This window comes from Aptenodytes patagonicus, chromosome 1 (genome assembly GCF_965638725.1).
Source record: "Aptenodytes patagonicus chromosome 1, bAptPat1.pri.cur, whole genome shotgun sequence".
Lineage (NCBI taxonomy): Eukaryota > Metazoa > Chordata > Aves > Sphenisciformes > Spheniscidae > Aptenodytes > Aptenodytes patagonicus.
Window position 1 is genome coordinate 200,174,549 of NC_134949.1, and position 144,179 is coordinate 200,318,727.

The 144,179-nt window shown below is 42.7% G+C and overlaps 1 protein-coding gene and 1 long non-coding RNA gene across 4 annotated transcripts; one reads left to right on the forward strand and one right to left on the reverse strand.

Annotated features, from left to right (window-relative positions):
• Positions 1–23,659: 23,659 nt before the first annotated feature.
• Positions 23,660–39,920, reverse strand: SERTM1 (serine rich and transmembrane domain containing 1). Of its 3 annotated transcripts, none has more exons than XM_076364243.1 (3): positions 39,857–39,920; positions 32,669–32,767; positions 23,660–24,847 (listed from the first exon to the last, which is right to left on the reverse strand). In XM_076364243.1, the coding sequence occupies exon 3, from the start codon at positions 24,660–24,662 to the stop codon at positions 24,339–24,341; it is 324 nt and encodes a 107-aa protein (XP_076220358.1). In that variant the 5' UTR covers positions 24,663–24,847; positions 32,669–32,767; positions 39,857–39,920; the 3' UTR covers positions 23,660–24,338. The 3 variants fall into 3 exon arrangements, with proteins under 3 accessions (XP_076220358.1, XP_076220360.1, XP_076220359.1); XM_076364245.1 differs by having other exon boundaries at positions 39,864–39,902; XM_076364244.1 differs by lacking the exons at positions 32,669–32,767; positions 39,857–39,920 and adding an exon at positions 28,588–28,664.
• LOC143174108 (uncharacterized) lies at positions 28,636–33,677 on the forward strand. The gene is made up of 3 exons (XR_012997910.1): positions 28,636–28,706; positions 32,168–32,402; positions 33,032–33,677. It is a non-coding gene; the product is annotated as an uncharacterized LOC143174108 (long non-coding RNA).
• Positions 39,921–144,179: the final 104,259 nt, after the last annotated feature.

Consider the following 144,179-nt stretch of genomic DNA (forward strand, 5'->3'; position numbering starts at 1 on the left):
CCTCTAAATATTGCACCAAGCTCAGTAAGATATATGCTGCAAATACTGAAAATCATCTCTGTCATGTTTTGTGCTTGTCCACGAAGTCACAGAATTTGAGTAGCTTCTCCTAATTTTTTGCTCTATATTCCAATATAGGCCCCAGGGAGAATTCTGTGATGAGTAGGGGCCCACCTGCAACACATATGCCTCTGGGATATCTGCCCTGAATGCTGAAAATTTACTTTGGAGAAAATTTCTGCTGCAGAGAAGTAATGATTTAACTGCAGGAGGATATAGCTGACTGCATAGACAAGAGTATGTAATTTGCAATGCTGAACATATCCCAGCTCTGTGTGAAGTAAGTTCCTTGTAGAGAGAAGTCCTTAGACTAACACACCTGGAAGCCCATGCTGCCATTTTTATAGCATTCCCAGAAAATAATTACTACACTGCTTGCTATAATTTTTTTAATTATTATTGCCTATTATTTTTGTACACCAGCTGTATATTTAATGCTGCAGAATACATCCAGAAAGGCAGTCCTTCTTTCTTACTTTTTATATTTTTTAGTGTCAGGTTTAATTCCCAGACCTTAAGTGGTACCAAAAATGTAATTACACTTTTAATTCTTGTTAGTTTTGGAGAGGTAAACCTGTTTTCATTTTATGTTTCCAGTAAAGAGAACTGTGCTATGCTGTGCCTTGGTCTAGAGAAGCAGGAGGACACACTCAGACTCTTTGTGGACATTTCTTTTAAATGATAGACATACAATTAATTGTGTGCCTCTCAGCACCCCAGTTCTGGCTGGGTTATCATGTTGAAACATTCACTATTCCATAATCCTAGTTGCCTTCATCCACCCAACAGAGTCTGGATCTTCCCTAGGACATATATGAAAGAAAGTGATATAAGAACTGGGTCACACCAGAAGTCCATTGAGTCTAATATCTTATCTCCAGCAGTAGCCTTAAGTAGGTGCCTAGGAAAGAATATAAAATTAGGACAACCAGATATAATTCCCTCTAATATTCTCTCAACTGCCAACCATTTTCAGGTCACAGGCCTGCTGAGCCAGATGTTGTTTGTATTTATTTAGAAACTTTGAACATACAAACTTTTAGCATCCACATTTTTTGTCAATTACTCTTTGCATGAAGGACCAACTTCTCTGCTTTGTCTTTTTTCTGGCTCCTACTAGCTTCATTTGCTGTTCCCTCATCCTTGCACTGCAAAAATAACTAGCAATTGATTCCCATCCATTCTCTCCATGCACAAATAATTTTATACATTCTCTCTTTGTCAGCCTGGAGAGTCTTAGCTGCTTTGTATAAATGCCATTTCATACCTTTGAATATCCTACTGTCTTCTTCCTGTCCTACTAAAACCTTTTGGGGATGAGGAGAGCAGAACTGCACACAGTTTTCATGATAGAGGCAGACCATGGATTTGTACAGTGGCATGAGGTTGTCCACTGCTTTTTCCCGATTTCCTTGTTTGCTTGACTACAGCTGAGAACTATGATGGGACTGTCGTTTTCATGGGACTATCTATTATAACCGCAGGAGCTCCCTCCTGAGTGGGGATGAGCAGCTCAGAACCTATCAAATGTCAAGTTTGGATAGAGGTTTTAAGTGCATCCCTTTATATTTACCTACAGCAAATTTCATCTGCCATTATAACCTGCCCAGTCATTCACTCTTGTAGGATGTCTGTTTTTCTTCATTGTTGACTTCATCCTCACAACTCTGAGTAACTTAGTTTTATCAGAAATATCACAACAGCCTGTTACCAATCCCCTCTTCCAGCTCATTCACAAATTATGTCAAATAGCAAAAAGATCCCACACAGCTCCCTCCAGTCTGAAAAGTGAACAATTGCTCCTCAGTTTTGTTTCCTATCTCTTCACCATTTACTCATCCATAAAAGTACTGTCCTGCTTGCTCCATGGCTGCTTAGTTTCCTAAACGATCTTTGGCAATGGGCTTAGTCAAAAGTCTTTTGGAAATCCCAGTAGATAGGATGATCTTGATCACCTCCATCCATATTCTTGTTCAACCCCTCAAAGAACTTGTTCATAAGGCAGGATTTCTCTTCACGAAAACCTTGCTGATTCTTCTCAAATAGACCATTTTTATCCAAGTGTCCACTAATTCTAATCTTCTTTATACTTTCAATTAATTTGCCTGGTAGAGGCATCAAGATTACAGACCTAGAGTTCCTCAGAGCTCCCCCAGAGTCCTTTTCAAAATTGGTATCACACCAGTTTGCCCCCCTTCAGTTTTCTGGTATCAAGACAACCCAGCACAGCTGCTTCCCAGACTACTGTGATTTATTTATTCATAGAAATGTAACAAGCAGAGAGAACAAGATTAAAACAAGCAGAGCCTTTATCCTAGCCCTTCCTTGCCAGCTCAGTTATTTTTTTCTAAGATTTAGGTTCCTCCAAGACTTGCCCAAGCAAAGCATCATATAACTTATTTTTTCAGTGTCTCTGTTGGTCTTCCTGCAAGCAGTTGCTGGCAAGTCACCTCTTTCTCTTTCTTGAGGAAAGTCTGTTTAACTCTTTAGTCCCCTTGGTTAGTAAGTTTTCAGTCTTGGTAACACCGCGTATAACTTGGTTTGGAGACTTGATGTTCCCATTTTGCAAATAATAGCTGGCTGTTTTCTTTCAGTTTCTTTTTTTATTTTCTTTTTTCCTTTAGGCTGTTCCTCATCCAGACTGCTGCCCTTCCTACCTAGCCTGTTACTAAACCAAGCCAGTATTTGATGCATTGTGCTATAGCCGTACTTTGACTCCATAAATAATTGGGCAAAATGTTCACGGTATTGCCTGTTCATTCTCCTTGGGCTCAGTCCTGTCCCGAGACAAAGCTCTGCAAAGGAATTTCAGGTGGCTTGAGGAGTCAGGGCAGGCTTCCCCAGCATGGGCCACGAGGGCAACGGGGCAGGACCAGGAGACGCAGTCTGAGCGGCTGGCATGGGTGGGAAGCCAGGCAGCATAAAGTAAAGCATCCATGAAATTCTGTTAGTTCCTGTAGTGGTACAAAGGAGCCCAGAAACAAGCTTAGGATGGCAGAGGTTCAAAAGTTGTCAGAGTACAACATTCCCATCCCATGGCGAGTTCTGGTGTCCTGGGTTCTTAATAGGAAGCATGAGATGCAGGTTTATTAAGGCCAGGTGCAGCTGCTGTTTCCCCTGAAGTTGGAGCAGATCCCTCCACTACTGTAAACGCCCATTCAATCTGCTGAAGAGGCTTCAGTAGAGTCTGACAGCCTGCACTGGCTTCATGTTTAATGTACCATAGTGCATCAACAGCAAGTGCAAGCGTGGAAGCAAAAGATTCCTCAGCTTCCCACTCTTTGCTCAGTCGGCTAGGCTGCAACAAAGCTGATGGATGATCATATGGCCTCTGTACTCCATGTCTTACCAACAGTTTAGTAACTCAGTGTGCTGGGCATGGCCACAGTTGTTTTTCCCTGTATAATTATCAGAATCTACAATATGCAACCTTTAATTCAGTGGCAGTGCCACTGATTTTGCTTAAATGAGAAACAAGCGTGCAGGTGAATGCGTAGTTTCAAACATCCACAAAGATACCAAACTAAACCACAAACTACGTTAAAAAATAAAAAAAAAACAGGGAAGAGATGAATATTCAGAACACTTTCAAAAATAACTGTGGGGGTGCTTGCACAGCCCACCCTTGACAAATGGTCTGAATAACAACACCTGGTAACACAAGAGTGTGTGTGTGTGTGTATCAAATACACAAAGCTGTCTGGAGGACACTTGCTTATGTTAACTGATCATGTTAAAGATGAAGGTGACCATCAGCCCCCAACTGATGGTGTTAAAGGGGAAGAGAGACCACCAATGGATTAAACAGTAGTCTGGGAACTTCAAAGAGAGCTCTGAAATGAAGGAGGAGTCAGCCTGAAAAGAAGTATGAAAGAAGTGTGAAAACTGGGGGGGGGAACAGGTACAGGGGGAGGGGGACACGACAGGACAGGACACACAGGGACAACGACATCACATGAAACCTTGGAGGGTAACCAGCAATAGTCAAACTCAGTTTGACACTGCCAGAAGCCACCCTGCCAGCATTGCAACCTCCACCTACATCAAACAGAGCATCATCCCCATGGGACGCCCCGTGGAGCCTGTGCTCAGCAGGTGGCGTGATGGTATGGGGTGCAACAAGTGGGAATCCGCACCCAGGGTACGCAGAGGTGGGCTTGTGGAGGGACCTTTCTTCTCCTGCAGGAGGCATCGTTTATCTGTTGTATTACTGATATTGATCCTGAATGTACTGCAGGTGAGTTATGTGTCATTAAGAAATCTGTTTTTAACTGCTTCAATTCTTATTTGGTTTAAATTATGAGAACTGAACATTTTTTTGGGAGTGGATGGTAACACAAGAGGAATCTTTCCATTGGAGATCACTGCTTTGCTTAAGAGGCTTGTTATTTTCAACTAATGGCTAATTTCCAGTTTGTATGAAGTGAATGAAACTTGCTCCAGCAGACATTGATGAAGGAGCTGTAGAATGAATGGGTTTAAAAAAGCAAACCTCAAACTTCGTCTGCACTAATGCTTTCAGCTGTTGTGCAAAAAGAGAAGTCTTTGATCCCTGTTTGGTGGGGCTTGATATGTCCACAAAAGGGAGATGCAAAGCCAGTACGTTACAGCTTGTCTGGGATAGTTTCACAAGCAAGGCCTTCAGAGAGCAGAGGTGTGTGGAAGTCATCTGCCCCAGGGTAAACCTCTGCAGTAGCAACACCTGAACTAGTCAGTCTAGACTCCCTCAACTGCCAAAAATCAGTTCTAAATCATGAAATGCCGCATCAAAAACCAGATACCTGAAACAAGACAGGTGCTTTGGATCTTGGAAGGTTTTGTTCCATTAACCCTGTTTCCCTCCATTAATTGTCCAGGGAGTCTGGAGTAGCTACCTCAGGAGTGGATATCTACATTGTAGATAACTAAGGTGGGATTGAGCTTGCAGGTAAAGTATCTACATGTAGGTATGTAAAAACCGTTTCAGTGCCTTGGCACCCATTCTAGCTGATCAAAATCTGGTCAATACCATTGATGAAGCCTGGAGTTACTTAGCTGACCATATGCAAGAGTATTTATGTTTAGATGAATAGGTCCACCGTGTGTATTTACCTGTATGTCTTGCCTTCAGTAGGAGATGCTCATTCTTTCTGGATTAACTAGCAGTCAGTAACAACCCCCCCCAAACCAACCAACCAACCAACCAACCAACCAACCAAAAATTCCCTGAGATAATGAAAATTGAAACACTTCAAAGTCATTTTGATAGCACAGATGCACAGCTTGAGCCTCTTTAACACTCTAAAGTTTTGTCACCTTTTATCAGCTGATGTGTAAAAGAGATGGCCACTTAGCACTGAGTGTACGTAGCTTTTGTTTGCTGTGTTAGACAGAGGGCTGAGAGACACAAAGCATGTCTACGCTCTAACTGAACTTTCAAAGGAGAGAGCCTTCTAGGTGGGACCCTGGCTGAGGATTCAAGATACTGAGGTCCAATTCCCAGATTTGCCATATGCCTTTAACATGACTTTGGAAAAGGCATTTAACTTCCCACTTGGAAGACCCAATCAGTTATCTGTAAAGGAGAAAAATAGCCGGGGTTTTTTCCCCTCTCGTTGTGTTTAGACTGGGCATTCTTTGGGGCAAGGATTGCCCTGTGCACAAGAATTGCAATTTCATTTTGGGCTGCAAGTACAATAAAACAAATAGAAAGCAAAGCCAAAAGTCCAAAAGTCTGTTTCGGGATGGTGCTGGTGAACAAGAAGCAGAGGCGAGGTTGTCTCCATTGAAACACATTGCAAAGGTAACCTGGTCTGGTACATCTTATGGTGGGTCTGGCTGTGGCTCTTGAAAGCCAGTGATTTCCATTGCTTAACATGGTGGCTCAGCAGATGGTAAGTGATGGCTGCACAGCCTGATTGCAGCAGGAGGGACCTTCAACACTATGCAGAATTGTTGCTTTCTGAAATGGATGAGCAGGGAAACAGAGATGCAAAGTCTTTGCCATATGCTTTGGCAAAGGCTTTCAGTTCATGCAGTATACCCAACACTTCTTTAGGTTCAATGACCTTCCCACATTTCTTTTCCATTTATGTAAATATATTCATGCCCCAGATCCACAGTGAGACCCAAACTGGATCATGAAATATTCCAAAAATCCTTTCAAGAAGGTTTTGCTTTTATTACTATTTCATAGAATTTGCTTCAATTAAAAATTATCTATTTCTTTTAAGAAGTAGCTTTGCAAGTCATCACAGAAGATGCTATAGTTGACTATTGAGATTAAGAAGTGACGAGCCCCACATATTTGAAAACACAACTTTGAGTCCTTTAAAATAAAACTAAAGCTTTTTCCCCTCCCTGAATAATGCAGTCAGGCTTGAAATGTAGTCTCTCATGCCCTATTAACTTTTCCTGTAGGGAGACTCAGACACTCCCTATTTTAGGTAGTCTTCTGTCAAAATCTTTGTGTTTAAAACAAAGGAAAGTAAACCACAATACTGCTGTACTCAGCTATCTCACAAGGCATGGCATCTTGTGGTAAGGCAAATGCCTCTGAGATGACAAAATACCTTTAAGTATTTATTTTCACTGTCAACTTAGGTAGGACAGAATTTACTGTAGCAAATAAGTCTAACACCTTGGAAGTGATGAGATGAGTTGAGTTTGTGGTTCTGCAGAAAACAAAGCCCCTCTGTGATTTTCACACTTTTTCATCCGCTTAATAGCAATTTCAGCAAATACTCCCTCTGAATAAAAGTTGAGGTGTGTATTATGCTCTGATACTGTCATGCTCGGAGGTTGCGTGCCACTAGCTGGGAGGCTAAATGCTTTCAGTGGCCAGGAGTAGCGTTGTCTGTAGCACTACTAAACAATCCGTACCAGAAGGCGCTGCTCCTTTTATGAAGTGTTTAATTTCATGCTTAAGGCTGAGATCTCAGGAATGCTTTTTATTTTACTTCTTCCCCACCATCCTCGTCTTCAGGTCTAAACTAATGAGCTGCACAGAAGAACTGAGATTAAAGAAAATCTGCGACAACAAAACAAAACAAAACAAAAAGAGAGAATTGGCTAAGGCTTTTAAGGAAAAGGTATAAGTAGGAAAGCCAGTAGAAATGTAGTTGGAAGTGATCAAAGGACAAGTGAAACATATAACACATTTTAATGAAGGCCACTTCCTGTCTGAAAAAGGCTGCCAGAAAGGAAAACATCCAGAAATCGGTGAGGGGACTAAATTCACACAAGAAGAGTTTTATCTGACTCTAAAAAGGTTATGTCTATAATGAGAAAGAAAAAGATCATTTAGGAAGTAAAGGAGATCTAATAAAAGACCTGTTAATTGCTAAACCAGACATGGACTCCCGGAAAATACAAACATAAAAAAGTCAGTGGATTCAGGTCGTATGGGGACTGTGGTATTTATGCAGCAAATGTAGGGTTTAATTTGGAGTGGCCACATTGCCAGTTCCTGCGGAGCCTGAGACAGCTGAGATGGTGCCTGGGGGAAGCCATCAATCCTGAGTAGCTTTAGTGGCGCTCCTGGAGCTGGATGTGCTTCCCAGCCAAAGACCAGCTGCTGCTGAGACAAGGCAGAAAAGGCACAATTTGCAAGAGACTTCCAGTAGCTGTTTAAGGTTTGAACCAGGAAGAAGTGGATGAGGAGTGATGAAACAAACCCTGTCACTCCATGTATCCTGCTTGAAGGGGAGGTCTCTTCCAGGGACTGTCTGTTAATTGGTGGAGTTGACCTCAGGAAGCAGGAAACTCCTTAGCAAGGCAGCTCATGCTCTAAGATGTATGTGAACAAGAAGAGAAAATCAAATGTAGTTTGGTTTCTCTGGAAGGAAGGAACGACCCTGGCAGTTACATTTGGATGAGGATAAGCTCCCATCCCTCATCATGCAATGGAGAAAACGCTGAGGGAGGAAGACCCCAGAGATCTGTGAAAGGAAAGCAGGAGCCACAGAGGACAGTACTGTAGACTTTCCCCATCCAACGCAGCAGTCTGTTACTCTCCCAGCTGCATCTTCTCCACAGTATCTCATGGCTCCATGCACTGCCCAAGCTCCCCCCTTGCTCCTAGGCCTTGGCTCTGCTGAAATAGGCAAATTAGGGAGAAGAAAGGCAGAGGAGGTAACAGCAGCAGATCTTCTACAGATGTAACATGCCTAATTCTGTTGATAGCTCTGACAATTTACACCAATATAATTACATTTTAGTAATGCACTAGGTAGAGTCACTTACGAAATATTACTCTCATAATTGTCTTGATAGATACTTTGATTAGGATGAAAATTCCCTGAATTGTAAACAAAATGTAATGATAAACATTAATGTATCAAGCTGGTGCTTGGTGGCTTACTGCTGAGACCGGTATTACATGCAGGCTTATTTAACATCTCATTTAATGAACTGGATGAAGGAGTAAACAGAGTATTAAAAGAAACCCCAAGGGTGAGCTAAACTGGGACAAGGTGAGCACAGTGGAGGCGAAGAACTGATGAAAAGATGCTAAGGGAAAGGATGGCTTTGGGGTTAATGGAGTGGACCAGGGTTCAATTTTCTGACTATACCATGCACAACTTCCCTCTGCCCAGGCTTCCAAAGGTGCTGATTGATTTCAGACTCTCCCAGATGCTTTGGAGGATAGGGGTGATGGTTTCTCTGTACCTTGTATAATATCCATGGGTTAAACCACTGATAACTGCACTTATTCCTCCAATCCTGCTTAATTTGAAGCACTTCAAATATTGAGTCTAACACAGAGAGGGCCCCAGGCAATCTCTTTTGTGGCCTTACAACACCACGGGCAAATAAATAACAATGATTCATGAAAAACATGGGAAGAACAAAACAAAATGAATTTCAAACTGGAAAAAGGTAAGACACAGCATGTGGGGAAGCTCAGCTGAGGCGGAGATTCCCAGTAGGAGTATGAAACCGAGGCAACAGTGTAACAAGATTTAGTGTGATGATGAACAAAAAAATGATTAAATGTGAAGTTGCCACATTATATGGCCATTATTTGGGGCTGTTTATGCAGAGGCATCTCCTTGCAAAGCGGGAATCCAGCAAATGCTCTCCATGCCTGTGGGGTGACAGGAGCTGCAACATTGTGTGGGATGCTGGGCATCTTCCCAGAAACGATTGACAAATTCAGAGAAGAATGACAGAAGTGACTGGGTGGATGGAGGAGTTTGGTGGCATACACACAAGCACACAAATATATAGATGTGTATGGGAGAGTGAGAGAAAGTAAAATGAACTCATTTGGCATTGTCAACAAACATTTGCAGGATGTCAGACAAATCTGTGTTTCATACATATGTTCTGAAAACCATCACTGAGAGGCTTCTTTCGGTCCATAGCTTCGTGAAATCATAGCCTTGACAGGTCCAAAAACCTGTACTGAAAGTGTTTCTTTAATGTTTTTAATCCAGACTTTACTACTGGATTTTGCAGGGGAGCAAAATAATCCCTAAATAATAAGGATGATTTGTTAATTAAAATATTGTAATTCAACCCTGCAAAACCACAAATCTTTGGGGACTTCCAGAAAACCAGGATGCAGTGGTGCAGAGGTCTAACTGTTCAGATGGTGGTTTTATGAAAACAAAATAGAAAGTATCTGAAATAACTTAGAAAATAATGTTTTCAGAATGCATATTACAGAGTAACATCAGTATTGTTTTAAGAGAAAGAGAGAGTCATCTCTGAGGTGATCCCATCCCATAAAACCTGGCTTCTAGGAATTCATTTAAATCATAAAGTATATTAATGTGTATTCAAGATCATTCGGCAATGATTTCATTTCAGAGAAGGAAAACCATACCGTGAAACAAAATCCTCACTACTGTATACTTATGACCTATTAAAATTCATGGACATCCTGTACTAAAGGAAATTGCTTTTGAAGTGATTACTTAACAATTCCTTCACTGGACTTTAGCCCAGAGATATAAATTACTCAGAATTTTACTTCCAGATTATGGATGCAGATGTTTCATGGAAATCACCGATAAACTTCTTTAGCTCTTGTATTACAGCTGTGGCCAGTAGAAAAGTCTCAAAAAGTCTAATGGCCTCAAGGAACCAAGACTATTGCTTTCTCAAGTGTTAATTTATGGTAAGCATATTCTAATACTTTAATTACGAGCTGTTAATAATTTTATCGTACTGTACTTTATTAGGATTATGTTGTAAAATTTCTATGAAGATGCACCCGATATAACACCCTATTATTATTAACGTAAGTAACAATGTTTTCCATTGCAAAATCCTGTTTACTCTTACTGCTGTATCACCAGATTGTATTTCTTTAGGCTGGGAATTCCTTGCTAGCCGTCCAGCTGAGATGACGTTTTTTCAGGGTTTCAAGAGAAAAAAATAAGAGGAAAAAATGCATAACTTTTTCCCAAGTTCCCATTGCACTAATATTTTTTTGTGCCTTCATGCACTGAGTCCTGAATTTTGGATAGTCCTTTTGAGTTTCCCATTAAAATCTGTCCAGGTTTGGGCAAGTTATAAGACCTAAATATTGAGATAGCACATCTGGATTTGTTGTGGGCTTGCTAGAATTAGGCAAATTCACTCCCCGAAGTCCTTCTGTACTATGCAAGCCCCCATGTGCTGACGTGAATGCCTATGGGGCATCCTGTAGAGCAAGTCAGCACCTTCCACCCTGGGGCTCAGAGTGCTGAGCTAGCAATTCCTTCTCCTGGCTGCCAGCTTTGCCATGACACTGGACACCAACCCTCATAGCACGAAGGGCAACTTTTTCGTTCTTTGAAAGAAAGGTTGGAGCTGGTTTTGGTGTCTAAAGGAAAAAGCCTCTCTCCAGATCTGAGTTTATAGCTATGGATTGTGAGAGAAAGCAGTTACTTCCCTGCATGCTAGCACAGGTTGTCCAACACTTAGGATGGGGAAGGAAAGGATTATGCTACGTTCTCCATCCCCACTTCTCCTAGTCTGAGCAGTAATCTGCCAGTTTCTGAGAATCCCATGTTTAATCGTACATCCTTCCCAGTGCCTGTATATAAGAAAAGGGCCCTGTATATATTCAGGGCTGAGTATTTTTCTTCGTAGCAGCCACCCTGGGAAATCTAGCTATATTTAATAATGATTAGTATAGAATTGAAGAAAGTAAATAGTCCCAGTGAATGGTGATAGAACATGTAGTAGTGATAAGAGCATTTTCATAAAAGGGCTTTGTAAAGAATTGCGGCAACACTGCTTTTAAGCATTGAAAGTAATTGATCTTTATCTTACCTAGTAAATATATCACCCAAAATGGAATTTACAGCATTTCCCTACTTAACTGTAGAGACTTTTCACATTACGTGCTCATCAGACAGGGACACTGAATTTACTAGGACTCAGGAGATGCTTGGAGAGCCATTACTGTTACAAATCCAAACCCCGAATGAGGTGCTGTATATTGATAGCGAGATGAGAGGTATGTGGCTAAAAATACATCGTCAGCTGTGACTTTTGTTATACACTATCTCCACTTAAAATTTGCTACAGAGAACCAGGATGAGCAGAGTCTACCTGCAAGAAGTACTTGTTCCCTACCCTTTTGATCTAAAGCAGATGTTGCCTGTTATCAGCTGTATTGCATGCTAAACAAAGTTGGTAATATTCAGTAGAGAGCATTGGTAAAGGTAAAGCACTGGAGAGGGATAGGCCTGTATAATTTACCGTTGTCAAGTTACCCTACTGTTTCACTGCAGTTTTCATTGCGGTGCAGGTTTTCTAGGCTCAGTCAATCAGGGGGAGGTGAAGTCACACCTAGTTACTGCACTGGAGGGTTTCAGATTGCTTAGCATAAAGTGCCACGTACATAGGGCAAGCAGTAATTTTGGAAAAACTAAAGAAAATAGGAAAAACTAAAGAAAATAGGAAAAACTAAAGAAAATAGGAACAAAGGGGCTTCCTGAAGTACCTGCATACAAGGAGAGCCAGCTAAAGTCATTGTCATGTTTCATCTGAAAAAAACAACATACTTTCATCATGTCATTACTGATGATTTTGAGTCACTTCTTTCCCCCCTGTAGGCTGAACTAATGAATAATGTGATTAGATCCATCCTGTGGACAACTCACAAATCACCATCCTTAACGGAGATGATCTAGTCAGCTCCAGAGTTCTCTGTACGACGATGCACACAGTTCAGTTATTGACACTCAGTTTCTCAAAGCAGATGTTTTACACATTTTCAGGGATGTGGTTTTCTGAATACAAATTAATTGAAGTGGCAACGGAAATGGAAATCAGTGGTATTTGTAACTCAAATGAAAACATTCACATTTACCAATTGCTCTGTTTCTGGAGCTATAATATAATGTTAACCATTTTTTTTATCATATTTATCATATTTTCATTCCAGCATACATTTCTTTTTCCCATTAAAAGTCAGTAACTTGGGCTCTAAACAGCAGAAAAATTAAACACCAATTAAAGCAATTAGAAAAACACTAATTTTGTCTGCTGAGTCTGGTTCTGCATTCCCTTTAGATGCGTAACTTCCATGGAGGTCAACAGGAGGTCTATGTGCAAACATGCATTAGGATCAAGTCATGAAAGAAAATTAGATTAAGGTTTTATAAATAACTGACTTTTTGTTTTTTTTTCCGGATGGATTAAATAATTGAAAGAAATTCATCACAGGTCAATCTGAAGTAAATTTTCTTCACAAAAACACAACCCAGTTTTTGAAAAAAAAATCTACTTTTAGATTAAACAAAACTGTTTCATTTAATCTGTACAGACATGCTTTGGATACTTCTTTTAAAATCAGAGATATTTGAATATCTTTATATATATTTTTATACATTTATATGTATTTATATATATTTTTATATATATTATATTATCTTTATTTATTTATATATTTTATTTATAGTTACTTTTCCCAGGTAACTAGCGATAGGACGAGAGGAAATGGCCTCAAATTGCACCAGGGGAGGTTTAGATTGGACATGAGGAAAAATTTCTTTACTGAAAGAGTGGTGAAACATTGGACCAGGCTGCCCAGGGAAGTGGTTGAGTCCCCATCCCTGGAGGTATTTAAAAGACGTGTAGATGAGGCGCTTAGGGACATGGTTTAGTGGGCATGGTGGTGTTGGGTCGACGGTTGGACTTGATGATCTTAGAGGTCTTTTCCAACCTCAATGATTCTATGATTCTATGAATCACTTTTCATTATAGTTCAAAATAATCTTCTTTGCGAAGAGTGATTGTTTAAAAAATACAATAAAACATTTCAACTTATAATGTGTTTTATTTAATCCAAACAATTTTGACAGAAATGCATGAAGCTCGTTACAGTAAACTGTAACCTGTATTTTTCAGTGAACAGAGAAGATGGAATAAGATAGAAAATACCTGCACAGGACTCTGCTGCAGGTTTGTCTGCTTGCAGGTTAATTCCAGTAGAATTATTGCCCATTGCCTGCACATCATTTGTTTCAGAAACACGACAAGTATCTAATCTTTTCTCTGCTGAAACCTGTGCCTCCTACCCTGCTTCCCGAGCTGCTGCATTGTTTTAAGCATAGAAATTTTAAGTTATCTTTAGCTGTAAGTGCATGGTAGAAGATAAAGTGAGCAGTACTGAGTAATAATAGGATCTCCCGATGGAAATAATGACTGAAAGGCACAGTGGCCATTGATGGATTTTAAATGGAGTCGAGACATGAACATGACTTAAGTGGAAATCATTTTGACCGAGGTGATGTGGAGATGGGCAGAGCCCCATCTTTGTGTTTCAGGATGCCCATCGCAGTGAGGCATCAGTCACCTTGAGTACTATTATAATACAAGTTACAAGGGATAATGAAGTCAGTGAAAGCTAATCATGTAACTGGAAAAAAATTCATTGAAAGTCATGCTCATAGCGTTACTCTTTTCCCGCCTCTCTCAGTTGCAATATGCAGAGACACAAACCGGTGAATTAATACTCCTGCAAAACATCTTTTGGAAAAGAGAACAGGCAAAATGGTAGCATATAGCAGGCTGGGTTGGTGTCCCACCTCAGGAACCAGAGAGTGCTGGCATACCAAAAATCCTCTTCTGCACTGAAGGCTTGGAGTTACTTTAAGGCCAATGATCTTCAGGGCTGCAGGAATGATGGTGGTCTCCTTCAAAGACTTGGAACCATTACGTTCCTTGCTTTGCCCTAGAAGAAGTGTATGAACTAGCATGGTTTCTGCTTTCAGTGGGACTTTTAAAACATTTTGAAATGAGAATATCAAGGATAATGATGGAAACTGCTTGAATCATAATAGGATCCATATTATGTTTTACACCAAACTAAACTTTACTAAGTGCAAATGCTGGTGTTTACAGCCAATAGCAATGGACAAACTTTGTACTTCTACGTTAAATTCTTCTCTGCTTATTCAGTGTTGGTCTCAGATTAACTCATATCATGGAATCGTAGAAAAATTAAATGGAAAGGGAGCTGTAGAGATCATTTAGTCCAACCCCCTGCTCACAACAGGGAAACCTCAAAGCCAGAGCAGGTTGCCCAGGACCTTCCCCAGGTGAGTTTTGAGTATCTCCAGGGATGGTGTTTCCACAATCTCTATAGTATGTACCTATAATTTATTGTCTGATATATGTATACCAATACAAGAGAAAGCGGATTGAAAGCATGTGTCTGCAGGGATGGATACGGATAGTTATGAACTTCTCCTCCTGATGCTCTGAGCTAATTGGACAAGAGGAGATCTGTTCTAGAGGTTACATAGGCTTATAGGCTTGGGACAGCACTACACCGATGCAGATATATGGCCCCTACACCAGCGCTGGCCCAGGTCCAGGAAGCAGATGCAGCCTTGGGTCATCCTGCGCCCACTTGTACAGATGTCCTGGTTTTGGCTGGGTTAGAGTTAATTTTCTTTTTAGTAGCTGGTACAGTGCTGTGTTTTGGATTTAGTACTACAATAATGTTGATAACACACCGATGTTTGAGTTGTTGCTAAGTAGTGCTTACTTAAAGTAAGTCAAGGATTTTTCAGCTTCTCATGCCCTGCCAGCGAGAAGCTGGGAGGGGGCACAGCCAGGACAGCTGACCCAAACTGGCCAAAGGGACATTCCATACCATGTGATGTCATGCTCAGTACATAAACTGGGGGGAGTTGGTCGGGGGGGTCAGTGACCGCTGCTCAGGGACTGGCTGGGCATCGGTCGGTGGGCGGTGACCAATTGCATCGTGCATCACTTATTTTGTATATACTTTTATCATCATTATTATTATTTTCCCTTCCTTTTCTGTCCTATTAAACTGTCTTTAACTCAACCCACAAATTTTACTTTTTTTTTCCCAATTCTCTCTCCCATCACCCTGGGAGGCGGGGGAGTAAGCAAACGGCTGTGTGGTGTTTAGCTGCCTGCTGGGTTAAACCACAACAACAGACAAAATTAATGAATGCTTATGAGTTAGACACTAGAAAACACCTTTGGTCAAACAGCTTGCCTTGTTCTGAATTCTCAGTAGATCCAAGCAATTATAAATCTGTCATTCCCATCTTCTTTACCTTCAACATCAGCTACTATGTTTTCTAACACAATGGAGAGTTTACAGATAGTTTTTTCTGGAGGTTTGTCTGGGGAGTGGGCTTGATTATGTTACGTACAGCTGCTGGGTCCCTTTTCAATACATACATGTAGGTTGAGCTACTGAGGCCAGCTAAAGTATGCATCAATGAATTAACATTTTTATCTACCTGCAACAGTCTTTATGATATGGAAGCCAGAAAAAAGCTTTGCTTCCTAGCTGAAATAAAGAGATTCAAGAGGAGATGGCAGAGTCCTTTAGTCAGTAACATTTGACCCTACATGCCAACAGCCACAGAAAACCACTTGAAGACAACAGCTGGGCTGACAGAGGTGTGGTGCAGGTGCAGTTATGAGAAACAACAGAGGATGAGATGTTTCTCTTGTCATTAGTTGTGTGTCTCCAGAACAACTTTGCTGACCTCACATCAATAACAGAACAGAGGTTGGGCAAGGGTGTGTAATACTTGCTAAAGGAGCACTTCACTGGTTTGCTCTTTTGAAACATGTGGAGGTAGAAAACACACCTATGGCACTGGATGGAGTTTATTTAGGAGGTTACTGGAGTCACAGAGCCCATCAAACACATGCAGCGCAGACTTGCCCACGCCAGGATCCCGGGCACGGTCCTTCCAAAGCATCTGTGCAAGGACCAGGTCTGCCCTGGGCCACCAGCCCGTGTAAGAGCAGAGGATGCGGGGGAGTGCAGGGGTGCAGGAGGGAGCCTGTGTGCTAGATACCCATTCTGGGTGAGGACAGGACCACAGGAGTTCACCTCACCTGCTGCAAAGCACAGGCTTGCTCCTCACATCAGCAGGGCTGGCAGTTTCTTCCATGCCTCCGACATACACCATGAAATTGGGACCACCTGGGTCTCGCCAAATTGTCTGGCAAATCTAACCCAGCCTTTAGCCCACTGTTGGGATCAGACATTGGTGTTATTATTTTTTCCCCACAAGCACTTGTTTTCATCCTGATGGCTGAAATTGCAAAGCTGGCTATTTCTTCATGAGTATAACATAGGGGTGTAATCTGGAATAGTGTATTTGCAAGTTCCTCAAATATAGAAAAGTTAATGAAGGAAAATTATGCCTGCAGAGATACAATGACATGTTCACTCAGAACATATTTTCTGAATAAACTCAACCTCTTAAAGCATGAATGGAAACTGAAAACAATGAAGCAGCTTTTATTTTAAAGAAACTACTGAAAATTTATGTTACTCATTCTTCAGTCTTTTTACCATAGAGACTAGACACAGTCCTATGGGTTGTCCAACAGTGTCACAATAACATGGAAAATTACTGTGAGGATAGAGGTGTTTCTCATCAAAAAGCCCTCTCTGGATGTGTAAAGAACTGTTTTTGAAAAGCAGTTAGTTCCAGATGTGCCGAAACGCACAGCTACATTAGCAGATGGTAGGATGAGAAAGACCAACTCAGTGTCTCCAGAAGACGAGGTACCTGTCGGGTCACACCATTAGTGCCATCTGCATTTGGTGAAGCCACTCTTCCCCGTGGAGGTTGCCGCTTGGATCTAAGCATGCAGGCCAGGCTCTCTATGCCATCAGTCACAGCCATCCCCCTGCCTTCTTGGTAGCTCTGGCTGTGTTAGGGGGGTGCCCTGAGGCTCTGGCTCCTGCCCTGCAGCCCTGGCTGTGCAGAGAGACATCATAACAGCCTGGGAAAACCTTTTGGTGGCATCTCAGGTGAAATGCAGTTTATTGAGCAATCCTTTGGAGCTTTCGGATGCAAAGAGACTGCAAAAAAGCACTAAAGTAAGGGGAGGAGTAGGGCTCTGGCATGCCCCTGAGCCAAAAATACTTTGCCAGAGGCAAAGGATTCAGGAGCAGAGCAGCGACAGTCGGAGCTGTAGCAGGAGGGGAGGCCCTGTGAGGTGTGCGACCAGTGTGCTTCCTATGCATGGACCAGTGAAGTTACCTGCCCAGGTACTAACCTCGGTGCCCCACTGCCCGTTAACCTGTCCTCATGTAGCACCCAGCACTTGCACTGAGAACAGAAGAAAAAGGCACCGTGTGCCTCATGGGGGATAGTAGCCCTGCTTACCTTTTTGCTGCAATGTTGCCCATTTGTGCCTAATTCACCCCCCCGCTCTCATCAGAAGATGCTTTTCTGTCACTGCTGCCCACGTTTCTCCTACCACCAGTGGTCCTTTTTCCATTTACTTCTGCCTCAGACACATTAATTTGCATGTTTTTCAGGCTGCATCTCATTTCGCTCCCTGCCATGCTTCTGTTCTCACTGGGTGCCTTTGTATTATTCCTTTGTCCTGGTGGGTGTTTGCAGCTTGTCCTAGTTTAATATCATCTGCAGGCCTCAGTGTTTGCTTCCATCTTCTGCATCCCGATGAAGCTGTTTGGGAAGAGGGACGCAGTCGTGGGGGTACCTCGGCAGACAGCCCCTGGCACATGGCTCTGAGCAGTGGAGCAGCATCCAGGGAGCCAGCGCAGAATTCGCCCTGCGCAAACCACGCAGGGAACCTCTGACATAAATATGTCCTTTGCATTTATTTCTTATTTGTCAGCAACTGCTGAGCCCAGACTCAAGATAAAGCCATGCAAATGATTTATTGACTGTAACTAATATTCTAAGACAAAAGACAAACTGATCTGTGTGTTTAGAGGGTAGTGAAGTCACAGTTAATTAACTAACAGCTTAGTCTCCATCTTGTACTTTACTAACAATACTTTATGACAAAAAAAGGGATGTAAACATATTATAGGACCTGGTCTGTATGACAAAATCAGTATGCAGTATTATAAGTGCAGCTTCATAAGTAAATATGTGTGGCAAAATTGCTCTGACAGACACCTACACCTGTTTATTGAGGCTAAGGCAGAGAAATAAAAGTATAGAGTAATATACTTAAAACAGTAGAATGTCTTACCTAGAAAAATCTGTGGGCAAAAATATCTATGTCAGCACAGCTGGAATAGAATGCTCCATTTTTAATAATTCAACCAAATAGTTTTTCCACTATTCTTTAGAAATAGATATTTTGGCAAAAATATAGTTTTCCAAAGAAAACTTCTGAAGTTTGTTTGTAAAAAATTATACATTAGATTATACTTAAAAAAATAGACTTTTTTTTGCTTCTATTTTTTTAAGTGAAGCTCACAGAGGTTAATTGTATTCAAGCTGCATCTTTTGGTGAGCACGTTAACCGCTGAAACAAATGCACCCATTGTGCTGCTGTCTGTAAGGAACAGAAGGTGAACTTAAACCATGCAAAGGAGCCCCAGTCCAATTTCCTGAAGGCTCATAGAGATCCTAGACCTGCTGATAGCCACCTGCCAGGATTTTCAGACTTACAGTGGGTGATCAGCTCCCACCGATCTAAAACAAAGAAAACACCCAAGGAAGTGAAAAATAGCTCATCTCACCTGGTCCTGCTTGCTGTCACCTGGGTGGTGATTACCATGATTACACTAACGCGCTTACATGGCCTTGAAAGCAAATACACAGGATGCTGATGCTGCTTTTATCTCCAGTGCTGGGAGGAGCCATGAAAACATCTTCATGTAGCATCAGCAAAGTGTCCCTGGCCAAGCCCCAGCCTGGGACAGCATCTTGGCCAGTTCGGGCCACCCCACTTATGGGTGTTCTGACAGAGCCAGGAGTTTTATGGAGCTATGGTGTGAGAGTGGGGCTGTGATTGCAGGTGGGTCCCATTTGCACGTCGGACTGGCTGGCATCACACAGTTCATTTAGTGTAAAGCAGCTTGAGGGCTGCTCTATGTTATGCCAAAGACATAGGCAAGAGCAAGCCCACATTTCTTGGAGAGAAAAAGGACTTCTTCAGGCTACTTTTGCACCCTGAATTTGGGGCATGTAATCCTCTACTGTAGCCACAGAGTGGGGCCGTTGTCTTTGGGAGCATATGAAGAGCCACAGACGTGAAAAGGCCATTCAGCTGGGGAAGCAGCTGGCCTGTAAATCACAATGTTTCCTTAGTCAACCGTAACAGATGCAGGGAAAACAGTCCTGTCAAGAAGAATGGGAGGTATATGGACTTCGTAAATAACCTTCCCATGCAGATGTCTTTCACAGTGATCTCACTGAAAAAAAAAAGACTCTGAAGGAAAAAAGCTCAAGTACAGCGGAGCATGATGCTCCATGGGGATTCAGCCTTGCCAGAATACCACAGGGTTAGAGAATGAAAGAGCAGGGCAAACAAGCTGCATGGAAGAGGAGTAAGAATTTTTCCCAACTTAAAAGATATCTGTAGGAAAAACAGACGAGACTTTAGTTTACAGAGACAAAACTTTCAGGTGAGCTGGCAGACAGAGAAGGGCTGAAAGGAGAAAATTAATTCAATGGAGTAAACTCTCCACAGAGTTGAAGAGTTGTTGAGTGAAGAGCGTGACACTGTTTCAAGAAGGGAATGGGAATAATTCAGTAGCATTGAGGATAGGCAAATGTGATGGGTTAACCTGACACTAGGGCCAGGGTGTCCAGCAATGCAAAGAGAGTCTAATCTTAGATACAGAGGTGGCTACAGCCTTCACGAGGTACTCTTTGATTAAATACACTTAAATGGACCGTATTTGTTGAACTAAAGCAAAATATTTTTTCTGCATGATCCAGAAACTCCTTCTGTTCTTTCCTTATCCATGCTTTATTGGTATTTTTCTTTCTGTAGATTTCCAGGTATACTTTGCAACTACCTGAAGCCATGCAGCCTCGGAGTCATATATCACTGAAGCTAATGGCACTGTTGCAGTCAAAGGGATTAGTAAAAACAAAAGGGGTCCAGGGCAAAAGCTGACTGTGAAATATGAACCCACTCCACAAAAGGGCAGTGGAAAAACTGGAAAAACACATGGCTGCAGGCAGAAGGAAGAACAGAGCAGCTCTTTAGTAACAAGTTATTGAACAAATCACCCCCTAGTAAAGATATTGTTTACTCAGCTCCAGAGATGAGAAAACACATGAGGAGGAGACAGCAAGCTAGAAGCTGCTGAGTTTTTGCATTGACATGAATCACAGAATCACAGCATGGATAAGGGACCTCTGAGGATCATCTGGTCCAGCCCTCCTGCCCAAAGCAGGGTCAGCTGCAGGCAGGTTGCCCAGGTCAACACATGGAGACTCCACAGCCTCTCTGGGCAACCTGTGCCTGTGTTTGACCACCCTCAGAGTAAAATGTTTTCTTGTGTTCAGATAGAATTTCATGTGTTTCAGTTTGTGCCCATTGCCTCTTGTCCTGTCCCTGGGCACTACTGAGAAGAGCCTGGCTCCCTCTTCTTCCTCCCTCCCATGAGGTATTTATACACATTGATGACATCCTCCTGAGCCTTCTCTAGACTAAACAGTCCCAGCTCTCTCAGCCTCTCCTTATATGAGAGATGCTCCAGTGCCTTAATCATCTTGGTAGCTCTGCACCAGACTCACTCTAGTAGCTCCACATCTCTCATACTGGGGAGCCTAGAACTGAATACGGCAATCCAGGTGTCCCACCAGTGCTGAGCAGGGGGAAGGATCACCTCCCTCCACCTGCTGACAGTGCTTCTCCTAATGCAGCTCAGGATGCTCTTGGCCTCCTTTGCAGCAAGAGTATGTTAATGGCCCACGGTCCACTTGTTGTCCACCAGGACCCCCAGGTCCTTCTCTGCAGAGCTGTTTTCCAGCTGATCAGCCCCCAGCTTGTCCCAGTGCCTGGGGTTATTCCTCCCCAGGTGCAGCACTTTGCATTTTCTGTTGCTGAACTTCATGAGATTCCTCTCTGCCCACTTCTCCAGCCTGTCCAGGTCCGTTTGGTTTGTGAGTGACAGAAAGAGGGGGAGACAGAGAGAGGGAGAGGTAGAAAACACAGAAATTTGATGAAAATTAAGAATCTAATCTGTTTTTCAATTTACCATGGTGGAAAATCTCTGCAACTCCAGCTCAAGTTAACTCAAGCTCAGGTTCTCAAGTTGTTTTGGGTTTTTTTTCTTTTTTCTTTTTTTCCTGAAGAACTAGTACTCAGTAATCCTCGAAAATGCCATGGTGCTTTTTGCCTGTGGCTTCTCCTGATGCTATTCTGTTGGATCCAACTTGTTTCTACTCAAATCTGTCCTGATGAGAACAGGTGCAACTCAGCTGAAATCATGATGACTGTATATAGTCCCATATGTCACTGCAGAGTGGAAAAAAAATTAGTAGCATCTAGTAAAGTACAAAGCAAAATCAAATGTGTGGTTTCAGTTACCACTGCTACTTCGTGCAGTCTGAAAAATACTTTTTGCTCTTGTGAAGTCTGACAACAGCTCATTGAACAAGGCCAATGCGTTTTCAACAGTCTGTATTTAATATTAAATGTCTCTACATCCGCAAGCATAAACTAGTAATGGGAAACATATCGCTGGGAACAAATACCCATCTCAACCTGCGGTCTCATCTCTGGTTTTGATTAAATTCCTGTATTTGCAGCAAAGGAAGCAACAAATTTACAACTTTGTAGGTAAGAGAAGATAGTTGAACAGTTGCTTCATCTTGATTTACAGTTCATTTTTATCTACCAGTCAACACACAAATACATTCTGTTACAGGTTTGGGATTTGGAAGAGCTTTCAGAAAGGAAATAATGTTTCCTGATCCCTTTTAAACAGTTAACTCTTTTCTCAAGGCCTGTCATCAATTACAGTGAAAAGTGACTTACAAGAAATTTTTGTCTAGGTGAATAAAATATTCCAGAGACTAAATATATTCTTAAAACCAGTTTGGCTCAGAGAATGTGCAGGCTTAAGTTCTTTATTAGTCAGCAAGTTCTTTGACCTTTGTAAGGAGCTAATCACCACCGTAAGTCATTACCACTTACCATACTGTAGGTTCACTTTTAAAAATTGAAAACACCAACTCCAGCATCACCTATATGTTGTTTGGCACTGAACAGCTGCGTTTCTAATGATTATATTTACATCAGGCTTTCCACATTTCTCTTTTAAAGGCTGTGTAGTTAATGGCAGAATGTGTCTTGTTGATGAACGCATTGACAGCTCGGCAGGAGGGTATTTGTAACAAATCTGGTCGGGAGGTCTTCCGCAGCTCCCCAACCTGTCGGCCTGCTGGACAGTAGCGCCGTGCACGGGGAGAGCTGTCGCCCTGCGCTCCTGCTGAGACCGGCCCATCGCACAGACCTACGCGTGCTGTTATGCCAGCAACAGAAACGGCAGTGACATTTCCATGCCCTTCCTTGGGTCTCTCCAGTGACTTGGATCCTGCCATGAGAGCAAAATTTGCATGGACTTGAGTGGCAGGACCAGGCTGTGCTCACATAGTCCAGCAAGGACAGCAAGGAATCGCACCGCACAATGCGGGGCTGCAACCCTAGCAGGTCACACTTGGCATTTTGAATCATTTCTTTGGTCGTTTGGCTTGATTTAATTCCCAGCTGACCACAGGATCCTGTTCACAATGCTGCTAATTCTTTTACTGCAGAAATTGAGTGCTGGGTTACATTTTGGGCAGGGGGAAATCATAACCCAGACTATGGCATCGCAAAGAGGAGTGAGATTGTGAAAGATCATCCATTTCTCACCCCCTCATCTCTGGCCTCTCCTTATGCTGATGGAGAAAAGGGGCAGGGCCACTGCCTTTTTCCTTCCCGTCTCTTCCTACTCTCTGCAGGTACACTTTGCACCTCCTGAGTGTCAGAGCACAGGTCTGCCTGGCCATCACGCAGGTCCTCGTGTCCCCCCTCCACCCCAGTGTGCATTTGTGAAATTACAGGACAAAATCTGGCCCAGAAAGTCCTCACCACTACAATCAATTTCTGTCCCCGCTGGCCCTGCTTACGTGAGTACAAACATCTTGTGCCTAAAGGACAGTTACAGGAGCTATTCAGTTGCCAGCTATGGTTGTTGTATGCAGATCTTTTACAAGAAACCAGTGGTTTGTACTGGTATCCATCAAGAATAAGCTACAGGATCAGTGAAGGATGCAAAGGAGTTGTGTGATATATATGATTCAGCAGCAAAAGCTGCCCCCTGGAGGAACAAGTCATTAGGCAAATTAGATGCAACGGGGTCCAAAAATACCTCCACACATTCAGCAGTGAGCATCGTTATTGTAGTCACTTTACTAAGTTAACCAAAGAGATTAAAAAAAATGAAATACAGGGGCTTTGTACAGAATGAGTTGGGAGTACAAATAAACGAAAGTAACATTCTTCAAGAAATGGATTTTAGTTGTGTTTTATAAACATCAATAAATACTGAAAAAGATATGAAAATTAAAAAAGAAACATTACCAACAACTGTAATTGTCCCAAGGACTATATTTATAATTTAAGCTGATTTTTGATACTTTTGCAATAGGGATTTCCTCCAGAAGTCGTTATCTAATTAAAAAAGGAAAAATAAAAGTAGTCAGCATATTACTGATACAAAACCAGGGAAGAGTTCACAACTAGAGCAGAAAAATGACACATCCAGTTAGAACCATATCACAATTTGGCAGGAATACTCTTAATGAACACCGTGTATGTGTGAGAAAAAGACAGCATCACTATTACAGGCATGAAATGATGATCAAGTGTCATTATCCATTGTCCAAAATGAAAAGGAACATTAGTAAAAGGGGAAATGAAGACTGGAAAAGGGAAGAACAGAAAACCCTAAGGAAACTTTAAAAGCCACCTCTTCATAATAGTCTTCTAAGGCAAATGTTGCATGCATTACCTCCCCAAGAAACTAGACAAAGCTCTTCCATTACTCGTGCATTTCCTTTCATTTAGTTTCATGAAGAAAGGTTTGAGAGAGCAGAGCGCTGGGAAGAAATACTACAAACCTCTAAATTAGTGAAAGAACTTCCAGCATCACTGTTATATTCTGGGTAGGAGGAACTGGAAGAAATTATGTTTTTCAGCCTCTGAAGTGCAATGATCAATAGCAAAAGGAGAAAAGCTAAGAGACTAAGGAATATAGAAACATAGACATAGACGTTGGATAAACGGCCAGGCGATGAATCCACTGAAGTTGAAAGGGATGTGGGATACAGCTCCAGAAAAGTCCCATTTTCCATGTTTCCTACAAATCCAGATGAAGGATCGGGTTCTGACATTCTTGGGTTTGTGTTTTAAAAATCACAACAGATCTTGGATTCAAAGGCAGTTTTAGCAGCATAACAAAGGGTTTATTTTAGGCGACCATTTTTCCATCACAACGAAGAGATGACAAGTCACCCAGTGATCAAATTTATCCTTTACTGCTCAAGTGCAGGACAATGTAAGATTGTATCCTTCGGAACTGCAAGAAAGGGGAAAAAAAACAGGCAAGAGTAATTTAGTAGCAGATAATATGATTTAATGTGCGCCTGAGACAACCTAGTTCTTCAGAGTTACAAGTTATTACTCCTTAGCACTACGCTGCAATTCTTAAAGCATTAGCTAACAACTATCTTTATATCTCTATTTTCCAAAATGCAGGGATTAGGAGAAATCCTACCCATCAATGAATTATAATTGACCCTTCCCCACCATGAGTTGTTTAACTGAGGAACGGCACAATAAAAAATGTACTTTATACAGAACAGACATATTAGAATCCAAATCTGTCTTGTGGATAAAAGCTAGTCAAAGAATGAAAAATCCCTCTCAAGACTTCAGCTCCCCGACCTAGAGCAAGGCTGCTCAACGCCGCAATGGATGACAAATCCACTACCATCAGCCACTAACTCCGTACTGCCTTGCCAGAGGTGTTCAGAATGAGAAAATCTGCCAGACCTGCATTCTTACTATATATTTATGAAATGGATCAAATGGTTTCAAAGATCAAAATGCATCTCGCTCTAATGCTGCCACGGGGATCTCCATGGTAGGCATGTTTCAGTGAAGTGTTGAAGCTTCTGACACCTACAGGCAAAATCCCGAGGGAACGGGCAGCCCTGGCAGCTCAACAAATGCGAGGGGACTATCTAAGGGCGGTGAATGGTAACGGGGAAGAGATCTCATCTTTGAAAAAGCTTTGCCTCCAGCCACTTTGTGTTGGAACCTGGAAGCTCCGGTCCTGGCAGAGGTCAGAGTAGCACAGGACGAGCAGATCAGGGTACGCTAAGCTGCTTTTCTTTAAACTGACATAGTCAGTCCCTAGGTGCAGTCTGGTAGTGTGAGCGAAGGCTTGGTGATGGGGAATTGCTTGTACAAAGCTGACGTGCTGTAGCTGAATTACATGGCGTAACCCATTGCCTTTGTTTTGATACAAAACAGATAATGCAAGGTGCAGGCGGGTAGGAAAGGAAGCTCATTTTCTGCATATGATCATCCACATGCAATCTTTCTATCCATCCATCCATGGTCAACCTCTCACTGCAGATACTCAGGCACTACAGGGAAAGGCGGCGAGCTTTCCTCCCACTAGGAAGACAATACCCATACAGAACCACCTTTCCAGCGTGGTCCCTCTCATCTTGACCTTGCTTTTGGCCTCATCCTGTGGTTCCAGTTCAATACAATTATCTCTAATTCACAGTTAGAGGCTTTGAGGAAAATCCCACTGATTTTCATGGTGACAGAGAGAGCAAACATTGTCAGCATCAGCCAGAGAGAGAATCAGGCCCTTAACGTAATGATGTGACAGTCTGGGGTCTCTCCTTCAGTGTGTGACACAACTGCCCAAGTATCTCTGAGTTTCCATGAAAGCGTCCCAGCACTGTTCCTGGCAATGCTCTGCCTTATATTTTTTCTTTTAAACATGCTACCTCTGCTAACTTAGTAAAGTATCTCTTTCTTCAAGAGGCCGATGCTTTTTGACACTAGGTGTGACCACAGAAGCCCCAACCTGAACTAAAGATGCTTAAGAAGGATAAGGTACTTTTCTGCTGGTGCTGTTTCTTCTCTGAGAACACAGAAGCCTTGGAGACACCCACTGAAAATGGTGAGAAGTTTGCTTTGCAGTCACTGAAGTTATTTGCATTGTTACCCACTGTACTTTTGCACTGTAAGTTAAATTTAGGAGGTTATGCTATATGCCATAAAAAGCCCTAAGTGCCTGAGGAAACAAGGACTACATTAAGCAGTAGGTAGGATCTAATTCTACGTTTTTAAACCCTATTTTATTTTCTATACCTCAGAACTACATCTATACTACTACATAAAACAGGTCAAGGCTATTCTCTGGTCTCGGGCACAACTTGTGTGCATGCTGCATCAAGATGGCTAAACTCCCTTTTATCCCCATGGACAGGATGGCCACATCACAGCTGCCTTTGGGAATGAATGATGGCCAATCCTAACCCCAAATATGTCCAGGCATTGCTTGGAGGGCGCTAGCTGACCAAAACCGTGCCAAGAGGTGTGCTTGCTAATTCAACAGGAGAGATGATGACAGGCCTATGCCCTGGCCTGGATTAATTTACTAGTACATACACATCCATGTTTTCATGGATAAAAGGTTACATTCCAGATGTTGTTTTATTGTTTATTTATTGCATTTATTGTTTTATTGCGGAGCTTTTGCTAGTCTTAATCAAGCATCCTGATAGCCTACAAGATACAGGGCCTGTTGTGACAGGACAAGGGGGAATGGTTTTAAACTAAAGGGGGGTAGATTTAGACTAGATATAAGGAAGAATTTTTTTATGCTGAGGGTGGTGAAACACCAGAATGTGTTGCCCAGAGGGGTGGTGGCTGCCCCATCCCTGGAAACATTCAAGGTCAGGTTGGACGGGGCTCTGAGCAACCTGATCTAGTTGAAGATGTCCCTGCCCACGGCAGGGGGGTTGGACTAGATGACCTTTAGAGGTCCCTTCCAACCCAAACCATTCTATGATTCTATATGCAGGAGTACAAAACTGCATCTGCAAATACCAGATAAAAATATTCTTACCCTTGTGGTATATAACTCATACTAATGCATAAAATATACTAACCCAAAACCATTTTATAACCCTAATAGTATTTAGCCCCACAAGAAACAGTATTTATTGTACCTTGTGAAATAAGTCACAACAGACTGAACAAAGAGAGATCCTTATGAGATTATACTCCTTTTGAACTGTCTTTAATTTAGTGATCCAAAATTGACTAATGGAACCATACGTGTTCATTTCATGTTCTGGAAGTAGTTAAGTGCGTTATAGCTAATTTATCCTTTTTAACAGATAAGCTTTGATACAGAAGATGTTTATCCTTGATTACTCGTCATAATGAAAAGCAGATCCATTATTAATTGAATTTCTTTATAATAACTTAAGGAATTAATTCACATAAATTCTTTAACATGGCAGAAGTTAAAAGCCTTTAAATTCTTCACAAATTTGCAATCCGCTGCGTTCTACTTTTACCATTAACAGTTTTGGTCCTGGTACAAGGAAGAACTTTGGCATAGGACTTTGAAGTTAGTGGAAAATTTATGGTCTTAAATAGGACTAATCAGAACCTCACAGTTAAGCAGAGATGTGAGTGCTTTGCTAGATCAGAGCCTTTATAGGTCTTACAATGTCAATTGGGCTATTTTTAACTGAGTATTTTGTAGTGAGATCAGAGGCACTGTAAACTGATTCCAAATGACTATGGCCCAGATCCTAGTTGCCTCACTCACACTGTGGAGTGATGTGACGTGTAAATGAATCTCATCATAAAATGTAGCTTCAGCTAAAGTGGCTCTTTGGGTAATATTTTAGGAAGAAAAAAAAAATCTGTGTTGTTTTAATCACACATTTAAAAATATGGACCTAAAGTGTAAGGTCCTACTCAGTCTAAAAGGATTTTTACCAACCACCTGTACCCTGTTGGAGTAAAACAGCAAAATCCTATGGAGTGTGAACATATCTGGTCCTGACATCTGAGTAGTATTCATAGTAAAGGTACAAAAAGTGTAGGGAAATAAAATGGATCAGATCCTGATCCCTGACGATGTTCCCTGGTGCCGTTCCAGCACTGCAATCCTGCTGGAGAGCAGCCAGGCTGGCTCAGCCAGCGACGTGGGGCAGGGGTGCAAACACTGTTCTGGACCGACATGTGGCTACACAGTCCTAGGGCTACACAAACCTCTGCCACGCTACAGATCAGACCTCCCAGCCTTCAAGAGGGGGATCCACAAGCAGTTTTATTTAGTGCACCACAGCTACTGCTTCGGCTCAGGTTCCTGCTTCTGCCGGGAGAAGAAGGTAAGTGGCATAACCATTTGTCTCTCTTACCCTAATCCTCCCAAAGGGATAACCCCCAATAAAGCCAGATGTCAGCTTCACCTTCTTGTTTGGTAATTGGTTTTGTGCATTTCTGAAAACTAAATTGAACAACGTCAAAACATCAAGCCCCAACCTGATGGGAATGATTGGGAATTTTGTCACTGACTTCAAAGTATAATGGTAAAATTGAAAGTGGCTGACTGCAATAAACCTGTTGTCTTTCCAAGAGCCATAAATCCATCAAGGAATACAACTAAGGAACTAAAGTTTTCAAATTCTGTAGTGGTCCCTACTTCTCCCTCGTGTATTGTTGGAAAGTTGTTTTGGTTTAAGGCAAAGACTTAATTTAAAGTGCTATTGCTGAATGACTGGAGATGGAAAGGAGCTCTGACAGGAGAAGGCTTCCCGAACAACCAGTCCTGAAAACTCCTGAGACAGGAGAACTGGGACCTGTCTGCTGGGGGACTCGGATTTTGCGGTGTAGCTGGATCCGGATTACTTTCTCAGAGGCACCTCTGCAATCCCAGGACAGGGATGCATGGCTTGAGGAGGCTCTCTGAGTCATCGAGTCCAGCCCCACTGCTGAAAATCCCACGTCATACTCTGCCTTTCCGACATCGGCTGAGTTTTCCTGCTGCTGTTACTCCACTATTACACAGCCTTGCTGCTCTGATGGGCAAACTTAGATAAATTCATGCATTTCAGTAAAACAACTCACTGTACCAAGAAGGCACAGACTTCACCTCCATGCTCTACTGGTTTTAGATGTACAAGAGAGCAAAACCTTGTTCTGCTACTTTGGTCCCCAAATATGAGGGCTGGCACACAAGGAAAGGCTCTGCTAGACACATGGTATCATTTATACATCCTCGCTTTTCAACCAGAACCACTATTTAAGTGTTTTCCTCCAGCTGTGCATTGCTCCTCCATTCGTGTCCTCGGTATAAATCACTTTTCACAGGTGAGGACAACCACTCTTATTCCAAGGGTAGGGCTACCTGGCAGATACTGTAGGCAGGCTCAGTTGGAGTTTTTCATACTTTCTTTTATCCCGTGGTAAGTGGGAGATAGGCTAATTGGTGTTCACCAAAAGCAGGGCAAACTGGGTAGGTGAGGGATTAAGCAAGCCATCACTATGCAAGAGGTAAATCCCAGGTACCATGCAGTATCATGCCTGGGTAGCCATGCCAAAGCTATCAACTCTTTGCATCTTTGATGGCACCTGTCATAAAACCTATTTTTTCAGAAAATGGAAATGCGGTCAGGAGCAGAGGCCTCATCAATTAGCATATGCCCTGGGTGCCAAATTATATGTAACATACATAATTTAATCTTGGGCATAGCTGAGACAGTAGTCATCTCCCAGTTCAGTCTAAGGTGAATGTTAAATGCGACTGCAGCACTCTCCAGGATGGCATGCAGTAAACAGAGAGCTTTTTCATAGTCCCAGTGTCATAAATCCTTTAGCATCCAGTTGCCTGTATTGTATTTCTCTGCATATCTTGATTCAACAACTGTTTCTCCAGGCTCAGTGAAATATAATTTAATGGAGCATACTCACAACCACTGAGGCCCTAAAAATTGAGGAACAGGAAGCAAAGATAAGTCTGGTAGATTCATTTTCTTGGGAGTTTATCAACCATAGATAAGCACTTTGTTTTCTTGGTTCTTCATGGCTTTTTGTGACTACAAGCTGAGAAATACCTTGGCTGTTTCAGAGGCTTCAAAATGTTTAAGCAGAGAGACAAATTGACATCAAAGAAAATCAGCATTTTTATGCTACATAAACTAACATTTTTGTCACAATCTCCCATCAACTCTTTCTTTACAGGCAGAAGGTATACTAAAAAGCCCTTATTGTAAACAACTCCTAACAGAGGAGACCTTAATTAATTTGCCTTTACCACAGTTACAACAGTGAGGTCTCTCATCCCGTCAGACATCAATATGCTGTTAATTGTATCTGCCTTCCTTCCCTAAAAACTTAAAACCCTTTTGGCTGATTTTAGCCCAATGTCTACAGAAAGGCAGAGGATGAGTGCAACAGAAGGATTAGATTTCTACCATCATCTTCAAAACGGAGGGCTCTGTGCAGGGTAGGAAGTTGCTCGCTGACCCAGTGCAGGACAGTCGAAGAAGCTTGCCCATGTCAGATGTCCATGGATCCTGGCAGAAGGAGCCTCTGGCCACCAGGCTTCATTATCTGTGCACACACTGTCCTCCTGCAGATCCAGTTGCACACACGTGTATCCCAGGGGACACAGAGGTGAGGGTTGAAGAAGCACACCCCCACACTAGTGGAACAATGTGCCCACAAGGGATGAGTTGGGACAGTCCGCCTGATGGGGAGGATCTGGTGGTTAGCAGATCCTAGATGGCACTGAAATTACTGGCCATTAATTTGGCTGGGAAATGGCTAGGAAAGGGAGATGAGTTGCAAGATGGTACTCTGGGTCTGCGCAAAAATTGCTTGCTCCGTATGAGGCAGACAGTTCTTTGTTTTGAGTAGGAGAGGGGAGGCAGAGGACATTCATTAAAGATGACACTGATTATCTCTATGAAAGGACTCACAAGTGCGTTCTCTGCTCTCTTTTGCCCTTTTGGAAAGTTAAAGGCAGGAGTGAGCAGATAATGGTATCATCCCCTCATGACCTGAAACCAGAAGCACCTCTCCTTCATTCAGCATCAGGGCAGGAAGAGCAGGAGGAGGATTGCGCAGGTTCCCAGAAGAGAGCCTAGGCATTATGGTGCTGCCAGTTCCAGGACAAAACCTCCTCATCCCTAAAGGTGTGTCGCCGCCGCCCAAGTCCTGTTATCACAGTGATTACTTCCAAAAGCTGGAAGCAAGTTTTCACTAGATCTATTAAAAAGATTAAGGTTTCTCTTGACCTTCGCTAATTTGATATATGTACCAAGGCCAGCGAGCTTCTGGTTTAATTCTTTTAATTAAAGAATTACCTTACTTCGTTAAGGAGGATTAATTCTTTAATAATTCTTTAATTAAAGAATCACCGCCTTTGTTTTCCACTTTTTTTTCCTTTAGCGTATAGGACTATATCACCACATATGGTCCTTCCAGCTAACATGTAACACAAAGCATTTAATGCCATTAAAAATATGTTTGCATGCTCATACCAAAGGACCGAATGAACTTTACATACAGGGAAGCCTTCAACCTTGAAAGGCAGTTTGCTCTAGACTGGAAAAATGTAGCAATTTAACATCATGCAACTAAATTAGACAGTAGCTTTAGACAGAAAAGAAGTGAGCAACAATTTATTCTGTTGAAAATGTAGAAAGATTAGGCAGGAAAGGAAAAGAATGACTGCTTGCTTGGAGTTTAGCAAGAATATGATCCTTAATACTTCTTATTCTTGCACAAATGCCTTTGGCAATTGAAAGACCACAAGTAAGTAGGATGCTTCTTTTTCCTTTTACAGATGGACCCTCCAGGAGCAGAGAATCCCTTTACCACTCTGCCTGGGAAACAGGATCATTCACCAACTGACTCAATAAAAAAGTGCACACAAGGAAAAGGAAAAATATTTCCTGCCACAAGCAAAGTCTTCCTTTTAATTTATGATCTAATTTCATTTTTTAATTATGATTTAATACGATTTAAATTTATTACTTTTAAAATCTAAGAAGACAAGTGCCCAGATGGCTTGGCTGCAGGTTAAAATCAAGTTATATTTTGTTTGGGGTTTTGTGTGGGGCTGGGAAAAGGAAACTCTCAGAGCCATAAGGATATTTAGATTAATTCGGATAGGATCAAATGCTTGTATCATTTACATTTCCCATGGATCTGCAGATTATAGAGTTATTTATATCAATGTAAAGCAAAGACATCATGACCTGGGATCAGACCCAGAGCCTGTCAGTTGAATCTGCTCCTTAAAAGTAGGAGAAAAACAACCAAAGAGAACGAATAAAATACTTACAAGCAGGAAGATACGGGGATGCAAGCCAAATGTCCAATGCGCAGGATGTGGTTAGTTATCACGCCCAAATCTAAAGGGACTGCATGCTGAGAAAAGCCCCTATAAAAAAGCAAATCAAAGCTGAAGAGTTTAGTAATAACTACACTAATAAAAAACCAGGGAGGAAAAGTGCTGAATTTTGACTGCTGTCAGTGCCAGAAATTTCAGAAGAAAACAAACCGACCGGAATCCTGGCTTGTGTTTTATTCCTGCTAGACACTGTCCAGTTACAGCACTGCATGTATTATGTAAAAACCATGCTTATCTCCTGATCTCTGCTTTACAGCCATGCCTTGATAACACCTTTCTCCTCTTCTCTTGCAGAGTGCTGCAGGACCAAGACAACCTGCTGTCCCCTGGCACTGCTTTAAGCACCAGAGCCCTGTATCTGCATTCCAGTTCATTTCACATTATCCCTTAAAGACTCCTGCCAGGAATCAGGTCTTTCTGGATTACACATCATTATTTATTTATTCTCTTTATTCCAAATAATCTGCACTTTAATTTCACTTACCTGAAATCCCCAAACTAAATATTGTACATGCACAAGGATAGCTAGCAGATTTTTGTGTGCTACATTCGTTCAATTCCCAAAATTAAAGCGTGGCCCCCGAATTCTTTAATAAAGCAAATTAAATTGATTGTATATGAAGAAACAATCCCAGACGATGCAGATTAAAGCAAAAGTAGGGCCACTTTCAAAAAAGATCCTCCCCTCCGGAAAGAAAAGACACTTGCACAATCATTATACATCTCAGAGCTCTACCCTTTCAGCACATTTGGTTTGAACTGCATTAGAGAAGCAGATCTCTGGGGATGAATGTTAATGCATTGTTGTGTTGCTTTCATCCCTTCAATCACTGAATCACTTACGGTTTAAGCCTGTCCAAGTTCAATAAAGAAAATTATCTAGTGCAGCTGTTAAAAGTCAGCATTGTTGAAATCCAAATGTTTTGATAACATTGATTATACTAATGTTCCACCCCCAGGGAGTTGGACAGCTTCCTGACCACCTCCCCGTGCAGAAGGAGAGGTGGGAGGCTGCAGGTGAACCCTGAGGTCGGCTTCCCCGGGGATGGACCCAGCACATCCTCTGGATGTGAGGGCATGCTCCCCATCGCCTTGCCCAGAAGCACGTCGGCTGAGGCAGGTGGTGGTACTAGGATGGAGAGGGGGATGCAACAGCCCCTGTATACCTTTTCTCTGGCAAATCTGCCTCATGTACCAAAGAGCTCGATCCTATGCCCCTCAGTTTTGTCTGCTTGTAGCAGAGACCCTTTCCCTTCCCTTTGTTTCCTTCCCAGGCTCTCTTCAGAGAAAGAGGCACAAATCTCTGCAACAGGGAATCTATCTTCAAACAAGACAAATATAAATGATTTTGCTTCTTTTCCAGCTCTCTTTTGTCTCCGCAGGATCTTCTTTAGTCTCTCTCTCCCCAGATACACAGAGCACTGCTCTTGCCTATTTAGCCCTTCATTCAATACAACGCCCCAATCCCCGGCAAGGCGAAGGGAACAGAGCCTACCAAATCTTGAGCTGATTAAACACACCAGAGATGCAGTGCAAAACACAATACATCCTCAAGGCTCTTTAAATGCGTGCATTCATATTCAAATGGCAAGCGTACACAGTGAGATGGAGAGGTCTGAGCTTTTAATTACCTTTGAAGAACACAGAAATATCTGGACCAGAACATGAAGAAGCTTATCTACAGGAGACCCCTTGGCATACACAGTTGTATCCCACGGTCCTTCATCCTTTTTTGCACCAGTCTAATGCCTTTCACAGCTATTTTCACGGTCTCAGCTGCAGCACTAGCCCACAGCTGAGGCTCATGCTGACCACGTTGGCACAGCAGGATTTGACCCAAAATCTATATTCACTCCCATTGCCAATAAGATACACAGGGAGCAGGGACCTCTCTGTTCCCTGTATCTCTCGGGATGTGAATGGGGAAAGGAGTCTCATTGCTATACATCTGGAACCTCAGATGGGGAAATGGGGCCCTCCTGGCCCTGCTTCCCATGGGAGTGTGAGTCTGAATCTCACCCAAAGGACACACAGTCACCAGGGAAATCAGTCTCCTTCCTGTGTTAGTTTGCTAAAAATACTTATTTCCCACTTTTGTTGAAAGTTTCCTGTGAAAAATTACAGGTTACTGAAAAAAAAAGAAAGAAACTCAAAAGCCCACTCTTCGTTGACCATTGTGACGGGTCGTATTCGATTTCTCGGTGTCCAGTCCCAGCTTTATTCCCTATATTCCCACTCTGAATAACTTTTGTTCCTGTTGGCCACTTTCAAATTCAACCCCAGGCAGAAACCTCAAAGACAGTCGAGCTCCTAAAGTTTAATGACAGCAGATGATCAGGAAGAGGAGACACAAAGGTTCACACAGCCATTTGGTTCCCCCCTAATAGCTTTAAGTCTTGGTAATTGACTTCTACAGTCAAACACTAAGATGTCAGCTGCTAAGATGTCACTGCCAAAGTAACAGACCATGGGTGCCCATGGAGACAGCAGGCTGGAAGGAGGTGCAGGGCAAGGTTAGCCAGGGAAGAAAGAGGAACCAGCAGGTATCAGGATTCCTTAATTTCTGTTTTGTGGAATGACTTCTTGTTTGATTTCTTGCAACCCCAAATTTGAAAAGTTTTGTTTGAAAAGAAAATTTAGTGTAGGGTGGAATGGCTGTTTAATTTAAAAAGTACATTTTCACAGGGCAAAAAGAAAGGAAGGTAAAAAAAAAAAATCAGTTAAAGCCTGTTTCCCTCAGTGGAGCAAGTATATGAAAATATTTCAGCTGCTTCTGTCTTGCCATCTCCTTTCAAGGTTGAATCATCCTGTTCCTGCTACCCCTCCTTGCTGACACTGCAAGCAGCTGTGTGGAGCATCCCACTGACACTGATAAGCCTCTCAGGAGAAGATGCCACTCAGCATGTGTAGGGTAGTGATGATGCAGTTAATCTCAGAACAAATAAAAGTTAATTAAGCTTTATTAGCTCGTGCCTGACTCTTAACGTGGGCTCCTGATAACCGCCTTTTGTATTTGACACAAGCGGACCAGCGCTGGGGGCCAAATGGCCGGTGCAGCGGAGGGCTGTGCACTGCATTCGCTCTCCCTGAAGCCGCACAGACTTCTCATGGGGCAGTGCTCCAGCTCCTCCACGTCGTTTACTCAGAGCAAAACCTACCAGATAAAATACCAAACCCTGGGGCAATCAGTCCTTACTATCAGAGCTTACTTTAATTCTCCATCACACTCGCCTGTGAAGCTAACAACTTGCAGGGTTCAGACCCTCAGGTTCAGCATCCCTCCAGGTAAAGGGGGAAGACCCCTTAGAAATACCAGGCACTACCCCCTACACCTACCTGGAATACAATTTTAGGACAAAATGTGGCTAAATCTGGAAGTGAATGGATTTAAGGTTCCTATTGTCCCCCTTCAGTGCTGTGGCGCAGCATCCTGCTCGATGCCAGAGGAGGTGGCTGCACACACAAGCGTAGCTAAGAGCCTCCGTCTCTTGTGCTCCACAGGGGCACATCCACCCCCATGCCAGCAGGTCTTGGGAGCCCTCCCTGCAGACTTCAGCAAGGGGCTCTGCTGAACAGTAAGTGGCCCTTAACTTCGCTAGTCAAGGGGGTTATTAGTCCTTAACTAATGAAGTTGTGACCCAGTAAGTGGAGTCCAGAGGAGTAAGAAAACACTTTCCTATGGCAAAATTCAGCTGACATACAGGCTTCAATATATTTTATAAAAACAAACAAAGTATATCGTCCATATCAAACCCTAAAATGCCAAGCAGATTTCATTTTAACCTCCTTAGAAATCCTGGCACAATATAAAGCTAGGACAGAAATTCGTACACTTGATTCAACAGAAACCTCTGTTAATGCATCATTTTGTTTCAGAATTTTTTCTCCCCAAAAAAAGCAGATTCAGTACCAACTACGTACTGTGAACTTAAATGTCAAGGGAATTTTAGGCACAGATGTGCTATCACAGCAACTCCACTTGCTGTAACTCCGCTTCCCAACTCAGGTTCCTCAGCCTGCTTTACCAAGAGACGTAAGAAAACAGCCTTTTCCTTTGATTCTCTGTTTCCCCTCAACGGTATAACAGAAAAGATCTCCATCCTCATGCCATTCCTTATTTTACCAACACAGGCTGCACGCCCTCCCTTGACAAAGAGAGTGTGGCATTATTGTATCTGTATTTGTGTGCATAATAATTACATATTGTCACTGTTTGCAAAACAGTCTGCAGTACCTTATGCAAAGATACAACACTATTGCAAAGGGAGTTGCAGTGAACCACGCTGTGATGTGTAAGCATAAGGGGGCAGGGTTGCACCTGAAATGCCAAAAAGAGCAAGTGAGGACAACATTGACTATGGAAGGAGAGCTTCTGCTGGTGCTAGATAGAGCGATCTGTGCGACGTTGCCTCTCAGGTGTCCTAGCTTTAGAGGACACTGTGGTGCTCAAATCCAGAGCCAGGCTAATTCCAGTGACAGGGATACATGGCAGCACGGGTGAGGGCTTGTCTCAGCATCTCACCAGACAGCCGCTGAAGGCATCACAGCAAAAGCAACTGTGCTGGGACATATCAAGGAAATTAGTGAAATGATGGACAAGGTGCCTATACGAAGCTACAAGTAAGCGCAAGGGAAGCTGAGGGAAATACAAAGGTGATAGCTTAAGGGAGACAGATACTGAGAGCACGGGCTGATCAAAGCCCAGGGGGTATGTCTTGGTAAAGCAGGAGAGGTGGTACATCACGTACGGGATGACTATCGAGGACACTTGAAAATGAAGCCTGCAGCTGACATGTCCGATGCAGGGGAGAAGGAGGAGCTGCAGAAGGACTGATGAAGAGGGGAGATGCAGCCGAAGCGGCAGGCTGAGAGGTGGGTTTTTGCAGCAGCGCCGTGGATTGACTATGCCGTAACAGGATTTCCTCTGCGCAAGCCAGGAAAAGGAGGTAACCGCAGTCATGAAGACACAAGGGGAGGAGTGCTTGCAAGAGAGTGCGGGAGGTAGAGGTGAAAATGCCTTGACTTTTTAGTATTTAAATTCCAAGTCTCAAACCTATCAGAAACACCAGATTTTTCCGTAACTTCTGGACATACTCTATGGTTGAGCTAATTCCTCTTCTGCTTCTGCGTAGATGGGGCGCCAGGAGGAAAACTCCACTGCTTCCTGCCTCTGATGGGGAATTTCCAGAATACCATTTATAATTTGTGCCGCACCAGTAAGACCCAATTATGAAAAACACTTGGCAGACACAAGCTATCCCAGTCAACCTTTTATGTCTGAAAAGGTTAACAAAATGCAAATAGCAATAACTTCCCAAGCCAAATATATTCATATACATACACTCACCTACTTGGTGATGGAACTAGAGTAGACTTGGATGCTGAAATAGCCCAGGACCCCTTCCCCACCAGTATTTCTCCTGTTGACAACAATGCACATGTACTGGATATAGCAAGTAGCAGCCTGCAGGCAGGCAAGCCTGCACACCAGAGCAGAGGAAAGCCGGGGAAACATGAGGGAGACTGCGGTGACATGTCTGCCTCTCTTTCCCCCACCTTGGGTGATACGGATGACCCAGTCTGAGGAAGAGGTGGGGAAGGAAGGCAGCCAGTACCCAGCTACACCCAGCAGCAACCATCCCTAAGGGGGACAAGCCCTTCTAGGCATTATAGCGGAGAGAGGGAGGCTGGTGGTTTCAGGCTGCCCTTCGTTTCAGTCTGTTCAGGCACAGAAAAGTCAGATGGGGTCAAAATGACTGTAAAAAGCAAAATCATAAGGAAACAGACATCCACCCTCCAGCCAGATCCCTTATGAGAATAAAACTGCCAGCACTATGTACATCCTATATGATCTGGATTGTATATGTTTCTTTTATTCAGCTTTTTCCCATTCTCCTATAATCACCTCAATTAAATTTATTAATACTCAGTATGCATTCCTAATTTTCTTTGCTTATATAAATGTTAATCAATGTGGCAAATGCTCAGCCCTTTACCACTATTTTCACAATTTCCCTCTAACTGTTTAGCATTTGCAAGGGTAGGAAGAGTTTGCTTCACTTGCTTTCTATCCCAAACGTCATTACCTCTGCTGAGATGGTATCGTACCAGCCTGCAGCTTTTAGCTAGACATAAAGTGTTTGAAAAGGGCACATTTTTGTGCATCCATCCTGTTTTCTTTTTCTACGTTGTGCTGTCTAAGCTCAGCTCTTCTCCCAGTACATTGGATAGGCATTTTACAATTTATTTGCAGAGGGAGCAATTCCTTTCCTGTCATCTTCCTGCAAACAATGTGAAAGAGCACACGGGTGGCAATCTATGCTTACACCCCCAGAGCCAAAAATGTGCTTGCACAGTGATGACCCAACGCTCTGTGCTATCAAACCCCCAGTCCGCAGCATCTTTCAGAAATGGAAACCAACCTGAGCCTTCCTTCTCTTGGCATCCCTCCGTCCAGAAGCAGCGCAGCCCCAGACACTGTCCCCACGCTCTCCCAGAGCGCTCCCCTCTCTGCCTCCAGCAAAAGGGGAGCTTCGTCGTTTCTCCGAAACGACAAAGTATTCATTCAATTCAAGCACTTTGACAACCCACGAAGTCAGTAAGGACAAAAATAGGTTCTTTCCAAAACACATTTGGGATCAATCAAACACAGGCCTAACACATACCTAGGTTAAACGCATGTGAAAATCAAACGCCCATGATTACGGCACACGAAAGACAAAACATTCAGAGGACTCTCCCGGAGCAGTAGCAGCCGGTGAGGCACGGAGGGCAGACACTGCTCCCTGTGCGCACAGCGGCTTTAAAACCCGCTGGGAGACCCGCTTCAGCGCGGGGGAGGCACCGCTCGGCACCGGACGGCGAGAGGAAGCGGTGCTCGGCGCTGCGGAAAGGTGAGCAACAGTTCTCAGCGGGCCGGGTCAGCCGTACCCCGCCGAGGCTCAACTCAAACCGGGGGCACGAATAAAGCGCACCGGGATTTAGGAAGGGGGAGAAAAAACACCCCAAACCTAAAGTCCCTTAAAAGGGAGACGGCCAGACCCCACCGAAATGCTTGGGCTGAGGCGCAACCGGCAGCGCGGCACCCTCCCGCCCGCAGCCGCCCCGCGCCCCGCTCACCGCTCACCGCGCCCGGCTCCGGCTGCAGCTCCGGCTCTCCCTGCCCGGCGGCCGCTCCCGCCGCCGTCCCGCGCGGCCGCGGAGGGAGCGCCGCCCCCGGCCCGCCCCTCGCCCGTCCCCGCCGCGCTGCCCGCCCGCCGGCCGCCGACCCCAGCCCCGGGGCGCTGGGCGGCTGCCGGGGCCGGAGCGGGGCGGGGGCAGCCTCTGCCCCTTCGCTCGGCCGCGGGGCGGTTTGCACTGCCGCAGGGGCGGGGGGCTGGGGGACACCCTGCCAGCCCAGCGTGCCCCCCGGCGTGTGAGTCCGGGCAAGGTGCTTCGTTCACCTTGTGGGGGGACGAAACCCCTCCGCCCTACTGCTGTGAGGAGAATGAAAGTCACCGGGATTTATCGGGCATCATACAAACCCACACTGGCACCTGGCTCTTACCATCCCACCGCTGTCCCATAGCATATACCGCTGAAATGCGTTGCTCTCGAGCTCCCGAGGCTGATCCTTTTCCAAAGAGACATCGTGTGAAGTCTACATCTAACCGGGCAGAGCAGCCCATGGGAAACGCAGTCTCCTCCGTGAGAGTCTGCAGAGGGCCAGGTCGTAGCACCGCAACCGGGAGCTGGGCACAGCGAAGGAGTGGGTTAGAAAAGCAGGCTCCCTGGGAAGTGGAAACTTGCAGGTGTCTTTCCGAAAACTCTTCCAAGTTTTCAGGAAAGCTGCTGAGGCCCTCAAGGATACTTTGACATCATTTACACAGGACTGAATTAATAGTCATGCCAAGACCAGCTGAGATAATGCCTATAAAGTAGCGTAAATGGGAACAAAATCCAGCTTTGCTACAGATATGATATACTCTGGAATTGAATATTGGGAAAATTCTGGCTGGATGGGACACATTTCCTTCCATGGACACTGTGGAAGGAAAGGTTTGGCTGGCTTCTGGTGCACTTGTCTCATCCACTATGATTGTTTTGGCCAAATGACTTTACTCTGGGTTATAAATCAGCGACGAACACTGTGAAGAGCAGATGGGGAGTTTAATGCACCCTCTGCAGCTCAGTCTTGTGTCTGGCTAATGTCCATGTGCAGTTCTGAAAAGGATGTTGGAAAAGGTTGTTCTTCATTTTAAATTGCTCTTTGGGAGCTGCACAGTTCGTAATGTGCTGCGGAGGCACTGCTGTGAGATGTGCTTTCTTTGATATAGTCTATACAGTTTCAGTAGAAGAGTAACTTAGGATGTCATGAAACAAAGTCAGTTTTGGAAGAACAAGACATATGAATAAGTAAATAAAATACAAATCTTAAAGGGAAAATCATTCCCAAAGGATGATGCAAATTTCTCCTTGATAGTAACCTTTGAATTCAGTGGCATACAAAAGAAATGGGTTTGGCTTTCAAGTGGCAAAACTTCCTTTTCCATATTTTACCTATGAAAAAGGAAGTCAGTGTTCTTGTGGGTTTTTGGGGTTTTTTAAGGTTTGGCTTCTCAGGAAGGAAAGTCATGTATGACTTTTGAACATATGAACTGACATATGAACACAAAAAGAATGGAGTATCAGTTAGTGCTATGATATCCCTAACCGGAAAGCAGACCACTGGCTCAGTTCAACTTGCAGCCACTGCAGAAAAGGGCACATTTGACAGTGGACTTGCCGATTACATGACCTATTGTGTCAATAACACACAAAGCCTGTGGAAACTGTAAGGAAAGAAATATTGTAGACACCTACTACACTACTGGCAATGATTAGATTAGAGGTGAAGAATCCTGCTGAAACTATTTAAAAAAAATACTGAGAATTTGCTATATCCTTTCTTATTTGTATGCTCAGACTAGAGGGCTCTTTGGTACAAGTCCTGTGTCTGGTATGTCACTGGATGTAAACAGAGACAGATGGTGGATTGAAGTTCTCAACATTGATTTTGTCATACAGATAGGGGCCCAGGTACAAAACTCTAAGGAGATGGGAGAAGCAAAAGTGGTGAAGCAAATTGTTTGAATCTTGAAAAAAGAAAGAAACCAAGAGAAATGCTTCTCTTACAGCTCAATTATTCCAGCAGTGGAATTGCAAGCTGGGACAGACAGCAAGAATTTCCCCCTGAGGTCAAGCGGGAGGAAGAAGAGAAGGAAAGGCAAACACAACAGAACCGAAGTGGCTGCTAAGCCAGGAACGCAGTTGCTAGCACTGGCCAAAAAAATCAGTGCTTTCTAAAGAAAACAAATTGTGATCCCTTGGACTTTTCTCACTTTAGCAGATTTTAGTTCAAAGCCTAATCCACTGAGGAATGAGGAAAATCCTAAGTGCTTCCTACTGATGAATGTGCTTACCCCACAGCATCAGGCATAGAATCATAGAATGGTTTGGGTTGGAAGGGACCTTTAAGGGTCATCTAGTCCAACCCCCCTACAATGATCAGGGTCATCTTCAACTAGATCAGGTTGCTCAGAGCCCCGTCCAGCCTGACCTTGAATGTTTCCAGGGATGGAGCAGCCACCACCTCTCTGGGCAACCTGTGCCAGTGCTTCACCACCCTCAGCATAAAAAATTTCTTCCTTATATCTAGTCTAAAACCCTCTTAGTTTAAAACCATTCCTCCTTGTCCTGTTGCAACAGGTCCTATTAAAAAGTTTGTCCCTACCTTTCTTATAAGCCCCCTTTAAGTACTGATAGGCTGCAATAAGGTCTCCCCAAAGCCTTCTCTTCTCTAGGCTGAATAACGCCAACTCTCTCAGCCTTTCTTCATAGCAGAGATGTTCCATCCCCCTGATCATTTTCGTGACCCTTCTTTGGACCCGCTCCAACAGGTCCGTGTCTTTCTTATGCTGAGGGCTCCAGAGCTGGACGCAGTACTCCAGGTGGGGTCTCACCAGAGCAGAGTAGAGGGGCAGAATCACCTCCCTCGACCTGCTGGCCACGCTTCTTTGGATGCAGCCCACGATACGAGTGGCCTTCTGGGCTGCGAGTGCACATTGCTGGCTCATGTCCAGCTTTTCATCCACCAGGACCCCCAAGTCCTTCTCAGCAGGGCTGCTCTCAATCCCTTCATCCCCCAGCCTGTATTGATACCGGGGGTTGCCCTGACCCAGGTGCAGGACCTTGCACTTGGCCTTGTTAAACCTCATGAGGTTCACATGGGCCCACTTCTCAAGCTTGTCCAGGTCCCTCTGGATGGCATCCTGTCCCTCTGGTGTGTCAATCGCACCACTCAGCTTGGTGTCATCTGCAAACTTGCTGAGGGTGCACTCGATCCCACTGTCTGTGTCATTGATGAAGATATTAAACAGTACCGGTCCCAGTACGGATCCCTGAGGGACACCACTTGTCACTGATAGTGACATAATCACTAGGAATCCTTGGCTCTGGGAGAAACTCAGAAGTCAGATCCAGATCTATTCAGTATGTCTCACAATCTCAACCTATGTAATGTAGGCTAGATCATATCATCCTAGCTCGTATAGCTACAAAAAGATACCAGTACTTAGGCAATGAGTGGGAATTCATTTTTGCAGCTGTGCTCTGATTTTTCACTCTTTTCCTGAATAAAGCACCTCTTGAGGGGAGGTGAACAGCATTGCTAGAAGAGGGTATGCATTTGTTCAACAGAGGAGAATGGGGCAGAAAGGCTTTTGTGGTTCTCGGAGATCACTGATATTTCCTGATGTTTTTTTAGCTTGGGTTACATCCCTGATGTCCTGCCGCTCTTTGTGGCTTGTTCGTTTGCCATGAGCTGCTCAGTGACATTGATGTTAAAGCAACACCAGAGGAGTTGTCAGCAAGATCATGCCTCTTGCAGTCAACTCTGGTGGCTGTGTCAGGACCTCATGCAGAGGCCGTGGTAGTGGGAAGTGCTGCAGCTCCAAAGTAATTAAGTCACTCTTTCATTGCTCTTCCTCCTCACTTTCTGTGCAAACAGCACAGTATGAGCTGACCCTTCCTCAGGACAGTGTCTTTCATGCAAAATGCATCTCAAAATGTTTTGCAAAGATCAAATGTTCCACTAGAGCATTAAACAGAGAAAGAGAAACAGGAAGACAGAAAAGATCTTTTCAGAGAATGTTTGAAAAAAAGGTGAAGGAACAGCAAAGCAGAAAAATGCATGGAGGGTCTTCAAATGGTGAGAACACAAAAAGGTCCTTACAAAGCCACTTTAACTTTTTTTTTTTTAAATGCAGTACAGTAAGCTAGGTCAGCTAGTCAGAGTGGCAGGTTGAAGGTCTGGAGAGTGCTCTGGATGAGTATGGCTGCTGCTGAGATTCTGGCCTGGAAAGAGCACGTCGAGGTGACACGGCTTGACCGATGCTTAGTCCAGTTGGGCCTCCAGAGCTCAGTGCCATCCCTGCTGCTCCTAGGCTGTCTGTGAGACAGTATGGCTTTAGTGGATTTAATGGCTTTTCTGCCTTAGAATACAGAAAAGTGTGGGAAATTGCATATTATCATTATTATTTTTATTATTATTACTGCTTTGATCATTCTTGGTACGATTCCCTGTACCCGCTCAGAGGTTGTAGGTGGTGGAGTAAGCAAACAGCTTCTTGATGCCCCTGCTCTGCTGGAAAGTCTGCCAACAGACTTGCTATATCCACTTCAAATGTGTGCAGGGGATACTGTCTGCTTGGCTTCATTATGTCTTTTCTGCTTTAGTATTCCTTCCAGGTGTACCACAGCTTGGGGAACTCTGACTGAAGAAACTGATACAATCCCAGCCTTCTGCGGGCTTCTACAATGTGAAATGCAGAACTTTTTCTGTTGTTATGAAATCAATCAACAAAGAAATGTTTTATCCAAATTTCTCCCTTTATCTTCGTGGTTAGAATCTGTAGCTGGCTCTTTTTGTCCTCTCCAAGACACTGTAATTTATATATTGAAGTGCATGGTTGGATGCAGCTCACCCAAATTATGCATCAAACAGAGCCGTATTTTAAGGGTCTGAAGATGAGTCTGAAATGCTTAAATTGACTTTGTTGTCAATGGAAAGCGGTAGGTGACTGTGAAAACCTCCAGAGGGAGTTCTTATTCATCTAAGTTTGAGCACGAGTTAGGTGTACATGACCTTTTCTGATGGCCTTAAATCCATTTATCTTTCTCCTTTTGAGTATCTAGGGAACTTAGGGACTTCCTCAGAAAGGGCTGCTTCATTACACTCCTAAGATATAGGCACACAGCAGTTAAATGAACTAAATCCCACCCTAGAAAATCAGATCCTCATCTGTCCAGCTGAGATCTTTACTTTAAACATTTACATATAGAGAACGCAGGTCTACTAAGAGCCAGCATAAAAATGAAACCCTTTGCTATTTGGACAGATAGTCCTTTCCCCAGAAATGCTGGCTGTCCCCTCGTTCTTCGCCAAGCTCCCAGGGGAAAGCAAGTAGTGACGCCTTCCTGAATCTGACCATGTCATCTTAGCACCTGGATTTGTACTCAGCTTGTAGCACTGCCTTCAGCATATATTTTGTCTTGTACTTCCTTGTGAACACAGTGGCTGAAAACTAATGAGTTTGCAGGGTAACGTTTTCCAATACTGAAAAGGCTTCTGCACTACAATTTACATAAACATTACTATTTAATGCTGGCCAACACTGCAAATAGGAAAAGTCTTTAAAGACTTATTGAGCCAATATTTAACTTCTAATTCCTCTATGACATAAAAGCTACTTGTTAACGCAAGGACCAGCTAAATGATTTTTAAAGCTCCATTCACTCCATCATTAGATGTTTTTAAAATACTGTTAAACCACTATTAGACCTAGAATTCTCCAGATACCTCTAGTCTTTTTAATTACCTGCAGTCATTATTAAGAGTAGTCACTGCAAAGTTCATTCATTCTCTCCATGCTTCCTACTAATCCACTTAGGAACTTTGCCATCGAGCAACCTCGGAAGAGGTTATCTTCAATGAGAGCCCTATGGAGTGATGGGCTATTCATTTCCCTAAATGTTACCTGTATAATATTAATATATTCACATGCTAATAAAAGGACAAGAGCCTCATGCACTGCTTATCCATGATATGAAACGCTGGCATGGATCAGCTCTGTCTGTTAATAGTTAACATTTATCATAGAATCTTTTTAATGTTTATAAGACAGCTCTTTGTTTAGGACATATCTGCAGTGAGGTACATTAAGTACACGGATAATGTCCAAGGTCAGCCAGTGATGTCTTCTCGTGTCCAGGGACTGCTGCTTCTTCTGGGAATCAGGGTGCATGAATAGCCAACAGCAAATCCTGTAATACAGAGTCAGATGAGAAAGTTGCACTTGATTTTAAAGGCAATGAAATTCGTACATACCTTATGATAAATAAATAGTTCTGCAAGTACTGGAACTGCAAAAATTTGTTTTCTTAGAGAATTGTGTCTTGAGGCTAATGACTTCTGGTCTTTACAAAGATGCAAGCTCCACTCGAAGCTTCACTAGGTGGAGCAGTTATAAGGTAGTGTGTGGGTGTCTGTGCCTGTGTGTATGTGTTTTTTTTCTGATGCCTAATAGCACTTTTCTTTCTGTGAGGAGGACCATGCTGTTTCTTGCCCTGAGTTCACACAGTCTAGTGCCCCTATTTCAGTGAAGTGATTTTTGGTTTACATAAGTATTGGTAAAATCAGATTAAGCCCATAAACTGTGGCATCTTGGGCTTGATTCAGTTGCCATCCATGACATTTTAGATGTCATAGGGCACCTGAGACGTCGTATGGTGCTGGTAGATGTGAAAAGGGCCCATGGGAAACCTGCAAATTTCTTACCTGGTAACTGGGAAGCAGGCAGGATGCATAAGGGCATCTCAAATGGCACTGAGCTGAGCTTGAGTTCTCCACCGTCTATAATGGGATCTTGGGCACTCAGCTCACATAAGACACCTCCAAATATGCACATACAATTAGGTATTTTAATGACAAGCCAACTCCCCCTGCCCCCCTCCCCCTTTTTTTTTTAATTGATTAGTTAAGTTAGGGGCAGTGAACTGCAATCTAGAAAGGGTTTTGTGCCCGCATGGATCTCACTTTGGGGCAGAAAAGCTTTAAGTGCCAAACCAGGATTTCCAAATTCAAGTCTTGTTCTGTACCTTTACCCTCCCTGCCACCCTCAGCCTCTTCCCAAAAGCATATCACTGCATCGGCCGGTACAACCCCTGTTTTTCATTGATACTTATGCCCTTTGCTGATATAATCAATTGGTTTTGCTCAAATTATACGTATGCGCATTTTTCTGTGTGCAGCCAACAGCCTGAATGTGGCCTCCAAATTGTAGAGTCTGGTCTCAATTATATAGTGCATTTTGTCACTTTCATTGCTATATTCACATAATTAATGAGCCAACACTGTTCTTTGTCATAGTTGCTGATAGATTTCCAGATCAGAGTTTCTCTCCTTATAATACACATTCAAAGTGCTGTTTGAGGCATAATTTTGTATCAGGTCTTTTCACAGACATACTCTTGGCTGCTATTACACCTGTATCAGATGATCCACTTATGAGTACCAGATATACCCAAGGCAGAGCTACCCTGGTATCCTTACCTGTGATGTCTTAATGTTAATGTCATTTTCAAAAGATAGGTATATAGCTGTTAGTTAATCAAAACATTACAAATCTGATGCCCAGGTACTCTACAACCATTTAATACCATTCTGTCAGAGCAGAAGTGCTTTAAAGTGAGTACAAATGTGATCTGAACTGATTTTAAAGCCCCATTATGCTGCCAGAGCACTCCAAAGTGGCCTAAGTATAAATGAAAATCAGGACCTCCATCACAAATGTAAATGATCCAGTAAAAATTGATCTCATCCCCACAAAATAGCAGAAGCGACGATAGAGGAGATGAATCTCATTGGGGGCCTCCTGTCTGAAGCCTACAGAGCTGGCTGCAGAGCAGACAGTGAGAAGGGAAAACAAACCCAAAGCACAAGATATATCTCATGCAGAGCTGCCTTTTACCCAGGGAATGTAGCACAGCTACTGCAGCCCATCTCTTTATGTGTATCGGATGAAATATTCCCAAAGGGGGTCTCTATCTCTTTAGAAGGCACTTTTTTATCTTTTTTTTTTTTTTTTTTTTAATACAGTAATAGGTTCTGAGCCGAGGAAAACCTAAACCAGTGTAAGGAAAGAAAATTCATTATAATTCAGAGAAGTGGGAGGTTTTTTGATAATTTTAGCATCTCAAAGTTCAATGGCTGCTGCTGCTTTTTGTCCTTGAGGGGTAACATTGCCTTTTCCAGCAGTGTCCCTGTTTCATCAGAATCAAAGGAAATCTATGAACTGTGTGACAACCTTAGCTAATTATTCAGAGAGTGGTAACGTAAAATGCTATGACATCAGCACTGCGATAGAATAATTCTGATAACTTATCAGCTCCTGTGTATGCATCTACTCAAGCCAGCCTAGGAACATACACTCTGAGAAGATCAGCTTTTCATCTCAACCCTATAATGAAATGCAGTTTCTGTTACCAACCAAGAGTGAAGAAATAGCAGCTGTTCCTGCCTTTTCTGTGATCTAGTCACATTCAAAGCACCAGGGAAAAAAAAAAAGTTGTTTCCTTATCGGTTCAGAGTCTGATAATACCAAAGGTAAATTATCACAACTTAGCTTTGGCCAGGGACACCAAAGATACACAAAAGGGACAAAAGCTCTTTTTCTTCCCAAAACAGCTATGCTAGTGGCAAGTGCAGTTTTCACAGGCTTTTTGATTGAGACAGTGTTTAAATAAGTTGGATCTGATTCTGAGAAGTACTAAACATGCACTTTGTAATACATGAGGAGAGTCCTTCATTGACATTAACATCAGATCCTTTGCCTTTGGCATCCCTTGACTGCAGTCAAGGATGCTAAAGTATAAGACTGATAGACAGAGAGGCAAATAACTCTTCACTGGAAGTGCTTATGTCATTGTAGAAATTGGAGCTTTGCAGTTTTCTACACTCTTACCCTTAAGCAAGCTTATAATATATGATGTTATGCAGCCATGCTTTAGACCACTTATAAACTACAATTCCCTTATTCCTGCCTCCTTAGGTTCTCCTTCATAGTTTCTCCTCAGGTTTTAAAAAGAGAACTCAGGATATGGGTAGTTATGCTTTCTCATCCAATTTTATGTGTATCTATCCAAATGCAATTCCTTTTTGCTATTGCTTTTTGACTGTATTTCAGATCAAAGGAAGCCTGACAGACAAGCTCTTCCCATGTTGCACCTTTGAGGCTTGGAAGCTCAAAGCTCTGCTGAAGTATAACCCAGAGAAGTAAGAGAAGGTGCCTGCTCCACCCGTTTGGGGGCATAAGTTTGTCTGTGAAAGGCAGATTGTCTAGGTCATACTAGATTTCTGGGTTATGCTCTCCAGCCCAGGCTCAAGCCCACTACAAGCAAGACTATTATCCAGGGCTAGCCAACACAAAGAGAGTAATGCAATACATAGCCATATGTAAGCTGTGTCCTGAGTACAATGTCCTATATTTTGCCAGTCTGATTAATTTTAATCTTAGATTTTTCCCTTTCCTGGTTTTCAGTTTTGCTAGCTTGGAAAACCTCACTCTTATTTTCAAAAATCACCCAAGATGTATGGAGGGCCAGCTCTGTGGTGGGAGAGACAAGCAGCACTTGGAGGACAGGACCTGTCTTGGTGTCCCTGATGAGACCTTTCCTCACGTTCCCCAATGTCCTTTCTTGTGTGCTAGGCTATTTGAGAGCTCTTCCAATGAAAGATGTCATAAAAACGATTTTATTTCCTAAAAAGTTGTAATTAATCAATAAAATGGAGCAAAATGAAACACATCACTGTTGAGAAGACTCAAGGGATGACTGAGAAAGATGGTTTAGCAGTTTCAGGATGGTGGGCTAATAGCTGCATGCTGGGGATGATTCACTTCTCATGTAATTTTATGCATGTGCAGTTCCATGGGCACCAGTGATTCACTGGTGGCAAGAAAGAGAGAGCCCTGTAAGGAACCCGGACCCCTGTAAGGAGCAGTCATCCACAAACTGACTGATTTATTCCCATTGCTCAGTCTGGAAGATAGTTTTCTTGAGCCAGTTTCCCAATATTGAAATCCATGATTATTCTGTTTGGCAGCTATTTCTTATTGTTAGCAGAAGAGCTATGGAAAATGAATTTGTGATTTGGTTTATAATCTCTGTTCCAAGTTGTCCTTCATAACTAATTGAAGGAGTTCAGCTGTGCCGGTTTTTCACCCTGTGCCACAACAACAAACCCATCACTGCTTAGAATCTGATTTTTTGTGGAATTACTCTTCCACCTGCTTTTTATGCTATGACTGTTTGTTGCTTTCTTGTAATTTACACACATACATGTGTGCATACATAGTAGTAAGATGCTGGGTTTCTTGGTACAAGGTAAATTCATGTCCCTGGTTATGGTCACATGAACTGTGAAGGACTTGACATTTGGAAGCAAGAAAAAGTCAGAGAGTGCTATTTAGTCATCCTTTTAAGTTTTGGACATGCTATAGTGTAATGGATGCAAAGTCCTCAGCAAATAACATTACAGATGAAGGAAGGATTTGACAGTACTTCTGTTGCCCTTAAGCTGAAGTAACTGTTTTTAAACTGTATACATTGGTTAACAATAACAAATGAGTTAATATTATGCATAAATACTGAATTCCCAGAAAATAAGTTGAACATATGAGTATGTTTATTATTTTTTCCCCCAATAAATAGAAAAGTATGGAAAAGTAGTTCTAAAAATTCACAAGCTTTCAATGGGAGGCATATACTGGAGCCTTTTCCCTGAGGTCATTTATTCACATCGAGCCCAGCTCAGTAATGACCAAAGTCTTTAGTTTTACCACTTTCTAGTTATTTGCTAGTCCATCTGACAGAAGACTGATTGTCTAAATCCATCAACCGTGCCAAGCTAAATGGATTAACACAGCACTTTTCATGTCAAATCACTTCACAAAGGTAACAGTATTAAATGCACGATAGCTCTAACCTGGCCCAGTGTACTTTTGATAGGCTATAGCAATAACCCCATGGAGGCTGGAACCCTACGAGCTGGCTTGACTGCTTTGACATATTCTTTGTACAAATGCCAGAGACACTGCCTTACAAAAAGGTATATCAAAATTCAAAGTTATCACTTGAATTTAAGCAAAGGCATCACACTTTCCCCCAAAATAAATCCTTATCAAACTCTTGTTGCTGTTTTCTATCATGCAAGTTGTGATATTGTAGCTCCTGGCTTCCTATTCATTAAGATGCACTAAGTTATTAGCTGATACCAGAAGAATATATTTTTTAAAATTTTTATTTAATTTACTAATATTTCTGCCAATTCTGTATGTTTATATATACCTGAAATAACACTGTTGTGCTCGGTGAAAGGACAGTGCACCTGGACTACAGCCAGAATTCAAGAAAGAAATGAGTGCAGCAGCATCGTGGGTGTCTCTGTTCACCAGACCATGATAGGGTCAGGAGAGAGAAGTAGGAAGGGTACCCAAGCACCTGCTGTGGCTTCATCTCATCAGACTTTGTACACTTAAATGTTGGACACCTACACTTGTTACATAGTGAAGGGAATATGGGATCATCCTCTAGAAGTACCTCTCACTGCTGATCCAGATCTTCTAGGTCCCTTGAGCGAGGGGAAGGATGTAGCTGGGATGTGATGCCTTCTGCCCACACTTACGGACCACAGCAGCTCAGGTTCGGGACCAACCTGTTAGGTGGTGAAAGGCAGCTTAGAGCCCTGACCCTACAGGCTGATAAACTCGAGAGAGACTAGCACTGCTGGTTGCTTTGCATGGGCTGCAAGGATACAGGTGGGCATATGGTGACTACAGCAGAGAAAGCCTGCACGTTGCTGGAGGTCTGCAAGATCTCAAGAGGCAGTAAATGCTGCTTCCTTTCTCTGTTTTTTTCACACTAGATCCCATGGCAGGATTATAAGGCCGGAATTTATCCCATAAACCATGCCAGGGTATTTGAGTTTCTGTAGTATATCTCTGTTCTTAGCTTGGGAAGTAATTATAGTATTTCAAACTGCCATCTGCAGCTGAGATGGTAACCAACCTGGAGCCCAAGTGTGTTTGCTTCTATAGGAAGTCAACAGTCATGTATGAATATGCCTCTTCTCCTCATTTATCCCTCCTAGCTGTGCTATTTTGTATGTTAAAAATATTCTTCCATTCATTTAACCTTATTCTGGAAGACACTGAAGCATTTCTAAGAGGGCACCTAATTTCATTAGCTTTTCTGAAAACAAAAGCACAGCATGAACACCTAAGTAGAAAAATTAAATTACTAGATGCAAGTCAGAGGAGGGAAATGCCCTGATACCAGCTTCACAGACCGCAGACTCTTTATAAACTCATCACTGTGGTAACTAAATTTATGACCACAATCTCAGTGACCAAAACTTTGTGCAAGGAGGAGCAAGACAGGGTGACTTACTGCTGTGGTGCTTTATGCGTGTCAGAAGAACAAGGCTATGTCTGAAATTAAAAAAAACTGTGAAAGCAGTCTCATATGGTCCTCTTCTATTAATCAAATAGTTGCACTGTAATACTGAACATTGTTCCTCTCTGAGGTATATTTTGTCTCCTTTTAGCTAGAATAGTCTCTGAAAGCCATGGCTGCCCAGGTGTTTTCTTCTCCAGTAGCTGAAAACCTTGAGATTAATTTATTTGTTTCTGAATAGAACTGAAACAATTGAATGCTATTTCTCCTCTGAATAATGCTAATAATCAGCTAGATACATGCAAATTTCAGGAAACCTTACACAAAGTTTATAAATTTAGATATTATACATATGTTAAAGATGCATTGTTTTGCTTTCGCCAGTGGGAGTTCATCATCAAGGTCTTGCAATTTATAGAAAAACAAGTTCTTTTTGAGTCCACTCAGCAACAGTAGTATACATCCACAATAACTCAGCAGAAATCAAATTATTTCTTCTGACATTACATCAGTTACAAGAAATAAAAACCTTACTCAATAAACTTTACAAATTAAAGCTCTGATAGATATTTATGCCTCTACTTTCAACATTATTGCTTAAATTTCACCCACAAAATGCTAACATTCATCAGTTGCTCAAGCAAAATGTGTTTACACAAGCAGAGTAGTTTCTTGGATGGCTAACATAAGGTTTTCCTATAAATACAGGATATCACAGGTAACTTGTCTTGTGGTTACTGCAGGAGATTGGGAGTAAAATAACCTGGTTTGTAGTTTTGCTACTAACATTGCCAATCCTGTAAAGTGCTGGTTGCTCTCAACACCTCCCAAAACCAAAGCTGTGGTCATTCAGCTTGTTGCATGTAATACAAGTAGTAACAGTGGATGTTGCAATTAAAACATTGCTTATCAATGCTAATGAGAAAGTGGCAATCCTAGCCTTGATAAGGGCTGAGAAAGCAGCAAGGTGCAGCCTGGAAACAGTCCTGAGCATCTTCGTACAGGGGTTTCAGAGTGGAGCAAAGCTACAGCCAGGGCTGAGCATGGCCAAACACGTAGCAGCCACTGCTGCCATGGGCACTGCTGGTACAGCAAGCCTGCCAGCCTGCGCAGGACGAGATGAGATTGCCTGACCTCCAAACGCTACCACTATATGCATAATAGTAAATAATAGTATTTCTGATCTCATGTGACACTCTGTAGGCAGAAAGGGACATAAGATATAGAAAAGTAATAAACATTATATTGGCTCTTGGCTTTTGTTAGTATTTCTAAGTTTGGAGCCAATATAAAGCCTGATCGGAGGATCATAGAATCATAGAATAGTTTGGGTTGGAAGGGACCTCTAAAAGTCACCTAGTCCAACCCCCCTGCCAGGGGCAGGGACATCTTCAACTAGATCAGGTTGCTCAGAGCCCCGTCCAGCCTGACCTTGAATGTTTCCAGGGATGGGGCAGCCACCACCTCTCTGGGCAACCTGTGCCAGTGCTTCACCACCCTCAGCATCAAAAATTTCTGCCTTATATGTAGTCTAGATCTACCCCCCTTTAGTTTAAAACCATTCCCCATTGTCCTCTCGCAACAGACCCTGCTAAAAAGTCTGCCGCCATTGTTTTTATAAGCCCCCTTTAAGTACTGATGGGCTGCAATGAGGTGTTGCAGAAGCCTTCTCTTCTCTAGGCTGAACAACCCCAACTCTCTCAGCCTTTCTTCATAGCAGGGGTGTTCCATCCCTCTGATCATTTTCGTGACCCTCCTCTGGACCCGCTCCAACAGGTCCGTGTCTTTCTTATGCTGAGGGCTCCAGAGCTGGACACAGGACTCCAGGTGGGGTCTCACCAGAGCAGAGGAGAGGGGCAGAATCACCTCCCTCGACCTGCTGGCCACGCTTCTTTGGATGCAGCCCAGGATATGATTGGCCTTCTGGGATGTGAACGCACATTGCTGGCTCATGTCCAGCTTTTCATCCACCAGCACCCCCAAGCCCTTCTCGGCAGGGCTGCTCTCAATCCCTTCATCCCCCAGCCTGTATTGATACCGGGGGTTGCCCCAACCCAGGTGCAGGACCTTGCACTTGGCCTTGTTAAACCTCATGAAGTTCACATGGGCCCACTTCTCAAGCTTGTCCAGGTCCCTCTGGATGGCATCCTGTCCCTCTGGTGTGTCGACCGCACCACTCAGCTTGGTGTCATCTGCAAACTTGCTGAGGGTGCACTCGATCCCACTGTCTATGACATTGATGAAGATATTAAACAGTACTGGTCCCAATATGGACCCCTGAGGGACAGCACTTGTCACCAATCTCCATCTGGACATTGAGTTGTTGACCACTACCCTCTGGATGCGACCGTCTAACCAATTCCTCACCCACTGGACAGTCTACCCATCACATCCATACCTCTCCAGTTTAGAGAGAAGGATGTTGTGGGGGACCGTGTCAAAGGCCTTACAGAGGTCCAGACAGATGACATCTGTAGCCCTTCCTGTGTCCTCTGATGTAGTCACGCCATCATAGGCGGCCACTAGGTTAGTCAGGCAGGACTTGCCCTTGGTGAAGCCATGCTGGCTGTCTCGAATCACCTCCCTGTCCTCCATGTGCCTTAGCATAGCTTCCAGGAGGATCTGTTCCATGATCTTCCCAGGCACAGACGTGAGACTGGCCTGTAGTTCCCTGGGTCTTCCTTTTTTCCCTTTTTTAAAAATGGGGGTTATGTTTCCCCTTTTCCAGTCAGTGGGAACTTCACCAGACTGCCACGACTTCTCAAATATGATGGGTAGTGGCTTAGCAACTTCATCCACCAGTTCCTTCAGGACCCGCGGAGGGATCTCATTGGGTCCCATGGACTTGTGCACCTTCAGGTGCCTTAGATGGTCTCGAACCTGATCTTCTCCCACAGTGGGTGGCTCTTCATTCTCCCAGTCCCCGCCTTTGCCTTCTGTGGCTTGGGTGGGAGGCTCGAGCACTTGCCGGTGAAGACCGAGGCAAAAAAGTCATTGAGTACCTCCACCTTCTCTGTGTCCTAGGTAACCAGGTCTCCCATTTCATTCCGGAGAGGGCCCACATTTTCCCTCGTCTTCCTTTTAACCCCGACGTACCTATAGAATCTTTTCTTGTTGCCCTTGATGTCCCTGGCCAGATGTTATCTTGTTATCTTGTTCAATGTTATTTTACTTAAAAGCTAAGCAGGATGGTAGCTGATGATAAAACTACTAGTCCTATGTGCGTTGACTCAGGGATTCACTCACTAAAGGGAATTGATTGGTTAAATCCCCATCCATTCAAAGCAAATCAAAGGAAGGATATTTGATTCTTCTCGAATGGTCCAAGTTCCATATTTTGGTGAAAAATTTCATATTGGATCTTTGGCCTTCTTTGGGGCTTTTGGGCTGGAGGTATTGTCACTTTTGATTATCAAAAATGCTAATAATGGGAGAGTCATCAGAAATGACAATGGGACAGCAATGGTTAAACACACACTGGTGACAGAATTTAATGTCTTACAATATGAAGGCTAATTAGTGTTAATATATTCTTCGAGCTAAATTGCACCCAGTGTTTTGCATACATAAGTACTGGAAAATATCATTTAATAGCTTCATAGATCAAAGCACTCTGTGTAAGACCTGGGTACCTGCTACACGCAGAAGCGGTAGCTCTGGTCAGGGTTTGTGGCCCCTCTTCCAAGTGAACACCATGATGGCACACGGGAGGCAAACAGAGGTGGGGGGACTGGGAGGGCGCTGGGGGGACCTAAGGATGTGGAGATGAGCCCCGGATGTCTTATGGATCTACACTTTTAAAGAGTAAGGATGTCTGACCACAGACATCTCACACAAATTATTCTTCCTTTGACAGAAACAAGTGAGCCAAAAAGACTATGCTTGAGATTGGTTTTAGAGACACTTTGCTCAGAATATATAATAAAAATAAAGGATATGCTGTGATAGTCTTCGTATTATCCCTATTCTATATGCATTCTAGATGTCAGAAAACAATAATCTTATGTTTGTTGCAATGAGTTTAATGTACACCACATAATTAATATAGTATAATGCTTGTAAAGTGTTTTGAAAATGTAAAATCCAAGTGCTAAGGACTGTTATTGTAATGGATGTCTTAATTTTTTCATAAAAGGCATATAGCAGACAATTATAAAGCAATATCCTGAAAGACCAACAGCACTTATTAATTTGCTGGCAACAAATAAATAATGGATAGCCATTGTTGGAAGCCTTTGCTTCTTTGGGTAGTGTTATTCATTCCTTAATTTATTACTTCTTTATTCCAAGACATATATGGATTACAGCAGAGAGAGATGGGGAGGAGGTGGAAGAGGAGGCTGAGGAGCAACAGCATGGGTATGAATATTTGGTTAGTTAGAGAGGAACATGTCAGCCTTTTACATTCATTTTTAGGGTTTTCCCTGTGCTGTTTGGTCCCTGTACTTGGGAAGGAAATAAAGTACTAGGCCAGCCCCGATGCAGCAGGATACCCCATTGGTGGGGTTGGGGTTTTGGGAGGGGGAAAGGGCAGGCGAGGTGCCAGGCGTGGGCAGGTGGGAGTTTCCCATAAATCCTTTTAGGATGCATTGGCAGGAAGGGGGGGGGGGGGAGGGGCAGGATTTAGGAGTCTTGATTTAGGAGTCTGAGATTCCTATGTAAAATACAGGGGAACCTGAGTAGAAACCATCATTTTTGTGCTGCAGAGTTCTTCTTTAGGCATTTATTTTTACAAAGGAACAAACTCTTCCCCCATTAGATAAGCTAGGTGAATTTCAAGACTTTTAAAACCATATCCTTCTTTTCAGTCCCTTATTAGTGAAACTTTTTTTTTTTTTTTTAGTTTGCTTGTTTTCTTTTGTTCTTTCAGCAGGAAGCTATTCCGGCACAAAGTTAGTCCTTATTCTTCTTGCTCTTTAGTCAAAACCCATCTGCATGGCTTGGCAGTGAAGTTGGTCTCCTGTAATCTGAGGCTGTCTGCAAAGCCCCGCTGAGCATTGCTCCGTATCCCCCAGCTGGGGAGCTGCATTTCCTAAAGATTCATTTTATTTCTGATAAAACCCCAAAGACCTGCTCTGCTTTCTTTAATCAATAACACACTCTCCAATTTACCAAGCACGGTAAGCCCAGCTGAGGGGTGAGTTGCCACTGCTATTTCAGTTTAGGCATTGGTCTGTCTGTCTTGGACTTGGCAGTTGTCAGCTCATCCGAGGCATGCTTTGGGATCAATCAATTGTTTTTTCTGCCTTTTGCATCATAGTTTCTGCTGCTGCTGGTGCTGCCTGCTTTTGCAGTGCTGTGCCCCGGCACAAGGCTACAAATGGAGTGAAATTTTTTGGTGCATGTTTTTTTTGGTGCAAATTTTTTGCTGCTCACCGGCCTGAGCCCAAGGCTGCAGTGGGCTGTCAGGCAGTGTTCACGGCACACTGTGCTGCTGTGATGGAGGCCAGCATCTTACCCAAGCCATGGCCATGCTTGGAAACTGCTGTGAAAGCGGCCTTAAATGACATTCCCTAGGAGTTGGAAGAGACTGGTTGTCATCTTAACGTAAACTGGCAATATGGATGTGTACAGGTATACTTGACATCAAGGAAAAAATATATGCTGGCAGTGAGGAGGGGAGTAGCTTTTACTCCTGGAGCAGAGGGAGCACTGCCAGAGGGTTGCCTTTCTGGGAAAACTGTTCCCGGTGTGGCCTCAAGACACGAGGAAATGCCCGCAGAAACCAGAGGACACCTTGCAGGCCAGTAACATTGTGCTTAACGTCTGGGGGTCAGTCAGAATTGCTGACAATCTCAGGTAGCAGGCAACTAAAAATCAAGCTAAAATCTGTGAAGGGGAAATATGAAAATATTTGTTTGAATTGTTTGGGGCCTAATGTGGTTAAACTGAGTTTTAAGCCCTTCTAGAGAGTGAGCTCTAGAACACCCTCCTCTTCCAAAGTGAACTCTTCCCTTTCTTCCCAATGGTGTTCTTGTTCTGCTGTGAAAAGCAAAGTATTTTCATTTGAGAATGTGTGGGGAACTTTAGAGTAAACCAGTTGAGTCAGATGTTCATGCTTAAAAACTTTTCAAATTTTCCTGTTCTTAAAACTGATAAATTATTAATTATCTGATAGGAGGAAATCCGTTGTTAAATAATCCTCAGGCACAAGTTTACAATGCTTTTAAATTCGAAGAGAAACTATTTCTTCCGTCATTTCCCAGGGCTTGTAATCTATGTTCCACTAATTAACACACTGTTTGAATTATACATTAGCTCTTATTCTTGTTGCTATATAGCACACTGACTGATCTGCACTTTAGCTTTTTTCCTTTTAGCTGTCAGCCCCCGGGAATCGGGCTGAGGTTTTTACATGGTCTTCAGCTCCATTTGAACAACTGGAGCAAAAGCAATGTTTTTGTGCATGGGACTTTTTCTCTTTTTCCTTCTGTTTTCTGTTTTGGTTTGTTTTTTTTCCTTTTAGGCTAAAAAGCAGCCTGTTAGTAGTAGAGCTCTTGGGGTAGGATGGTTTGTGCCGTTCTCTGGATGTAGTTAAGGAAAGCTTCAAGTCAGAGCTGAAAAGAGTCTGATAAATCTGTTAAACATAGATCTGAGAAGGGAATTAGCAAAGGGGAAGAGGGGTGGCTGTGCCCATCCTGCAAGGATGTAGATGCCAGCTGACCCAGCAGCAATTGCTTCCAGAGTTTTAATGGTCTCATCACCTTTTTGCGGGCAGCACATATTCCACATCTCTTGCAGGTAACACTGTCTACCCCCAGCAGCACTCTCCAGAAAGAAAACCACGGCAGCAGCAGATTGTGTGTCAAAGGTATGTGGTAACTCTCAGACCCACAGACAGGTGCCAAAAAACCTGAGAAATATTAACCAGGGCTTCAGAAGAGCTTAAAGCTGTTTGATCTTTCTTCTGCTGGTTCACAGTCTAGCTTATATTTGGACCATTAGTATGTTTCCCCTTCACAAAAAAAATCCATATTAATATAATAAAGTCTGATTTATAAATACTTGTATTTTGGGGTTCAAGTGTACATATATCACATATACATTAATGTTTGCACATATGCAGTGCTTGAAGAGCACTACATATATGAATATGAATATATATGCATATGTGAATATACCATTCTAACCCGTACTAACATATTTTGGTGCTTTTTTTTTTTAAATGCAGAAACCATTTATTTGTGACCAGAAAAAGATGTTGCATACAGAGACTTTTCTCCATGACTACATTTGTATGTACATGCATACACATAGCAAATGAATATTTCTGAAGCGGTAAAGTAGTCTTAATTTTGAATTATGTGAAACAGACTCATTTTTGCTTTTATTCATTTCTTAAAATTTGTATTCTTTCATATTTTCTGCTGACTATCAGGGTTTTAAAATTACTTTTAATGCTAAAAATTGAGCCTCTGCTAGTGTTTTCAATCAACTGAATATGGGAAAGAGACATTACATTTGCTGAAACCCAAAACATTTTGATAATGTATCTTGTACATCTTCTTAATGGTGACAGAGGAAATTGTGCCGACAATTTCAACTAGTGTAAGATTTTCTCCAGACCTTCAGTAACTTTTGTTTTCTGAATTCCTTGTAGCCCCAGTGCAGTGCAGCAGGGAAGCGCTCTGCTTGCTTTTTTGTATGTGTTCTGGCAAATCTTCTCATCCGAAGCTGTCTTCTGAGCAGAACCCTTTTATAATGTTCTCCCTTCTCTTGAATATAACAATTTCAGGTTATTTTCTTTTCAGACAGTATTTGTTCTCTCTTTTAATCCTTATAAACAGATTTCATTAGCATGTCTTGGATTCTTTACTTTTACAAATCATTATTAGTGATATTAAAAAGACTAGACTCGACAAAGGTAAGTGCAAAAATCTCAGTATGTATTTGTGTTACAAAGGTGTAGCGTACATAAAAAGGAAGGTGAGAACATCATGATATTAGTTATTTGCCAGTCTAGCATCTAAAGTGTCAGTAATTTTGTGTCACAACAGGACAGATACATACTGAATCAGTGGCTGCCCCTTTCTTAAAGCTTTAGTTCAGGTCTATATCAGAAAACTAGTCACCTTCATCTACATGGCTTCTTGCCCTGTGGATTCTCCAATGTCCAATAATGTGACTGAACTCATCCGACAGGCTTTCCCTCAGTCAATCAATTAATTCAAATCTGTTCCGTCCACCACATTGCCAGTTTGCATGAAATTAATGGGATTTAGTAACTTCGAGATTTTTTCACTGACATTGGCCAACATTGAAAAGATATAAAGAGGCAGACTTCACCAAGAGCAAGTCCTGCCTGACCAACCTAGTGGCCTATGATAGAATGACTACCTCAGTGGACAAAGGAAGAGCTATGGATGTTGTCTATCTGGACTTCTGTAAGGCCTTTGACACGGTGTCATCGTTTAAGCTCAGCCGGCAACTGAGCACCACACAGCCGCTCACTCACTCTCCACCCCCCCGGTAGGATGGGGGAGAGAATCGTAAGAGTAAAAGTGAGAAAACTTGTGGGTTGAGATAAAAACAGTTTAATAATTGAAATAAAATAAAGTAAAATAGTAATAATAATAAAAAAATATACAAAGCAAGTGATGCACGATGCAATTGCACTCCACCCACTCACCGATGCCCAGCCAGTCCCCGAGCCCCCCTGGCCAATTCCCCCCAGCTTATATACTGAGCATGACGTGACATGGTAGGGAATATCCCTTTGGCCAGTTTGGGTCAGCTGTCTTGGCTGTGCCCCCTCCAGCTTCTTGTGCACCTCCAGCCTTCTCAGTCGGTAGAGCATGGGAAGCTGAAAAGTCCTTGACTAGTGTAAGCACTACTTAGCAACAACTAAAACATCGGTGTGTTATCAACATTGTTCTCATCCTAAATCCAAAACACAGCACTGTACCAGCTACTAGGAAGGAAATTAACTCTATCCCAACCAAAACCAGGACGCATGGTCCCCCACAACATCCTTCTCTCTGGAGAGATATGGATTTGATGGTTGGACTGTTTGGTTCATGAGGAGTGGGGTTGTTCAGCCTAGAGAAGAGAAGGCTTTGGGGAGACCTTCTTGCAGCCTATCAGTATTTAAAGGGGGCTTATAAAAAAGATGGTGGCAAACTTTTTAGCAGGGCCTGTTGGGACAGGACAATGGGGAATGGCTTTGAACTAAAGGGGGGTAGACTGAGACTAGATATAAGGAAGAAATTTTGTATGCTGAGGGTGGTGAAGCACTGGCACAGGTTGCCCAGAGAGGTGGTGGCTGCCCCATCCCTGGAAACATTCCAGGTCAGGCTGGACGGGGCTCTGAGCAACCTGATCTAGTTGAAGATGTCCCTGCCCACGGCAGGGGGGTTGGACTAGATGACCTTTAGAGGTCCCTTCCAACCCAAATTATTCTATGATTCTATGATTCTATGATTCTATGAATTGGCTGGATGGTCGCACCCAGAAGGTAGTGGTCAATGGCTCAATGTCCAGATGGAGACTGGTGACAAGTGCTGTCCCTCAGGGGTCCATATTGGGACCAGTACTGTTTAATATCTTCATCAATGTCATAGACAGTGGGATCGAGTGCACCCTCAGCAAGTTTGCAGATGACACCAAGCTGAGTGGTGCGGTCGACATGCCAGAGGGACGGGATGCCATCCAGAGGGACCTGGACAAGCTCGAGAAGTGGGCCCGTGTGAACCTCATGAGGTTTAACAAGGCCAAGTGCGAGGTCCTGCACCTGGGTCGGGGCAAGCCCCTGTATCAATACAGCCTGGGGGATGAAGGGATTGAGAGCAGCCCTGCCGAGAAGGGCTTGGGGGTGCTGGTGGATGAAAAGCTGGACATGAGCCAGCAATGTGCGCTTGCAGCCCAGAAGGCCACTCGTATCGTGGACTGCATCCAAAGAAGCGTGGCCAGCAGGTCGAGGGAGGTGATTCTGCCCCTCTCCTCTGCTCTGGTGAGACCCCACCTGGAGTACTGTGTCCAGCTCTGGAGCCCTCAGCATAAGAAAGACACGGACCTGTTGGAGCAGGTCCATGAAAATGATCAGGGGCATGGAACACCTCTGCTATGAAGAAAGGTTGAGAGTGTTGGGGTTGTTGAGTCTGGAGAAGAGAAGGCTCCGAGGAGACCTTCTTGCAGCCCATCAGTACTTAAAGAGGCTTATAAGAAAGGTGGGGGCAAACTTTTTAGCAGGGCCTGTTGTGATAAGACAAGGGGTAATGGTTTTATATTAAAAGCGGGTGAATTTAGACTAGATATAAGGCAGAAATTTTTTATGCTGAGAGTGGTGAAGCACTGGCACAAGTTGCCCAGAGAGGTGGTGGCTGCCCCATCCCTGGAAACATTCAAGGTCAGGTTGGACGGGGCTCTGAGCAACCTGGTCCAGTTGAAGATGTCCCTGCTCATTGCAGGGGGGGGTTGGACTAGATGACCCTTAAAGGTCCCTTCCAACCCAAACCATTCTATGATTCTATGATTCCTTTTTAATTTACTCTAGCACCTAAAGAATTCAGTTTAAAACCTCAGCTGTATAGCTGAATAACACATGCTTGCACTAAATCCATAGTGCAATAATACAGACTTTCACTAGTCCAAGTGGTCTTACAGCTTCAGAGTGTTTTGGTGTGCAAGGTAGCACTGTGTCTTCAGAACATTACAGTTGATTTTTATACACATATTAGAGATATGTTTCTAAATCAACATCACATACAAAATAATTTTAAGATTTTCTACTTTGTGCATTTAATTGCTTCTTTTACTATTACAGCCATCATTATAATCAAATAATACTCTGAGCTTTAAAGCTAGTAGGTTCGTATACTATGTCAAAAGCTGACTTATTTATATACCATGTCAAATTCATTCTCACAGTGGGGTTTCCTTTAGGTAATGGATTCACTTCAGAGATCGGAAATGGCATAATTATAGCTCATCCCACGCTGTCTCATATATGGAGACTGAAAATGAAATCTGGAGTAAGGACATTATAAGCAAGAAGACATATATCTTCTAAGGTAACAGTTACCGAGCAATATTATTCTTCCCTTTTGTAAAACACTAATTCCTGCAAGTATCTTCCTGTTGAGGGTCAAAGAATAATTTCTAGTTAATTAGAGTCCCCTGTTAATTACTTGTTATTTATTTGTTACTACCAGAGTTTTCTTTTTCTCTCTAACATCAAGCAGATTTTTGTGTTTCGATTCCCTATATCAACTGGAGCCAATTTAAACAATTTTTTAGGTGCATCTCCCAACATGTACTCCTCTTCAGTGAAACTTGCATCCACTTTTCTATTGTGCATAATAAAAAATCCTGTTCCCAAATAACTAATTATGGGAGATGCTCTATGAAGCATCTATCCTGATCAGGTATTTGCTGATGGTTCTATCTGACATCAAACAGTCCATGGCCTGGGTCATAACATGGTTTCACATTACAAAAAAACCTTGATCACCTCCATTTCTTTGAATGTTACTATTACTTTTGAGTGCCTCATTTCTAAAAAATATGAGTGAGCTCAATTTGCCTAAAACAGAAAACGGGGATACAACCCTTTTATGACACAAATTTTCTTTGCAATGCAGAACACCAGAGCAAGAGCTGATCTCCTATTTCAAACTATTTTGCATAAAATATAAACATTCTGTTGCAAGCATATACTTCTTGCAAGAAAATATCCACATGTGTCTCTTTAGCATGTGGTTCCCCCCACAGGCAACCGAATATTTCTGTTTCTTCACCCCCTTATCACTTTGATGGAAACACTATTTGTCACATTCATTGGAGTGGCTCTGACGTTCAGAAGGCTTCAGGGACTTGCACAGTTCCAGTCCTTCACCTTTATAATGAGAAATCTTTTCAGCAAAAATCTGATGGTGCAGATCAGACTTTCTACTTGCTGTCATGATTGAGGACAGAAAGGGATATGAAACCTGTTCTACTTCATGTATTAACTGTCAGTTTCCCTGTAAAATGTGTTCCCTGGTCCAATTTCACTTTGACATACCAACTCCCATGGATCTGTTTTACCAATATATGAACCATGTGAGGCAACTTCTTTCTGTATGGAAAAATGAGTCTACCACAACTGACACTTACAATACTAGCTTACATTTCCAGGGAAAAATAAGCCTGTCTGCAGTAGATAAGGTTTTCTGTGTCCAGACTTTTCTCACATTTCAGCAAGGAAGCTAGCTGTGGCATATTTTAGCTTGTTATCACTCAAGTTATCTCTGTTAGTCACAGTGATTAACCATGAAGTGCAGGTGAATCCTATAGAGCTGATGGAAATTATACTAAAAACTAGTACTTTGGATTATAGGTGTTTTGAATTTCTGTGTATTTGCCTAAATTAAATATGGCTTTAATTTATCCAAATAATTATGAGTGTCTTTCTGTTATGAGATATTTCCTTTAACCAGAACTAAGCTTGGTTGCAAATGGTTTGCAGTCCTATTAAACCAACTGGCAGAGCAGATTGCACTATTATTTGATGAAGTGCAAAAAAAGAGCACTCTCCTTGCTGCTTGTAGGATTAGTACACACATTACATTATTTTCACAGTATTTTTTCTCATCCAAATGTGATTGACAAGCTTCTATTTGCAAGAAGCTCTCTTGCACTCTCCAGCCTTGATTAACCAGAGAGAGTATTCACACTGTGTGCTCAGTTTTATCTACACCTGGACATAAGTCAGGTGCTCCTTGTTTGCCTTGCCCTGTTTTTGCAGCTTAAATTTTTGCCTTCATCCTAGTTGCATATAACCTGAGAAAATTCTTCCTCCTTTTCTTCTTTCATTTTTCTAAAATTTGTGCTAAAATTTGTACTGACCTGAGCTACACTTTCTGTTTGCTGTTATTCATTGTTTATTCTCTTCATTTAAGCTTCCATGCAACTTCCATGTCCATGTTTTTTATTTGGGTTCTTTGGATCACGAGAATCACGAAGGACATACCTGAACCACCCACCACCTTCTCTTCTGTTTCTGATTTCCCCTTGCCTTAGTGCAGTGTTTGGGAAGACCAAATGGATTACAAGGGCTTATTTTTGTTAATTGTGCCCAGTTGTGAATGCTAGTCTCCTGTGGTCATATTAGATTATGAAGAGCCAGCACATATCCTTCTTCTGTCTTCCTGTTGCTTGGCTCTTGGTGTGTTGGATGTCATTGTACCAACACAGTAGCACAGCACTATATTAAGTCTGTGTCAATTAGTTAGCGAAACATTTTGCTATAGCTAATATTTTTTTCCCCTAGTTGTTCAATGTACGTGGCAGCAAGGTTATGTTAGGTATATGGTATAGGTAGGCTTGCAGCAGGAGTCCTCTTGCAACCTTTCAGTGTTAGGCTACAATCCCTGTTAAGCAGTTTGGCAGGTACAAGCTAGTGACAGCTCTCAAAGGTGATAATCACATTATTTGGCTTATCAACTCCTGCAGCTCAAAAATGAGTGGGTTTATAGCTCAAATAACTAAGTTCAATCAATTAGTATTCATTAATATTCAGCATCAGCATTAAATACCCATACATTACTAAAAAGGGGATTGTGCTTGCAGCATTCACATCCTCACTTTTTCCAAAACTAGATCTCAGAATTGCTCATATTTATATGCCACTTGTTTATGGCACTTGAAACATTTAATTGCACTGCTGGAGATCTCTCTCTCCCCCTGCCTTGATTTGATGGTTGTAAGTCAGGTGCTAATAAGCTTTCAAAGATAGTTGTACTAACTGTAGCACATAGGCTGTGCTTCATGGGCCTCAGCAGAGCATGCATCTCATATATGATCACGTGCAAACCCAGAAATTCCAGTTCGCTGCTAGCTGCTTCCATACCACAGCCTGGTATGAATACAAACCATTCTGGGAGTAAGTTCACCATTAGGTAACTTACCCTGTGTACAGTGCGGTCTGGACATGTACTGTACTAGATGACTGAAGAATGAAATTTGGCCCATGCTTGTCATGTTCCTCCCTACCCCTCAAGTCAGATGAATGCCACCTTATCATACTTAAACAACTCTTGCTCTTGCCATCCTTTCCATGGCCTAGGAGTGGATGAGAATCTTTCTTATTTGATGCACTTTAGACATTTAGACAAACATCTCTCAAGTACGGTCTAAGGATGCCTCATTCTCAGTACAGGGGGTTGCTAGCCCTTCTGCTTGACATTTCTATGATTCTGCCAAAATTTTAATTCCTGAAATAAACACCAAAACCTGCATTTAAGTGAATCTGTCATCCCTCAGTCCTCAAGAGGTAGGTTTCTGCCTAGTCTTATTACCATGATTAACAATAGGAGAAAAACACATAAAATAAATTAATTCCCTTGTCTTTCCCTATTATCCATTAAGATATAGGATCTATTTCCTCTCCATTAGTATTCCAGTAATTTTAGTAATGTAAGTCAGAAGGGACTTAATTTCTGAAATGGGGTTTCAATAGTTGCAATAGAAGAGATTGGAACATAAATAATTTTACCTTCAAGATAAAAAGAAGGCATCTTCTTTTTGTTCATTAGATAACAGAGTAACAAACCCTCTGATGTGCTGATGTGTTAAAACCAGAACGTGTTTAGACTAACACTAGTCTAGTGTTTAGACTAAGGTGCTGAGATAACTTAATTTCTGACAACTGGTAAGATAGTTAAAAGAGTCGAGCTGCTTTGACTCTGTATTGGGTTTGTGTGGCAAGGTTTTGGTAGTGGGGGTCTGCAGGGGTGGCTTCTGTGAGAAGCTGCTAGAAGCTTCCCCCATGTCCGATAGAGCCAATGCCAGCCGGCTCCAAGATGGACCCGCTGCTGGCCAAGGCTGAGCTAATCAGCGACGGTGGTAGCGCCTCTGTGATAACATATTTAGGAAGGGGGAAAAAACCCTTGTGCAACAGCAACTGCAGCAGCAGAGAGGAGTGAGAATGTGTCAGAGAAACAGCTCTGCAGACACCAAGGTCAGTGAAGAAGGAGGGGGAGGAGGTGCTCCAGGCGCCGGAGCAGAGATTCCCCTGCAGCCCATGGTGAAGACCATGGTGAGGCAGGCTGTGCCCCTGCAGCCCGTGGAGGTCCACGGTGGAGCACCACTCAGGGGAGGAGGTAGAGAAAATTGGGAGTAAGGTCTGGGAAGAAGGGAGGGGTGGGGGGAAGTTGTTTTAAGATTTAGGTTTTATTTCTCATTATCCTACTCTGATTTGATTGGTAATAAATTAAATTCATTTTCCCCAAGTCGAGTCTGTTTTGCCCGTGATGGTAATTGGTGAGTGATCTCTCCCTGTCCTTATCTCAACCCATGAGCCTTTCATCTTATTTTCTTTCCTTTTGTCCAGCTCAGGAGGTGAGTGATAGAGCGGCTTTGGTGGGCACCTGACGTCCAGCCAGGGTCAACCCACCACAGACTCCTAATGCCTGACATTTACTGGTAGGTCAAGAGAGATGACATTATGGCCCATAATGGTGATGTGGTGTAAATGAAAACTAAATAGTGGTTAGCTAACAGAACAGGGTATCCTGATGTGTAGCACAGGATTCATATCATACGAGGCGTTAATTGCCACATGAATTAGATAACTCAGGGATTGCTATGTGATACATTACAGCCAAGAAGATTGTGCTATGTACTGTTTAATTTCTGATTTGGTAGTAAAGAAAGTTATTGTGCTAACAAAGAAGTATCTCCTTTCTCAAGGTTTAAGTTTAAAATCACAACTACTTTACAGCTGCTGTAAATTTTTATCAGTTGGAGCATAGCCTTTTTATTTTAATTTTACTGGAAAAAGAAATTGTCACCTACGAGTTGTTTTTCCAGACATCATTTATTTATTTCACCTACCATCTAATTATCAGTAACAATCTCCTTTTTTCCCAAAACAAGGTTTCTAGCCAAGAAGGTATGCTCAAGTAACTTTCCACTTTTGTGAGTAATATAAATGATCAAATACCAATATATAATACAAGCTTTTGTGTAGGCTATTAGGTTGGTTTTTTTGAAATTACTTTAAAACCAGGCCATGAGAGACCAGTTACCCTGACAAAGTCAGGTGGTGTTCTCAAAGGATGAGCATGGTCCTCAATTTATCTTTAACATTTTTATGTCATTCAATGTAAACAAATGAAAGCACATACCCTTCTGGTTGAAAAGCAGGGTAGAAGCTAATCTTTTTTCATAGTATAGTTATTGGAAGATGAAGTGGTCAATTGGTGAATGAGAATTCAGAATAAATTCACTGAAAGTCATGCTTTATGTAGACACATAGCTCACTAGCAGGTAGTGGCCAAATTATGATGAGCTATGAGAAAAAACAGATCAAGTAGATTTTGAGTCATATCCTGAACTGTGACTCAGGTGCTGGAGTTTAGCACGATAACATTTTTTGCATCCCAACACAGAGAAAATCCACAAGACCATGGTGAAGACAAGCAAATTGTCATTCTCCTTTATATTACTAGGGTATACATATGCATCCAGACCTATGTCTTTTATTGACACGTGAGGTTAAAGGACAGGCAACTAGGCTGTCTGGGTTCAACCCTACATTGTGTGTAAAACATATATAAGATACTCAGGGAAAATTTAGTTGGAAGAGCTCACCACATAAATAGGTCATCTCATGGCCGGTAAGCTGGGTTTATTTTATTTCCTTTTTAAATATCCATACTTACAGTTAAATCTTTTATCAAAGCAAGTGATAGATCTCAGACGCTCAGGTATTTCTAGACACTTGGGAGCCAGCAATTGTTACTGAAGGGCAAAGAAGAAATTAGCCCTGTATAGTAGTGTGTCTAAGAGCAGAGAGAGACAGCTCTGGCCATCCTGGCCCTATGTAGCTGTTTGGTAGCTGTAAAAGTGCATGAAGAAAGGATCTGGATCCCTGACACTGGGTGGGTTAGGAATACACTGTGTAACAGAAATAGGAGAAAGGCTCTTTAACAGAGGAGAAATCTGTTCTCTTTGCTTGCTCGTCTCTGCTAATCAGGTGAGAGAGCGATACGATCCTAACTGTTAGGTTAGGATGTGCTTAGCCTGAATGATGTGGTCTGATAAGCTGTTCGGGAACTGGGGTGGTGCATTACATACTTATGAGTTCACTGGGACCCCAATAATCTTTTACTGCGGAAATGCTGTAATATAAATAAATTTATGTTTAAGCAGTGGAATGAGGTTCCCCAAATGCACTGTGGAATGTATAACCACAGAGGAATAAATATTTAAATGACATCATCTGTGTTGTAAAAGAATAGGTGACTGGAGTGATTCTTTGGCAATCTCCCAAAGATGATTCCTTTAAAATCTGATAGATATATTGCCCTGCTAGGTCAAGAAAGTTGCAAATTGGAAAGGGATAACAAGCTGCTGCCTACATTTTGCTTTATAATAGTATTGTTTCAAAGGTCAGTGATCAAAAGTGCTACCTTTATCTCCTGACTTTTTGTGGTAAATTCAGAGCTAATGGCCAGAACTTGAGGCCTTGCAAAACAAAATTGATAACTGGCTTCCATAATCGCAGTCTAGTCTGAGGGAGACAAGGAAAGCGGCCTGGGCTTTAATTATTTAAAAATCCTAACATGTTTTTTTTTACTAGCTGTTTCACAGCTTTTTTCTTAGATAAAATACCTGTAAAACTCCTTAAGTATGAATTGCAATCATGGTTATTTTTGTAGCAATCACACAGTTCTTAATCTCTAGCACAAGACAAAGGACGCTGTGCCAAGAGCAGGGTACAATAAATGCACCTAATCAGTTGCCAATTATCTAATTAGCAAATGTAAAAATGGGTGGAAATTCAGAGAATCCAGGGGTGGTTGGCATTTACCTACAAGCATTTATTTGTGGAAGGAGGTCACATTGCATGTGTTTCTTGGCGTGTCCTTATGCACTCTCAGATTAAATGATTAATTTCAGACAAGAACAAAGCAAAGGTGGACAGGAGGGAGCTGGTGTATCACCATGAGTGAAGATCTCCTTTACCTTTAACCACCTGAAAACAGGGAACCGGCTCAGTGGTGCCAATGGAGAGAGGCAATGCTCGCCAGCACTTCAAGTCCTCCCACCTTCAGCCAAACAGACAAACTAGCTTTTGGTGACACTTGACTCTCTCCTCTGACTTGAAGAAGCCCAGACAACTATCTTTGACTAGAAACAACCTTTTAGAGAGCTCAGTTAAGTGGGGAAAAAGCCCACTTAAAACTTTTTGGGCAATTCAAGGTGGCTGAGAGAAATCACATTATATATGTGTCTATAGCTTCTTTGTTTACAAGACACAGTTGTGAAACTATTTACTACCCTCCTGATCCTTAATTTTTCTACCTATATCTGACATATGCTGAAAACTAGCATTTGCACCTACACATAGGTAGATAAAAAGCCATTAAGCGTTACTCAGTCAATAGTGAACCTGCTGACAGGCAGCCACACTGAGACAGCTGAATTAGAACAGCCAAAAAGCCTTAGAGCTTCCTTCATAGTGTGGATGAACATCAATGTCCTTACCATGATTGGGAAGAACAACAGCAAAAAAATGGAGATAAACTGAAAACCTTAAATACATACCTATCTAGATTGTTTCTTACACGGAAAGGTCTCAGTGAAACAAATTAGGTCAAAAGCAATTTTGACACCTTTTAGAAGGACTATGGAAACTATCCCAAAAGGCTGGAGAAGTCAATAGATATTGACTTAGATTATTATAATGTTAAATCGATATTTAATATCCATGCATTGATGTTTTTAAGTAATGTGCATAGAGGATTTCTGCTCTTTCTTGAGTATTCAATTCATAGTCTAGCAAAACTTAAAGGATCTGAACAGGACAGAACTCATTATACGGGTATTCATAAGCTGTTTAAAAAGGTGTAGAAAGACTATCATTTTCTAATACATTTTCTAGGCCATTTTTCTGTGTGTCTTTTATCCTAAAAGTATTTTGTCTCTCTTTAGCAGAAAGTGGCTGGAAACAGATTGATAATCAAATTTGTCCAGTTCAGTTGTTAAATCTCTTGAAATAGCTTCCTTCTTTTGCTTGTACTGCTCTCCTGATTTCCAGAAACAGAGGAGTAGTCCTCTATTGCATAAAGAAAGCCATGATTCGTAGAGACTTTCAGAAAAAATGTTACTGACCCCAAATAATTGCAGACAATAGTTCATGTGCTTAAACACTTAAATCAGGCTGTTGCTTTTTTTCTCCCCCCCCCCCCCCCCCCCCCCCAAATGAATCTGCCAGAATTACTGGGTGAGGGTTTCAAAGTTCCCAGATTTGGAACTTCTCATCTCAAAGGTTGGTTTTAGCTCCAAAAAGTAAAGTGATAAAAATACAGGAAACATGTCAATGCTTTTGGTTTCCTTTTTATACTGGGTTTTCACATTTGGAGGGAGAGGTGGGAATATGTGTTTGTGTTTCTGTGCTTCATATTTCATTATTTGCTTCTGGGATTATTTGAAGATGTAAGGTTTTTTCTATGATTTTGCAATAGAGCGGGTATTTACAACTCTTTACATGTTTTGAAATTGCAGTGGAGGTAAAAAAACAGATAGGAAACTTCCCACAAAAGTAAGGAAAATAGGGAAAGTAATGAACCACTCCCTGAAAAAAGAATAATATGAGACAAAGAAGCCAAGATAGGAAAATAATTGAGATAAAGAAGCCAAGATAGGTAAAAAATTGCAGTGTTCAGTACTGCCAGTGTTTTGCTGCAGGAAGGTACTGCTTCTTTATGAACAGACTCAGGAGTGTTTTGACTGCACAGTAGTGAGGATACTGCCCTCCTTGTATCTGAGAAATGAATAATTTTGTGTACCTGCCTTCCATGAGGATTTTTGTGTTCTTTAAAGTTGCCTTTCTCTTAGGGCCTGGCTGAAGTCAGGAGATACTTAGTCTTGAAAATCCTGGAGTGTGTTGTTTGACTAAGTTTTCTCTAAAGAAGTGACTTTTATCACTTTTTCCTCTTTGTTCCTCCTCAGCTAAACACTGAACTGGTTTGCCATTTGCCATTTGCCAGCTGTGTTGACCTGCAGGTGCTGTTTTCCAGCTCTGAGAGAAACAAAACTGCTTGGTTTCTGTGGCGCACACCACTGGAGGCTATGCAATTTTTATTTTTATTTCCTGGCATGATCTGCCTTAGGAACCTTTTCCCGGTGGCTGGGGATCTGCGATCTCCTCGCTGGTACAAGCGTGCTCCTGCCCTCCCACCCCACCACACAGCAATTCGTCCGCATGCATGTGTGGACAAACACAGGGAAACAACGGGATGTTTCATAGGCACAAATTACACCGGCAGAGCATGCTTTCCTGAATTTTATCCCCTGCCCACTGTTAAAATCAACAATCTCTTTATTATTAATTCAAAACAGCGGCTACCTCAGGAGGGAGTGTGCTAAAACTTTCACAGTCCTTATTCTGATTAAAAGCAAGAGCCCATTTCTTAGAGCTTTGCAAGCAAAACAGCTAAGTAATACAGAAAAAGGAATGAAAATACTATCATCTATTCTAGTTCCCCAAGTCAAGTTTTCTTACATTTGAACTCTGAACTCTAGACTTTTTCTGGTTTGTAGATGCAAAACTGCAAAGTTTTAGTTACTTCTTATATCCCCAAAAGGAACAGCCCTCAATTCCATGGTGGTGACTGGAGCTGACAAGGGGGTTCTGGCTGCCCTGGCTGGGAAGGACCACATTGCAGCTGCTGGGAGGTGACAGGTTTTTCCTGCTGAAATTCACCCTCATCAGAAGGCTGTCACGATACCAGCTTTTAAGCTTTATGCAGAACATATTTCTTTAGACAGGGTTTCCTAATATGACCTTGACAGCTGGCTGACCATCTCCTGTGCTTTCAGAAAGTCTTATGCAACACATATACCATGCCTTGCAGGATAACAACTCTTTTTTCTTTGGTCATTAAATATAAAAACAGTACTCAGATGTGATGGTGATAAAAGCCTTTAGAAAACCCAACACATTCTCCCTGGTGACTTTTTGGGGTAATTTTTCTGTTATTTATACTGTTCTAATCCCTATCCAAATCATGCTGTCGGCTTCTTCCAAGCTATTTCATCAGAAATAAGCATAAAAAAAATATGACAAATGCTGCAATCAGTTGTTATGGGAAAAACAGAGAATTTTAAGAAAAGTTGAATGCTTTACACACTAAAGAAGCATGACATTCAACTCCTTGTCCTTTGAACAAGTATAGATGTCACAATATAAAGACACCACAAAGAATATTTTAATACCACTATAAATAAAAATGCATCCACTGATTTTATATGAGAAAAGAAAATTCTTAAGTGTAAGCCCAAAATAAGAAAATCCACATGTCAGGTTGAGGTCAAATGAGATAGTGGATATGAGGAAGAAAGAATCAGTTGCGAAAACATCATTTCCCTCTTGTGTTACGTGTAGGAGGGGAAATTGTACCACCTTTCTAGATGCACACGGCAATTGCGTCTGCTGCTGAACTCTTTACATCCATAGGGTTAGTCTCTGAAAGTTACTGGCACTTTTCCTTCTTTTTTATTTAAAAAAGAAAAGACACATGCAGCTATGTTTCCATTTCTCATTAGTGATAATCTCCATGCTCAGAGGTATCGGGGCAGGACAGTCACTGTACTCGGAGATCCTTGCAGTAGCAATCACCCTGTGTGCTTTCTCCCAAGCTGATGCCAGCAGTTTTGGGTAACACTTTTCCTGCTTGAATGTTTGTATACGTGTGTGGACAGAGAGGTGGGATCAGCACAGCCAACCTGGGCTGGGCGAGGGCTGGAGTGGAGGTGGCCACTGGGGCTGTCCCTCTGCAGGGCTCCACTCAACCGCGAACATTGCAGGGGGCAGAGCCACCACCGCCAAGCCCCATGGAAAGGAAGAATGAGCATGTGAAGCTGTAGGAGCACACCTGGGAAAAATGTGTCCTGGAGACATCTAACTGGAATCAATTAGAGAGAGCAAGAGGACAGGAATGGGAAAAAACCATTAGTGCATTTTTTAAACATTGTGGGATATAGTTAAGACATACAGCAACACATGTTAATACCACTCAAGCCCTGCATCTGCTCTCTATTTCTCATAATTCCTTACTCTTAGCCTGAATTTTGCTTATTTTGTGGCTAGATTTGCTTTCCTCCCCCTTGCTTTGCATTTCAACTTAGCCTTCTTGAATTAAAATCTGTGTATCAGGTTGGAGACAGGCAGAAAGGAATCACTCTTTCTTTCAGACAGGTCTTTTCGACAAGCTATTTCCCCCTCCCTTTCTTTCACCAGGTGCCTGCTCGGGTTGCATCCCTCCACCCTGCCGGAAGCCCTGTGTCCTGGCTCCGTGCCCTGCTGCAATGGCCCCCTGGGAGCGCACCTCCAAGCCGCCCTGAGTGCTCGGCATCCTGCAGGATTACTCACTCTCAACTCACATTTCTTTCGGGAAGCTCAGCCTTGCATTTTTTCTTCCTCTAATTAATGTCAGAAATATTTTATTGTCATGCTCTCTTTATCCCAGTGCTCCTCTAATTAGCTCGCCAAGTTATTCTGTGTGTGTTTGAGGCTGTTCGGTGTTAATGAGCAGTCACGGTCTTCAAAGACTCACAGGTTCAGAGAAGCCAGAGATGGAAAGGACCTATTAGAGATGGTTAGTTCCTGTCTCAGAAAGCAAGAGTCCTCTAGGCTTAGTTTAACCACTTGTAAAACTGGCAATGTTTCTTTCGGGCTTTGAGGGTGGCATATGTGTTTTTTTCAGCTCAGCAGTTTGACCAAGGCAAACTTTGCATACTAAAATCAAAAGTTACCGCCATGTGTCAAAAGCCACATGGAAAGATTATGCCTGATTTGCAAATACTCTGCTCTGCATTCTGGTCTTCTCTTCACAGCATACCTATGCTGAAACTGCATTTTATGTAAATAAAATCCTTTCTGAGCTTGCTTAAGGTAAGGACAGTACAGAAGCCAATGAATCCTCTAAAACGCACACGGGATTTTTGGAAACCCACCACATTGGACCTAGAATGTTACATCTGGCCTTTTACCAGGACCTGAGCTACCTCTTCAGTTTAGAGCTACTTCATGCATATCTCCTGAGCTGGACTCATCCTGTAAGCTGCTGCTACAGATTTTCACTGAGCCAGAGCTCCTCAGAGCTACCTTTCACTTGCCCAACAAACCTTTCTTGTTTTATTTAATTTAACTTAACATTTCAGAAGTTCCAGACATTTGAATGGCAGCTGGATGGTTTCTGTGCACTGATGTGTCTACTGCAGAAAGGGCCTCATTCTGTCGCTGTTCCGTTTACCCACAGTGCGGAGATCCAGCCTTTTGTGCAGGGAACCAATCTCGCTGTCTGCTAAATATGTGGCTCCACTGACTGAGCTGATTTGGCAAGGTTGAACTACAATAATCAGAGCTAAAATTTGGCACTAGCATGTCATGACAAGAGCCTATTTCCATGGGGACTCACGTGTAGCAGTTGATTTGACTGCATAGATATTTCCCACAGATTGCAAGTGTCCCTTGCTTTTCTCATCTCCTTCTGTCCCTGCATCAGCACTGTATTCATGACAAATGAGAAAAGCAGTCTCAAGGTCTTTACAGAGATTTATGTAAGCGGGCTTTTTATTTGGGAGCTGCTCAGAGTCACTGCTGTGATTGGGGCAAAAGCTGCAAAGCTCTGGGGAGTGCAGTAAGGTCTCAGCTCCACCACCCCCCCGTCCCGCCACACGGAGGAGCTGCAGGAAGCGCGGTCCTTCGCTTGCCCCGGAGGGTTGGTTGCTGATGTTGCATTGGCTCAACAACATCAGTGCCCACCAAAGTTTCCGAGGAGCTGTACCAGAAAAGCCTGCAAGACTATTCAGCTTGTCACAGCCATCATTAAACACAGCCTGTCCTCAAGCAGTTGCAATGCCATCAGGGAGCCTTGCTCATGAAACATTATTTTTTCTCGTCCAGCCCACCCAGACCCACTCACACTGTTTCCACAGGGCTATCTAGCTGTTAGGTCCTTCAGACTGTGGTTCTCGCAGAGACTCAGAGGATGCAGAGCTGAAAGGTGTCTCAGGGGGCAGGATCCTCCCAGGCTGAATGGCTCCTGACAGCTCTCAGCTTCCCGGCAGTAGCACAAGCCCACACCCTCGCACCCAGCCCACACCAGGTGGAGAAAAGCTGCTTCTCTTCCTTTTGGCAGTCACCTCTCCTCCATCTCATACCTACACACCAGCCTCCCCTCTGCAGGCCAAACAAACCCAATTCATTTGATCTTTCCTCATAAGCCGAATCTTCCCCCTTCCTCCAACCATTTTATTTGCTCTCTTCAGGACCAAAAATTTGTTACAGAAATCCAGAGCCAACCCTCCCCCGAGAAAAGCAGACAACTCCTTGCCTTGTTTGCAGGCTATCTTCCTGTTGAGGGATGGTGTTTGCTTGCTTTCCGTTTCAAAACCATGCAATTCCTGCCCCATATTCAGCTGGCGACTGTAACCCAACCCGTCTTCTACCATACTGTGTTTTTGGAGTGGGAAGTGGGATGTTTATGCCTAAGTAATCTCAGTAAACCCAGAGTTGATACACCTGGCTTTCTTCTAAGTGCTTCCAAAAAGCTTATTTGTTGCAGAATCTTTCTGGGACCTGAAGACTGGGAATTGCCTGGCTCTTCCCTGCCCTTTCGCACAGGTTCAGCAGCATCCGTGCCTTTCCCAGCCTCTCAGGAGCTCACTTCCACAGCTTCCCACAGCTCTGTGCTTCCTGAGGCTGCGATACACCCCGAGGTGCATCTCGCCGCTTTGTCACCGGTATGAAATGATTAGTCAAGTGATTGCAGTTAACCTTTTTACTAAGAGAAGCAAAAAACCCATTTAACACGGATGCAAGCAAAAGGCATTAAGCATAATCAGTTAATAGCTTTCCCCCTCTACTGATAATGGATTATACATTTCCTGTTTGTCTCCTTAATGCTGGTGTTCCTACAGAAGCTAACAAGAAATCATGCTATGATCAGAGATAGAAAGTATCTCCTTTGTGCCTTTCTTTTCCTGATTTCCTTATGTTTTAGAGTTGCACTCAGCAATCTTTTCTCACTTCTGTTTCTGTATGCCCCCTTGAGGTCGGGTCAATGAAGAGCGTAGTGATTAGCCACATTAACCTCTTACTGAACTTCTTATTCCTCTTCCTCTCTGGGACAGTTGGCAGTCATGCTCTTAAGGACATTTCTTTAGAGAAACAGCCATCTACTCCATTTCCAATTTGATCGCCTCCCATGAGATCTTATTCACTGGTTGCCTGAGTCTATTGAAATTTGCTTCCTCAAAGCTCATCTTACCTTGCTGCCCTCCCTCATGAAGTGAGGCAATTCCATCATGGCATGGGCCCTTGCATCCTGTTCTCTCCTTGACTTAAAACAAAGATGAGCAGAGCCTCCCCTCTCATAACTACCTTTTGTATTAAAAATAGGTCCTGCATAGTCTACCTCTTTCCTGGACAGTCTGTGCTTTAGTGTATCTCTTTGGGATTGGCTACATTCTACCTCTTCATAGCTTGAAGTCTGGCTTTTTATCCTTGTGTACCGGTTATGATTGGGATAGAGTTAATTTTCTTCATAGGTACTATGTTTTGGATTTGTGCTGGAAACAGTGTTGATAACACAGGGATGTTTTAGTTACTGCTGAGCAGTGCTTACACAGAGTCAAGGCCTTTTCTGCTTCTCACACCACCCCACCAGCGAGTAGGCTGGGGGTGTACAAGAAGTTGGGAGGGGACACAGCCAGGACAGCTGATCCCAGCTGACCAAAGGGATATTCTACATCATATGACGTCATGTTCAGCATATAAAGCTGGGCGGGGGTGGAAGGGGGAGGTTGGCCAGGGCTGCCATTGCTCAGGAACTAGCTGGGCATCGGTTGGTTGGTGGTGAGCAACCGGGGTTTTTTACATCACTTGTTTTTCTGGGTTTTGGTTTTCTTCTCTTTGTTTTTTCTTTCTTTTTTTTTTTTTAATTATTAAACTGTCTTTATCTCAACCTACGAGTTTTCACACTCTTACCCTTCTAATTCACTCCCCCATCCCACTGGGTGGGAGTGAGCGAGCGGCTGTGTGGTGCTTTGCTGCCTACCAGGGTTAAAGCATGACACCTGGCCAACCAATTTCTCATTCATCTCATGCCTTGCTGCTGAACCTTTAGTTTGCTCACGTGTTCAAGCCACACATGATTAGATGTAATTAGTCCTGAAAAAATCATGCTCAAGCAATGAATCGAATTGGGAGCAGTAGACTGACTGTGACTGAAGTGCTTGTTTAATGTATCATGAGCAAGGTCACAGACAGTCATGGCTTGTCTCCATAGATAGATACAGACAGGACCTCTTCTTTGCAGTTTATGTGATGGGGTTATTCCTCCAGAATTGAGTACTAAATATCTCTTTCTTCTTAACGGACTGCAGCTGCTCATGTGCATGAGAACAAAAAAAAACCCAAAGCATTGGCTCAGCAAAAAGGTGTGTATCTCCCTGACAGTTGTCTCTGGTAGCAGCCTGTAGTATACACGTAAGGATCTCTTTGTCTTCATCTGATGACCTTTAATCATTCATAGCCTTCCAAAAGAACTGCTTCTTTCATAATGCCAAGAAAGGTAATGAATGAAACAACTACTAAACTGAAAAAGAAAAAGAAAGCTGCTTCGGTGATGACTTCTTTTGCACATCGATCTTCTGGACAGTAAATGCTCTGGAGTGGGAACCATGCTGCTGCTGAATTTTTTATGAGACAGCAGCTATATCACAAGGATCTGTCCAACAATTAGAACAATTTCTTATTATTTTGGCCACAAATACTTCCCAACTCATCGGTATTTTTTTAAATTACAAAATTCACTTCTTTACTGAGAGCTTCATATCCTTGATTTTCAAGAACTACTTTTTCTTCCCCAAACTGTTATCAATTATTCTTCCAACTCTCAACACAGCAATGGAGCCTCCCACATTTGCTGGAGCCCAGAACTGGTGGCAAACTCCCATCCTCTGCAGTGACCGTGATAAACATACTTGTTTGTGCTTTCCCTTCTGCTCTGAAGATTATGTAACCTACACATACTGTGGACAAAGAACTGTTCTTGTCCTTGTCCCAGCCATGCAAATCCAGACCAGCTCACAGAAAACACAGTAACACTCCTTCCCATCAGTGCAGTAAAGCCCTCCAGTGTAATAATTTGACCCTCTCTCTTTTCGTACAGTACACAAGAGAATCGTGGAATGCATGCAGTCTGCTGGTGCAAAGTTTCCAGAATTTGCATGCATCAGAAAGACACAGTTAATGATCACAGTGCTGGTGTAGAGAAAGAAAAGGAAACAAAAGATTCAGCTATGTTTGTTCAGCAGTATAAAAATGGGTAGGGAAAAAAAAGAAACATAAGAGGGGGAAAAAATCTGTTTCTTAGTATTTCTCTGTACAAGTGTATCCAAAACACTTTTTGCTAAAATTAGCTGATGAATATCACAAGAAATTTTAGTGTCCAAATCCCTGGTGTCACTGTCCCTATTTGCTTCAGGAGCAGACCTTTGAAAAATGAAGCCCCATATCGAGAGCTTCAAAGTTTTGGTTTCAAAATGACTGAACACTTGCAAATTTAGTTTAAAGAACCAAGAAATTCTGGAGCAGAGCTAGGTTCTGGGCTGAGACCTCCTGTCTGCCAGTCCCCTTTCTTCAGCTTGCAAACCTTCCCCTCACAAGGTCCATCACTCCCATCTGGCTTCACCAGCCACCTCTTTCCTTGACAAGCATGAGTCTGTATTTCCGACGCAGATGCCAAACTAGGATTAGCATTTGGATTCAAGTCTGTCTCACACAGTTTGCAGGATTCAGCTTTGCAGTTTGGATTCAAACCCATATACAATGGGAGCTATGTTTTTACAAATATATTAATGACAAAAAGAGAGCCAAGGAGAATCTCCATCCTTTATTGGATGCAGGGGGGAACATTGTCACCGAGGATGAGGAAAAGGCTGAGATACTTAATGCTTTCTTTGCCTCAGTCTTTAACAGTCAGACCAGTTGTCCTCAGGGTATTCAGCCCCCCGAGCTGGAAGACAGGGACGGCGAGCAGGATGAACCCCCCATAATCCAAGAGGAAGCAGTTAACGACCTGCTACGCCACCTGGACGCTCACAGGTCTATGGGGCCAGATGGGATCCACCCAAGAGTGCTGAGGGAGCTGGCGGAGGAGCTCGCCAAGCCACTCTCCATCATTTATCAGCAGTCCTGGTTAATGGGGGAGGTCCCAGACGACTGGAGGCTTGCCAATGTGACGCCCATCTACAAGAAGGGCTGGAAGGAGGATCTGGGGAACTACAGGCCTGTCAGCCTGACCTCGGTGCCAGGGAAAATTATGGAGCAGTTCGTCTTGAGGGCACTCACAAGGCATGTGTGGGACAACCAGGGGATCAGGCCCAGCCAGCACGGATTCATGAGAGGCAGGTCCTGCTTGACCAACCTGATCTCCTTCCATGACCAGCTGACCCGCCTAGTGAATGAGGGAAAGCCTGTGGATATGGTCTACCTGGACTTCAGTAAGGCCTTTGACACCGTCTCCCACAGCAGTGTGGGAGAAGCTGGCGGCTCACGGCTTAGACAGGTGGACTCTGCGCTGGGTCAAAAACTGGCTGGACGGCCGGGCCCAGAGAGTTGTGGTGAATGGAGTTCAATCCAGTTGGCGGCCGGTCACGAGCGGTGTTCCCCAGGGCTCAGTTTTGGGGCTGGTCTTCTTCAATATCTTTATCAATGATCTGGATGAGGGGATTGAGTGCACCCTCAGCAAGTTTGCAGACGACACCAAGTTGGGGGGGGGAGTGTTGATGTGCTCGAGGGTAGGAAGGCTCTGCAGAGGGACCTGGACAGGCTGGATCGATGGGCCCAGGCCAACTGTCTGAGATTCAACAAGGCCAAGTGCCGGGTCCTGCACTTCGGCCACAACAACCCCATGCAGCGCTACAGGCTTGGGGAAGAGTGGCTAGAAAGCTGCCTGTCGGAAAAGGACCTGGGGGTGCTGGTTGACAGCCGGCTGAACATGAGCCGGCAGTGTGCCCAGGTGGCCAAGAAGGCCAATGGCATCCTGGCCTGTATCAGCAATAGTGTGGCCAGCAGGAGTAGGGAAGTGATCGTGCCCCTGTACTCAGCACTGGTGAGGCTGCACCTCGACTACTGTGTTGAGTTTTGGGCCCCTCACTACAAGAAGGACATTGAGGTGCTTGAGTGTGTCCAGAGAAGGGCAACGAGGCTGGTGAAGGGTGTGGAGAACAAGTCTTATGAGGAGCGGCTGAGGGAACTGGGGTTGTTTAGCCTGGAGGAAAGGAGGCTGAGGGGAGACCTTCTCGCTCTCTACAACTACCTGAAAGGAGGTTGTAGCGAGGTGGGTGTCGGTCTCTTTTCCCAAGTAACTAGCGATAGGACAAGAGGAAATGGCCTCAAGTTGCGCCAGGGGAGGTTTAGATTGGACGTGAGGAAAAATTTCTTTACTGAAAGAGTGGTGAAACATTGGAACAGGCTGCCCAGGGAAGTGGTTGAGTCACCATCCCTGGAAGTCTTTAAAAGACGTGTAGATGAGGCGTTTAGGGACATGGTTTAGTGGGCATGGTGGTGTTGGGTTGACAGTTGGACTTGATGATCTTAGTGGTCTTTTCCAACCTTAATGATTCTATGATTCTATGATTTTGTTAGGTTTTTTTGTTTGGGTTTTTTTTAGATAAAGTCCTGTTCATATCAGGTTTCCCTTCCAATAGATAGTCCAAAAGACATGACCTTTGACAGTCATATGCATTTCTCAGAGGATATCTGAAGAACTGAGTGAAGGCCTTTGAAGGACTTTCCAAGAAAATGCAAGAGGATTTTTGATATTTTCTCTTTAGCACACTGTATAATTAACCTGTGGAATTCATTGAAACAGGAGATGAGAGAGGCCAAGGTCTCATCTATGTGGACTGTAAGAACATCTGTAGTTATAAAGATAGTCCTCCCTAAAATGATCCATGTTAATATTTCCTATAATCCAGTTAGTGGTTGACAGGAACTGGGGAGAAGCCTCCCGTAGGGTAGAAGTTCCAGCTGTGGCACTGGTGTCTGAAGTACCTGGTACACAGCTCTGTGAGACAGCAGCTACTGGATTAAATGGACCACTTGGGCAATGTTAAGTTCGTAAAACTATGTCCAGGTGAAATCACCTTGCAAGTGCAAGTGATATACCTGCAGCTTTTCCTTACTACTGCAGCTGTAACCAAAGATCAGGGTTAGCTAGATTTACACCGTAGTGATGTGAAAGGAGACTATTCCACTCCCTCTCCCTTCCCATGCAGAAAAAAACAGAGACTACTTAAGAAGTTGTTGTTCAAATACTGTAATATTTTCACATCAGCCCTCTCTTACTTCCCTATAAGAAAGGCAGACCTCTCTTGCGGCTTTGCAAAACATTGATTGTATAAGACAATGATCTTAAAAAATGCATACCAGAAGTTAGTTCCCTGAACAGGCAGTCTGCATTGCAAGTATCTGAGCATCTACTGTTTCTCTTGCCTTCAGGAGCACTCAGAACCTTCAGATCTGAATTATTCAGTGAGTTGTTTAATATTGACGCGGTAAGGAAACAATAGATATTTGAGTTTAGAAATCTTGGTTGTCTTTCAATTGATACTCAGCAAATGACTACTAATCAAACTACGTTTAAAAACAGAGATTGTGAAATAGCACCAATTTACACTGTCAGCAATAAGATAGCATAAAACATTACATTAACCAAAGTAGAATTGCAGCTGGCATGTTAAGATTGCGCATAGGGCACACACAGTTTTCCTTACTCCAGTAGCGCCTCTAGTAATTCTGGCTTGTGTCCCAGGTGAGAATTGATGGAATAACAGACTGAGTCTTTGTTTTCCTAACCTATTCTAGAGGAGTTTACTGGACCTGACCTTTTGCTAGTGGAGTTTTACCTGCAAGATGTAGACTTGTCATGGGGCTATCTATTGTCTGTTACAGTTTGAGCCAAGATTTTTATAAAAATAATCCTTCTGCAAAAAATGCTGCAGTAAATAGATTAATGATAAAACTTCTGAAGCTCAGACTTAAAGTAAATTTAAGTATAATGATTCATGCCAACAAATATGACTTAAAAAAAGCTTTTCAAGATATTTACTCACAACTTTTTTCCCTTCCCTGTATTAAATTCTGTTACAACTTCTCTTTGCATATTCATCAACAATAATTAAAGAAGATATATTTTCTTCCGAATTCTGTTCCACCTTAAATCTGTGTTGTTTGGAAATGTTGTTTGCATTTTCTGTAAGTTCCTGCTGAGAGGAAGTAGCCCAGAATCAATACTTGTACTACAATCGCAGCAGCCCCGAAGAGCTGAGGTCTCTAGCTTCCCAGTTTCCAGTTCTATTACCGGGCTGCAGTAACTATTACTGCAATGGGCTGAATGCAAAATAGCCAAATATTTCTGTGGGTTAAAACTGACATTCTCATCTCACAGTTTTTGCCCTTAAAATGATCTTTCTCTCCCTTGAGAAAAGCTAAGAAAGAAGCCATTTTAACAGTACGTGCCATAGCAACTACTTGAAACTTACTTTGGGAACCAGATAGAAGGTGAATGCTGGTATAGTAATAGAGCACTGAGAACAAAAACTTTGTCAGAAAACTGTGGCAAGAGCTGTGCTAAATAAGCTAAATTTGTTCTTCATAGCTTGTGCCTGAAGTGGGTCGTTTGATTAAAACGCCTTCGAATTTCATCCCAGTTCTGCTGTCTTTACTCATAATGGCAGCACTTATTGTAAGGCTGACAAACTCACAACACAAGCAGAGGTGAAATTTTGTTCATGTCCTGCTTATCTTGCCTTCACTGTATTCATTTTAAAATAGACTGTGACAGTTAAATGAGAAAATAAGTTCAAGTTCATTAATTGGGCTACGGTGCTAAAAGAAATGTAACCATCTGAGGTGATTTTAAATGCTTTTGGCTTTGCAGTGCTCCCTGGAAGTTGGAGGCTGCCATGATGGAGGAAGATTCACTTATGTCCCCGCACAAAAGAAAAACGCCTGACGTCTTAGGGCACCTATAAATTGAGAAAATTGCATTTCTGGAAGGTTGTTGCGGATTGTAAGATGCAAGCACCTGAAATGCTGTCCTAGGGAAGCCTTAAAGGCCTTTCCATGCAAATGGGTAAGCAGCCATTAGTGATCACAGCCTCTCTCAGGGACCCCACCCTTTTCACTGGAATTCTGAATCAGCACAAAGACACATCAGTATTACTAAGTATTACTGCAAAATGAAATGCAGGAAGAAGCTTCACATTTACAGCTTGATTTTCTGAACATTACAAGCCTAGAGCAGGGTTTAGTTACTGCATTAAGAACAGCCTTATTTTGAGGACTGCTGCTGAAGCACAGTTTCTTCTGATTCCCATGCCCAGAACATCTGCAAATCTGGCACCTTTTATTTTGGTGTCTCAGAATGGGTTTAGCAACCTGCTTTAGGCAGCTATGTCTGAAGGCTTCAGCTCTCATAATGGCAAAGTAGGGCAGAGCTAAAACAAATCCTGACTTCCTTTTCTCATCAAATGCATGAAGGCAGGCTGGTCCTTCCCACGATGAGCTGGACCACTAAAGGGTTGTTACGGGAACTGGAAGAAGCTGTTGTGTTGTGAGACAGCACGTACCATGTCATTGGGCAACTAAAACTCTTAGATACCAAGAGAAAAAGACACCTGGGAACCAAAAGGCTCCTGCGTGGTCACTGAGTCATGCATCTCCTGCCATAAATCTCACAGAAGGAAGAGAGCAAAAGGAGATCTCCCACGGTTGCCTCCCTGCAAGATGAGCGACAGATACCTCCATAAACTCTGAAGATCACCAGGAGCTCATAGGAGACCTGAAAATCTAGAGACAGTAATTACATTAACACTGCTAATGAGAACAAACCAGAAACAAAACTTGAACTATACATCTCAATCGGCCACGCTGCTTAATTAATAGTTCATTTTCTGCTGGGCCACTTCGCTCAGTTCTCTCCTGGGCAAAATTAGGGGTATACTTCACTCCAGGAACAGCTCTCCAAAGACAATATGGATGAGGTTTCACCAGGTTTGGCTCCGTATGCCCCACACAGTCCTCTAATGCTATCCCAAGTACCTGTGCACACTCAAACACTCCCATATGCCCTTCCAACCCATGCCAAGGTATGCAACACCTGTCCTCAGTTTCAGGCTATAGAAACAGTATTTTCCTGGTCTGCAACACCAATATAAGGTAGTTGAAACTGGAAAAAATGTACAAAATAGCATAGTCATGTATTAAAGCCACCAGGGCATTACACGGGACTTGGAAAACCCTCAAAGCCAAATGCAATGTGGTGTAGATATAGCCAGCTCTGCTCTGCTCTGCTCTGCGGTGAGCTTTAAGCCATGTGGGCAAGAGCCAGTTGATGCCCCTTGGCCTCAAGACCACAAGTTTCCTCCCTAGCTCTTTTCCACTTGGTAACGTAGACATAGACTGTGAGTCCTGGAACCCCTTCAAAGGAGCTATTCTGCCAGGTCCACCCGCTGGCCATGGTTTCCACAACACTCTGCACTTAAAAACAACAGGAATTTTTCTACTTTCAGTGGGGCTACATGGAACAAATTAGAGCTTTCCCCAGATAAATTCACAAGCTGGAAGAGTTTCTAGTAAAAGGCACCAGCCATTTTCCTCCCATGACAAATCAAAGAGCTTTGTGAATCCAGACTTCCAGTCTCTCTGGGAAGACCCCATTCCCGTGCCCAACAACTTGCTGATGCTCAAACTATTTCATTTCAGACTGCAGCAGGTATCACAAGACTCTGTATACGCTGCACAGCATAGACATATCCTATGATAGAGGACTGATGACAAAGCCTCTACAATGAGAATATCAGCACCCCTCACCTCAGCTACTGAAGCAGACAGAAGCAATTTTCAGCAAGTAGCAACCGGGACAGGGATTTAACCTTCATTATGATAAGTCCCATATCTTCTCAGCAAGTCTCTGAATAATTTAGTGCCCTGGTTCTTTCCGTCATTTCACATAAGATATTCAGCTTTTATGGAATACAGATATGAGAAACTAAGATTTCCGTTCAAAGATGTTATATTTTTTTTCTCAAATGAAAGTGAATGAGAAACCAAGAAAGTATATCTGAAGAATCTGTTTTGAGTGAGGTATTTTATGTTGTATTTTTAGGCCTCCCACAGACAGCTGCATGTGACTCAGAAAGATGCCCAGATGTTCACTCTGGGGACAAAGTAAAAGATAAAATGAAGATATTGAGTAGCATATGTTCATTTGCAAGAATGAGGTCATTTGCTTTTTGGTAGCGAGTATTCATTTGTTTCAGGTTTAGTGTCCCCCAGAAGCTGAAGAAAAAGGAAAAACAGTGAGTGCCTGTTTCTCTGTGAAATGCTTAGGGATGTGTATCAGGATGCTCAGAGGATTATTAATACAGAAAATTAGAAAGCAGAGTTTCAGGAGAAATGAAGAACAACGTTTCAATAGGGCCAGTGAACCAGACCAACAGTGCACTCGGCAGAGTAACCCTCTCTTTATCAAAGCATTCAGTATCAGCTGCAATATATTTTTCAGAAGTAATTAAGCAGTATCTAAAATGTCTCTTAATAAGAAAAACACCTTTTGATTTCTAAGCAGCAAGAATCACCTGGCTTTTATCGACTCTAATGTTTATGGCTTTATTCCCGCTTTGCTGATTGACAGCTCGGCTGGTTTCAAAGAACAAAAAGTAGGGAGAAGGAAGGTGCAGTAACAGCAATTAGAGACCAAGGATTGTGAGTCTGTAACTCTTAAGAAGTGGCAAAGAAGAGATAAAGAAACACTTTAGAGCACAGTAAGAAATCCATCAGACACGGATTTTGCTTCAAGTCCTGTACTAGATTGGCAAGTGTTCTTATAGACAGTAGCTTAAGGCCACAGCTATTCTGTATTCTGTTTGATTGGAACTGCTGCAAGAGAAGACCAAGCTGGATTATACCCACAGTTCCGCAAAATAACTGAAGACGTGGGCAGAACTCAAAACCACACATATATATGTGCATAAATATATACATATATACGCTGAAATTATACATCTCTGGCTGATTTTAAAAGCTTTTCTCCAGGAGCTTGAAGACTGAGTGAAAGACTTTTAAAACCATATAAATCTCCTGGACTTGAAAACCTGACTTTTTAGCATCTCAGTGATTATAATACAATTTCCAATTCTGAGTTTAATGAAAAAGTTCCCTCCGTTTCAATACACTGCCAGAAAATATGAATTTCAATCTGTGTCTTAACAACAGAGAGGAGGAGGAAGCAAATGACCAGAACAGACAGTGAAATCTGTGAGACAGTGTGGAGATGGCAAGTTGAAATCCATCCCCAATAGAAACAGTTCAAGGTTCTTCTACCAGACATTGCCCACTTGACAGTCTGTAAAAATGCTGACACACTTCAAGTGGGCACTGGTGGGATTCTCAGGGTGCCTAGGAGCCTGATGGCAGACATTTGCCTTGGTTTAAGGATCCCTTCATACTTTGTGATTAGAAACCACCAAATTGTCATAGCACAGCTGCACAGGTGCAAATAATGCAATGCCCAAGCCAGAGTCCTGTGAACCTCTAAAAATATTTTTTAGTCTTTCAGCAGAATTAGGTGCTTAAATACCTTTAAAAATACCCGTGTGTCATTTACCACATTAAGCATGTGACCACCTCTGCTAACTTGGCCTCTGGTTTGTTTCCCCGTGGATCCACGGGAGAGGCGACCATCACAGCTGGGGCTTGTGTAGCCAGAGCCAGTCCAGAAGGCTCTGTCTGTGCTTCCAAAAAAGGAGCAAATCAGACAGGTGGTCGTCACCGAGCACCTGGGGCCCCTATCAGTGGGCAAGGCATGAAGTCCTTTCTCAGCTCCTTTGCAGGACATCAAGGAGGATTTCGGGACTTTCTCCTCCAGAATTCTTTAAGGCTGGTAACCTGCCACACATACATAACAACAAATTAAAGATTTACTGAAATGTTTGTTGAGCTCAGGCAAATCCCAAGTGGGGACGTGCCTCCACTGGAGCAATCCACCAGAGTAATGAATCCTGAGGCCTCATGCTTACACTTGGTTTTCTCCAACACACTGAACTCTGTAAATTTGCATTGTAACAGTCAGAGGACGCTGAAGATCAGTTCATTTTAAAACACAGGATTCTAGTTTACTAAGCAGTAAGTCCTTAAACAGAAAGTGTTGGCTTTTTCCCTGACATAGTATTTGTTTGGCTCATTTCTGCTTTTCCTGGAAATGTTCTTTGAATGACAACATGAAAAGCCATATCCAGCCCTCAGTTAAAGATGCTGCTGTCAGAAGTGCAAACAGAAATCTACAGAAAAGGCTTGCTCAGGGTATCTGATGCTGTCGAGCAGACTCCTTCTTATGTTGCTTGATAAAATCTTTGGAGCAGGACTTTGTTGAATTGGATCAGCCAGAAAAAGAAATCCTAATAGTGGAGTGGTCAGGAAAACCAGTGTGTGACAATACAGTATTGATCAGGAACATACATTTTGCAGGAAAATGGCTGTGGAAATTAACATAAATTCCAGGTGCCCATTTTGATCCCAGAGCCACATATAGTTGCCACCAGGCAGCTGTGGCAGCTGTGAGCAGGCTCCCTTAATGCCTGGGAATCCAAATCTGGAGAACATCTTTTCAATGTTAGGTGAAATATAGGTGTTCAAGGTCCACCTCCGCTCAGTAGCATAAAGACCCCATCCCTCAACTTCCTCTGAAACTTCCAGACATAAGCTTTTACTAAAATGAGATTATCTGCTGTAGATATCTGCTACACGTGCTTTTCTCTGCTTGTGGTCCTTGCCATAGTTGTCTCTTTGGTTTTTAAAGACGATTAGCTAAACCTTTTCTCTATGTTAATTCCTATAGCAAGTATCTACTGAGCAAGGCTTTATATTATTGTCAAGATAAAAAATAATAATCAAAGAACCAGAACAAGAAAATAATTGCTAATTGTGAACTTAAATTCCATCAGCTCTTCCCTGTCAGTGTGGGACAACTCTGCCCACAGCGGCACTCAGGCGGCTATTGATGAGTGAAGAAGTCACATTTAGCTCATTTACTGTAAATGTGAGTCAGTTTTAAAAGGTTTATTGGAAAAATGATGTAAACTAGGACATGGAATGTAACAATCAGGGATGCAACTGTCAGTTTTACTGCCAATTGCCACCTTTAGCATATCAGTAATGGATCAGTGAGATCATGTTAGGTGCTGTGATTAAGGGCTGACTGCTGCAAATGCAAAGGAGCAAGGAGCAACCGCAGTGGGAACCCCCTTAACCCAGCGGTGCCAAGGTAGCACCAGCCCTGGCCACTGTTGGATGTCCAAGGAGGCTGAGCAGCCCCTGGACCTGGCAAACCCCCAGGGCATGGCCCCAGGAGAGGTTCTGCCCCATCACCCTGTCTAAGGGGGGGGTCACTGCCCACAGGGGTGTGGAGCTTATTGGGAGAGGCTCATAGGTCCAAGTGCCAGAAGGGTTAAAGGATGGACTGAGCATCCAGCACCAGCTGCTGGAGGGATCCATACTGTGTGTGCATATACATGTGCACATACTCCACTAGTGGACTTCAGTCGCAATCAGCAGAAGAGGAGGAACAGGGCTGGACCATCCGTGCCATTCATGTTTGTGTGAGTGATGGGTGTTTTCTGTCTGTGCTGATCTGTGTAGCTGGCTATATATATGTGTATGTCTGCATTTTGTGTGTATGCTAACTGGGAACACACGCTCAGCCTTGCTGCCAGCTGGACCTGGGGATGTAGTGCTGCAGCAGCCTCACATATTCGACAATGTCTAGCAAATCCTATCATCAGCATGCAGGATTTCTTGTTCTAGTCTTTTTGGGGCACTAGAAGAAGGATCATGGCTGTGACAAACACTGTCTCTCCTTGGTCTGCCAGGCAGGACTACAGTAACCTGGCAGGCAAGGGTTTTGTTCCCCTTTGGTGGCAGTGCAGATGCTGGTCTTCTCCTTGTGTTTCAATGCAGGTTCTCCAAGGAGGGGACTCCTGCAATTTCAAAGAGGTCTCAGTCTCTGAAGAGCCAATTTGGCTCCCAAATTGCTCAAAACAGCATAACAATGGTGAGCAACCACTTGCCAGAGTTTTTGCCTCATGTGTTAGATTGCAAAAACTAAAAAGTTGCTTTGCCTTTTGAAAGTGGGCAAGTACTTGCCACAAGTCAGGCATTTTAGCATCCACCATTTAACGCCCTGCCTCTGTAGCTGTAGGTACTTGGTCGTCCCAATGTGTTTATACATTCAGATGTTTATACCAGCACAGCTACTGTGAGAAGCAGTTGCACCTCTCCACTGGGACTCACTCTTCCACATTACACCATTTTTAACTTGGCCAAATCTCAGCTGAAGAATATCATAGTTAAAGCAGCTTATTTATTGTCTTATCTGCCAATAAACTGGGAGAGCTTTGCAGTGATGGTATTAGTAAGAACTTGAAGCCTGGCAAATAGAAAGCACTAAGAAAAAAACCCAACAAAATCAAGAAAACTAAAACAAAAATTAAAAAACCTACCTCTGTTGTCTGAGTGAATGTACCTAAATTGTTGTCTCAAGTATAAATTAATTAAAATTTCCCTTTTCCTCTGTCCAATTCAAGCAGGTTTGGTCACTGAAATCCTTGAGATTGAAAATAACAGAGGAAGGATCACTCCCTTTCTCTCTCTCTCTCTCACACACAGAGGAGGATGTCTTTCAGACACTATCCAATTTATAATATTTCAGCATAGTTTTTTTTTTTCCCTGTGATTTTTCTGTACAGTATACTGGTACATATTCTTGCGCTAATTAGAACATTTTTACATAGCTGTTATCAACAGCAGACCAGAACAACCCTTCCAAATATTCCTCTGATTTTTAAAACATTGCTTGGCCTTTTAGCAATCTTTCAGCAAAGAGTTTACAATCAGGATGATTAATGGCACAACTTGTTTCAGACCGATTATAGAATTCAAGAATTTAGTCATCAAAAGTTTCGGGTTGCACCAGACACCTGATTAAAAGAGTTGCAGTCAATTTCCTTCTGTCACTGGAAGGTACTAAATCACACACACAAATCCATCCCAATTTAGAAGAGCACTTACGCTGAATGAAAAGTTTGATTCGATTGCCTCTGCTGTCAAGGATAGAAACATACAGAAGGATCATGCTCCCAACCGTTGTAGCTCAGAATTCAAATGGGCTCAATGAACCTGCTTAAGGATGAATTATGGCTGCAAATTATTTGAATGAATTATTGGGCAAATAATTATGAATGGCAATTACACCAGGAAGAATTAGGCTTTGTTCACAGAGAACTCCTAGATAGAAAGAATATTCATCAGATAAGTTCCTTGTTACAAATTATTTACCCTACCCCAATATAAACAGTGAAATTAAATTATTTAAAAAACATAATCTGAATTTTATTAATCTTAAATGTAATTAGTAAAAACAGAAGCATATTTTACACACATACATGTATCACATACATATAAACCAGACAGGATGACAGGACATAGGTATCCATTTTGTTTTGCCTTAGTGAACAAATATAATTTGAAAGGTTCTCTTTCTAGAAAGCCAAAAGAATGAACACAATCATTTTGTTTCTGAGATTTAGTTCCATATAGAATCATAGAATCACAGAATCATTAAGGTTGGAAAAGACCTTTAAGATCGTTGAGTCCAACCATCAACCCAACACCACCATGCCCACTAAACCATGTCCCCAAGCACCTCATCTACACGTCTTTTAAATACCTCCAGGGATGGGGACTCCACCACTTCCCTGGGCAGCCTGGTCCAATGTTTCACCACTCTTTCAGTCAAGAAATTTTTCCTCATGTCCAATCTAAACCTCCCCTGGCGCAACTTGAGGCCATTTCCTCTCATCATATCACTAGTTACTTGGGAGAAGAGACCGACACCCACCTCGCTACAACCTCCTTTCAGGTAGTTGTAGAGAGCGATGAGGTCTCCCCTCAGCCTCCTTTTCTCCAGGCTAAACAACCCCAGTTCCCTCAGCCGCTCCTCAGAAGACCTGTTCTCCAGACCCCTCACCAGCCTCGTTGCCCTTCTCTGGACACGCTCCAGCACCTCAACGTCGTTCTTGTAGTGAGGGGCCCAAAACTCAACACAGTAGTCGAGGTGCGGCCTCACCAGTGCCGAGTAGAGGGGCACGATCACTTCCCTACTCCTGCTGGCCACACTATTGCTGATACAGGCCAGGATGCCATTGGCCTTCTTGGCCACCTGGGCACACTGCCGGCTCATGTTCAGCCAGCTGTCGACCAGCACCCCCAGATCCTTTTCCGACAGGCAGCTTTCCAGCCACTCTTCCCCAAGCCTGTAGCGCTGCATGGGGTTGTTGTGGCCAAAGTGCAGGACCCGGCACTTGGCCTTGTTGAATCTCAGACAGTTGGCCTGGGCCCATCGATCCAGCCTGTCCGGGTCCCTCTGCAGAGCCTTCCTGCCCTCGAGCAGATAAACGCCCCCCCCCCAACTTGGTGTTGCCTGCAAACGTACTGAGGGTGCACTCGATCCCCTCATCCAGATCATCAATAAAGATATTAAACAAGACTGGCCCCAAAACTGAGCCCTGGGGAACACCGTTCGTGACCGGCTGCCAACTGGATTGAACTCCATTCACCACAACTCTCTGGGCCCGGCCGTCCAGCCAGTTTTTTACCCAGCGCAGAGTACACCTGTCTAAGCCGTGAGCCGCCAGCTTCTCGAGGAGAATGCTGTGGGAGACGGTGTCAAAGGCCTTACTGAAGTCCAGGTAGACCACATCCACAGCCTTTCCCTCATCCACTAGGTGGGTCAGCTGGTCATGGAAGGAGATCAGGTTGATCAAGCAGGACCTGCCTCTCATGAACCCGTGCTGGCTGGGCCTGATCCCCTGGTTGTCCCACACATGCCTTGTGAGCGCCCTCAAGATGAACCGCTCCATAATTTTCCCCAGCACCGAGGTCAGGCTGACAGGCCTGTAGTTCCCCGGATTCACCTTCCGGCCCTTCTTGTAGATGTATCCTGCTCGCCGTCCCTGTCTTCCAGCTCAGGGGGCTGAATAGCCTGAGGATAACTGGTCTGACTGTTAATGACTGAGGCAAAGAAAGCATTAAGCACCTCAGCCTTTGCCTCATCCTCGGTGACAATGTTGCCCCCTGCATCCAATAAACGATGGAGATTCTCCTTGGCTCTCTTTTGTCATTAATATATTTGTAAAAACATTTTTTGTTGTCTCTAACAGCAGCGGCCAGATTGTGTTCTAGCTGGGCTTTTGCCTTTCTCATTTCCTCTCTGCACGACCTAACGAGATCCCTGTACTCTTCTTGAGTCACCTGCCCCTTCTTCCACAAGTGGTAAACTCTCCTTTTTTTCCTGAGTCCCAGCAAGAGCTCCCTGTTCAGCCAGGCCGGTCGTCTTCCCTGCCCGTTCTTCTTATGGCACAATGGGACAGCCTGCTCCTGCACCTTTAAGACTTCCTTCTTGAAGAATGTCCAGCCTTCCTGGACCCCTTTGCCCTTCAGGACTGTCTCCCAAGGGACTCTCTCAACCAGCATCCTGAACAGGCCAAAGTCCACCCTGCAGAAGTCCATGGTTGCGGTTTTGCTGGCCCCCCTCCTTACTTCACCGAGAACCAAGAATTCTATCATTTCATGGTCGCTAAGCCCAAGACGGCCTCCGACCACCACATCTCCCACCAGTCCTTCTCTGTTTGTAAACATATCCAATCAAAATAACAATCTTTTAAAAACAGATCTTGAACAGACTATACTTTCTTAATTTGCTTATTCTTTGGGAAATTTGTCTTTAATTATCGGAGAATTTTCTGCATTTATCCTAAAGATTTGTTTATTACTTTTCATAATTACCTTTGTAAGGATTTCAGAGATCTTTGTAAAGCAAAAAGTTATCAGCTGCAGAAGTTATTTTATTGGATTTTTTTCACTGAACTGAGGCCAATAGAAGCTGTTTTGAAATTAAAACATTTCTTCAGGGCAATAAAGCTTCATTTATTGTTTGGAGCAGCACAGCTCTAACTTCGGTCATCCCATAAACACATGGGGCAAAAAACCTTGCGACAAAGGTATGAGGAGACAAAACCAGAAGGAGTAAATGGAAATGGCTGGGTCATTACAGAGCATGTGGTTTCATGACAGTAGTCTTGGCAGTGGGTGTGGACTTAAGCAATACCTTTTTCCTATCTTTCCATCCCTATTGCTTCCAACCTAATCCAAATCAACCCTCCCACAGATGTGTCAATGTAAACTCATGGGGCAAATGATCTAGGCTAAAAATAAAACCTCTCTTTTGGAGTTTAATTAATAAGAATAAAGTATCTTTAAATAGACTAATTTTACAAACTCAAGTTAGAGAAAAAATTGGCAGACACTGAAACCAGGAGAAGTGGGAGGGTGGGAAGACCTGGGGCTGGGTAGCTGCAAGCACACAGGTTTGTCAGGGTGAGAGCTGCTTGGGTAAAGCAGATGCTCAGAGAGCTCCTTCTGCTTTGTGCTTGTGGGGGCATGTCATAAAAGATTCACCATTCATCAGGAAAAGAAAATGGCCATGAAAGGATTTCCTGAGAGGCTTCAGACAGACACAAACTAAGGCTCTATTGTTGTGCAATGACTGAAGTGGAAAGTCCTCTGAGATGATTATTTTCCTGCCCCTGTGAGTAGAAGACATAAATTATTTGATCACAGTATGACCCTCTCATCTTCCCTCATTAAGAAATGATAGATAGACTTACATACCACTGGAAGATCACAAATATTGCTATTCCACAGAGAGAAGACCAAATAAAACATTCATGCCCTGATACTTTGGAAGGCTAGTCAGAAGATTTATGACCACCATTAAGTTTAAAGGCACTAAAATGAGTGGTTTCTTCATTAGTATGCAGAAAAATTTTGCTAAGTGTATTTTCATTGTGGCACCAGCAATGAAAAAATCTTCACTGGGAATAGCCTTTTTTCCTAAAACAAATACAATATGTGGCTGAAGTGCTACAGTTTAGTTTACAGACATGGCCTGTGTAAAGATTGTCCTAATTCTGGTCTTGTTCTCAGAACTTAGTTAATGACATAATGTGTGCTAATAGGAGATATTTCCCCTTTCACTACCCTCATTTGCAGTTTGTTTTAAGAACTGAGAGATTTCAAAATCTGAGCAGGTCTGACCTGGCTCTGAGGGGCTGTGCCGTCCCAGACCTGCTCATGTGTTGCAGTCAGCACCGTGGTCCTCACCAGAGTCCTTCAGAGAGATCTGTGTTACAGCTCAAAGCCCAACAGCACCTCCTGCATCTTCAGGTCACTCTTCCATCACTGCAGCTCTGTGGCCCATGAAAGGCTGCCTCAGTGCTCTGCTCATTGCAGGTGGGATGACTCTATATAGCGTTCCTGGATCAGAGTAGAATTGGTACCTGGCAAAATATTAGTTGAATATCTATCTGTGTGGTTTGATAGAGCCCTTTTTCTAGTGCTAACATTTCTATGGTAGTAAGAATGCGACAATTTTGTGACAATTTTTCATTCTGCTTGTACATTTGTTTCTACTGTTTATTGTTTATTTTGTTTATTTAGATGCTGGTGACAATCTGGGGGAGGAATGATGAGCAGTTCACTATAAACAGGCAACTGTCATTATAATATAAAGCCCTAAAGAAGTGGAAACTTTGCCAAAGAAGGAAAGAAAACATACATACTTCACCAGCTTCAGGAGATCCAGTGCCACACAGCTGTCCCTCCAGGATATGTATTAAAGGGATACTCTTCCGAGAGCTGCCTCAATTCACCTGCCTATTCCAGTTCTTGACGTTTCCAGAAATTTGAATGAAGCTGATATAACACTTACTTATCATAAAAATGTCACAACAGCTTTAGAGTGAAATAACTTCTGATCACTACTTTGTCAAGAAAGCAAGACAGCAATGACTCTGGCAGAGAAGAAACTTCTAGGAAATGTCTGAGAAATATAAATCACGTACAGCAGAATATATTTTCAGACAGAAACAAAACAAGTATTTGTAAAGACAGAGAAGTGGTGAAGTGCTGGATATACAGACATATATATGTAAAATGCTGCAGCAAAGAAGATGGGCATCAAGAACCTTGCCATTATCAGGTGAAAGATGATGAATGAAGAAGTTCATTTTCATGAATTTTGTTAGTTATCTTTTCAGAAATGAAAAGGACAACAATAACAGTGTAAAAATATACAAGGTGGATGAGTTGGATACTGCATACTTTAAAACAAAAATGTTCTATATACCAAGGCCTGTTTGAATTCTTCAGAAATAATCTCTTTGCAAAGAGTGGTAATGATAACTGACTTTGCAGTTAGGACTAGCTGTTTCTCTGAAGCCACATGGGAGCCAGTAAAAGAAAAGATTCAGCAAAGAAGTGCATGCACCAAAAACCAGGGGTTGAATTTGGACACATCATCCATGATGACAAAGGGAAATGTAATGTGTATCTAACAACAAGAAAGCTTGTTAATGGATAAGCTTTCCATATGTAATAAAGTGCTAATGACAGCACTGAAAGCAGCCAGATCAAAAGCAACAGCTGGTGCAAGAGATTTTAAGTTGAGCAGCTTTACCGATGAGAGATGACATCAAAATACTATATGTGTATGAGTCATGGCTTCCCCTTTCCCCAACCTGTATCAAAGGTCAATGTACCAGCTTCTGTCGCATAAAGATGTTTCTCACAATGTTAGTAGATGACAAAGAAGACTTTTCCCAAACTATGTCTTGGCTAAAGAAATTAATCATTTGTTCTACCCTGGCTGATGAGATTAAGTCTTCTTTTTTGCTAAGACTTTGGATGGTCACATATAGAAAAAAAAATTCTCAAGGCACAATTTCCTAGAATTTATTGTGAAATCATTAACGGTTATTGTGGAGCTTATTTAAATGCTAAATAGATTAAGATATTTTCTGTTCTATTGAATAACAGAATGGACTGATTATCCTTTGCATCCATAAACTGTGATCAAAACCCAAGATGTTACACTGCCAGTGAACATCTGTCACCACACCTACAGTGCCCTACCCTGGGTCAGCACAGCCAGGCTTCAGGAATGCATTCAGTAGGCATATACATCCACACCTGAGCCTTTCACCTTAAACTGTCTTTATGGTCAGTGGACAGAAATAGGCACTTTCAGGGTACCATATATCTGACCTATTTTAGACCTTAGTTATGTGTGAGAAGAATTATGTCTTGGAAGTGTTTAGGTGCCATATAAAAGGAAACTATAAGAGGAATATATACAGCTAGTTCATATGTAAGTGCTTTCCCCAGTCATCTGAATTTGATCAAAGGTAGGTACCAGCTGAGGAGACAAAATCAGATGAGGAATACAGCACTGCATTAATGGAATCAAGAAGAACAATTTACATGACATCATTGACTCTGTCAAGTCTGCCATTAGACTTCCCACATTACCCATTCAGAAGGACAACAATATAAGAACAACATGTGGAGTAAAAAAAAAGTCTCACCTGAATGCTTGCCTGCTTACATGCAACATTTACAATTACATTACATCCGTACTTCTAGGCCAAACTGGGTTGAATAGTCTGATCTGCACTGATGTCCCAGTGATCCACATTAACATAGGCTACTTCTAATCTATCAGCTCTTCTGTAACAAAAAATATCCACCACTGTTAACATGATACATCAGTCACTGAAGGTCATATGACCATTGGTCTTGCCAAACATAGCTCAAGTGTGTAGAACCAAGATTTGTATTGCAAAGGCAAAAAAAATAGCATTGGAATATTGCATTGTGTTTAAAACATTATTTTTGAAGGGTACATTTAATATCACCTGAATTTTTTTTTTTTACTATTGATAAATGTTTCCAAGATGGAGATTCGTGAGAAATATGTATAGGAACTGTCATCATACCTCAAAGATGTGCCCAAGGGGAGATGGAAGGACAGCATTTTAACAAAGCAGTCTTGCTCCACAGTCACATATAAAGCTCTTCCTAGACTGGCATAGAAACAATTTATTCCTTAGATGGATGATAATCATACCCCTGATGACATCTGCTCTGAAAAAGCATAAAATCTATAAGAAATACTTGTGACAAGTGCTAAGCGCGTTTCAATTCAGTTCTTTATAATTTTACATATTCCTCAATCACATACCTATTTGAAGTGTACTTCAGTTATGTAAGTGGCAGGTGTTTTAGAAAATAAACGCGTTTTGGATTTCCCACACTGATACGTTGGACATTATATTGGGACTAGTACAGGCTAGACAACTGCCTAGTGTCATATGAAAGAACAGTAACTGAAGTAAATATTGAGATATCTAGATTTCAGAAAGATACAGATACTGGTGAAGCTTTGTTCAAAATGTTTGAGAAAATTAGGTAAAACCTATAAGGACAGATCAGACAGCTGTGGTGACGACTCCTGGAAGTCTATAAAGTAAGGAGGAAACATAGAGCGATTTCAAGAAGAACCACCTCAATAATGATCCTTCCTTACAGAAAAGTTATAATAAGATGCCAGAAGAGAAACTTAAAATGCTCCCAAACTGTAAAAAGAAAAGGCTTGAAAGACTCAGGGAAAGAACTCACACTCAGAGCAGAAAGGAGTGGGACCAAGGTGGGGAGAAATGTGTTACTATTGAAGAAAGCAGAGACATGTTTGAGAAGAATTGCCTTTCCCACTTGGCCCTATTCCCTTTGCTGGCAACAGCAGATGGATGACAGCGGACGTAAAATAGCCGAGCTAGGTTATGGTGATAGCACAGACCGTGGGTCTTGCTGAAACCATGCCTGCTCCATCTCTGGTGGAATGATTGTGGACCTGAAGACAAACTCTGCCACTAATATGGTTGCAGGGGTTGCTGCATGTGGATTAACCACATGACAGTGCAGCACTGATGCAATGTTTGGTGTTTACTAGGGGACATCAAGAAAAGGTGCTGAGAGATGTACCAAAACCCCTGGCTATAAGCCTTTTTTTACCAAAACCAAAGGTTCAGGTCTCCAACAGGTGTCACGATGTCTTTGTGGTTTCTCTACCTTCCTGTGCCAAATCAGACCTTGTAGAATTCTTGGTTTAAAAAGGCAGGAAAAAGAGTAAATACAGAGTTAACTTATAGGACAATATTATTTATATTTTGTGTGGACCCCTCTGCTTCAAGTTAGTAAAAAATCACTGTGAGAAAATCAGACTTCAGCAATCAACTCAGAGGAAGGCAGACATTATTTGCATGCACTCTGCTACCCACAGGAATAACCACAATTAGCAGGTACTCTTGGGTTTAGCGGAGATAACAGATTCTGCAATACTAATAAGGTAATGTGGCCATGGGGATTGATGCAGGCAGAGCACTGATCAGCTTCCACCTCTTTTCAAAGTGTAACTATTAATGCCTTTGCGGGCAAGCAAAATTCATGAAAGGAAACACATTTTTTCACAGAACAGACTTTTTCAACTTGGACAACCATAGGAGCTTTCGCAAAATCTCTTTCTGAAACCGCAGAAATTCACATGTTCTTTGTAAATCCCTAAAAGCGCATGAAGTGACATAGCTGAATGTTGCAAGCAGCTCTTCTGTGCTAAGGAGTGAAAATTACTCAAGCCAGATACCATCAGAAAAAGACTGTCTCTTCTGACAAGTACTACATGTAAGCTATCATGCAAAAAGTTGAAGATGATCTTTGTGCTGTGAATCCACTGGGCTGAATCCAAACAGCCCAGACTGACAACAAAAAGGAATCTGGATGGTGGCAAGGTGACTCACTCCCCAGCACCCTAAGTGATCCTGCACCTTAGGAAAGCAACTGTCTCTATTCCTGCCAGATCACTGAAGGCATGTGTTAGTAATACACTCAAGGGCATAGAGGTCTACAAGCTAGAAATCTTTATGAGCCAGAACTACCACCATGTAGAGACAGATTGTGTGCAAGATCATTTTAGTGAGGATTTGGAGGCAGAGGAAGGGAATTGTGTAGTCCAAGCTATGTATATTGTGGAGGAGAAGGAGACCAGGGTAGGATTCGTGGGGCTAAACACATACATGTGAAAATGTGGATTTCTATGTCTGAGCTTGTCATCTAGGTACATCTAGAGTGTGATTCATTTCGTCCTAAAGGAGCTATCTGAAATAGACCACATGAAACATGTCCTGTAAGTGCCTTTTTCCTTGCTGCCCCAAGGGAAGCCAAAGCTATCAAGCTCAGATGTAGACGACTACACTGTAGATGTCTAACCAGCCAGGAAGGTCCCCCTGTTCCTGCCTTAAAATATCTTACATATTCATCAAAGAAAAATATTGTATTATTTGTTTGGGATACTTTGAAAGAGTACATGTTTTTATTGTTATTAAGATTTGTTTTTCACCATGAAATATTTAAAATTTTGGTAATGTTATAATAATTTTCTTTAATCACCAAAAGGGAGTGTTCTGTCATTCTGAGGACAATGACCAAACTACAATTTGTAGTCTCTAAGTAAGGCTTCAGCTCTAAATGTTTTCAAAAAATATGCCATTACGGTTTGCAAAGTTAGATAATGCCAATTCCTGAAACTTTTTTATTTTTTATTTTTTTGCACTGAGAGCCCTGGTAATAGCATCCACAGACCATCAGAGGCAGAGACTCTTCTTTCTTGTCCAGACACTCCTGTCCAGACCACATTTTTTCTCAGGGAACCTGTTATCCCTTTTTCCTTCTTTGCCTGAAAAGGACAATAGCAGATCACTACCAAAATGTTGAAAAATATATAGTAAACCAAAATCTTCATGTGCATGATTAAAAGCAAATGAGGCCCATTATCTATAAAAAAACAACACAAAATTTCCTCACTTTTTGACACTCTCTCTGTTGCTGGGAGTTTTCAAGCAGCCCAGAACATTTTTTCCCTGTCCACCAACAGGTATCAAAAGAAATCTCTGTTCTCTGTCCCTCATTTTTCAGCATGGATTTACAGAAAACCTGCTTTGCAACCTCCTTAAAGGGAAGAATAGGGTTTGGCTGAGAAATTGGACTGATAGAGCTAACTATACATGTGTATTAAATGTAGGCTTTTTGTAAGACCTTCGAGGACCAGAGAAAATATTTTACAGTGAGAAACTTGACAGGATCAGACTGTTTAATGTATCACAAGTAAAATGACTGGTAGCTTGCTGCCTGTGCCTAAGTACCTTTACAGGTAGAAAAATCTGGATACTCAAGAAGTTTTCAATCTAGTGGAGAAAGGCATATTGCAAGAGTTTATAGACATACTTGGAAGCTGAAGCTATACACATTTCAATGAGAAATTATACACACATGTTTAAAAGTAAGGATGATTTCCCATTAAAATGGATAAACAAGAGAGGAGCAAGATCCTCCACTTTTTGGTGTTTCCAATTTCAGCCTTATTAACCATTCTGAAAGACATGCCTTAGTCAAACAAGGTATCTTCAGACATGGGTGACTGCATGAAATGCAACGGCTTGTAAAATTGGTCAGACCCAAAGATGTAAAACTACTTCTTGTCCTTATATGTTACGAATGCAGGAAGTTACTCATGTGTGCAAAGTTGCAGTACATTATTACTACACGGAAAGGTTAACCTTTGCCTCATGTAGCCCTCTGGAATCCCATTCAGACAGTGTAAGTTAGAGAGAGATTGATTTTTCCCTTTCTGCTCAAGGAAAATGTATTTCATAGAATCATAGGATAGTTTGGGTTGGAAGGAACCTCTAAAGGTCATCTAGTCCAACCCCCCTGCTGTGGGCAGGGACATCTTCAACTAGATCAGGTTGCTCAGAGCCCCGTCCAACCTGACCTTGAATGTTCCCAGGGATGGGGCATCTACCACCTCTCTGGGCCAGTGCTTCACCACCCTCAGCGTAAAAAATTTCTGCCTTATATCTAGTCTAAATCTACCCCCCACTAGTTTAAAACCATTCCCCATTGTCCTCTCGCAACAGGCCCTGCTAAAAAGTTTGCCACCATCTTTTTTATAAGCCCCCTTTAAATACTGATAGGCTGCAAGAAGGTCTCCCCGAAGCTTTCTCTTCTCTAGGCTGAACAACCCCAACTCTCGCAGCCTTTCTTCATAGCAGGGGTGTTCCATCCCTCTGATCATTTTCGTGACCCTCCTCTGGACCTGCTCCAACAGGTCCGTGTCTTTCTCATGCTGAGGGCTCCAGAGCTGGACGCAGTACTCCAGGTGGGGTCTCACCAGAGCAGAGGAGAGGGGCAGAATCACCTCCCTCGACCTGCTGGCCACGCTTCTTTGGATGCACGATACGAGTGGCCTTCTGGGCTGCGAGCGCACATTGCTGGCTCCTGTCCAGCTTTTCATCCACCAGGACCCCCAAGTCCTTCTCGGCAGGGCTGCTCTCAATCCCTTCATCCCCCAGGCTGTATTGATACGGGGGCTTGCCCCGACCCAGGTGCAAGACCTTGCACTTGGCCTTGTTAAACCTCATGAAGTTCACATGGGCCCACTTCTTGAGCTTGTCCAGGTCCCTCTGGATGGCATCCTGTCCCTCTGGCGTGTTGACCACACCACTCAGCTTGGTGTCATCTGCAAATGTGCTGAGGGTGCACTCGATCCCACTGTCTATGACATTGATGAAGATATTAAACAGTACCGGTCCCAATACGGACCCCTGCGGGACCCCACTCCTCACCAACCTCCATCTGGACATTGAGTCGTTGACCACTACCCTCTGGATGCGACCATTTAACCAATTCCTCACCCACTGGACAGTCTACCCATCACATCCATACCTCTCCAGTTTAGAGAGAAGGATGTTGTGGGGGACCGTGTCAAAGGCCTTATAGAGGTCCAGATAGACGACATCTGTAGCCTTTCCGGTGTCCACTGATGTAGTCACTCCATCATAGGCGGCCACTAGGTTAGTCAGGCAGGACTTGCCCTTGGTGAAGCCATGCTGGCTGTCTCGAATCACCTCCCTGTCCTCCATGTGCCTTAGCATAGCTTCCAGGAGGATCTGTTCCATGATCTTGCCAGGCACAGATGTGAGACTGACTGGCCTGTAGTTCCCCGGGTCTTCCTTTTTTTCTCTTTTTAAAAACGGGGGTTATGTTTCCCCTTTTCCCATCAGTGGGGACTTCACCAGACTGCCACGACTTCTCAAATACGATGGATAGTGGCTTAGCAACTTCATCCACCAGTTCCTTCAGGACCCGCGGAGGGATCTCATTGGGTCCCATGGACTTGTGCACCTTCAGGTGCCTTAGATGGTCTCAAACCTGATGTTCCCCCACAGTGGGCGGCTCTTCATTCTCCCAGTCCCCACCTTTGCCTTCTGCAGCTTGGGCGGTGAGGTTCAAGCACTTGCCGGTGAAGACCGAGGCAAAAAAGTCATTGAGTACCTCCACCTTCTCTGTGTCCCGGGTAACCAGGTGTCCCATTTCATTCCGGAGAGAGACCACATTTTCCCTCATCGTCCTTTTATCCCTGATGTGCCTATAGAAGCTTTTCTTGTTGCCCCTGATGTCTCTGGCCAGATTTAATTCTATCAGGGCTTTAGCTTTCCTAACCTGATCCCCGGCTGCTTGGACAATTTCTCTGTATTCCTCCCAGGCTACCTGTCCTTGCTTCCACCCTCTGTAGGCTTCCTTTTTGTGTTTGAGTTTGCCCAGGAGCTCCTTGTTCATCCATGCAGGGCTCCTGGCTTTTTTGCCTGACTTCTTCTTTGTTGGGATGCATCGCTCCTGAGCTTGAAGGAGGTGATCCTTGAATATTACCCAGCTTTCCTGGGCCCCTCTTCCCTCCAGGGCTTTGTCCCATGGCACTCTACCAAGCAGATCCCTGAAGAGGCCAAAGTCTGCTCTCCTGAAGTCCAAGTAGTGAGCTTGCTGTGTGCCCTCCTCGGTGCCCCAAGGATCTTGAACTCCACCATTTTGTGGTCACTGCAGCCGAGGCTGCCCTTGAGCTTCACATTCCCCACGAGCCCCTCCTTGTTGGTGAGAACAAGGTCCAGCATAGCACCTCTCCTTGTTGGCTCTTCTACCACTTGGAGAAGGAAGTTATCATCGACACATTCCAGGAACCTCCCGGATTGCTTATGCCCTGCCGTGTTGTCCTTCCAACAGATGTCGGGATGGTTGAAGTCCCCCATAATGACCAGGGCTTGTGAGCGTGAGGCTGCTCCTATCTGTCTATAGAGCGCCTCATCTGCTCGGCCTTCCTGGACAGGTGGCCTGTAGCAGACCCCCACCGTAACGTCACCTGTCCCTGCCTTCCCTTTAATCCTGACCCACAAGCTCTCAGACAGCTCCTCATCCATCCCCAGGCAGAGCTCCATGCACTCCAGCTGGTCATTGACATAGAGGGCGACACCCCCTTTGGTGTCATGTCACCTTCTTTGGGGTACTCACCCTTATTACAGGATTTTTTATCTCAGATTAGAGATAAATCTCCAACAAGCCTAATGAACAAGGAGAGATAAGAATAACTGTGCCCTCCACAGGAAGGACATATCAGACATTTGTCTAAGATCAAGCTGATTGATAACTACAAAATTTCTGTCCCCTTACTGCTTATTATTTATTGAAAAGTACTTTACAGAACTTTTTATTAAGATGCTATCTCCTAGCCCTAGAAGATAGTTAGGTATCATTGCTTCACTTTACAGTCCAATAAATGCAGAGGTATGAGCTGTCACTTGTAGTAGGGTTGGGAACAGGCTGGGCATCTCTGATACAGGTGACTCAAATCCTACTTACTAATGCAGGTGCCTTTCAGAAGGATTACAGCAGACCCATGTTCCCAACCATCCTTTCTATGATCCTGGCTGTGCACTCTGTGCAGTCCCCTTCCAGAAAACCAGGATTTGTCATCCTCATTGTCTTTCTGCTCCCTACTAACAGCAATGTAGCACACTGCCAAAGTATACCCTGCGTTCCCTCTTTAGCGTCTCGTCCACCATTTTTTCTCTCCCCTCAAAAAAACGTTAATATAATTCACATAGAAGGGAAGATGTTTTAGAGTTTAATACTTGTGTGGGATACAACAGACTACGGGTGCTCCAAACACCATCTACAGAGATGGCAATTGCTTGTATTATTATAAGCATCTAGGCAGGATGGGTGACATGTACTGGTGTATGGGGCACTGAGCTGATGCACGCTGGCCAATAACCAGCTTTTTGACAACACCGACTACTAACCTCCACTGTGCTGAGCAGCTCTTGGTGCAAATAAAAGGGATCAGACTGTAGAGCACAAGAGCTTGTGCTGTGCACATGGTGCACTTGCCTGGCTTTAGCGTTCACAGCAGACTGCTTTCATTCAACTGCTTTGCAATCTCAAATCCCTTAGAGAAAAACAGAGATAAATCTTACACCCTAAGCCACAGTGATTCTGGTGTGCAACCAGGCTGATGTGTAAGCAGGTGTGCGTAACTCCACACACACAAATCCCACTGCAGTCCAAATCACCTCCCAAAGCAGATCCAAAGAGGATGATCCACAAGTTTTTCTAATCTTCAATAAACAGACAAAATTAAACTGGAGAGCCATGTTCTGTCCTGGGCTCTTGGAGGGATCAGCAAACAGAGAAAACAGCAGCATTTATGACAAATGGGGTTCTTACACCTTCTTTGGGGTACTCACCCTTATTACAGGATTTTTTATCTCAGATTAGAGATAAATTTCCAACGAGCCTAATGAACAAGGAGAGATAAGAATAACTGTGCCCTCCACAGGAAGGACATATCAGAACTGGGGAAAAAAAAAAGAAAAAAAAGAAAAAATAGCCTTTTTGTCTGAAGAGGCCACCTGCATTTTTTCAATGCTTACAATCCTCCCCAGCAGGAAACACTTCAGTATGAATCACAGCTGTCAGTCTTTTGGTTGATGCTGCTGTGTCTGCTCCCCTCCATGGGCTGAGGAGGGATTCAGGGATTTGCAAACTACAGAAGATGACCTGCTCAGCAAGAATGATGCCAAACAGCCTGGTTCTGTAAGTGCTCAATTTTCTCAGTTCCTCCAGGGTTTGGTAGGAGCTGGGAGCTTTCCCTGTGGTATCAGATTTGGCCAGAGCACATCCCAGTAAAGAACACTCTGAAAATCACCAGGGTGATTCAATGGCCATTCAAATGGCTATTGCTGGTCCTGCTCCTCCTCCATCCCAGTCAACAGCAACCTGGCACTGAATTCACCTTTAATAATGGGGACCACAATGTAAATTATCATTAAAACTAACAATGTTCATAGACAATCAAAAATAATAATATTAGCATCTGATATTCAAATATCATAGAATCATAGAATCATAGAATAGTTTGGGTTGGAAGAGACCTCTAAAGGTGATCTAGTCCAACCCTCCTGCTGTGGGCAGGGATGTCTTCAACTGGACCAGGTTGCTCAGGGATCCGTCCAACGTGACCTTGAATGTTTCCAGGGATGGGGCATCCACCACCTCTCTGGGCAACCTGTGCCAGTGCTTCCCCACCCTCAGCGTAAGAAAGGTTTCCAACAAGGGGCCATTTCAGAAGCTGTCTCATAGAATCAGAATCGTTTAGGTTGGAAAAGACCTCTAAGATCATCGAGTACAATCATTAACCTAGCACTGCCAAGTCCGCCACTGAACCATGTCCCTAAGTGCCTCATCTACTCGTCTTTTAAATACCTCCAGGGATGGTGACTCAACCACTTCCCTGGGCAGCCTGGTCCAATGCTTGACAACCCTCTTGGTGAAGAAATTTTTCCTAATATCCAAACTAAACCTCCCCTGGTGCAACTTGAGGCCATTTCCTCTTGTTCTATTGCTTGTTACTTGTGAGAAGGGACCAACACCCACCTCGCTACAACCTCCTTCCAGGTAGTTGTAGAGAGCGAGAAGGTCTCCCCTCAGCCTCCTTTTCTCCAGGCTAAACAACCCCAGTTCCCTCAGCCGCTCCTCAGAAGACTTGTGCTCCAGACCCCTCACCAGCCTCGTTGCCCTTCTCTGGACACGCTCCAGCACCTCAACGTCCTTCTTGTAGTGAGGGGCCCAAAACTCAACACAGTAGTCGAGGTGCAGCCTCACCAGTGCTGAGTACAGGGGCACGATCACTTCCCTACTCCTGCTGGCCACACTATTGCTGATACAGGCCAGGATGCCATTGGCCTTCTTGGCCACCTGGGCACACTGCCGGCTCATGTTCAGCCGGCTGTCGACCAGCACCCCCAGGTCCTTTTCCGACAGGCAGCTTTCCAGCCACTCTTCCCCAAGCCTGTAGCGCTGCATGGGGTTGTTGTGGCCAAAGTGCAGGACCCGGCACTTGGCCTTGTTGAACCTCATACAGTTGGCCTGGGCCCATCGATCCAGCCTGTCCAGGTCCCTCTGCAGAGCCTTCTTACCCGTGAGCAGATCAACACTCCCGCCCAACTTTTGGTGTCGTCTGCAAAGTTACTGAGGGTGCACTCAATCCCCTTGTCCAGGTTGTTGATAAAGATATTAAACAGAACTGGCCCCAAAACTGAGCCCTGGGGAACACCACTTGTGACCAGCTGCCAACTGGATTGAACTCCATTCACTACAACACTCTGGGCCCCGCCATTCAGCCAGTTTTTTACCCAGCAAAGCGTACACCTGTCCAAGCCATGAGCAGACAGTTTCTCCAGGAGAATGCTGGGGGAAACAGTGTCAAAGGCTTTACTAAAGTCTAGGTAGGCAACATCCACAGCCTTTCCCTCGTTCACTAAGCAGGTTACTTTGTCATGGAAGGAGATCAGGTTGGTCAAGCAGGACCTGCCTTTCCTAAACCCATGCTGACTGGGCCTGATCACCTGGTTGTCCTGTATGTACCGCATGATGGCACTCAAGATGATCTGCTCCATAACCTTCCCTGGCACCGAGGTCAGACTGACAGGCCTGTAGTTCCCTAGATCATCCAGCCCTTCTTGTAGATGGGCATCACATTTGCTAACCTCCAGTCCACTGGGACCTCCCTGGTTAGCCAGGACTGCTGATAAAGGGTTGAAAGTGGCTCGGTGAACACTTCTGCCAGCTCCCTCAGTACCCTTGGGTAGATCTGTCTGGCCCCTTAGACTTGTGTGTGTCTAAATGGTGTAGCAGGTTGCTAACCATTTCCCCTTGGATTATGGGGGCTTCATTCTGCTCCCCATCCCTGTCTTCCAGCTCAGGGGGCTGGGTACCCAGACAACAGCTGGTCTTACTATTAAAGGCATTAATAGTAATAGTGAGGCAAAGAAGGCATTAAGTACCTCAGCCTTTTCCTCATCCTTTGTCACTGTGTTCCCCCCGACATCCAATAAAGGATGGAGATTCTCTTTAGCCCTCCTTTTGTTGCTAATGTATTTATAGAAACATTTTTTTATTGTCTTTTACGGCAATAGCCAGATTAAGTTCTAATTGGGTTTTGGCCCTTCTAATTTTCTCTCTGCATAACCTCACAACATCCTTGTAGTCCTCCTGAGTTGCCTGCCCCTTCTTCCAAAGGTCATAATCTCTCCTTTTTTCCTGAGTTCCAGCCAAAGCTCTCTGTTCAGCCAGGCCGGTCTTCTTCCCTGCCGGCTCGTCTTTCAGCACATGGGGACGGCCTGCTCCTGCGCCTTTAAGATTTCCTTCTTGAAGAATGTCCAGACTTCCTGTACCCCTTTGCCCTTCAGGACTGTCTCCCAAGGGACTCTGTCAACCAGTCTCCTAAACAGGCCAAAGTCTACCCTCTGGAAGTCCAAGGCAGCAGTTCTGCTGACCCCCATCCTTACTTCTCTGAGAATCGAAAACTATCATTTCATGGTTGCTATGCCCAAGACAGCCTCCAGCTGTCACATCATGCTTGAGTCCTTCCCTGTTCACAAACAGCAGGTCCAGCGGGGCACCTTCCCTAGTTGGCTCCCTCACCAGCTGTGTCAGGAAGTTGTCTTCCACACACTCCAGGAACCTCCTAGATTGTTTCCTCTCCACTGTATGGTATTTCCAGCAGACATCTGGGAAGTTGAAGTCCCCCACGAGAACAAGAGCTAACTCTTGTGAGACTTCTCCCAGCTGCTTACAGAGTATTTCGTCTGCCTCTTCATCCTGGTTGTGTGGTCTATAACAGATTCCCACCATAATATCTGCCTTGTTGGCCTTCCCCCTGATTCTTACCCATAAACACTCAACTGTATCATCATCATCATCATCATCAAGCTCTAGACAGTCAAAACACTCCCTAACATACAGGGCTACCCCACCGACTCTTCTTCCTTGCCTATCCCTTCTGAAGAGTTTATAGCCATCTATTGCAGCACTCCAGTTGTGCGAGTCATCCCACCATGTTTCCATAATGGTAACTATATCATAGTTTTCCTGCTGCACAATGGCTTCCAGCTCCTCCTGTTTGTTACCCATGCTGTGTGCATTGGTGTAGATGCACTTCAGTTGGGCTATTGATCCTGCCACCTTTTTTGGGGGAGAAGCCCTAATTCCTACGTGACCATTCTCAGGCACTTCTGTGGTTTCTAACACATCCATAACCCTTGTGTCTTTGCTGCCGTATGGATCTCCATCCCCTACCTCCACTGAGACGGCAGACCAAAGGACCTTGCTAGCACACCATCCCTCAAACACTGGCGTGCTGCCCCCAGGCTTATCCCTAGTGAGCCTGGTTTTATCCCTTTCCCCCTTCAAATCTAGTTTAAAGTTCTTTCAATGAGCCCTGCTAACTCCTGTGCAAAGATCCTTTTCCCCGTTTGAGACAGGTTTACCCTGTCTGTCACCAGCAGGCCTGGTGTCATGTAGACCCACCCATGATCAAAAAAACCCAAATTCTGCTAGTGACATCAGGCTTGGAGCCAGGTATTGATCTGCTGGCTCTTCCTATTTCTTCCCTCATCATTCCCTCCAACTGGAAGGATAGAGTAGAAACTGCTTGTGCTCCTGATCCCTTAACCAGTCATCCCAGGGCCCTTAAGTCTCTCTTGATTGCCCTTGGACTTCTTGTTGCAACTTCATTGCTGCCTACCTGAAAAATCAATAATGGATAGTAATCTGAGGGCTATACCAGGGCAGGAAGCTTTCTCTTCACATCTTTCACCTGGGCCCCAATAAGGAAGTAGACTTCCCTAAGAAGTGGGTCCGGTCTGCATATTGGGCTTTCTGTTCCCTTCAGAAGGGAGAGACATGTCCTAAGAGGGCAGAAGTGAGATGCAGATGAGAGCGCTGGTCATGGACGCTGGTAAGAGCTCCAGTGCATACGAGTTGGTGAATGGCTACAATGGTGGGGGCATGGTACCCCCAGTCCCAGCAGAAGGACTGCATGATATGAAGGATATAGCTGCAAAGAGAGCCCAAAGGACACCAGTGGGGGTGGATGTACCAATGTAGACTACTTCAGGGAAAACCCTGCTGTGTTAGATGCATGTAACAACCTGAGCCAGCTCTACAGGATGTGCCACCATGTCTGTGCCACCAGACAGTGGTGGTGGTCAGTAGATGAAAGCCCGTGTTGGGATGCTTGCAGTCAGTTACACCTCCTCCATTCCCTGGGGGCAAAGCCCAAGAGGTGACCTGAAAATGTACCCGAGAACTTGACTTTGTGAGAAAAAACATGATTCCTGTGAACCTCAGGCATTTGGTCGGTGTAACAATGTAGTGGCATTGCCAAATGCATGTTCTATCAAAATTGTGATGGTATCCTCAAGAGTCCCAGAGGAAGCAAGAAATGTTCCAGAATTTGTAACTATTAATTTATACTCATTTATACACAGGTTGTGCCCCCGAATATCAATACTGTGACATTTACATCCTCTCTTTTTCCCACCTCAGTATGTAGTTTGGTGCTTCGTTCAACTTTTTGTTTACTTTCTGAAGTTCACTGACACTGCCAGAAGCAAAGCACCTTGCTTTATGAGGCAGTGAGTTAAACAGCAGTGCTGTTGCACAGCAATAGCTTTACAATAACATGTAACAATGACCTTATCAGTCAGCAAAGCCCTGAGGCAGTTTAGGAAGAAATTACTTAGCAAACACCAGGAATGGTGGCCCACACCTTGGTGTGGGACTCAGATATCTTTCTGAGATGTGATGATGCTGTTTTTTAAATACCTAATGGGATATATTGATAGAAGAAAAAGTTCGGTAGACAAGTATTTCTGTTAGCTACCCTGTTCACAGCCTGGTCTTTTAACAGTCATTACCAAGTCTTTCCAAACAAATCCAGAGCTTAAACCAAACTCCAACAAGCAAATTCTCCACCAGCATCTTTGCTGGTTGGAGGCACATGGGACTGCATCATTAGGTGGGGGTCAACCAGCAGAGCTCCACCAACTTCTGCAGAGCTGTCTTTATGTACACAGTTGAAGTCCAGACAAGTAATTGCTGCACAGTTTCACTGAAAAAAAAGGAAAACACTCAAGTACTGACAGCAGATGACTCAGTATGATCAGTGGTTTATAAATATTTAACACATCAGCCATCCCAGATGAGACAAAACCTAGGTCAGCCTTGGTATGACATGGTGAGTTACTCTGAGCAAAGAAGAGAGGCTTCCTCCCTTGTCAAAAGCAGCAACTGCAGGAGATGTTGATGAAGTACTTATTTATGGGGATAAGTTTGGAAGGATCAATGATGGGTTGATTCTGCATAAACTCCTAAGGGTTGCAATACTGCATAACAGGAGAGGGAAGAATGAGCAAGTGAGCTCAACCTGAAACCACCTCGTGGCATGCAAAATAAGGTGAAGTGCTTGATTTCTGTGAAATGAATAGCCAATGTCTAAGCACTGTAAATTTATCATTATTACTAATTATCAGGGATCAAGATAACATCCAAAGGCCTCTACGTAATAAAACTGTTACTGACATCATCTGGAGTGGGAAATTAATCCATCATCTTTGCAGTGTGCTTTGAAATTGGAACTAGTTGTTCGTATTTCAGATGAAATGTTTTAATTCAGTGTATGAAAGTTTCCCTTCTGTTGGTCATGTATGTAATTGAAATATCCAGTCATTTTCTTCTTTCATTTTCATTTGGCAACTCCTTTGATTTAAAGTGACTTTTCAAAGGATGGTCATAATAACCTTGTATATGTTAAAAGTCAGCTCTTTCCTTCAGACCTCCAAGCACTTTACAGGATCATTGTTCTCATTTTGTAGAAACACACACTGAGCACAGGCAGTACTGATGGTTACGCATGGCAGGCAGAGGAGGCGGTCAAGGATGGAGGATGAATTGAGTCAACTCCAAGGACTGGGGCATTCCCAAAGCATTCAGGCTTGAAGTGTGACCTGTCAAATTGAATATTTGGCTAATATTCCAGAGTAATGAGTGCTGAAATTGCTCCACCTCATTTTATCCCTTAAAGTTGGATGTCTGATTTAGTGGAGTCAATCCATAGACACACACACTGGAGAGAGAGTTTGGAACCTGTAGAGGGTGGAGAAATTAATTTCTTTCTGTAGACATCTAGTGAGCCTAGTCTAGGGAGAGTGGTCCAGATGCACACTCTTTTAACAGTGCAGCTTTGATGAGGTGAATCCTACCCTTTTTTCTTCTCTAAAGAAGCTTCTGTTTCAGGGTTGAATGCTCAGAAAATGATGTGCTTGTTCTACCTAAGGGCCCCAGGTTTCTCTGTGGGTTCCTTCGGTTTAAATCTCTAAAGGTCTGCTCCTGATGCTTCTGATACCATCATCTTCAGCTGGGAAGCAGATCCCTGACCTTATCGGTAGAAAACCCATCCAACCATCTTCATGCTAATACCATGAATAACTTCTGCCTTTCCATTAGGCCTTCTCTTGCACACAGGGACTAAGCCGTGTTCTAGGTCTTAGAAAATCTTAGCTGTGATGCAGTGGTATCAGGGGCACATTTCTCATTTACTAGAATGGAGAAAAGAAAAAGTTCTTACAGATTTGGCATGTGAAACTGTTTCATGTATTCCATTAATTTCAGATCGCTCCTGAATGGTAGGATAAGGAACATACATAGTAAATTAAATAACTGAATAGTATATATTGGGTCATATTCTGAATTATTCCTTTCCCCTCTTGTGCACTGCACCATATCTTGGTTATTTTTGCATTAATTAATTTGAAGCAGTGGCTGCCAATATATGTGTCCTGTACTGTCTTGCATATAGTAGTCCTAAAATTCAAAACAATAGCTAAAAAAAATGTTGTTTTCAAATTCCATTCCCCTTCTTATAAAACATAAGAAGTTGACTAAAAGCTTAAGCAGATTTGATTTTTCGTGATAGGACTGGAACAAGCAAACTCACAGACATATAGATAACAGAGTAGACAAGAGTATATTGTCAAGATCTGAAATGTGCTTATTTCTGCAGTATTAGAAACATAAGGTTATACAAAGTCTTGATTTGTCTTTTCAAAATAAGTGGAGAGATTTTAATATTTCTACATGTCTTCAAGTCCTAAGGGCTTTAAAAAGACCACTTGGTATCACAGGCTTTGAGATAAAGTGTTAAAAAATGCTGACTGACAACAAAACACATCAGTGAGTTGAAAAATTTCAGCATAAATTAAATTCTTCTTAGCTCATCTACAGTAATTCTGGGCTAGGCCAAGCAGTACAGAGTGTTCAAGAAGTTGCAGGTTTCATGAGTAATATAGATACCAATCTGAAGGTAAAAGCAATAGGGCACATGACTAATGTGATAATCTCAGAAGCCCTCGTGAGTCCCTTCAGTTGATGATAAAGATGGCTAAACTGTTTTTTTAAGTATTTTCCTGTATTAAAATACTTAACAGCAACATCCACCATAAAGAGGCTGTTTTACCCATTAACACATTATAAACATCATCAAAGACAGCTCCCGATTTCCACACAAATTTCCACTGCCTGATGGAGTAGGCATAGCTACAGCTCTGAAACTTGCTGGCTCTCAGCTCCCAGCAGAAACAGCAATTCATTTAATGTTAACGGCTCAGAATATAATTAGATATATTTGTGTAAGTTAGAATGACATCCTTTTCCTTTTTTTTGTCTTTTTTTTCTGTATGCTGTGTTTCAGCTCAGCAAAATATGTGAAGAAAAACTACAAGCCATAGCATGGTTGGTGGATAATAAACCCACCAGTGGGTACTCAGTTACTGTCATGCAAGTGGTGCTGCTCTAGCAAATTTACATGTGACTAATAAGAAACATTTCTTGTTAAAGGCTTGTTACAGAAGAGGAGGAGGATGCCGGTCCACAGCACTGGCTACAGTCGGATGTCATGAGAGCAGGAGGGCTGGAGCCTCACTTCGCAGAACCTGAGACAAAATTTAGATGTTTCCCTTCATAATTGTTAGGGGATAAGTAACTCTATGATTACAACTTCTTGTCTGTGTACAGTATCCTCTGCAGAGAGAAGTATGTTACAAGCTATTAGACGAGACCCTTTCCCTTACTGCAGATGCTCACATACAAACAGAGATTGTTATGTTGGGAAGACCTTGTATTTTCAACATAATGAAAGCAATTCACCTGGAAACATTCACTTATTTCTTTTCTTGTTTTACACCAACATCTTAATCCTCTGCTTTCTCCTATTTTTATCAGTTTCCTTTTCTTACAAGGTCCTGTCATTTAATTTGATTTTTCCACACCAGGGTGCAGTGATATGCACCATATTGAGTTATTTTTAAACCACTGAAGAAAGTCCATGAGTTACCACTATAAAGATTTCTGCAAAATATTGACCTTGCCTTTTTCAATAAATTTAAGACAACTTATCATGCATGTTTTCCTTCAAAACAACTTATGTCAGCTCACCTCAAAGTTCCTCTACTTCAGACCTACCCTCCAACTCAGGGTACAGGCTATAGAGACAAAAAATGCTGTTTTTACCTCCCTGCCTGCTGCCCTTTGCAGGTTGCCAGCCACCCAAACTCCAACTTCTGCTACAGAAAACTTTTAGCAAGGGGGAAATGGCTTCAAAAATACCTGACCTTCTCATAAAACACTCCAGAGAGAGAAAAGAAGATGGACAAAACACCCTAAAATTGTGAGAAAATAGCATTTTGATTATTGGTTGCCAAGAAACTGAATAGGATTCACTTTGTTTAATGTCTCCTCTCTGGTCTAGGTCAGCTGTCTAGGCTCCCTTCCTCTATAGCCAAAGAGACAGGTAGGCACTTGCAGAGGATGTCAGCCTATCTTAAGAAAGATATATAAAACAAATAAAGAGTGAATCAGTCTGCAAAGGTACCTCTCTCTCTAGGGACTAATGATTCTATGATTCTATGACTACAAAGTGATTGCAGGAAAAGAGTTTAAACCAGGCACCCTTTAGACAGCAAAAAATTAGATGAAAGAAGTCCCATCCTTGAGCAGAGACAGTAAGTGCCAGTGCTAAATCTCAGTGTCCTGTCACACAGCATCTCTCCACAACAAGGAGAACCATGATGCCATTCTTCTGAAGTCCAGAAGTGGGATCTGCAGGGCCATGGCCTTCATCGTTTGGCTGCTTCATTACCTAGCATCTCCTGTTGGCACTATTAATTACCGACTAGCTGGCTGAGCCCAGAATCAGATCTCCATAGAGAGAACTTGCTGCAGAAGAAAATTTCCCTCCCTTCAGGCATCTTCCTGCTTGAGTAATTTGGGAAAAATTTGCATGTCTTCTGTGGTTCATATGGTTCAGAAAGTCTCCTTTTCTTGAGAGAACTTACTCTGAAAAAATACCCAGAAATGATCACTTTCACCCTCCTGTTCGTCTTCTTTCTTTGACAGCTACATGACCAGAGCATCAGCAACCAGAAAGCCTAATCCATCTGCCTGCAGAGTCCCAAGTGCATGTGGATTATCCTGTTTGTAGAGATGACAGAATTTGGCAGTACGTAGCCACATTGCCCAACAACAGTTCAAAAAACTGGCATTGGAAGAGATAGTACACGCCAGGATTGTGGCAATTTGACACAAGTAGCCCTGGCTTAGAAATCCTGTGATTTCTAGTAGGAAGCTGTGATACTGCTTCTCCCTTAATTTGGACTGCCCCACACTGCCTGTTTTGTGATGGAAAGACTGAACAGTGTTCAAAGGGGAGAGCTGTTCCCTTTTTACCTATCATTTGATAATACCAGTCCCTAAACCCCAGCCTGGTCTGGGGAGTTTTGGAGACAATATCTAATCCCTGTCAGTCCTCAGGATGAAGTCATCATCTGTCTCATTCTCAGTGGTCTTTAACTTTGTTTTCTTAGACTAACAGGGACCTAACACATCTGCTGTGTAATGATTTGTGTATTCTGCCCTTTTTTCTTTGGGCTTCTTCCCTCCTTCATATTTTTTCCAAGTTTTGTATTTTTTAATTGGTGCAAAGCTTGTAGAGAGGGACAAATATTTCCTTTAAAACTAATTTGGGTGGAACAACTGACAAATTTTCAGGCACACAAACCCTTCCTCAAGTCTGCAGCAGGAACAGCAGATTTTACATTAATAACAGTTTGGGAGCAATAGTACTGGTTTTAACTATTATGTTTGTACTAGACGCAGACAATTCAAGTAAATAGGATGCCTGCTGCCTATTGAGTACAGGAGAATGTTAGCAAGGGGAGAGATGATAAAGTCATTAACATTTGTGAAGCAGCAAAAGAGACAAGTCATTTCCTCCTGTAGATTAGCAATGATTTAGCATGAGAAGGGATGTGGCAAAATTACTGTGCTGGAAAACTACTATTTCTTCTGAGTCCATGCCCTTCATCTGTTAGAATTATCCCCTTTGACTCCAGCCTCTTGTCTTGAAAGTGTGTAGGTCTCTCTTAAAACCTGAACATAAAGATAAGAGAGGGATTGGTTGTTTTGCAAGAAATAATTGCCTTTTGGCATTTCTGGTGGTTTTGGTGATCATATATCCATGGTCATTTTGGTATCACAAGAAGTATCCTTTGTATGTACGTCATAATAAATTCAAATTTTCAGCTCATTTCAGAATATATTAGTTACTGTACCATGTCACACCATCTCACCACCAAAAGAATTTAAGAACAGGGCAAACATACATAATATTCCCACTAAGAATCTTCAGCTTCCAAGCTTTCGTGGCACAGGTTCTTCTTCCAGTAGAGAAAGTTTCTGTATATTTAAAAACTCTGTGGATTTCTATTCCTTGAACTTTTTGTGGTTCCTCTTGAACCCCTGTACGCTTTAGCTTTTACGTAATCTTGTGGTAAGGACTTCCACAACTTCACTACATGTTTTTTGTAGAATCCCCTCTTTTCTGTTAGTTCTCTGTAGGGACTACATCCAACATATTAATGATAAGCTTGACAACTACAGAGCTTTCTCTCAATTACCTCTCGCTGCCATTTGTGCCTGGGGGGCTTTGGCTGTGGCAGCATTCAGCAGTCTGCTGTAAGAGACTTGTTGGTATAAAACTCTTGGCCAGGAGAACGGTGCACCACCTCCTGCCCAGGACATCATGCCAACCAGCCAAGCAGATACACATATTAGTTGAACAAAATGAGGCAAAGGCATTTCAGTTAGAATGAAAAAATTACTGCAATGCAACCTCTCCTTGTCAACTTCAGAGTATATCCCCCCCCTTACACACCAACACTGTGTCCCCTAATCCCAGTTCTTGGTGTTTAATTTACCACCTAGCAGTGGTTTGGTTGGGACCTCTTGTGACCACTTGCCCAATACTTTCCTTAAAGGCGAAATGGGGAATCATTCCCAGCAGGAAATTATTTCAACATTGCCCTGTGAGCCCCTGGGAAGGTGCAGGGAGGCTGTTGACATGGCATTATTGCCTCCTATAGACAGTCACTTGGTATTCCTGGGTACTGTTATGACATCGTAGCTAATTATTTACTTGCCCCATTATTTTCTTACCTCTATTGTGTTTTCTCCTTTCACTCATGCCCTTTCACTCCTTTTTACTCTTCCCTTTGTTACCACAGAGTGTCTTGTCCCTCTGCTCTCACTACTTCTCATTATCTTTCCATAATCCTATTCTACAACCTAACCATCATCTGCACTTCTCATAGCCCTAACCTGAAAAAAGGTCCTGGCAGATATTAGAACATGTTCAGAGACTAGCAATGATGATGAAAGGTTTTTAGAGTGAAGAGTGAGTAAAGAAATACAGGCTACTAACTTAAAGGAGGAACCTAAGAAAGGGGTTTGGCACATAAAAGAATATGCAATATAAAGAAGTAAATTAGATTCTCCTATTCACCTTCTCTCAAGGGAGCATGTGTGAAACGCAAAAGCAGAAGAAATGTTTTTTTAAACATACAGTTAACCATGAAATGTATTGCCACAAATATAACTGAGGAAAGAATGTAGCATCTTATAAAAATGTTAGACAATTGGATTGGATGTAGGTACAGGGAACCCCACAACTGCATTAAGTGTGTTTAATTACAACGGTTTAACCTAAACCTCAAACTTTTGTCTGAGGTTGCACAACTACTGTGCAAGTTGGTGGAGGGAAAAGAGTGGGTAGAATTTAATTATACAGGCAGGTAAATCTCTAATTCTCCACCACTGTGTTCAGGAGTCTTCCATCAAAGCTTGATTTCTGTGAAAGAAAAGCTATTGGGCCAGTGAGGTCACTGCTCCAATTTAGTACAGCAGTCATGGCATGTCAGTTTTTTGGTGCCTTGTCTTTTTATCACACACATTAGACCTGGAGAACTCCTTTATTCCTCTGAACTGGTGAGTGTGGAAAGAAAAAGCTGGGCTGCAAAGGAAGAAATCAAAGGCAGGATTTTATTTAAAAACTGCCAGCGCACCAAGATTTCTGTCTCTACCCTGTGATAACGTCATGCACCCAGGGGTGACTATACAGCAGAAACAAATTATTAGATAATTGGAAAGGCAGGTACTTACATTTGAACTACAGGCAAAACCATTCTCTTGGGTGACTTAACAGAGAGGTCTTCACAACACAAGGTCTCCTACTTAGTTAAAGCTAAAAATGTCTGTTTCACTAATAATTCATTTTCAAAACAGGTAATTAAGCAGTGAGACATTGTAAGGCATTTATTAATGTTTAATAATGCATGGCACAAGGCAGAAGAATTTTGGTGCTAATTTGTTCTTGATAACCTTTCTAATTCTTTAGCCTGTCCTGAATCTGGTTTTTTTTTCAGAATGCCTTTAAAAATGCAGACTTCAGTGCAACATGTGAATCATTTAAACCCAAGACCACAATTAGGTTGTAAAGCACTGAGTATATGCATATGTTTTATGAAAAGTACATGCTTGTGATTCAGCTGTGAAAACCTGAGGCTGTTTTTTTTTCCAGAATAAAACCTAACCCAGCAAGCTTTAATTGGATCTCTGCGGGAGACAGTTCATGCGTTGAACTTCTGTCTCTCCCTGATTTATATACAGGGGGTGTATATATGAACAGAAAAAAGGAGTTTCTGATTCCAACACATTAATGAAACTCTTCTAAAAACATAAAAGGGAAATAAAAACATCAAGGGTTTTGTTCTGATTACTCATGTATAAATCTCTGAAATCTGTGAAGGGAAAAAGGTATTGTTGTAGTGTTGCTAATTGTTAAACGGGGGATGATCCAAAAGCCAGAGCCAACAGCCATGGGAGAAGGGTATATCGGTGGGGTTCTGGAGGATGTTTTTTATATTTCCGACACAGCCAGGAGGGAGGTGAAGCCTCTGGTAATGCCGTTTCCTATATAGAACTCTCAGTATGGCATGTTTCCCAGTTGTTTGTCTTTGCAGAAATCAAGTCATTAGGGGGTCATTTCTCATCTCTAGGAGACTTGAAGGCTGCAGATCAATACTTCAAGTAGGTGATTAGTGGATATCAAGCATCAGGGTTTGCAATTATCTAATTCAAAAGTGAGGGAAGCAATTGGAAGCAAGCAGCTTCATGGACTAAAATAATTAGATCAGATAATTCTTCTAATGTGAAGTATATATATTACCAAAGAATGTTAAAAGACAGAACAGAAAGAATTAAGTAGTCATTTCAAAAATTTTAGACAACCAGTTTCACAGGATCAAATATGACTGATTGAAACTATTGTCAAAAGAGAGAAGAGGAAAGCACTGGTTTTATAAGCCTATATATATATATATATATATATATATACATTTTCTGCTAGAAATACTTGAATTGAGATAGTCAGTTTGACTTTCATATCTGTTAGTCCTTACAGAGGTGCTGCTATTCAGTCCCAGACCTTTCATCACAAGGGCAAGTTAGTTACATTACAGGTCAGCCACACTTACCCTAACATGCAGTTAGAATCCATTTTAACATCATAAGGGGAAAAAAGGCCTAAGAAATACAGTTATCTTCTGTGGCCAGTGGGATAAACTGCACTTTCAAAATACATTTCGCACTGTAATAGCTGTTGGGAGTTGTAGCGGCTCGCAGCAGGTTTTGCTATTAGGTCTAAGGCTTGCATCTATGTTTACAGAGACATACTACAACTGGACATAACTTCTCAGGCCTGCAAAGGGAGTCATGGTGCAGGTTCATCCGCGCAATGTGAGAGGCTTCTAACTGGTGTCAGGTTAAAAGCGTGCCCTGAAGATGTGCACCCGCAGCTCTGTGGGTTACTGCAACATGGTGCAGTGTGAATGGTGCCAGCAGTGCCTCTACACCCTCCAGCACTTCACTTCCAGGCCCCAAGTGCTCTGCTGCCCCAAAATGGTGAATCGTGCCTTTCACCAGGGCTACCTTCCTAGGGCACTGTACAGACTTGATAGTGTGACAGAGCTTGTGATTTTTTTCAGATAATTGAGTTGCAGTTTTCTGGCAAGCTCCACCCTCTTATACATTTTTAACATCTGGTCCCAAATACTAAATAAAAATATGGTACAGTAGATGGGGACTTTTTTCTTTTTCTTCCAGTGTATTTAATGGTTCATTAAGCTGCTATTATGTATGTGATGTCCTGTATTAGAAAACACAATAGAATCTCCCTGCTACAACTGGCCATAGCTTTAGAGCTCTAAAGTTAAATTTAAGGACACTGGAAGGCCACCAGAGAGGGAATTAAAAAAACTGACCTTCATAAATCTCAATGGGATACAAGGATGTAAATTCTGCATGTAGCTAAGAAGAGTTTGAAACTCTCAATAGAAAAGCCTGTATCCGTGGATTTATTGTAACCACCCAGCATCTTCCCCCTCTTATTATCTTGAGCTTCCCTGCCTGTAATTATGGACACTAAGTCCATGTGACTCGGCGTCACATTGACAAAATTATTTGTGAATAGGAATCACTTTAGCAAGACTGTGAAAATATCCTGTTCACTCGTGTCTTGGGAAGGTCTTCCATTGTGTAGAGTTTTATTGAGTATGTAAAAGTTTTAAGTAGTATAACTTTTGTATAGGTTTAAATTTGCTATTCCTCTCATCCTTCCTCCATATTTCTCATCTGGTTATATATATCTTTTATTTACTGGATTGGCTATAATGAAAATTGAGGAATTAAAGGATTGTGCTGCACAGAAATAAACTGCAGTGGATCTGCACTTTGTGCTGCCACCCTGGACGTGCCCTAAAGGTGAAGGCTGAAGCTTCTACGCCTTTGCATCTTCCTTGTGACAGTAAGTTAAAAAAGGTCATGGCCCAGATTTTTCAAATGTCTAACTGCAGTGATTTCAGTTTCAACAAGGAGCATGATAGACAGAATCCAACAAAACTGCTGCAGCAGTGATGCTGCTGTTCAGTATAAGAAATCTCAATTGTTGGTGGATGCTCCTTAACAGGTTTTGGCCTATAAAACATGCCTTTATTCAGCTTACCTCAGTTTACCATATAAATAACTTTGGCAAGTCCTTTCCAGGTTCCCGGTGGGCTACTACTATAAAAGGAAATTAATAATATCAATTGCACTATCTTTTGCTGGAGTACAAACTCAGTCTGTCTCTAAAGTGCTTTGTGGAGTTACCTTGGATACAGAATCTGGCCCATTTCCATCTGGTGGAAAATAATATCTTAATTGGAGGTTTTTAGTGGGTATAATTACTTCAAGATGTCCACTGACATTTCATATGGCATTTCAGTTACTTAGTAGTAGTAAACTCATAGTCAGGTCTCTGTGCCACTCCATACTAAAGAAATATCCCAGCACAAAAGACTTTCAGTCAGAAAATACCTTGTCAGCTAGTCTAGTTTTGTACTTCATTACTAGCAGTAGGGATGTGTGGATTTTGCCTGCTTGTGGAGAGGAGCTGACACTAGTTCAAATAAGCAACAAAAACAAACTAGCAAGTGGCAATCTGCAAATGAAGGTGAATCAGTGTTGTTGTGTTGTATTGACTCACAGCTGCTTATTAGATTCTGGGACGTTCTTCGTCTTCATGGAAACAAAAGACTGATTTTACAGCAGAGACTGCCATGCAGTGTGGGAAGGCTGATAATGGCTGAGAAGGAACTGGCCCTGCACAGTCCTGGCGATGGAAGGATTCGAGGCTACAGGGACAGAGACCTAGAGGCAGAAGCTGTCCTCACCAACCTCAGCTATGAATTAATGAAAAGATATAGAGCTGCCAGTACAGTTGCTTTTGGCAGCAAGCTGCTATTTTAGGACACTGAGCAGAAATCAACTGAAATTTTGTTCTCCAGGAGGCACAGCTCTGTGGCACCCATCAGTCCCAGGAGAGTCACTGCTCAGGTCAGCCGTGCAGGTCTGAGCTGCCCTGTGTCACAGGTAATACAGAATTGATCAGAATATGGCCACCGGCTGCTTTCAGACTTGGCAATGCTGGCAGGTCTGGATTTGGCAATTTTCAGCGGTAGGCTGCAGCCCACAGTTTGTGTCTTTCAGGTATGTCCTAACTAACTAGCTCAGGTGCTGGTAGTGCATCGGAAGCCACGGATTCGGCACTGTCTGGGTACTGACCTTACCTCTCAGGCAGGTTTCCATCCCGGGCTGGTCTCCCTGCTGATGTGAGCAGAAGGTATCTACAGTGCTTAAGCACTTTACTGCAAAGGCACTGCACTGGTGGTGGTCTCATAGCCAGGAGTCAGGCTGCAGAGAGCCCCCCCAGGCAGCAGTCTGCTATCGAGTCTGTTTACTTGCTCTAATAGATTCCAGTTATGCCTTTTAATTTTCACGCTGAATTAATTACCTGTCCTTCCACACAGATGGCTTCAGAATAAAAATACAGCGCATGTCCTCAGCTTTCATTTAAAGTTCCTTTCATACCAATGCAGTGGCTGGCAAGACCCCATATAAAAACCTTGACAGTCAAGTAATACCAGCTAAGGCTCCAGTTAGAGAAGCTGCATTGGAAAAATTGATCTTGAAACTGTCCTCCAAAATCTGCATCTCAAGGTTACAGCTAGCCTGTATATATGGAACAGAACAGAGGGCATGAAACCCTGCTCCCTGGGGTACTGCTCTTCCATCATGCTTATATACAGCCAGAAAGACAGATGAATAAGCCATGCGGTATTACATTTGAATGTGTGATAAAACACTTTTTTGCTTAAGACATTTCACGTCATTCTTCATTTCATCAGCTTCTAGTTTCATGATACAGAACAGATCACTTTTTTTTTGTTAGAACATCTGTGATATTTCATTAAAATATTGGCAGTGTGAGGCCCTGACTTTCTTACAAAAATAAATGCATTTTATATAATCTACCAAGTGTACTGACTTTGCTGCTTTAGCCCTCACCACTAACCTTAGCACATAAAAGCTCTAAAGCGCTTTAAGTGTACAGCAGGCATTCTCTGTCTTCAGAGAGGGGCTGCCTTTTCTTGCAGAAATCACATGAGACCCATTCAGACATGTTCCCCTTCAATATTAATGGCACCTTCCCTCTTTGTAAGTTACAAAAAAATCAGTTTGGTCACTTGAGGGATGGGAAATCGTTTCTATTCACTCAAGTTATTTATGGATTTAAATCCCTCATGCCCTAATGGAAGAACATTCCTACCATTATTAACATTACAGAGACACAGGCACTGAAAGAGAGTACTAGGCACTTTATTCATATCTTTCTTACAATGAAGGAGCATGAGTGAACCCTTGATTTGAGTCTTTGTACCTACAAAGGCGATGAGCTCTGACAGGTAGAGAAGGGATATCTCTTTAATCTTATGACAACTCTTTATATTTTTTTTAATGAGAAGAAATTTCATCTTTGCTTTTCATCCAATTAATAATGTTTGCAATTCACCTCCAAATGGACAATGTCCAGTAGTGATTACTTTTGCTATTAGTTAATTCTTTACAGGGTTCTGAAAATGCTGTCTTCACTGAAGGAGAAAATTTCTTTCTTCTAAAACAAACTCTGTCCTGAACCATACAACAAACACTTGGGAGTATTTCAACTGGTCTTACATCTCATTAAAACATTTGTAAATTTGTCTCTTTTAACATACTCTCAGAAACCACCTAACAGAACTTTGTTAACATCTTCCAATTCCAAAATATACTGAGGAAGGACAGAAGCCCAAGCTTTTGAATATTAGACTCGGGGTTCAGGCCTCAAATATGAAGTTAAAAAATAGTTAAAGCATGAAAAGCTACAGTGTCTTGGAGGGAGAGATGAACCAAGACAAAGAGATGGGAGAAGGGATTTGTTTTCATATGACAAAAAAATTGAAATGATGAGTCAATGGGGCAGAGATTTACAAGAAGGCTGTTCCAGATGGCAGAAACTGTACAGAAGAAAGCTTTTGCCTTGACAGTTACAAGCTTGTTTGGTGGGACCAAAAAGAAGCCAGTGCAAAGTTAAGAATGAACCTAGAGAGAGGAAGAGAGAGAAGACAAAAAGAGGTGACATAACTTGACAGGGGAATATTGAAAAAATACAATAAAGTTTCTTTGACTGCATGGGATTCTGCACATGCAGATTTGCAATAACCCGGGGAATAAGAGATGGAGGGAAGGATAATGACTCAGCATAGAAAGAGTTTAGACAGTTGTGTAGAAAGGAAAATGGCATCACCCACAGCAGGGTCACAAACAGCAGTGTTTTGCTCATGCTGCATACCCACTGAGAAGCTGCAGACGCTGAGTATCCCAGGTCAGCTTCCCATAGGAAACGAGCAATTATTTGATGCCTGAATGACTCCTCATGTACCTGACTTGGGGCAACACTGACAATTTCAGCCCAAGAGCAGTGCCCAGACCTCAGAGTAATGTGCCGCTGCAACAACTCCATCTCAAGAATTTGTGTTGCTTGGGAAGACTTATCCTCCTTCCTGTGAAGAGGAAAAGCTGTGGCTACTAACCACACACAGCTCCCCAAAAGGCATCCACATCAGAAAGCAACACAAGCCATAGGGGTTTTTCCCAGACAAATACTTACATGACAAATGTCTAGACCGCACATAACAGTTCTATCTGCTGCCTCTGATCACAGGACTTGCCTCTTAATTCCTTCTAGCTCCCTCGTGGCCTGAGTTCAAAGCTTTCCCAAGCTTTGCAAAGGCAAAGGCAGAGAGCAAGCCAGTGTGCATACCTCATCAGTACAGGCTATTCTCTCTGCTATCACACATTCACACAGTAAAGTGAAAATTAGTCCAAGAATCAATGTTTGATTAACTCTGCCAAGGAGGCTAGCTCGGCATCAAATAAGAAACTCAGCATAATAGGATTCTTTTTCCTCCAGAAAATGACTGGCTGCAACAGCTTATTTTCCAGAGTGCTACAGAAGAAAATGTACTTCCATGTTTCAGTTCATTTCACCCATACTTCAAAATGCAATGAATTTAAAATTACATGAATGCCACCTCATTTCAGTTGTACAGCAGAAAGGGCACAAATTGAAAAGTACTTTTATACTTCACATAACTTGAATTTTTCGAATTGTTACTTTTCCTCCCTTGAGGCAAAAGCATCAAACCTAACTCGGAGGACTGAAGAACCTGATACATGACATCGATGATCTTAAGGGTCTTTTGCAACCTAAATGATTCTATGATTCTGTGGTATCTGTCTCACATTCATTTGCTCTGTGTCTCTTAACTTCACTGACATCATCTGAGTTTATGTGACATACCCATATAAGCAAGATGATAGAACTAAAATTTTTCTACTTCGTACAACTATCGCTATCAGCTCCAGAGCCCTTCAAGTGTGCTTTACTCAGCCTCAGTAATTAAAAAAATACATTTGTTTTACTTACCTTTGGATCTGTTATTTCTGAAGATGAAAAGATAACATTGTGCTCTTGTGATGACAGAAAGTGGTTGATAGCATTTAACACGTCTAAATAGTATGATTCATAAAATACCAAGCAAAGTTCTTATATCTTAACTAGCTCAGAGTGTGACTCGTGTAATATACACAGACATATCAAATAGTGTCTCTGGCTCGTCACTGAAGCAATTACACCAGAGGGCTGATGAGCTGCAGAACTAATGTAGGTTGTTTTCTCCCGGATTTCTGTCTTTGGGTTGATTCATGCTGACGTCTGAAAAAATGCGCGTTAGATATGAACCTTTTCAAGAGTGGCAGCAAGCAGAGGGGTATCCTTATGCATGCTCTCGCTCTTCCTTGTGCTCTCTCTCATGCTTTCTTTCTTGGACTCTGTATGTTGTTTAGGTGAACATTGCAGCCTTTCTCACAGTCAGGGCATGTACACTTTCTCCCCTCCACCCAGCCAACTATTTTAGCAAGACGTGTTGGAGGGTACTACAGCTGAGATAGATGATAGCTCCCTTCAGCCATATGGGTTGGACTTGGCCAAAGGCACAGGGTGACAGTCCACACATACATAAACTGTATGAAATCTCATTTCTGTGGGAAACCAGGATGAGCAAGGATGGGCAGAGGACAGGCCATTTGTTGATTAGCAGATACAGGCAAGAGGGAACAGCATTTACCTGTCAATACCACAGGCCATGGGCAAAAATAATGGTGTGGTTGTTGTTTGGTTTTTTTTTTTACATACATGACTGTAAGCATGACATCTTAGACAAAATAAATCCTAATAAGGAGTTGACATGGGAAGATTGCTGGTAGAAGGTGGGAACTGGAGTCCTCTGGCTCTTTGCAGAAAGGGCAGTTTAATGGAGCCGGTCACCCTCACACTGGTGAAGCTTCTCTCCCTGGTGGGAATACCAGTTTCTCTAGCTAGCCCTGTTATTTCTATAGCCAGCCAGGCTTTTGACTGTCTTCTGAAGCTATTAGGTCACAGCCGAGGCAAAGGTGATGATGGCCTGAGACTACAAGTTCATTTCTAGTAAGCAAGGAAACACCATGAGGCAGGGCCTGCTTTTGGTTATTCCCAAGGAGACCTTGGTGGGAACGAGTGACCCAAAGGTGAATGGCTCCCTAGGTGATCAGTGTCCCTACGCCCCGCCATCCCTTTCCTAAAGCTCCCACTTCTCTAATAGTGATTAAATGTTACTCTTTTCTCAACTTTATGATTAAATGTTCTAGCTAAGAAATTAATATGCAAAAATGGAACTTACTAAAGCTCATTCCTTGGGGGGATATGTAATTATACAGAAATTAAAAGAACATAACTTACACATTTTGCATTTCCACAGAAACACATGGACTGAGGGCCAGATTTTCATTGTCATTCTAGCATCTAAATACTTTTAAAAATCTGGTCTAAAATGTGTACATTTTTTCCCCTAAGCAAAACTTAAAAGTTTCAGTTAAACCACTTTTAATAGAAAATTAAATTATGCTTCTTGAAAGATTAACTACATGTAGTCCTGCACACAGTATTTTTTTCTAGTTGCCAGTTAATTATTTCAACAGCACACCCCAAGGACTGTGTTCATGTGAGGTAACACTTTTGTCGGGTCACCACCCTTGAGGTCTGGGTTATTTTAGCATAACATGCAATTTCTAGGAATCTTACTGATTAATTCTCATTCATTTTTTACATATAGGTCCTTTTCTTGGACATTAATGTTTGGATTTGAAAGTCTTACATATTGTGCAAATACAAAACCACAGCTTAGGCAATTCCAAGGTTAAAACATTTAGCCATAGGTATCATGAATGCTAGCACAAAGCCAATTTAACCAAGCATGCACATAGAGGGTTGGCTTCCTTAAAAGCATCCTGACTCAGTTAAATACATAGCAAACTTAGGCATACCAGTAAATGTTCATTCTTGTATTTGATAATTTATATAGATTAAATCTGCTGCTGGAAATCTACTGGTTTTATTGAAGTTATACAGATTTACACTAGTGATGACCAGGCAAAGTAGCGTATATGCCTGAAGTACAGCTTAATTTACAGCTTTGTTTTCAAGGACTCTGTCATATATGGTTCTGCTACATGAAGGCACTGGAAGCTGCATAAAATGTGCCTTAATACACTGTATTAATTACAAAATAATAGGTGATCATATGATAGAAATAGAAGGTAAACACACAAGTTAAGAAATCATATTTCTACTTACAGTGGTATTTTCCAGCTATTGCATGCCTAGTTATCCAGGCAGAACAGTCTTATCCTAACTATTTTAGTAACATAATCATTTATTTTAACAATTGGGATTTGGGGGCACGGGGGGTGGCGAGCAGGAGCAAGACACAAGAGGAGAGAAAAGAAAAACATTTCACTTCCCATTACTACGTACTCCTTCTGGCTTGTCCCAAACTGTGTGCAAGTTCTCTGGAGAAGAGGCCCATGGTAAGTCATCCCTGGAACACTTACAGAGACCTGAGCAAGGCCCTTTTCCCTCTCTCCCAGCCCCAAAAAACTAGGAAAAAATCCATTCTTTAACTGAAATTTAGGGAATAAGCATCAGACCACAAATCCATTTTCTTTCTAGGAGCTTTACAGAGCAGGTAGCAGTCTTTAATTTATTTGTGTTCTTTGTGGTCACATAACACAAGTGAATCATTTTAGCTCCAGTATGATCTGGACTTCCTATGGGAAGAGCTCAGAAACACTCTGAGGACACAGAGCTGGTGGTATTGCTCACTACTATTGTTTATACATGTCAAAACTTGTGCCTGTATAGGGGAAAATAACAAACTACAAACTAGGAATGTGTTGGGGCTGTTAGTGCCTCCCCTGGGGAGACCTTCAATGCAAAGCAACATCATGCAAGACACTCTTTGACCATATTATATGACACTGAGAAGACTTTTTTGGACTTTTGACCAACAGATGACATCTCCACAGCACCAGTTTCTTCAGTTCACTCACAAAGCCTATGAAAATCCATTCTTCCATCTCAGAGGAGTACATCACAAGCACACATAGTAACCAAAAAGATAGGGAGTCAGAGATCTTCATTGTACATGATTTTGGCCCTTTCTTTAGGTCATTATCCAGATCATGTATCTGTTACTGGTATCTTAAATACATGACTTACTGCATTGTTCCTACAATAGGCTTCACTATCGTTCACAATCATAACTAACATCTTCCCATTTTCCTGCATATTTACGACCTCTGTAGGTACCATTAGAGGTAATTTTTTCCCTCAGTTTTATTACAGAAGGCAAAGGAACCAGGAGCATATGTTGCAAAATAAAGTGAGTCTCTATTGTGCCTTTGTCATCAGCTGCATTCCAATCTGTTTCCTTTTCTTTCCTTTCTCTTCAGGTCTGATTCTGCTAGAAAGTACTTCCAGCAAGGTGTAAAACTTTATACATTTTAAAGCAGGGAGAAGCACACCTTTTGCTGTCTCTGCCCTCATGTCCCATGGATATAGAAGAGAAAGGATTTCAAGCTTTTCAGATACTCTTTACTATGGACTGGAGAAGACGTTTTTCCTGTGACTTCATATATTTTGAGTGGTCTACTGGTGTAGGAGGTGTGTGCTTCTAGAACTCTGCTGGAGCTGAGGAAAATCCTGTTTAATCTGACACAGGAACTACCAGTAGCTGAGGAAGAAAGTAATTCTGAGTTCTGGTGTATGATGTGTTGCAGTACCGAATGCACAGTGTAATAGCAAAGAGACATATCATTGCATAGGCTTCCTACTGGCTGTGGTCGTGACTTGAAAACCAGCATCTCCCTGATGGCATCCAAAGAGTGATTTCTTACTCTAAAAGCAGATCTAGTGATTCTTTGCATTTTTAGGAGAAGAATATAAAGAATTGCAAACAAGGCATGAGATTCTTCAGTCTATGGCAAAAAAATCCTATTGGTTCAATAGGCTGCAACTTCATTTAGATTAGCGCTAAATCTGAAGAGTGAGGAGAAATGAGTGAGGTGGTTGAAGGTTTTTCATTCTTCCTTTCTCTTTTTTGGCAGCAGCAACCAAAAAGGCATTCTTCCACAAAGATCCTATGAAATATCGCACTGTCTTCCCTTAGGCTTGCTTTTCTGAGATAAAAAGAAAGCTCTCTATGGAGAGGGGTAGAATTTATTTATGTCATGGATCTGTCACAAGAACTTCAGTGACAATGAAGCAGAATTGCTTCTACAAAGATTAAAATAAACCTGCAAGACAGCACTTGCAGTTCCTCCAGTGATTCTTCACACTTCTCTTACCAAAGAGAACAAACAACCAAAGTACACCAATATTATGATGAGGCTGCCAGTTGATCTGTTAACTAGACATCAGGAAGAAACAGAAGTGTTCAGATGTCAAAAATATTTTTCGCAGGATGGTCACAATGTTAAAATACCAGGAAGGCTGAGTTTTGCTCTGTCTCCCTCACATACACACCAAAAATTATCTAGCCAGAGTCAATGTAAAAATGCAAAAATAGCTTACTTTTAGCTTAGTGACTGTGGTTGTTCTGAGCTTCTGAATTAAAACTAATATTCATAAAGGTGCAGAGAGAAAATTTGCAGAGGGAAACTCCAAACTTACAAATGTTTATGGGAGAAAATAATTTTTATAAAATGGCAACTGTAGCAGAAACATGGAAGGTATTTGTTATCATGCGGGGCTAGTGGCTCTGGGCAAAGGTCTGGCAACAAGTTTAGCAGTAGTTAGCTCTGTATAAACAGCGTGCAACTGCAACGCTGTTTATACAGAGCGTATATAAGCATATAAGCTGTTTATGCTACAAAGGAAGGAGTGCAAAAAGAGCATGTGCTGGAATAAAAGTGGGGAAGCCCTGTCAGCCCACACCTCATCGCAGATGGGACTGCGCAGAGTGCTGTACACCAAAGAAAGGGTCCATCCGATGCCATCACTTTGGGGCTCCCAGCATCAGAAGCAGCATAAGATGCCATCTAATTCAATTGTTAACATCTTTTAATTGCTTCTTTTGTATCAATAAACAACATCTTTTGCTCACATCCTGGACATGAGGTGTGGTTTCCATGAATCCTCCTGGATTCAGAGTCAGAGGGAAGAGCAACTCTTATCACTGGTAAAATAGTGGTCACCATTTCAAGATCTGTGAACAGGATCTTATGAGACTAAGTAGATCCAGAAAGTCAGCTTGCAAAGTCAGATGAGGAGAAATTACCTACTTGAACCCACCCTGGCTCACTGGAAAATAACACATTTCTTTCTTTTCCACATAAATGGCAAAGGTAGAGAAACTGTTTCTGCAGTCTTCCATTGCCTGCCCAGCATTTCTAAAGAACAAAGCCTTCAGGTACAAAAGAGTAAGAAAGATCCTAAAAATATAAAGAAAGATTTAAAAAAAACAAAACAAAACTATAATTAAACCTTTCCCTGAGATAGCACAGTATTTTTCTGAAGCGTGGAGAACTGCAAAAATCAGTGTCTCGGGCAGGTAGGAGGAACAACACTGGTTCCACCAGGGCAGGCAGCTGGTGATAAGTCTGGTGCAAGGTGTGGGCACAGCTCAGCCACCCACCACAGGAGATGTCTGAAGTACTGCCACAGCCTGCAAACAAAAGCTCTTTCCTCCTTAAGACATCACTGACTCAGGATAACAAGCTCAAGTATAATTTTTCAAACTAATGAGAACCTGGGGTCTAAAATATCAAGCCCTCCTCAACTCTACTGAGGGTTAGAATCATAGAACCATAGAATCATTGAGGTTGGAAAAGACCTCTAAGATCATCCAGTCCAACCATCGACCCAACACCACCACCCACTAAACCACGTCCCTAAGTGCCTCATCTACTCGTCTTTTAAATACCTCCAGGGATGGGGACTCAACCACTTCCCTGGGCAGCCTCTTCCAATGTTTCACCACTCTTTCAGTAAAGACATTTTTCCTCACATCCAATCTAAACCTCCCCTGGCGCAACTTGAGGCCATTTCCTCTCGTCCTATCGCTAGTAACTTGGGAGAAGAGACCAACACCCACCTCGCTACAACCTCCTTTCAGGTAGTTGTAGAGAGCGATGAGGTCTCCCCTCAGCCTCCTTTTCTCCAGGCTAAACAGTCCCAGTTCCCTCAGCCGCTCCTCAGAAGACTTGTGCTCCAGACCCCTCACCAGCCTCGTTGCCCTTCTCTGGACATGCTCCAGCACCTCAATGTCCTTCTTGTAATGAGGGGCCCAAAACTGAACACAGTAGTCGAGGTGCGGCCTCACCAGGGCCGAGTACAGGGGCACGATCACTTCCCTACTCCTGCTGGCCACACTATTGCTGATACAGGCCAGGATGCCATTGGCCTTCTTGGCCACCTGGGCACACTGCCAGCTCATGTTCAGCCAGCTGTCGACCAACACCCCCAGGTCCTTTTCCGACAGGCAGCTTTCCAGCCACTCTTCCCCAAGCCTGTAGCGCTGCATGGGGTTGTTGTGGCCGAAGTGCAGGACCCGGCACTTGGCCTTGTTGAATCTCAGACAGTTGGCCTGGGCCCATTGATCCAGCCTGTCCAGGTCCCTCTGCAGAGCCTTCCTACCCTCGAGCAGATCAACACTCCCGCCCAACTTGGTGTCATCTGCAAACTTACTGAGGGTGCACTCAATCCCCTCATCCAGATCATTGATAAAGATATTGAACAAGACTGGCCCCAAAACTGAGCCCTGGGGAACACCGCTCGTGACCGGCCGCCAACTGGATTGAACTCCATTCACCACCACTCTCTGGGCCCGGCCATCCAGCCAGTTTTTGACCCAGCAAAGCGTACAGCTGTCTAAGCCGTGAGCCGCCAGCTTCTCTAGGAGAATGCTGTGGGAGACGGTGTCAAAGGCCTTACTGAAGTCCGGGTAGACCACATCCACAGCCTTTCCCTCATCCACTAGGCAGGTCACCTGGTCATAGAAGGAGATCAGGTTGGTCAAGCAGGACCTGCCTCTCATGAACCCATGCTGGCTGGGCCTGATCCCCTGGTTGTCCCGCTCATGCCTTGTGAGCGCCCTCAAGATGAACCACTCCATAATCTTCCCTGGCACTGAGGTCAGGCTGACAGGCCTGTAGTTCCCCGGATCCTCCTTCCGGCCCTTCTTGTAGATGGGCGTCACATTGGCAGATCTACTGAGAAATTAAGAGGAGGAATATCCTTTTCTCTTTTTGTCTCCTCCATCAGAGAGACACAACAGTCAATGAACCACATGCTCTCACCTCTGTGACATGAACACAGTAGCCTGGCTCAATGGAGGCGTACTTTGATTAAGACTATGTCAGTTCCTCAAGTGCATTAGACTGGATTATCAATTCTAAATGGTCATGTGATGTTGTGATACCCTGATGCCTCACAGAGTTCTTAGAGCACTCAATAGACTCACTTGTTTTCTGGCAGAATAATTACATTTAACTTCTCAGGAAGTATGAGCAATGATCTGAACTATGACGGTAAAGAGAAACAGGTCACTTTTAACTAGTGGCAGATAGCTTCTAATACTTTCAGGAGGCACAGTTACAAAAATAAGAGAAGATAAGAGACGGAAACTGGGGAATCACATCCAGACTTTGGAGATGACAGCAGGGAGATACAAGATCATGCTAGGAAAGAAGGAAAAGAGACATCCAAGTTACCCAAGAGGAAAGACCCTTAGGAATGTAGACCTCTAATCTTGAGACCAAAACACAACATACCCTAGGGATATCAACGGGAGACATGAGCAGAGCTGAAGGACAGAAGGTGCCCTAAAATAATAACTAAATGTCGCTATTTATTCAGTGCCTTGTCACCCCATTCAGTGGAAAAACTAATGCCTTTTAGGATCACTGCTATTTGTATCCTTTGCTTCATTTTACTGTTTTGTTTATTGTCTGTAGAAAAATTGTCTATTCCCCTTTTTTCCCCCATGCCTTTCTCTCATTTCCCTTTTCTCTTATCTGCATATTTTTCCTGCAGCAATTACATCTTCATTACTACCCATGATGCCAATGAAACAGTTAAGGGAAATGTTTCTGGGATCACTGTGGATGTTTAAGATTAGATGTAGAAGTTAAGCTTCCTGTAGCATCAACAGAAAGAAATAGGTGCCTCGAGGGAGTCATTCACCTCATCTTAAGGCATGTGTGCGAGAGACAGGGGATAACAGCTTTTGAAGGTACCTTTCTCCCCCCAGGCCTTGAGTACCTTGAGTCCAAGCCCAAGCAGCGGGTTTAGACAAGACATTTGAGGTTTAGATCAAATGAATTCCACCTTGATACTGCAAAAAGTTCACTGACTGATGAAAAAATGTATAAAGAGGCCTGTACTTCGTGCTTATATACAGTTCAGATTTACCATGTGTTAAGGGCATACTTGTATGGAAGCTTAGATTTTGGAGAAACTTTGGCCCACATAAAAATCTCAGGAGGGCCAAAGTCCCACTGGCATATTTGAGAGAAAAAAAAAATATGCAGGGACCCGGAAGAAAGATCATGGAACATGGCTGAGAAAAACTTTTACACCTAATAGTCACTCTTGGAAAACTGGCTTGTCAAGTTTTTGCTGAAGGCATCAGTGATGTGCAGAATATTAGTCCGGAGGCATGGATCGGTTTATCATACAATACTGCTTGAATTCATTTCCTCTCAGAAGGCCCTGGTTTGCCCTAGATGATCTGTTTCTCCAGTGTTTCCAAAGACAGAAATTCACTGCTGCTTACCACGAGGGTAGGACTGAGCCTGCATGCTTGTGTGGCTAACAGATACTACAAACTAGCCCCTAGGCTCTGAGATCTGGTCTTCATAAGGAATGTTTGTCTCTTGACAAAAATTATAACAGTACTGGACTAAGAAAAATAAGACAAATTGATAACTGTGTGCTTTTCATATTAGCAGATAATAAACACAAAATTTAAACTTGGTTCATTTGCCTGGAAGCTTCAAGTCATTTGATAAAAATTCAATTAAAGCATGAGTAGTGAGTTTAAATGTAATCAAAAGGCAAGGGAGGGGACTTTGCTACTCCACTTCTCCTGGGAGTACAGATAAGAACATGTTCCTTGTCTGTTCAAATCAGATTAAAATCCAAGATGTTTCCTGTAAAATCCAAAAGCCAATAAATTAATCATTGGCCTGTATATATTAGGTCAATTACCTAGACAAAGGGACAGACTTCAAAGTACCCCAAAGACACTTTAATAATTACAAAGTAGTCAGAATTTTTGATTATCGAAAAAGAGAGCATGTTCGTACTTTTTCATCTGTGATCAAATTCTGCAGTAAATGCAAAATAATTCTGAAGGATCTTGTTATAGAAGTGGTTTGCATAGTACCTCTATCCTGATTGGTGGAAGAGCCTTAGCAGACAAAGCGTAGACGTGGTTTTTATTTTATTTTTGCTTCAAAATTCCATACTTCCTCTCTAACCTCATTAAAATCTTTATAATTTCAAAATAAATGAAAATAGAATTTCAGACACGAATATATGAATTTAAAATACATTTATCTACTGCAGCAAATTCTAGCTAGATAGCATCATCATTTGTGATCATCTGCTAAAGAAACTTTCCTCACGTAAAACAGGGATGAGGAGAAGTGAAGAATAAAGGACTTTAGAAGGACAGTGAGCTATAGATGTTTAGATTTTAAATACATAAGAAGTCAAGCCTGGATATAAGTTTTTATATTATGTTATCCTCATAGTTAAAGCTAACCCAATCTGAATTTGTATTAAACAGAAATCACAAGAAAAGCATGCCTTCCTTCCAAGAAATCAGACCATCCAGCTGTTGTTCTAATCCCAAAGGGGTTACCCACAAGATGGCTACTCTTCCTATTTATATATAAATAAAGCTTGTATAAAGCAAAACAGTTCATTAATCATAGTTATCATTAATAAGCTTATTTTCTGATTTTACCTGACATCAGTAAAAAAAATTCTGTTTCAGCTACCTGATGCTTGGACTAGTTAAACTACATATGCTATTACTTTTGTTTAAAGAAAAGAGGGCGGGAGATAGTTGCCTTTATTTCTGTTTCTGCAAGTCAAATAAAAACTGGGCTTGACAAAATGAGTAAGTAGAAAATACTGGTTTTAGCAGAGTAAAAAAAAGGAAGGAAAAACTGTAAAATATTCTAGAACAAGCTTCAGCCTTTCAAAAAGTGAGCTATAAATGTCATAACCTTCTATAAATCTCAGTGGCTATCAGCACCTAAGCTGCTCAAAAATGAAATTCAGTAGCACATCTTCATCTGCACATGCCCATGATAAAAATCGATCCTGAAAGGTAGCAGCATAGCAATGGAAGAACTCCAGAGCTTCACTGTTTTATGGCCAGAAGCTCTGAAAGAATCCAAACTCGAGACCACACTGTTGTTTTACATCTTAAGTAGACAATAGATGAGGTGTTGGTCTATGCCCTTCCCAAATGCAGGGGTTAATGGAGCCCTTTCCCCATGGGAAGGCCTCACATTGCTCTCCTGTCAATGCTAGTGGGATTGCAAGGGTTTCCTTATCTCTGAGCAGAGTGCCTCTGGGCTTCCTCACAGGTCCAGGAGTATGATTCATCACCATGGGCTATGGTTTAGTGCCACCTGCTAGCACTAATGAAGATGAAAAGAAAGAGAAAAGTCAGGGTTTCCAGGTGCTTTCCCATGGTTCCTTCTCCATCAATTCTCATTTAACATCCACGAGCTGGCCACTAGCCCTCCAGCTCTGTCTTTGCCTGAGCCACAGGGAAATCCAGTGGCTTGTTACGCTTTAAAAGAACATACATGTAAGGGTAGAAAAACTATTGCTCTCTAGAGACAATAAGGGTAACATAGGGATATCATTTTCTGAAATGGAATAAAATATGAGACTGCTGTGTAATACACTCTTCCTGTCAGACTGGTTGAAATACTAAAAAGAACATCCCATAAATGTAGGTCTTTTCCTGCTCACAACCATATAAGATTACAATTTTCACAAAAGCATCCATTAACTGAGATTGCTTAATAAATAGTTTCAGGAAGATGTCAGAGTGAATAGCTGATATGGGAACTACCTATAGTTGTGATAGTGATGTCACACAACTCACTCTTTGAGCTGAACCGAGCAGTCAGGTGCCTCAGGCTTTTCATGCAGTGCTGCCCTGAACGAACACCTAACCACTAGCAATTATTTTTCAGGAAGTGGAAAAGTCAATGGCAGGTGATAGTCTCTTATCCAAGGTTACTCTGTGAAGCCTTTTCCTCACACCAGTGCTTGACCTTGGTGTGAGTACCATTGGCTTCCCAAAGCCTCCACCTTTAGAAAAGAGAGATCATATGATTTGAAGAAGCCTTCTGGGATCTGGCAATGTCTAAGTGATCACATTTGGCTGCTTCCTAGTTAGTATTGGAGTGTCAGTGCCCACAGTGCCTACTCCCTACGTACTGGTATGCACATGGGCTTGACTCTGAGATGTGCCAATCAATTCTCCTAGCAGGGAAAATTAGGAAAGATACTGTCACACACTGAAAGGAAATATGGACTCAGGTTGCCTGGCTCCTAAACATTTCCACTAGACCCTGAGAACTTGTACAGCCTTCCATGGCCTCTTACCACTTCTTCTACTGGCTGGGAAGAGAGGCCTAGTAATTGTACAGATACAGATGTTAATTTTTTATGACCTGAAATGGGTGACCTCCTCCCCCAAGGTGGTCAAGAGACCATTAAGTGGGACTGATGATTTACAGGCACTGACTTGGGGGACCTACATTTTCTTACGGGGTGGACAGGCTCTGGAGATGAGAGCTAGCAAGACAACATGCACCAGCTGAACTGCCCCAGGAGTGGCGTAAGAGCATGTTTACAAGTGCAAAACCCCCTGTGATAGCCTTGGAGAACTATAGAGAACCATGGGAACCCACCTTGGTGCAGTCACATTTATATAATCTTTTTGGGTAGAAGCTTTGGAGGAAACTGTCCTTGGAATCATGCCTGGATGTCACCTTTGAGAGTGCTAGTTGGCATAGTCCAAAGCAACACCAGGAAGTAAGCTAATAATGAACAGGGGTGGAAGACTTGGGCTTGTTCCCTGGGCTCCTTTATTGAGCAAAGTAGACATACTCTTTCAGTGTGCTGTCACATGCTATCACATTTTACACTCCCTTGCCGTAATCCAGGAGGAGTAAGCTGCTTCTTGGCCCACGGCTCCTATTGGAAGGCTGTTCCAGAATTTCATGTCCACAATGTCTAGAACCAGGATAAACTTACTGAGCTCCATCTTTTCATGCTTATTAGCTTCAAGAGATTGTTTCCCTCTTAATGTTCATACAATAATAAATATTGTATCTGTAGAGAGTTAAATACCAATCTGGGATAAACTAGGAAAGCTGGTTTTACTTTCCTTTTGCAATAGATTCATCAGAAAGGACCAATCATCTTATTAACCTTTTCTTGCTTGATAGCCTTCAACTTTGTTGAATGTGAGCAACCAGAATTGTATATAGATTAAATCATCACAGCACTAAGCACATTGCAGATACCTAGCCTTATACATTTTAAGATTAAGATTACCTTTTCCATTTCAGAATATTTGTCATAAAGGACAAGAATTGGAAAATGGAAAGAAAAAGGGAGACATGGGTGTTTTAGAAGTAGCAAAGAGGTGGGGTTATTTGCTTTTTTTGTATTACAATTCTATATTTCTAAGTATTCTCATTTTTCATAATTCCACTAACTTTATCTTCCCAGGATACTAAAAATGTAAAAGACGACTTTGTCTTCTCTCCCCATACCCATAGAAGACTCACACTATCCCTTCTTATAGGGTTTTTTTTTTTTTAGAAGTAATTAAGAAACACCTAAACTCTAAAGACAGAGGTTTTCCAAACAGCAGTCATCACTCCTCCTGACGACTAGCAGAGCCCAGTGTCAGCCTGTGTTCACTTACAGTTGATCATCATTTTCCTGGCTTGGTTAAACTAAAATCCTCATCCTGAAAGACAGACTCCTTGGGGTACTACTAAACTAGCAATGTGAGACAAGCGCAGGGAAATGCAATCTGATAGAGCCTGAGGAGGTAGAGAACAGATAGAGGTACAGCTAAGTAACACAAAGCAAAATCCTCTGAACAGCAAATATATTTTATACCTCTTTCAGTATTTCTTTTTTTAGTTTCATTATTTAATAGTGCACTCTCATCTCAGTAACCACAAAAGGAATTAGCATTTCTAAAGCTTTTTACAATCAGAACAACTGTTCTTCCCTTAAGTGTTAAATAATTACAACTGTCACTCTACTTTCATGTGCATTGAATTCACCTCTGTAACAGGCATTAATTTTGCTCAATATTGAATTCACTGTCATTTCCACATCAGCCCAAAAGGAGGCTGTCAGAGTTTTAAGTAAATTACTTGAGAGAATAAATTACGGTGTTTAGACCCAATGCCACTGAACTGGAAACCATAGAAAATGCTGCTGCAGAACTGTCAAACAAGCTTTGTACGTAAGAAAACTGCGCACCATTCTCTAAACTACTAGTGCTGCTTTGAACAAACTGTGCCTCCCTGTCCTCTAATATTCATGGGACAAGGTCTCTGAAACAGAATGGCTCTTCCAGTGTGTAGGACATCCAGCATGGACTAGAGAGATGCGAGTTCAAATGATGCTCTGCTACTGACTTCCTGTATCAATTTGAGCCAGTTTCTTATGGTGGGATTCAGCTCAGGTTCAGGAATAAGTTTGTGTCCCTGCAATGCGAGTGGCTATGTGTGAGCCAATGCCACCATAGCCAGTGGAGATCTACTCAGTACAGGTAGCAGACTCCAGAGAACAAGGCAGCTGAGCATACCAAGGTGTGAGACAAATGACCTCTAAGCTCTGTTGGCTGCTTTGACTTCACCTTCACTGAATATAATGGGAGCTTAAACACTCACTTCACATGAAGGCATCCACAATGCAGAAACCTAAATGTGTGTGTCTAAATCTGGAGCTGAGTTAGGCCTTACTGTCAGATCAACAGGACATCTAAACAATCTAATAAATTCACTTAGCTGAGATTAGTTCTCTACCTGTGAAAATGGGGGTATTGATGCTTTCCTGGCAGCCAAGGACAAGTACATTAGAGATAAAACTGAAAAAATCCACTTGACTAAAGGGCTGTACAATATCAAGACAACAGAGCTGGGCTCTTCACAGTGGTGCATGATGGGAGGATGAGATACAGTAATTATCAGTTGAAACAAGGGATACTCAAACTGGTTATATGGAGAAACTTTTTCACCGTGAGGACAGTGAAGCAGTGGAACAGGTTGCCCAGAGAGATTGTGCCATCTCCGTCCTTAGAGGTTTTCAAGACCAGGTGGAATAAAGCTCTGAGCAGCCAGCTCTGCCCTCATGGCTGATCCCACTTCATGCTAGAGGCTGGACTAGATACCTCCTGAGGTATTTTCCTACTGAGTTATCCTGGAGTGTGATGAACTCTTCACAGTTTACACAGAGCAGGAGAGAAGTCTGTCATCTTTCTTTTCCTACAGAAATTTAGAATTCATTCTCTACATTCTTTCTCCACATGAGAAAGGCTTCAGCTGAGCAGCCTTCAAAATCAAAAGCTCTGGAGCTTTAATTACCTTCTCCTTTCCTGCAGTTTCCTCTTTTCCAAAAGAAAGAAAAAGAAAATGTAACCAAATTAGAAAGACAAAAACAGAGGGGCATGGGTAATTTTAAACAATGATGTGCTTCATTGATGCTTCTAAGAAAAGTACATCTGAGATACCTTTGGACATTTCACATGTCAAAAGCCTGGGAGATATAAGTTATTGCTGCTGCCAGCACAGAAAGGCAAGGCACCGGCTGCTATGTAGTTAGGTTTATTGAAGGACAGCTCACATTCTTCCCCCAAGGAGTACACAGACAAAACCACCTGCCCTTTTACACAGCAATTTTATGTCAGCATTTTAGCTTCCACTTTATACTACTGATCTCCATAAGCATTAAGGCAGAACCTCTGTCAGATGGCCATGTTTACCCACCACAATTTCATTATTAATATTATTTTATTTAATTTGGAGTATTTGGTGTACAAGTACAAGAGGGTCAAGTCCCTATGGCTAAAATTCATTTTAGCTATATGGCCGTTCTGTTGCTCAGGGCTATTTGCAACTGCATCAAAGACAGTGTGAATACACAGAACAGTGCTGAGTCCACAGAGCCATGGGAGCATGAGCTGGCCTTTTATTCTCTTCTCTAGCATCAGCAGCATTTCCAAATCATGTTTTAACAAGTGCCAGCATGAGCAAAAACAAATCAACTGGACAGTCAGCAAGCCCTCAAGCTAGATACCTATCATTTCTGCCAAATGAGGAAAGAGCCATATTTTTACTCATATCCTGGGAAAATGTGAAAAGAACATAAGTGTCATATGAGTTCTACCCTACCAGTTCTGTAGTCATTCCATAAAAATCATTATTTGTTAAAAGGATCTCCTCACAGTTATCTTGCCCTTCCCATTCCCAAGGCAGCAGCACACATACCTATATTGCTCTCAATAGATACTTACCTGCTTTACTTGCTCTTGAAAACCTCCATAAGCAATACCACCAAGATGATTGATTTCCATGCTCAGCTGTCTTGCTGCATAGCTCTTTCCTTGAGAGATAACTGAAACCTCCATCACTGTAATGTAAGCCTATTACTCCTTGTTACCCCTTTGATTTATTCCCTCCCTTACCTGTATTTGAAGACCATAATCATGTACCCCCTCTGCCTTCCCTTCTCCAAGGCAAAGAAAACCAGGCCTCCTGCAGCAGCTGTACATGGTGGGCAGCTGGCCATGCTCCTTCCAGACCCTTTCAGAGCCTCTCTTACTGCTCTGAGCAGCACACAAGGACTGCATTTACACCTGCTGGACCATGTTCCTGTTAACACCTCCCAGCCTGACACTGCTGACTCCTGTCTGAAACATGGCCCTCCCCCAGCAATCAGTCTCTTCTCTGTATTCCCCAGCTTTCCCGCTCCTGCCTCTGTGTAAACATGCATTTGTCCTCACAGAAGTGCATCTTCTGCTCAGAGCACTTCTTCAGCTTGGCAGGACTGTTTGAACACCGAGGATGTCCCCCAGTGGATCTGCATCCTTTCTCACCTTAGTGCCACCTGTACTTTTATAAGCATGCTCTCTACTTCATCTAAGTCATTAGTGAAAATAATTCTTCATTAGTCACTATCCATTTGGATAGCTAGCTAGAGATATCTACTATCTAGTAGAATTTCCTACCAATCCCATAACCCCATTGTTTCATCAAATCCAGATTTCCCCTCACTTATGTGAGGGTCACAAACAAAAGCCTTACTAAAAAAAAATAAAAGAAAAAAATGACATTTTTGCTTTTCCTTTACTTACCCATCCTAGGAGGACATTAGGTTGATATATGTTTAGCTCACGTCTAACAATGTTGGCTGTCATTCACTTTAGTTATTGTCTGGTTGATTAGAAATTATTTGATTTTGATTATTAACATTCCCTTTCTTGTATTCCTGGTTCAAAACTGAAGCCAAGTAATCTAACTTCCTAGTACTTCCTTTCTCTCCCCTCCCCCCCCCATCAAAAACCCCTAAGTTTGCCTTTTAGTCTTCTGAAACTCACTTCCCCTCCAGTTCTGGGAGGGGATTGCTAATGGCTCACTCTTTCAACACTACATCTATCATAGCTGGACTTCTCATCTTGTTGCCATTAACGATAGTTAGCAGTCCAACTACAGCCACCAAAGGGCGAAGGTTAAAGCAGAAAAGGCATTTAACTTCTGCCTTCCCAGCCTCAGTAGTGGGTAAATAGGTTTCTTTCCTTTGGGTACCCACAGAAATATTTTCATGTTCATACTCTTACTACTAATGTATTTGTTTTCTTATATTGTATACAATTTTGTACCTGCTAATTGCTCAGGAAAAAGCCTCAGAATATCTTCAGAGAACGGGGCTGAAACAGGTTTACCTTTATAAGTGGGAGAAAAAAGGTACAGAAGAGCAGAAGGCAGACATTTTAAGCTTTAAGACTTCCATTTATCAACCACCCACACAGAAAGCCTGATTTTCAGAGAAGAGCTGAGCCTCTGGGCTCCCATTTGTCACAATTACCATGAAAAACTGAAGAGGCTTAACCTGCCCTAGCAGGGACACTATTGAATTCAGGAGCTCCGGAGCATGTAAACCATCAACAGCAGGTGCCTCTGCCCCGCAGCTTTTGCCTAGAGATGCCCTAGGGCAAGACAGTCCTGTAAGACAGGCTGGAAACAATGTCTTTTCACCCTCCTCTTTTCCTCAGCAAAAGCCTTACCCTTGGTAGGGCTGGCATCAGGACCAAAAGAGTGGGAGGGTTTTACTTTTTCTGGGTGTTTTTTTCCCCTCTTTGTTCTTCTCCTGATTGTGTAAGCTGTCTTGAATGTTATAACTTGCATGAGTAAAGGCTTCTGGAGAGAGGAAGGGAAGATTACACAGCTTATTTAATGAGTCAGACTCTTTCATCCTCTCCACATTCACCCCTTCTAGCTCCTTAAGTCCTGGGCTACAAAGACTTCATTCTTGGTGAACTCCAAACAAGAACCTATCTCTGCACCTCATCCATCACATTTTACTAGCTGTCTTTGTTCTTGACCAAATCCCTTCTCTAACCAGATGTCACCAGTCTCAGATGTCTGCCCAGATACTCTGATCCCCGTCTCTGTTTTTGCAAAAGAAGGGAGGCAAACTCAGATCATTCTAACACCAAACCAGAAAAATCTGAGTTACCAGTACGCGATTTTTCCTGCTATATGAAACTAACAGTTTTGTTTCTCTTCCTAGACATTAACTGACATGGCTGTGATGGATTATTACTGCCTTCATTTTTACAGATAGAGAAACTGTAAGAAAAT

Bases quoted from the DNA above. Each gene is read 5' to 3' on its own strand.
- SERTM1 (XM_076364243.1), bottom strand. From the start codon at position 24,662: ATGTCAGAACCCGATCCTTCATCTGGATTTGTAGGAAACATGGAAAAT.